The sequence below is a fragment of the Gavia stellata genome, chromosome 7 (genome assembly GCF_030936135.1).
Source record: "Gavia stellata isolate bGavSte3 chromosome 7, bGavSte3.hap2, whole genome shotgun sequence".
NCBI classification, from domain to species: domain Eukaryota; kingdom Metazoa; phylum Chordata; class Aves; order Gaviiformes; family Gaviidae; genus Gavia; species Gavia stellata.
This window is the reverse complement of record NC_082600.1, coordinates 19,023,012-19,167,190: the sequence shown is the minus strand read 5'-3', so window position 1 is coordinate 19,167,190 and position 144,179 is coordinate 19,023,012. Positions and strand designations below refer to the sequence as shown.

The window sequence follows — 144,179 nt, the reverse complement described above, 5'->3', positions numbered from 1 at the left end:
AAATGATATTCGTCAAAAACTGAGTTCTGCTATTGGAAGGATATTCAGCTAACAAGAAGATACCCTGGGTTTTCTCTCAACAAGCGCCAGACTTACCCGCATGTAGAATTCCCTGCCCTCGTTTCCTGATTTGATTTGGAAGATGTAATAGGCTCCAGGGTAGCGAGTTGTTGCTTGCATCTGAAAGATGTCAGAAGGTACAGACCGCCCGGACACCATATCCATCACTCTGTACAAGATGGTGAATGGCTGATCTCTGCAACCGGCGTTTTCAGCTGGACACATGCAACGGCTAATTGTCAGAGATAGAATTGTCATCAGGGGTTACAAATTGCTGAAATATTTGTTTCTATAAATGCAAATGCATCTGCATAAATAAATAAACGAATAACATTGTCGACCAGCTAAAAGAATCGATGAAACTTGTAATTAATTTGCTCCCTTTTAGTATTCTCTGTGCTGCTATTCTGGCCTACCTATATACCTGCCTCCTTTTTCTTGTCTTCTAGGCCAAAATATCTTGGCATCCTTTGTCTCCTTAGATCACTTGAAAATCTGTACTTTCTTTAAGGCAGCTCTGCAGGTGTAGAATACCCTGTACATGTTTGTTCTGGTAGTTATTTAAACTGAACTGTCCCCAAAATAATGTTAAGTGTCGGATCATTTCACTGATGGTGCTACATAGATGTTGTATTCTCTGTTTAACAATCTTTTATATACTACATGAAAACATACAGCGAGACATCCTGAATCAAACCAAAGCTCTAGCATCAAATGCAGAGCCCTGTGGAAGAGCAGGATAGCGAGCCAAGTGTATGATACTTCCATCAACAGCCTCCAATTGTTTGTGACTCAGGAAATTCTTGAAACAAAGATGTCTGCTATGTATTCATCAGCCCTTAGTGCATTTCTTATCCATCAGCTTGTGCCATTTTTATTGCACAGTCACTGAGGCTCCTTCTGCAATTCTTTTCTGCCCACGCTTTTCTCTACTGTCCTCAGATACTGTTGTAGACTTTGCCCATCTCATGGTTTATCCTTTTTCCCAGGTTGCTTACAAATATGTTGGACAAAGTACGTCCAGCTCAGACCTCCACTGTGAAAGCTGACAATTTAATACTATACTCTATTTATGTTTTATCTTTCAACCTCTTATTCTTCTGTGCCAGGAACTTCTCTCTTACTTACGGCTGCTTATTTTCCATAATAACCTTATGTGAGGTTCTTTTCAGAAGCCTTTGGAAACCCAAACAGACTGCATCAGCCCATGTGCCCTAGCCACATGCTGCTGAGTTCTTCAGAGAACTTTAATAACGTTGTGAGGCAGGATGTCCCTTTATAAAAGCCATGTTGGGGAATTTACTGGAAAAGAGTTGGGTCTTTTGGCCTATTTTTTCCATAACCTCCACTACTGACACCAATTTCAGACAGTTCATCTGGCATGTCCCCTGTAAAAAGGCTCCTGGCATTACAAACACCCAATTCCTTCCACAGAAAACACAGATGCAAGGAATTCACTTGGCTTTTATACTGACCACTTCTAGACGTATGCCACAAATCAAATGCAGTCACATCTAGACACAAGCCAAAGCCACCAAACACAAAGCTCAGAGATCAAGAGTTCTGGTGCAAGCTGATCTGCGAGGACTCTATAGTTGGGCTCTGGGGAATTTAGATACAGAGGCTTCAGATATTTCAACTTCCAGTTTAAGACTCTACCACCTCTGAAGATAGGTAAACCCAGAACTGGAAGAATAGAATGTGTCCACTCCTCAGATGCCCTGGTTCAGAAAGCAGTATAAAGACATGAATAAATTATAATGGAAAGAAGCTGATTCTTCATCTCTTGCCTTTTTATAAAATACATTAGGCTACCAAGCAATCCCAAGTAATTGGGTTTAGTGCAAACACTGTGGATTAAATACTATGGGCTGCAATATATAAAGATCTGTCTGGAGCTGAAATATTTTGAGCCCCAGGCAAGTTGCTACAAAAATGTAAAAGAAACAAACAATTTTTAGAAATCTGGGATTTATTGTTCTGCTTGCTCAAATAATTCCGAATTTAGACAGTAACAGTGCTAACAGCCCCATCCAGATATACCCGATTTCTGGACAAGGCAAATTAGTCTCTGGACTTTTCAGCACTTTTAACCTTTGAGCAGTAGGAAACTACTTGTATCCTGCTATAACTATCATCTAATGTTTTAAAGTACTTCCTAGACATAAGCTAGTTAATATTTACAGGAAATACAATAATAAGCAGGCTGCATTTGAGCATATATGAAGTCAGTTAGTAATGTAAGTAAATGCCTCTTATTACATCACAAACCTTGGTGTTTTCTCTACTCACTGGTAAGTGTTTTTCCAGTCTAACTTCCCACACATCTGAGTATCATATCATATCCCACCTGGTGACCTGGTAAGGAATTGCAATTTATTGTTTTTATAAAGCTTACCAATGGTAAATGCAGCAACAGCATGTATGTATAGCTCTCTAGACACACTTCATGGCTGTGTTGTAAAACTGCGGCTTATTTGGTTCACTCTAGATATGCTTCACACAGAATTTGCTTTTGTGGCTGTGGGTATGTTACTCACTTCTCATTAATCTGGATATAAGGATCCTCGCATCTTACTGGGTCTAAACATTTATATTCTCCTGGGATATTGAAACACGTTTGCTGTGGAGTGCAGGTGAAGTTTCTGGTTTCACATTCATTGATATCTAAAACACAAGAAACAAGAGAAAGCCTAAAGCAGGGAAATAGTGCAAGACACCACTCTTACAAACCAGTTTCCAGCTTAAGGAATTGCAGCAAAATTCATAACACACTTGCACCATGAGAAGCGTCCTTCTGATAACTGGCCCCTCTTTTAAGATCAGTTTGTACTCCATTAATTTCTGCTTATTAGAGCGCTCCCATATGCTAAGTGCTGCAAAAATAGAAAAGAAATTGGCTGCTCAAGCTCTCTGACCTTAGAGAATGGGAAAACTAAAGAGAGACATGCAGCAGAGAGGAGAACATCTGAGGGCTTTCCTGTGTGGCTATTTTCTAGTTGGTAAAGTCTTACTTAACACTAACACACCAATTGACCTCAGCAGGACTATTCACGTGATGACATTCTTACCAGAATTACATAATTGGCCGCTACGAGTGTTTCACTGTGCAATGCCAAGACCAAGCATCTCAATTCTTGAAAACCTCTTTCCAGACACGAGACCTATTTTCTGGTCCCCTCAGGTTTTAATCAGCGCAGGAATGTTCTTACCTTGGCAGCTTCTGCTATCGTCAAGCAAGTTATAGCCCGAAGGACAGATACAGTAGTAAGAACCAGGCCCGTTCACACATTCGTGCTGGCAGAGGAATTCTGAGAAGCTGCATTCGTCCATGTCTGCAGTGGTAAAACAAAATTTAGTGTCTTTGGCTTTACAGTCAAAAGAGCAGTCCCACAGGCAGGTGGCCATCCAGACTACGTGCCCATCACCCCAGCTGGAGCTTGGCACCCTCCAGCTCCCTAGAGCTCTGCAGCAACCTGGCAAAATGCTATACAACAAGTTCTTGGTTAAACATTTTTCTCCTAGGGAAACCAAAGCTGCTGCTGAACACAATGCATGGCTTTTATTTATTTATTTTTCTTTTCTAATACCTGTCACCAGCTGGCCATGCTTTCAGTTCTGTTTTACGTCAGAGATAGAGCTACTCCAACAACAAAGCTGCAACTGTAATTTGAAAGGAGAGACTTGGCAGTGATTTTCTTTTCTTTTTTTTTTTTCTTTTTTCTGGAGAGCAAACTTCCCTTTCCCAGGACCACATGGATCCCAGCAGAACTCCTGCAGACAGACCCGGCTGTTTTATGTTTCTTAGCCTCCAGCCAGTTACTTCCAAGACATTCCAGCAAGACTACAGAGCTCAACCCAGCTTGGGTCAGACCTACTGGATGGCCCAGCCATCTCCCAGATGATACCCAGGAAGCTAAGCAGTCTGTCAAATCTCTGATTGAAAGCAGAAGTTGTGCTCTTTTCCCCTTGCACTCACGAATTCACCAGTCATTGCATTCTGCAGAACTGTGCTCAAGCGAGAAAGACGAACTTCAGAGCTGCACATGGAAGCATGGCTGACTGAGGGGAAAACACAGGCAAAGGCGCTAGACTGAGGGAGGCTGCAGTTAATCATTTCCTGATTTCCCTGTTCAGGGGAAGAAAGAAACAAAGGCCAGAGCCCCAGCCAGGAACTCCCAAGTTCTTATTCCCAGCTCTGACATGTTGAGTCTCCCAGGCAAATCACTTTTACTCTTCAGACTGAATTTCCCTTTCTTCTAAAGTGGGCTCAGTCCATTTATCCACTTTTGGTGTTTTGTGCAGATGGATTGGAAAGTATTTGAAGTCCAAACATGTTAAAGTGGCTTTATGGCTGCAACCACATTATCAAAAGGGAGATGAAAGGGATTCTACACCTCCATAGCCCTGTTATAGTGTGACTTGCCCCAGCGAGTTCACTGGAAAAAACACCTTCCTGACAACACAGACCACGGGTTGAGTCAAAATATCGCCCACCCCCTTGAAGTGTCCTAGCCCAGACCTCCAGCACATCGCATTCATATAACCTGTGTTCAGCTGCTGTCAAGTGCTGGAGGGACGTAAAGCCCTGAGGGTCCTACATTTCTGCTGCTGAGCCCACACAGGGCAGGCACACCTTTACTGTTCCTAAACACTGCTGGCATTCTGCTGACTACCTGCAGAGGACAAGATGGTGGGCATTTCAGAACACATCTAATGCACACGCAAGACCTCTGTGGTTAGAAAATAATGCCGATGTTGGGAAAGCCAGGTTGAAATCTCTGCTTCTCTCCTTGAATTGGGGCAGGGATGCCTCTCATCTTCAAAGTAAGTTGGCTGCTAAGCCATAGACTAAACCAGTGGCTGTTGAAGTAGCTCTGGATCCTGGGTGTCTTATAGGAGTGTCCTCCTAGCCTGGCATTCCCTTTGCGAGCCTCACCAATGTCTAGTGATTGCTTGTGAAGTGAAAGAAGCTCATCCAGAGAAATTTGACCTGCTTTGACAAACATTTTCTTGCACAGAATTGTCAAGAAAAGGTTTTCTGCTCTAAATCTGGGAGGTGGAAAGTCCCTTTTGCTGGCTTAACTCTCAGACATGGATGAGGCTTAAGCACCACCTCTTCTGTCACCATTTTGTACTGGCAATGTTTACGTGGCATTGCATTGAACTTAAGTGGTTCAGGCCCCCAAGTAGCTCAGGAGCACATGAAAAGTTGCAGGAGCCTAACTCAGAAGCAGAAACTCCATTAGAAAGCAGAAAACATAAGTTTTGTGTTGCAGCTCTAAAGGTTAAATGCATAAAACCCTTTAGAGATTTAAGTCTTTGTTCTTCCCCTTATAATAAGGAGGTTTGCAGGGAAAAACAGCTTTGGAAACACTAATCTATACACATACTGCATATCACATGTCTTCTCTCTCAGAAACAGCATGTTACATCTGTTTACTGTAAATTAAAAAACAAGTATTTTCCAGTGCATTTTTCCTTCCAAGAAATATTGGCTGGATTCTCTAATTTTATCAGGCTGTGGGAACATTAAGCACAGAAATAAGTTTTGCCTTCAATTCAAATAAAGCAATAAGATAAAAACAAAGACGAGAGAGGAAAAAGTACAGTGACATAAGCACAGTTTCTTCTGCTATGAGCTGAGCAGATCAGAATAGCTGTACTAAGAAACCGTATATTGTTTCTGAAGTGTAGCCAGAGCCATACAGGGGAAACTGGGGAAGGTTTCAGGCAGAAGTGTAAAGTCATAAGAGCAAGACGAATACATGCATTCAACAGAGAAATGGAAAAGTGCTTTGTATAAAGTATTTCTTTAATCATGGAAGAATGTTCTAGGACTATCCCTACTTTACTTGCTCTAATAAAGCTTCCTGTTCAGCGTTACAAACCATTTTCTTATGCTTTGCTGTTATCTTGGAGCTTTTTAATATTTAGCTTATTTCTTTAAAACCATTTGCAGCCCTCCTCCATTGTGCTTTTCTGGGTATTTGCTGTGTGCTTTAACTGGAAAGAAGACCATATGAGTTACAGCTATCCTGCTGCTAACCATGGACGAAGGCAAAAAACTTTTTAAAAAGCATGTACAAAACAATACATTGGAAAAAGAAAACTTAATAGAATTAAAGAAACCAAAACAATAAATAACTAAAGACAGTTACCACTGCAGTTAACTCCATCAGCTTCCAGTTCGTAGCCAGGTTCACAGCGGCAGAGAAAAGAGCCGTAGGTGTTGACGCAGGTCTGAGTGCAAGGGCTGTTGCTTGTACATTCATTCACATCTATGGGAAACCAATGCCCAACGCATCAGTGACTTCTCCCCAAACTCTATTTTCAGTTCATTACTGTAAAGCATTTCAAAGAGATTAGCTGTACAGTCAGAATCATTTGTTCTGAAAAAATATAACCAAGTCAGTATTGTTTTTTGGGATTCAAGCTGGTGCCTGAAAATAGCATGTTGGAAACACAACATGCATGGAAATGAAGCATTTTGGGAATGTCTTCAATCAAAAAAATTATGTGGAAGATGGGGATGAAATATTTATTACAAATGCTTCTGTCTTTATCCTGTAATTTTAAAACCATTGAACTGATTTTGTCATAACAGACCTGAGACAAAATGCAGCAGGATATTCCTGAGGAAGATAATTCAATGAGGAATGGACCTCATGGAAAGCTAGGGCTAAGGCAAAACCATTTTTTGTTTTCCTTTTAGGACATTAGCAGCTTCTGGACATCATTAGCACAGACCATTTCCTGCAGCATGTGGGGAGATGCTCCCTGCTTGGCTAGGGAGAGGCTTTATGAAGAAGTTGTGTTGACTTTGACTGAGGTAGCACACCACAGCAAAAGGTGGTCTAACGCTGAGGACCCTAGCCTGGACCTTGGAAGGCTCAGATCTAATTTACTGATCTGACAGAGTTTTCCTGTCTCAGGTGGGTCACACAGCCTCAGATTTTAAAAGTAAATTCAGTGCCTAAACTCTTGGTAATTTCAGTGAATTGAGTAACTATATCTTAGGGGACTCAGGCCTCTGTGCATACTTCTCCTGATACCCTGGTCATGTTGCACCTGTACCTCCCTGAGGTACTGTGAAACTACAGAAATATTTCAGGCTGACAAACCGATGAACATTTTTCAAGAGCAGTGTTGGGAATGTTACTTGTACTCTGGAAACTAAGCACGTTTTAAGGGTATTGCTGAGTTGGGACCAAAGTTTTCAGTCATGGTTTACCATACACAGTACCTTGGCATGATCTTCCGTCATCATTAAGGGTAAAGCCTGGGTTGCACGTACAGGAGTAGGAACCGGGCACATTGGCACACAGCTGCTGGCAGTAGCCATAGCGACATTCATCTATATCTATAGATGGGAAAGATGAGAAGTAGAGTTGTCTGCATTTTCACATGCAGGTACAAAGCAGCAAACACACTGAGTCAACGGTACCAATAACACAGAAACAACCCAGCATACTGGTTGCGGATATAACAGCCAAACTTTCAGGTGTTCAGAACCAGAGTTATAGTTAAAATACATCTCTACCCAGAAGATATAGTAATGGGGTTTTATCCACAGCTGACATGTGGTCATCCATCAGTATGTCCTATGAACTGATTGTCATTGCTGTAATCTTCAGCTTAATGTGATGTCACCAGGAAGCCCAGAGTCAGTCCCTTTAAGCAGCTACCTCGAAGCATGCCTGATAGCTGGCACAGCCCATCAGCTCAAGCACAGCCAAGGTTGTAGCAAAGTTTTGTCAGAATCAAGAGAGAAAATTTTTTAGCTCCACATATACCAAAGCTACTCACTAGAAAAGCAATAAGTACTTGTTACTAAATACTTCTTTTTTTAGAGAGGATATTCTTTAAAGACTTTTTTTCAAATAGTCACATTTTAGATGAATTTTTAACTGACAAGTTATAGACTCTAAAATGTAAACAATAGATTTAATGCCAAAATAGCAGTTTGGGCTGAATTGCAGCATCAGCAATACATGCAACTGACTGTTACAAGCACAAGAAAATGCTGTAAGATATGTGTGATGGTAAGCGCCAGAAGAATTTTGCCCCTGGACTAAAGAACAGGACTGAAACACCTGGAGTAGTCATCCTTTCTGAGGCTTTACATTTCCTTTGGTATCAACTGGCTTTTGATTTATGGAAATCTTTTTAATGGCTACCTTCAAAGCTTTGAAGTTAAGTTTGTGCAGTAGAAAACCAAGTGTATTCTCTGCAGTCAGTTTGCCAGAAGGAGCAAAGCAGGAAGGCACAGATTTTGGTGAAATGACCCAATGCACGTGAAAATCAAAATGACAGTATTCTCCCTATGGTTCACACGTAGACATATATGTATCTGCATGAATTCCAGTGGTTCACTATTTGTTAGCTAAATTGGCTGCTTCCTGTTTTAGTGTTAAATATTAAGAATGTGTTGGGAAACTGAATTCTTGAATGACTTGAACATTTATGTGATGTGGTAATACCATAAAAACAACAATGTTGTGAATTGGTTGTATAAGTAGCTACATCCTGCAATTCAAGTTTATGTTGTTGGCCTCATTGGGGCAGTTTTGCCATAGAAAGTCTCAGGAAACCATTCTGAAAATGTAAAAAGTCTTGGAAATACTCTCTGGAAAATAACAAGGACACTGACACTCAGTTTTACCCTTACTAGCTTTTATTTCCCACTGCATTCTAAATAGCAAGATAACCTGAAGGCCAGGGTCAGCTATGGTATGCACACCAGCAGTAGGCTTGACCCAAATCCTGCAAAAAGTGACATGGGTTTTAAGTAAATTAATACCTCATTTCACTGACACAATGCATTACTTTAAATACATGCTTTGGCTTTTGCAGGACTGGTACCTCAAGAGTGGTACATTTTGAGGATAAGGACTTTTACAGGGCTGCTTCTTGTGGGTGGGTTGTGTGGATACTGCTGTACTGGCTCCTCCTGTATAAACTTTACTGGGAGAATTACAACAGATAGAAATGTAGCTTTTTGTAACTGTGGTTTACTAACAGCACACCAAAAAAGCCTGTCTCTAAAACCCAGCCCAGCCCTCTGATTACAGTAAATGGTCTTTTACTGCTTTATGCCAGCAAAAATCACTTCTCCAAGACCAGTGGAAAGTATGGAAAACTGAGTCTTGTTTGACGCTTAGAGAAAAATATAGCAACTCTAAACACAATTTGCTTTTAGCTCTTTGCATTGCCTTGCAATAATACACCCCATGATTACTTAAAGTGGGCAACACTGGGATGTTATTGCCTATTTTAAATAGCATAAGCAGATACTCAAATCAATTCAGCAATGCAGCCATTTCAGTTCTCTGGTATATCCATCAAGCAGTAAAGTACTTTAGAACCATGTCCAAATCCTGAATGCTGCACACAATCCTTCCCTTTGGGCTGTAACTGGGAGAAGTAAATGGGTTACAAAACAGGTGATGCAGAGCAGAATCCCCCTCCCTGCCCTCCCTCATCCTCACCCCATCACATACACCTGTACAACCCCCGGCACAAGCTTTTTCTCCCAAGAGAAGAGGAATTATCAGAGATTAAGGAGCAGGTGTCCTGGAGACTTCATATCCCAGGGGAACTATAAGACTGTGACTCCCCAAAGCAGCTACGGCTGCACAGACCCCGGCTTGGATGAGGCTCAGCTCTGTCCCTGCCAGGTGGGTTACACAGCAGCTGTTTGCAGTAGTTAGGAAAGCAGCCGTGAGTCAGTCTGTCACTGGAATTGGTACTTGGGAGGAGAAAGTTGGAAAATAACTGGAGAGGCTCCAGGGCTGAATGGGCAGGGAAAGCCTGTTCTCCTTCCAGCGGAGGTGGTGTGACAGGATGGTCCAGCTCCGCAGAGCTGGCAGGCAAACAGCCTGCCCCAAGGGGAAAAAAATAGTAATGAGCAAACTTTAAAAAAAAAGTTGTATCCTATCTCCTAGGTCCTATCTGTGTACCTCAAATTAACATCTACTTCATCATCCCATGGGCATGTCAAGTGAGGGGAATGGGCTGGAGGACAGGGCAGCTAGAAGGCTTTCCCATGCTGTTTGTTGAGGGATGTTTATTTCAAAAGGGGCTGAAAAGGATGAACAGGACATTGCTGCAAGGAAAATAATAAAATCGAAGTAAAACTACTTGGAAGGTACCAAGACAGCACCCGGTTCAGAGGAGATTTTTTTCTGACTCCCAAGCAAAAGGATAGGTTGAATCTAGGTATTTACTGGCCTGTTTCTTGGTATCAAATACTGATCCCTTCGGGTCCACACTGTCACGGTGTGGAAAGGACAGGTCTGTTTGGGAATAAATCTTTTTGTATACATGCTTGTGATTGATCTTATATGAAAGGGAATCATTCAGACTGGGAATATGAAAATCCCACGTGTTACATGGATGCTAGTCCTATGGTATTTACATCTACATCTTTGTTCTACGAGTGAGTCTCTCTGCCAATCATACCATTGGCACTTACAAAGATGAAAGACAGTTTCCATGTAGCCGAAGGTTTAATCATGTATTTGACAAAGATGCTCAGTACATTATTTCGGCTATTCACAGGCGCACATACTCAGATGCTCAAATACCATATCGCATGAGGTTTTTACCTAAACACTGGCCTTCTAACAGCCAGTAGCCTTCAGTGCAGGAACAGGTATAGCCCCCCTCAGTATTTATGCAGATCTGGGTGGGGTTACACTGGTGAGAATCTGAAGCGCATTCATCCACATCTGCAACACAGAAATACAGCAAGAAAATATTAGAAATGGCAACAACAAAAGATTGTTCACACTGTACAGGGACCTGTACTCGCAATGTATACACTGGCTCCGTGCGAGGAACCAAAGTGTGGTGGAGTAGAGAGAACGACCATAACATGAAGTAAAATTCGTAATAATAAATGACTGAGGGCAGTGAGAACTGAGGGTGCTCATCAAATCTCTCCCTTTTGCTGATGTCCCAGTGCTTCTCAGAGCTCCTCAAGAAAGGGATCGCATTACCTCAAGCTTTTTATTACTTCCACATTTGCTTTGTCACTGAACTGGGATTTCCATGCTACAGGGCAGTGTTCAGCCCTAGGGAAAGGCTGCTGGAAGGGCTATATAACCCCACTGCGGAGTAAGAGATGAACAGGAGTTAGAGTGATGTACAAACACAACTCAGACATATAAAAAAAAATTACTTTCTACCCCCACCAATGCGGATTATCTCACTGTAAATTTTCTAACAGAAGGTTCAACCAAAATCAACCTTTATCTGACAAAAAAAATGTATACTTCCCTGGAATCAATTTCCTGACAATAAAACTCTTTTCTTTTTAATTTTTTTTTACCATCCTTATTGTTTTTAATGTATTTGGCTTTTTATTACAACCCCTTAGGGTGTTTTTGTTGTGGGCTTTTTTTTTGCAAAGGAGGTGAACAGCATTCCTACAGCTATATACACCAGGACACTGGAACCTAGCTGATTAAAAATGCCTTTCAGAGTCATAAGTTCAATTTGAATCCCTCCTTACTCAATCTCTTCCCTGATGTTTCTGGCATTGGGTTTGCCTCTAGATGTCAGAAATCGAAATATCAAAAGATAAATTGTGTCATTTTTTTCAGCCAGCTCAGATTTCTATGTTTTTTTTATTGATACCTAAACTATTTTTTATTCCAGCATACTATGTGCTGGCCTTTGCTGAAGTACTATGTCATCCGAGCAATGCTACTCCCTTGATCCCTCCCTGATTCTTATTAACCCAGACTTTGTTGGGTCATGACTGAAAGTATCTCACAAACGTACGGGGCTGGCGCAGGCAGCAGAGAGCAGGAATTATGTCTCAGTATCTGCCTCTGATGCACCCAGCACAGCCAGTCGGCTGTAAAATCCCAGCAGTCATGAAGAAATGGATCCAATCTATCACAGCAGCATATCTAACATGTTCGGAAATATAAATAAATACATACATATTATATATACGGTGAGAGTCTAGAGTTCTTATCTTGCCAACTTCTGTACCAGAGCAATTTATGGTGAGTCATATGTTGGAAATCAGTTCCTACATATTTATTGGCCAGAGGAAAGGTTGGCAAAGTGATGGGGGAAGTGGGAAAGGAGTAAGATAATAAGTCTAGCCTATATAGGTATATCGATGTGTTGTTTAGTTCATCTATTGCTTCTGCGATTGGGCTAAAAATTCGGGATCCTCCCTTCGTACAGCATATCACACGTAACTGGCAGTATTTGAACACAGATTTTGTCTAAGCATAAATTTAGTAAGGATGACATTAATGTTTTCTAAATGAAAAAGCTTTTTATTTATCATGTTTGCTTACTGTTTTAGGAGTGGGACCTTGGGATCTGTCCAACCCTGCTGTTTCTAGCCTACCATGAGCTTACAAAGGAGATTTTCATTTTCCATGCTCCCTGCTTCCAGTAATATTAACGGGTGAAGACCAGTAGAGACTAAATGAGGGGCAGGGTCTTACCACCACCTATGGCAGCAATGCTGTTTGAAGACTGAAGATGCTGTGGTGCATCTTTCTTGCAGGGGTACAACATGCACCCTTCACCAAAAGCAATGGGTGGCTGCAGGATCAGTTTTGTTCCTGAGTCATCTTTGTAGCAGTTGCATGAGCAGCAGTACAATCACTCAGGAAAAGTAAGACATGACTCCTCTTTGCTATCTACCAAGCAGATTTCTTTGCTTACTCCCAGTTTTCACCTTTTGCGGTAGTATTGGAGACCTATTTCCATCTGAATGCAAATTTTTTTACAATGGAGGCTACCTGTGGAGTTTCTGCTGCCCCTAGAAAACCTGACCAACCTGAAGTTGTCTATGCAGAGCACTTTGACTCCCCATGTTTTACACTGAATGATGCCTCATTGACTTAATTAATGAAGTTTTATGCAACCAACAAGTATAAGCAGCATTACTGGCAGCATGAAATCTTTTTGCTTAGGCCTGAGTGCACACACCCAGTTCTATATTACATGTCTCTGGCTTTCTCTAAGATTGCCCCTTACCATGACACGCCATTAAACCCTTACAGACCCAGCCAATGCAATCAAATCAATCATTTTTGGCAAGCAGCCTTCTCAGTGCAAACAGGCAGTATAATCCCAGCCTGTCTGCCAGAGGTTATTTACATTACACGGGCTCACTAAGTGAAAGCTGATATTTGCACACTGAGAAAAATGTTGGTGCAACAATTGGCTAGCCATTAGGTATCCTCTTGAAGAATATCAGAGCTGGGAGGACAGAGGGTGCCTGCCCAGCCCATTTTCACAGTGCAGCATACAGTGAGAACTGGTGTGGTTGATAAAGTCAAAACTAGACATTTGACAGGGAAAGGAAAAAAAGCCCCTTATTTCCATTGGGGAGAAAACTATCCACAAAACTTCAAGAGATTGCATATAATGGATTCACTAGACTTAAGTGCCTGCATAGAAACTATATCAAAACACTCCCAGGGCATTTTTGGTTGAGTGGAAAATTGCAAGTGGAAACAATCTGACAGCTAGTAAATAATGTGTAAATAATTCCTTATTCTGGTTGCACAGCTTATTATTTCTGTCCCATTCAAACACAAATCCTAAGTGTGTTCATGCCCTGGGAATATCACTTCAAAGCTCATTTGTATCACCTTGCCTTTCTGATGGGTGATATACAATACTAGAGTAAAACTCTGATGCTAAATGTACATGATACTAAATTGTTAATAGTTTTGTAGGTTCAAAGCAGATAAGACAAATTAATAGAATAAAAAATTGTAAGGACTATTCAATACAAGGACAGCGCATGTGGCTAAGAAGCCCCTGAGGTGCAGTTCTCTGGAGCCTGGAAGAGTGCCCCTGACCCAGCAAAATTTGTGTTGCAGTCTTGATCGTGGAAAGAAATCCCACAATGACTTGTCTGAGCCCCAAAGTAAAGTCTAATCAGCTGGAGAGCAGAAGAGTTACTAAAGTGAAGCAAGCTAGCAAGAAATCCTAGAAACCCCACTGTCCCCCATTCAAGGTGTTAATAGATTGATATTTGATGATTTTGGCATCAGTATCATGAAATCATCAGATGGTGTCACCTGTCACTGATATCCAAGGATGGTTTTCGTAATACTGAAGCTGCTTTTAGTACCTTTCATCATCAAGATTCCTACAAAACATTACCTCCATCCCAAGAGGAAGTCTAGGCTTTACTAACAGCTAGTTTTACTGGAGATCTCTTCTGTGATTTTGGTTAGATTACTCAGTATGTGGCTACAAGAAGAATTGCCATGAGATGAACTGGGAAGGAAATATAAATTAGATCTGTCCTCAGTGAAAACAGATTAAGGTACGTGGTAGTTACTGTGCATGACAAGGAACTGGCACAGTGGCAGTGACCACACTGTAGCTCACGGGCTGAGAATTTACCCTCACTCCTCCTTGCTCTTTATCTTCAATGCCCTGCTTCCTATCTGAAAAACAGGGATAACAAAATCTCTGTCATAGTCCAGCTTCCCTCACTGTTTAGCATCTAAAACTATTCAGGGCAGGGCCTGTCCTCTTATACACAGAGCCAGTTCACAATTAGTCCATTTTTATTTGAAACCTTCCAATCCTAATTCAAATAAAACTGTACTATGAAACACTGTAATGTCCCACTTGGTGATAAAGATCAGTGCCCCTGAATTTTAGCTGGGAAATTCAAGACTAAGAAATTAAAGGACTAGCCTGTGACCACTCAACAAGGTAGAAGCAAGAACAGGTCACAGAGGTTTCTGACTTGCAGTCCTTCATGTAGCTCAATACAACCTGCCTCTATTATATGAACACTTAAAGATGCAACTTTTTCAGAAATTGCATGCAGCCTCTATATTGGCTAATGAGATCTAAAGTAAAAGATTATCCATCATTCTGAAAGCATTATGTTCTACTAGGAGACCTCAGAGGCATCAAAGGCTCTTTCAGCTAAACTCGTTTATTCTATGCTACTCACGATGTTACCGTCCTACCCTAGTGATGCATTGAACCCAAAGCTTCCAGTAGTTACTGAAACAGGGAGAGAACTATTGACAGTCAGTGGCAAACTGAGAGGGTTATCTAGCTACGACACCTTTTCTTACCTTTACAGACTGGAACTGTTGCTGTGAAATTATGTATGAAAACAAGACGACGTTAAAGATTGTCGTAAGACCTAATGATTTTGAATAAATCCAAATATTCCCAAGTGACTAGTGGCTCTAGGTGACTCCTTAAATGTTCCTGATTTTGAGAGAGCAGCTGTTCAGCACTTAAAACCACACTAAGGAACCAAGGCAGGGCAGGATGGATCCCTGTTCAAAACTTCTCTTGCCTAGCAGTGCTTGGCCAGCACTGGCCCGGGATGTCTCAGCTCTTGATTATGCTGCTGTGTGCTATCAAACTAGGAGTCATCTATATTCTCCCATCCATCCTTCCAGTTGTTGTGTTCACATTACTGCTCCCACAGCTAGTTCCAAAGGCATAAGTTCAGGCAGAAGTCCAGCTTGAAATTAAAATTTGACTTGATGTGAGAATGATTCACTTTGTTACTTCCCAACTGAATACTGAGAGCAACCACATGGCCCATCCAGACCACAGCACTCTGCCTCCTAAGAAATACCACCTAGAATGAACACAGAGCCTCATGGCTCAAAGCCATGAGCTTTAAAGACCTTCAGTTTACTGACTGAATGAGAGAATAGTTAGGAGGCATCTCCGTATACATTTGTCAGGAAGCCCTTGATGCAAGATCCTGACCCTAAGTACTCCAAAATGAACCACAGCCCCCTCTCTTAGCTCAATGTGTCTGCCTTAAAAATTTATGGCTGTGGTGGTTTGGTCCAGCAGTCCTGGGGTGTGATGCTCTGTTTACTTGACATTTTGACAAAGGTGAGGTGGCTGGGGCAATGGGGTTTCATTTGGGGACTGGAAGGGTGGGGAAAGTGTTTTTTTAATATTTCTGGCTGACTGGCTGCCTTTTGTGGGATGTGATGTGCTGATGCTTTATTTTTATTGGTAGAGATTGTATTTTAATGGATGGCTGGATGCCTGGTGACTGGATAGTTATCATTTACAATTTCAAAATAAATAAATGAACTAATTGTGTTTAGCATGAAAATTACTGGCTTTGTGTTCTATTATCTGTAAAAGTTAGCCGTAATCTTCACAGACTCTTTAGAACTTAGCCACATCACAGAACAATGAATGAAATTTTTAATTCATTGCCCATACATAAAAAAAATCAAATAATTTAAAAGTCACGCATACAAAAAAAAAATGGGACAGCATATGAATATAGTCAGAAAGAAAACCTAGATGTCAAACTGCAGGACAAAACCACATCTCACCAGGGAGGCTAATTCTTATCAGAAGATGTAGTGATCTTTTGTACTGACTCATGTCCACAAAGAATGCAGGACTGAGACCACGCTCATTTGCATCAATAATATCACAAGAAATAACAGCATTAAAAGAAAAACAATAATCCATTGAATTAAGACCAGACATATTCACTGCTGCTCATACAAAAGAGGCTAAAACTAGGAGACCAGAAAGCTCAGGAGAGAATCATAAAGATGAAATCATACTGTGAGTGTCTATAGGATTCTGAGGATCTGGTTTTGGTCCACTGTTTTCTACATTTGGAATAAAATGCAGAGGATCACAAGCTAGTGGAGTTAAGAACTAAAAAGCGAACAGAACTCTTATACAAAAGTAATTTGCTAGGTATGGTGGGCACATTTGAAAGCGCCTTTCCAGGCAAACAAATGCAAGGTCATATATCAAGAGTAAAAAAGGTTGGTCATGAAAATAACCCTGGGGTCATTAAAGATAATCACTTGACCACGAACTTTTCCTCACACAGTGTTGCTGAAAGGGCAAGTATAAACATGAGAACACTGAGTAGACACAGGAAATTGTTCTTACCACTGTATATTACATTAGTAAAATAATTACTGAAATACATTTCTGGTGTCAACACTTCAAAAAGCGATATTGTAAAGAGATCAGGAAATCTCCAAAGAGTAATTCCAGGTCATGAAAAGTTGTCTCAGAGCAAGAAAATTCCGCATATATTGATCTATTTAGGAAAAGGTTCAAGGTATATTTGCCTGGGGTCTATAAATACCTTCATGGAAATGAAATTTTTAGCTGGAGATGGTGACTAAAGCTAGCAAAAGACAATGGGATGAAATTTAGTGTTTAGAAGACAAATTCAAAATAAAAATAAGGCACAAACTTTAGCAGTACTACTGATTAACCACCTGAAAAACCTTATAAAGCACATGGTAGATGTTCTGTTACATTAGGGCCTTATACCTGAACAATATTTTTTTCTTTGAAATAGGCTGTAGCAAAAATTGTGTGCTTGAAACACCACTGCTGGGAAGGTTCTATGGCCTGTGTCACAAAAAAGACAGATTATGTGGTCAAAGTGGTGTCTTACAGTCTTCATTGAATGATTTAACATTTTTTAGTTATTTTTATCTATATTCATAACAATCATACCAGACATGTTCTGCTTACCTTACATCTTTTTTCATTTCCTAGGCCATTAGGAGATCTATCTTGGTCACTGAAACTACTGAAAATGGGGATAGGAGTTTGTAAAGTTCTTCAAAGTGATTTCTCCTTTGCAAAGATTTAAATGTATGTATGTGCAATTTTTTCATTTTTTGTTTGCACTTTTATCAATAAATTTTATTTTCAGTGAGAGATGTTACACCTCTAATGTTTGTAGTAACTGCAGAAAAAATACGGAAAACTTAGAAAATGTTGATAACATTCTTATGCTAGAAGATGTTGAGTCATCAGCCTAAAGATATTGGGCATGCCAACCGCCTTCCTTTCAGGACATGTGGGATGAGTGCATCTTTACGATGCATGAAGCAAGATAAAGAGGTAGAATCCAAGTTATTACCACGGACAATCTGTGGAATCAAAGAGCCCAGAGAGGACTGAACTGCAGTTTAGGGGAAGTGGACATGCAGGAAATAAGAGATTGATTGGCAAGCTAAGTGACTTCAAGAGGTGGAAAGCCAGGGGAAAAAGCCAACAGACAAAAGGAGAAGGAGCAGAGGTGCTTAGGACCTGGAAGCACCTGCCCACTGGAAGGCGAGGTTCAAAAACTGTAAGCAAAGATACTGTTTGCCTTTCTTCTGCTCAGAGAAACAGGACTTTGTGCATAAACAGGACTTTATGTATTTAAGAATACAGAAGGAAACAAAGGCCTTAAGATCAGCTCATCAGTTCAGAGACAATATCAGAGTCCTTCAGGAAAAGACTTTCTTGACAAAAAGCTACTTTTAACGGAAAAAAAAGTTAAATAAATACATTGATGAGTTTCCTTTTGGTATTTATGAGCATGTGGTTACATACCACACGACAGAGTGAACGCATGTGGAAAGCTTAACAAAGAAGCTCCATCCCAAGGAGATGATTTGCACCTGCCACTAGAGGAACAAGGGAGACTGCTGCCTTAAGTCCATCCACCGATGTTGAAAGTGGTGGGATCCGCAACCACACTTATCCCTCCACAGGCGAGGTTCATGCTCAGGGTGCTGTGACCATTCCACTCCCTTTCCTTGCTGGCTGACAAGGTGATAACGCCCCTAGCAGAGAGCTATCATGGAGGACATGGACTTATCATCTCTGAGCTAGAACCACATTCTTGGAGACTTTGGCGATTAGAAGAGAAACTTTGCTTGGACTCTGTATTCAAGAGGGAAGCCAATGTGGACAGCAGATTTCCAAGACGATATGCTTTTGGCAATGTGCACTGTTTCGCAGATGGACTGTTACATTTTGTTCTATTTGGAACATATTTAGCATGCATGACTTCCTTTCTTAAGTAATGAATTCTGATAATCATGCCACAAATTTCTGTGGGTCACAGTAGTAGCTATGTTTCCTTCTTTTGACCAACCATCGACAAGAGTGGGTATGTTTTTGCCATCGTGATTGTTTGAGAGCCATTAGCACCACGGGGTTCAACGCAGTAGGGCTGAAGATTAATTTGACAGTTGTGAGAGCACAGGTCTTGCAGAGTGAAAAAAGTTTGCCATGGAAAGTCTTCTTCCCCCTTCTACTAGGAGGTGTGGGTGATTTGGGGGCCCTACTTCTTCTTTTTTTTCTGTCTGTATTTTAGTCCTGCTGTACCAAGAGAACCCCAGGAGCTCACCCTCGTCTCAAGATACAAAGTTCTTGCAGAGAGGCTCAAGGCTGCAAGCTTGTTCCAGAATCTCTGCTCAAACACTGAAGCTCGTTTAGTCATTTATAACCCTCAGGGCTCCATTTTAAAATAATACAAAGATTGGATGTCTATTTTTTAATAGGAATAATTGCAGGCCAGGACTAAACATCCGAGCTCAGTAACATGGGTATCAGTTCCAAGATTACTTGGAACAGAACACTTTCCCCAAACTTCTCCCCCAGTCCTTATTTGGACACTGAGAAATAATTTCCTCAGTAGTAGATTTTTACTCAGTGAACTCACATGTTTTCTCAAAACTTTTTTTTCTCAAGATAATTACATTTGATAAGAAAAGGGGAGAAATAACAGTGCCACATTCCTAAAGTGCAGACTGAAGCCAAATTCAAACTGCTGCTGTGTGGGGTCAGTGTTTTTTTCCAAGGACGACTGACCCTGCTGAGCTTGGGCACAATCCAAGATCAACTCCCTAAACACCTGTTTAATTGCATATTTCAGTGTCTGAGGACCGGCCGTTGATTGCTGAATTCATTTTCTATCTGCATCCCATATGCATTATGTTATTGGTTGATTGCTAAACAAGGATTAAAATGTTTTTTCACATAGATGGTCAGCCTGGAAGTGGATACTAAATGGTGTGAGGCATGAATCTGTAATGCTGCTCCTTCTGCCTGGAATGAAAATTGCTCAACATGTGTCACAGGTTCTAGATCTCCTGCCAGCTAACTGAGCCTTTCCTTAGCTAGCACACTTTTAACATTACTCAAAGATGATAAACAACAGCTAAACTGTGAAAGGACTTTGCTCTCCGAGCACAGTTCTAGTCCTGCTTTTGTGATTGAGATTTATAGGACAGCCACGCAGATAAGTGCATAGCAAGGGGACAAAAGGGGAAGCAGCCTTTTCCCCTTCTGCTCAGGACAGACCTGTGCATGGTACATACACTTGACATCACCTGCATGACCACAGCTCCTCACTCCCACCAATTCCCTGGGCTCGCTGTTGGTACAAGATCACACCCGGTTGTGTGGACTATTCCCAGTGTCCCATGAGAGCTTTTGCACAAATGCACAGTCTGCATGTTAATTCTGGGATCAGAAATGAGACCAACTACTGATTTCAATTAATGGCTTTGCTTAAACATGGCAGCTACATGGACCGGAGCATAACTGTACTCTGGATTCATGATTTCCTGTTGCAGGTTCTACACAACTTATGAAATCCATGGTTAGTGCATGTGATTGGGAATCTCAGTTATTTCACCACTGCATTTACTCTATTCCAAGTAGCTGTGGTACAGCAGAACAAAAGCGACCCAAGTACCCTACTGGAGTGGGGTAGAGATGTGTTAGCATCCCACTGATGACACTGAACCTGCTGAATTAAGAGGTACCAAACAGTTGCTGCTCAACATGGTTTCCTCTTCATCAGCAGGAAACATATCTTTCAGCTGAATAAATGGAGTGTTACTGCTGTACTACCCATTTCTTAAAATTACCTATTTTGTCTGATCATATGTTACACTGAGATCTGCTGGTAGGGTGGTGAGAGGAGCCAGTGAGCACTTACTGAGAATACTCCCAGATGCTAGGAGGTTATGTAAGTGACACTTTCTATTGCAATGGAAACGAAAAAGATGTGCAGTCAGAGCCAGGAAGTGCATGCTAAGGAATTAAAACATACTTCTAGCAAAAGGTCCTTACAGTCCTTCCTTTGCTGCATGATATGAAATAGTCTCATGCAAGAACCTCTAGAGAAGGCTTACAAAATTTCACAGAAGAGGAGTAGAACCATTAACACTGAAAAAGTTAATTTTCCCTGGCTGAATTGTATATTTTCTCTGCAATTCCATGAGATAGTTTAAAAAGACTCTGTAAGAAGGAATATATTAAAAATATAGGCGTTTAAAGCACTATTTATAAAGCTTTTAAACATGTCTGTGAAATCCTATTGGCTTCTCCTCCAACAAATTCTTTCAAAGACTTTTCTGTTAGGGTACAGTGCATGAGAGAACTGAAAGAAGAGAACTGCTATTCTCACTTTCGCTCCCTGGGGAGCTTTGAGAAATCACTAGCACAAATAGTCCAGCCAGCTGTTTTAGCCAATTGGTGGTCAGTTTACATTTCCTCTAATAAGTGAACTTCTTGACCGTACATTTTAACTGAGTCATTAAGAGCTCCTTTTCCAAGTGTTTTGGCAGGCTAGAGAGGTCTGAGACTGAATAGACCACAGTAACTAGTAAAGAGGAGAACAGCCCTACTTTTAATACGGCAGAAGAAGTTGATCCAAATGGATCCAGAATTTAAAGCCACAATGAAAACAAAGGGATGCAAATATCCACCTGCAGGATATAACAGAAACTTTTATTGGAAGGGCTGCTTCTTCCATTAAAATGCAGACACTTTGGACGTGCAACATGACAAAAGCTTTAACCATTGCTCAAGCATGTCATGCAAACAACTGTGGAAGTGAAGTATTGGAGACGTGAAAATACAAGAGAGATTCTAGGTGTGCAATATGTACATATCCTTAGAGAGAATTCAGTATGGATGCTCTAGTCACTCTCACAGGATACCCTGAAATCTTTAATATACATGAAAAAAGAGGACCCCGTGCATGTATCTCCATTATGCAGAACTGGAATGGTAATGTGAGATTCATCACTAACTAATCTCTCACAAATCTTCAGCAATCATCACCAGCATCTCATTCGGGAATGGACAGGATTCAAAGCTGCTTGTCTTGAGCATGCAAGGAGGCTCCAGCTGGAGGTAGCATGGCTTGTAGATTGCCTCATGTCACTTGAACTGTGTGAGTCGAACACAGGCAATAGAGACTACAGTGCTTTGTCTTCCTCCAGGAATCTAAGACCTTATTCCCTGAACCTAGCTGATAAAACCAGTGAAAAGAGCCTGGCTGCACCAACAGTGCTTGCAGAACTTGTGTCTGGACAGTGGGGCAGTTTTATATTTGCTTTAGAGGCTCTGTAGAGCTGAGCAGTTATACATGACTCAACACTGACATCACTTGTCTACCCCAGCGCAGCCACAAGCTCTGCAGGCGGTGGGAGTTAGAAGTCCTTCTTAGGAAGGGAGAGCTTCAGATCTCTGTCCGTGGCAGCAACCCTTGCCAGCTGCTCTAGGAGCTGTCGTGATTGACTACGAAGAGAGTGTTACGCTTGGCACTAAGGGTATTGGGGAGCTTATCAGGGGAGAAAATAATTTTTCATATTTCATCTGAGTTTCGAATCTGTCCATGTGTCAGCATGCTTTATAACAATCTCAAAAGCGCCACAAAGCCAAGGCAATTCTTGTATAGATGTTAGGGCCTTTTGGGCTCTTTTGTAAGCAAAGAATGGGTAGTGGACAAAAGCCAGTGGAGAAGAAAAATCTTTGAGAATTATCCTCTGCAAATACTGGCTTCCAGGCTCAGACAGCTGTGTCCTCATTACTGTTAATAGCAAAGAGCTATGCATGTTGGGCAATATTCCCCTTTGAGTGTATACATAGCAAGCCATCTATTTATTTATTTCTGTGGTGGTGATCATTGGAAAATGCCTATAATCCCTGCTCAAATAACTGGCTTTAACTCAGATTTGGCATTCACTGTTTTATAATGATTGAGCCACATTTGCTTGCAATGTTCCAAAAATTGCAGCCAAAAAACCTTCCTGGATAAATGAAAACTGTGTGGATATGGGACGTTTACTTTGTTCCAATTAGTTTGTGATGTGGATGTCTACTGGCAATTCTTCTGCTCTCCTTACTCTCAGTTCATGGCTGACTCGAAAAAGAGGTGTTTCATCTCAAAGGGCTCTTTCCCTTTCTCTCTCTCTTTGTTTTAAAACCCATTTAGTTACCTTTAATGCATACATTAAGACAGAAACTTCCAAGATTTGTCAAATCCTGAGATAGCAAGCCCTTGAAGCAGATGTGCTGAGCCTTTAGAGGTAGAGACTTGAGCTCTGTTTAGCCTCAAGAACTGCCAGTTTTGAGCAGGACCACAGCAGGTTCTGGATGGTTGTGAAACTCCTGGGCAGGACAAGATGTGAGGCTGAAACTGCAGCAAAGAAAATGTCTAATAAAAGTTACCTAACACTTGCAGGAGTCCTGGCCCCCACCTGTCAATCAATAAATCAATCAAGATAAGGGCAGGTCTTCTTCCCCTGTACTGATCCTGCCATAGAACAGATGTTTTGATCTGGAGAGCCTTGACCGAATTTGGAATCTGTGAAACTCAAGATTCACTTTACAGAAAAGCTGAGAACAAAATCCTTCACTTCTGATCATTGCTTCTACTTCACTATATCAGCTTCCATCCAAAGATCTTACAGCACTTTAAAATCAATGCTAAAACTCAAAGTCTATGTGACTCTCATTTTATGGGAGTCTTAGATAAATTAAAGGCTAGAACCAGTATCAGACACAGGCTCCTGCACTTCAGACACTGCAGTCTCAGAACCGTTGCACAAGGCATGTTGGAAGTGATCTCTAGAAGTCATCTGGTCCAAGCCTTCACCATCTTATACCAGGGAGCCAGTATGGTTGGGAGAACTGGGTGCCTGTGAAGGCAACAGGAATCCACGGCACACTGAACTCTCTCCTGGAGGTAGCTAAGAGAAAATACTTAGAATGCTTGTATATACAGATGAGTTGTAAACCTTGTTATCAGTGCGGTTCATCACAGTGGCAATATTTTGTGAATCTCTGCTCAATTTACTAGAAATGGTTGAGGTGGAAGAACTGTTTCATTGGATGCTGTACAAACACAGCTGGAACCAGGAATGCCCTACTCACACAAATAGAACTGCACATTTTTGTGCCCAAAGCTTCAAGGTAAGTCTACCTTCTTTGCACCAGAATTCAGAAATCACTGACTAGCACTAAAGGCTGAACACGTGGCCAGTCATATTACCACCGTCACAGGCAGTCCCACCAGCTCTCACAGTACCCATGAAAGCTGAGAAAGACACATGTTCACATTGAGCATTCCCAAGCCAAATGGTTCAATTCCAGGTAGCCTGGCCCGAAAAAAACACGTTCTGTTTAGGTAATCAAAAAAACCCAAAAAACAAAAGCAGTAAACAAATAAACAAAAAAGCAGGAATATTTAATGACTGTGGTTGTTCTGGGAGCAAACTCCTGCTCTTACTCTCCAGAAGGCACATCCGAGTGAATTTTCCATCATGTGGGCCTGCTCTAGTGAAAAGCTAAATTACATTTTTTTACTTTATCATAGTACTTTCCTTTATTAGCCCCTTATTACTACAATATCTCTGGTCATACTCAGTCATGCAAGAGAGCAGGCACATTTTAGAAGGCACAATCTCCAGCACAGAAGCATGCCTAGCAAATCCTTAGCATGCTTAGCATTTACCATTTGTAGTCTTTCTAATCATCTCCAATCAAATACTGCAGACAGTGCTTAATTCAGTGTTTCACGTTCCTCCCCAGGTCAGAGGGAATGAACCATGAAGGACCGTATCTTTCTGAAATGGTTTCATGTCCCAAGCTTCTAGATGTCAGCTTGAAATTTTGGTGGAGCAGAGTGTGGTGGTATTTTGTATCTTATGACAATATACATCCCTTATCAGCTTCAGAACACACATGACCTGCTGGGCCATTAATGGATAAACTGCAAATTGTCAGCTGCTAATTACATTTAGAGGTATTCTCCAGTCCATGTAGGACACATCTATGCCATAGTTCTCTGGGCTTAAATCTACACTCAGGTTTTCAAAATCTCCTGGGGAATATGGAGATAAAATTTTCACTTTTTTTTCAGTTAAAATCATAGGCAGTGTTGGAAGTCTTACGTGTAACTCTGTAAAGAAATTCTTATTTTCTTATGCCACTTTTCATCTATGACTAGTTAAACCTCTTGAAAATGTCAAAGAACCAAACTGTCATGTTGCAAGCCAAAAAAAAAAAAAATCACTGATTTGTCCCAAAATGCATTGTACTACCTGAATAGCGTAATACCAGTGTCACAAAACCGTATCTTTAAGTAGCACTGATTTAATGGGGAAGAACACCTCCTTCCTAAAGCTGGCATGCTACAGTCTTTTGGGAAGACTACCTGAAACCAACTGATAGCTGTCAATACAGAGTTCTGGGCTATTCCATCACAAAGTCAGCCCTGTTTTTAATTAAAATAATTTCAATATGCTTCTGAATTAAAGCTCCAGATGCAGTGCTTAGTGATTTGCTGGCAACAAGTGTTGTATATATTGCTGCAGTCTGCCTTTGAAATACATGAGCACAAGCCAAGGCTGCTCCAGCCGATGCCTGGTTTGGGATTCCCCGTAGGGGTTGTGATAGCAGGAAATTAGCAGCATGCTATAGCTTTCGGACCCCATCTGCTCTCCCTGGCCCAGTTCCTGCTCCAGGAGTAAGGAGTGGCAGTCTGGCAAACTGACGCTGCACTGCTCCAAGATTCCTCCTTCAGAAAGGGGATGTCAGGCTACCCATTTAAGCTATCTCAGCTTTGCATTGCTCCACTGTAGGCACAGTAACTGTTATTTAACGAGTGGAGGCTCTTACCCATGCTATGAACTTTTCTCTGCAGCATTAGATAAAGAAAACAGTTTTCTTTTTTGCCTCTGTGCATGCTGGAAGCTGGAAATACACCAAAGGACTCAAAAGTACAGCAACTTAAAGATACCTGATAACATCTATCCCACCCCCAACTTGTGCAAGACTCTTTCTTGCTAACAATTGTTCCAGGCAGTTTTTAAATGCTTCTGCTGATACTTTTTGTACTATTCCTCCACTACAACATACCTAGTGTATTCTTGTATGACCTGATACACTGCACTGTCATAAAGGGCTTTACTATGTTCAGTCTAAAAGTAATTTTCCTTCATTTCAGCAAATTATACCCTATTGAGGAATAATCGTACTTTTGTAACACCCACCATACACATCTGCTTCTCTGACATTCACAGTTCCAATTGCTGTCATCTTACCCTAATCTTTACAAAATACTTAACTCCTTTAACCAGTCAGCCTCAATAATGCCCCCAATTTACTGTTGCTCTATACTGAGATTTCCATAAACTTATCTACATATATCTGGTAGTAAAGTTCTTACACTTAATGTCAGTAGGTTGGATCTGTTCTCAGCAGAACAGAGCATATCGAAGGACTATTCCCTCTCTGTTCTGGGATGAGAAATCTCAGTACCCCTGCCAGAATCTGCCCCATGCTACACTGCTCTTGACATCACTGCCTTCTACTGTTCATCTTCCATCAGAGAGCCATGTGTTAGGTTATCTTTTCATCAACTGCTGGGTTTCTAGTCCCTTACTTTCCTGACCACAACTGTAGCTTTTCTAGACTTCTGCGTATTACTATTTGTACAATCTTACCATTCAGCGTCACCTATAGATATGTTGGGCTTGTACCACAAAATCAGTTAATGCCTTTGATCCAACCAGCAATTTACCGGCTCACCAGCTAATGCTTCATTTACTCAGAGGGCTGGCTGGAAAACAGGAATTTTACTTCACAAAAAAAAATAGAAAATGGAAACAAGGTCAAAATATTAGAACAAAGCAGACATCAAAATTATTTCTTTTTGTGGAAAAACAAAACAAAAAAACCCCCAAACCAAACAACACAGTTACTGTCAGACCAAGCAGTAGATCCTAGATTTATTCAGACCCTGCAAGTTTATGATGCACTCCTCTCCCTTTCCTCCTAGGTCCTCCCTGTTTAGCTGAAGCACCTCTTGTATTTTCAGTGTCTGAATACCTCATGAACACAAATAGATTTATCCTCATTGTAGTGGCATATTATTGATGTAGAGCTGAGCCATAGAAAAGCTAAGGAAATTTGCCAGAAGGACTTATGAGTTTGTATATACACACTTGCAGGTGCCCAAATGAAGACACCATACACACCCTGACTTTCAGAAAGTGCTGAATGCCTCTGCCTGAAAACCTAGACCCTTCAAGGTTTTCCAGCTGGTTGCTCAGATATCGCAGTTCCTCAGATAAGTAGTCAATTCTGAAAACAATATTGAGCAAAGATGTCTGAGGTCACACTGGCAGCTTGTGGCAAAGACTGCAGGCCAGATCAACATGCTGAGCTTCCACTGAGGATGAAGGTCAGTGAGAGCAAGGGACCTAACCAAGCTTTGGAGACCTAGGCCTTCGTTTCAGCTGTCCTGTTGCCCTCTTACCAGGACCATCCTTCTCCTCACACTGCAGCGTAGCCTTATACCACAGGGCACCTGCAACCATGAGCTATGGTTGAAAAGAACTAAAAACAGAGAGGGTTTTGCTGGTGCTAAAACTGAAGACGGACTTCAGTGCATCTTGTCGTCCCCAATGAGCAGCACGTCCCAGCCAAGAGGCAGAACAGTGAAAGTACTCCCCTGCACTGGGCTCGAAATGTGTAACTCCCATTCATCTTCTGGTAGTTTTATTTGCTTTGAAAAATTCTCTCATCTCATTGAAGTACTAAAATGGGAAGCCAGTCAACTGGCAGATGAAGGGGTCAGAGCATGTTAAACTCCGCACACCATCAGACAGCTCTTATATTTCTGCATGGCAGCTCTGTCATGGGTCCGGTGTCCTACAGACAAGACAAAAGAGCAATGCCAGCCCATTACCTCTGCCTATAGATTCTGGCAAAACATATGGTCCATCTGGCAGATTTATATTGGTAAAGGAGCCAATTAATATTTTCTATATATTTTGGCTTAACATCTTGACTGTGTCATATAACCATGGCCAATTTCAGGCTGGAACCAAGTGAAAAGAAACAAAGCTGACCCAAAAAATATAAGGGAGAGGCCAAGAAAAATGGTGACTTTCAAGTCATTGAGAACACTGCCACCTCTAGGCACTGTGGGTGCTGCAAACACAAGCAAAGATTAACGTAGGCCTGAGCAGAGTGCTGGTGCTATTAAGGGCACTGAAAATAAATAAGCCTTCCAGACACTCTGTCAGGTACTGAACTCTGCACATTATGCCACAGGGAGGTAAAGAAGGTGTCTGTCACTCATGCAACCAAAGTCCCTGAGGGTCCCAGCAAAAAGCTAGGCATGGACTGTCATCCACAGCCGAAACAGACACCCATAGGAAAGTGAGAGAAGAACAAGCCACAGAGCCAGTAGATTGGGGAAGGGTACGCATGAAGTCTGTCAATCTTCCAGCACCATTAAGTGACTTAATTTTCTTTTAAGCCATGTAATTGTCTCATTGGCAGGACTGTCTTTCATGACAGCTATCCCACAAAGGAAAGCTCATGAAATCTGCTCCGATTAGACAGAGCTAATCGGTACATAGCGGCTTTAACTGATCTGGCACAGCTGAAATCCCTGGAAGTAAGACATAATAAAGGCAAGGCAGCCACAATGCCCTGCATATCAAACTGCTGTTAGCAGTGAGTCTAAGGAATCATTCAGAGGTTAACAGCAGGGGTGAGAGCCCTGCCCTGGCCAGCACATGCCTGAGGATATGGCAGGCTGGGTACCATTGCTGCTTCTCTGAAGTCAGTCAGATACAACCTCCTGCCAGTTAGCTCTTGGTGACGACTGAATTCTATGTATTATCTGGCTCAGAGCCCAGTGACCAATAATGCCAAATTCAGAGCTCAACCGAGGCCATTAAACCAACCAAAACCCAGTGTATCAGTTAAATCTCTTTCCCCCGCATACCCTTTCCCCCTGCAGTCTCCAAAGTGCAAGGGAGATGGGAGTCCTGAGTTCTTGCCACTTCATATACCAAAGTATCATACAACTCCAAGGAAGAGGGAAAACTGAAACACATCACAAGACAGAGAGTTCACAGCCTACAGAGATTTCAACCTTCCTGTGCCTGGACTGGTGTCTGCACATCTAACAAGACATGGACATTGTCCCTTCTATGCTTTTGCCCCTTCTCTGCATACAAACCAGCTGTATTTTGTAACGTGACACATTTTCATTCAGCTGTCCCCCTCTGTATGCCACTGTGCTTCCCTCCTGGCTCCCAGCCTCAGTACAGAAGACCAGAAAACTTTTAATCACCCCTAATAAGCAAGTGATGACACTTCCACAGATAGAATCGGTTTATTTCAAGGTAAAGTTGAAAGCAAATTCAAACACTCCTGGCTGCCACAGTTTTTAATCATAAGGTGATCTTCTGACCAGCTGTCTATTCTTCCTCCGCAATGCCTAAGAAATCCTTATCATCGTATGAGGAGTCTGTCAGGAGGAAAATGTTGTACCAAACTCCCTGACCATAACCCACTTATGGTCAGTGGCTTAGGCTCAAGACAGATTAACCTAAACCTAATAAATTCACTGCAAGAACTTCTGTTCTAAGATCCTAAAATCTTCACCAAAGTCAATGGGGACCATAATCACAGGTCTAAGAAGAGTTTTTGGTCTCCAGTTGACTTATCCAGCTATCTACCCAGTAAGACTGTAGTTCAGTCAAGTTCAGTTGTGGCTATGCTGTAGTTGTGTTTATTTTATTTTCCCTTCTCACATCATCGCACATTAATACAGTTGGTCAGTGATGTTTGAAAGGCACTGACATGCAGAATGATGGACTTGCACTTACTGTTACACTTTGCCATACTCAGGAGCCTGCTATTTTTCATTCCAGTACACAGAGATGCCAGTTTTCTTAATAACGTGCCAGCCTTCTTGGCTTGTATGTTGTATTTCTTGGTTCAATTTTACTAATTTCTTTGTGAGTAGTAGAAGATTCACAAATAAATGAAGCACTTGCCTGTGCTATAACCATCAGACCGTACTCCTCCCACACTGCACTTAGCGAGGAATGAAAGAAGGAATAATCCAAGCCACAGAAGGCTCAGTTTACTCTGCTGCAGACAGATACATACAGCAACCTTTTCTATCAAGCCAACCCCTCCGCCACAAATGGATTCACTTCAGTGAAAAGTAGCATTTCCACCCTTATTGTCCTTGGTAAATTCTTCTGGGGGAGGATACATGTATTAGTGATCAAATTTCTGTAGGAATGACCCTACTGATGGACCCTGCTGTAGGGACTAGCTGAATCTTGCCTTTCCTCAGCCCTGGCCCATCCTCCGTGCTGGTGCAACGGTTTCCTGAGGGAGGAAGGAGCTCTGAGTATTTTCAGATGTACCTTTTTACCCATGAATATTTTATGGTCAGCTTGTGATTACCTTTATGAAGATTGTTGGGGTTGTGAATAAATCAGGCCATCAGATCAGAAGCGCTGAGGCTGGACCCAGAAGAATTATAGTTATGTTTGCCTGGAGCTGTACAATGTGGGTTTATTCAATGGACAGGGGTATATTAAGTATGTCTAGTCTCACCACATTAGTTAATCAAGGGTCAACCGTCTTGAATTGTGCTAAAACATGAAATGAACACAGCATCAGTAGATGGTGACTGAAAAACAACAGGATCAAATAACCACTGAAAGCTTTTGTAGCGCAGGTGTTCCTGAAGTGAATGGGAGATACTGATGAAGTTCTGGGACTTCCCTTCTCCTCTGATCTATGAAGAAACATAGACAAAAGTGTCCAGTGATTTCCAACCAGTTTAGTGCACTAGGGAAGTAAGTAAGATCCACAAGTCTCACTTTGAACTTCACTGTTGTAAGATTATTAAACTTTTTTGTTTGGGCCTTTTTTGTCCTGTTTACGTATTTTTACGTGATAACTTGTCAGGGAGTTATCTCAGCACCCATCATCTACTTGTGAAATTATCCTTGGTACAATCCTGAAAATGAATTATTATTTCCATTTACACAGAATGACCTGAAGCCCCAAAATACCTAGCACATTTGTCAATGGCAAAGTCAGGAACTGAATGTAAAATCCTCCAACAAAAGCCTTAGCCACCAACTATACCTTCTTCTTCAGATGCTTCAGAGGCAACTTTTCTGTTGCTATGGCAGCATGAGGTCCAAAGTTATATTTCTGCATACAAAACCCGACAGGAAAACCATCTTATGAATAAATGCTACACATCATGGCCCTTAATTTAATCAGAAGTTGTCATCAATTACACATCTTTTTGGGAGGCTGCTCTCAACCTCTTGCAGAACCTGTTTTCATGCAATCTTTCTTTTTATTTTTGGTTAATTTGGACATGATGGCAGTGCTGCCCTAACAGGGACCATGCATAGCCTCCAGGAACTGTCCCTCCGGAATAGCAAAGGAGATTGTCTCACAGATCAAGAGGAAAAGGGAAAGACACAGAGCTGAACCATATAGGGTTAAAAAAGGCAATGGCAGGAGTGGATTCCATTTGGTTTTCCTTTACACAACCCCTTCCAGGGCATAATCTCCTTGCTGCATTCCCCTCCTTTTCTTCCTCCTGTTTCTATATGCCCAAAGAGTTCACTGTAGAAAAGTCACTATTAGGAGGTAGCCTGACTTAGTGGCTAAGCCATTGGATAAGGAATTCTGAGCTCTATGCCCAGCACAGCCATGGGCCTGCCGCAAGACCCGGACACCTCCTCTCAGTTCCCTGTATCTTCATTTCCCTCCCCTCTCCCCAAACACACACATCTGGTTCTTTTATTTTGCTTGAAAACTCATCTAGGTATAGGCTGTTCTTAATGAGGTTGCACACAGGGCAGGTCAGTAGGATTGCAGGCTTGGATGTGGGTTTTAGGTATGCCTGCAATATAAATGATAATGATCTAAAACCCATCTGTGCAAAGGTAATGTTTTGAAGGAAGGAGTTTCACTCCACGAATGTAGGCCTGGGGACCTGTAGGTGGGGAATGAAGGAGGTCCTGGCAGTCTTTGAGAAATGAGGAAAGGTGAAGTAATAACTACTCCACAGATGAGGCCTTGAAGAAGAATTCTCTCTTTGCTCTTGGAAAGAGCATCTTTCCATTTCCCTCTGTTTTCGTGCTTCTTCCTTTTAGCTTTTGTTTTAAAAATAAAGATGATGGTTTTTTTCTTTATTGTATTGGGTTTGCATGGCAAGGTTGGAGTGGGGTGGGGGGGCTACATGGGTGGTTTCTGTGCAAAGCTGCTAGAAGCTTCACCCGTGTCCGATAGAACCAATACCAGCCGGCTCCAAGATGGACCCGCCGCTGGCCAAGGCCGAGCCAATCGGCGATGGTGGTAGTGCCTCTGTGACAACATATTTAATAAGGGCGAAAAAAACCTGCCAGAACAGTAGCTGGAATGAGGAGTGAGAATATGTGAAACAACTCTGCAGACACCAAGGTCAGTGAAGAAGGAGGGGAGGAGGTGCTCCGGGTGCCGGAGCAGAGATTCCCCTGCAGCCCCTGGTGAAGCCCACGGTGAGGCAGGCTGTGCCCCTGCAGCACATGGAGGTCCATGGTGGAGCAGATATCCACCTGCAGCCCATGGAGGACCCCATGCCGGAGCAGATGGATGCCTCAAGGTGGCTGTGACCCCGTGGGAAGCCTGTGCTGGACGAGGCTTCTTGCAGGACCTGTGGACCCGTGGAGAGAGGAGCCCACGTTGGAGCAGGTTTGCTGGCAGGACTTGTGACCCCGTGGAAGGGACCCAGGCTGGAGCGGTCAGTTCCTGAAGGACTGCACCCCCTGGAAGGGACCCACGCTGGAGCAGTTAGTGAAGAACTGCAGCCCGTGGGAAGGACCCACGTTGGAGAAGTTCGTGGAGAACTGTCTCCTGTGGGAGGGACCCCACGCTGGAGCAGGGGACGAGTGTGAGGAGGAAGGAGCAGCACAAAGAACATGTGATGAACTGACTGCAAGTCCCATTCCCCGTCCCCCTGTGCTGCTGGAGGGGAGGAGGCAGAGAAATTGAGAGTGAAGTTGAGCCCGGGAAGAAGGGAGGGATGGGGGGAAGGCGTTTTTAAGATTTGGTTTTATTTCTCATTATCCTACTCTGATTTAATTGGTAATAAATTAAACTACTTTCCCCAGGTCGAGTCTGTTTTGCCCATGACGGTAATTGCTGAGTGATGTCTCCCTGTCCTTATCTTGACCCATGAGCCTTTTGTTGTATTTTCTCTCCCCTGTCCAGCTGAGGAGGGGAGTGATAGAGCAGCTTTGGTGGGCACCTGGCATCCAGCCAGGGTCAACCCACCACATTTATTAACACCTCTGGCGTCCTCCCTTCTTTCTGTCTCTAGGTCATACTCATCTTGCCTTATCCTCATACCTTTCCTAATATCTACTTCTCTGTCTTTGCGGTCTGCTTTCTCTGATCCCTCCATTCAACCCTCTTAGATGCCTCCCTGCCCCCGTTACCTCCTCACATAGTGCATGTGCATTAATGGGCAAGAAAGCAAAAATAAGAGCCCACCCATTACAGTTCTTTCCACAATGCCCAGAAGGATCTGTGTTTGAGGCATGTTTTAAAGATCATTGTAAATCAGGAAACAGCAAGGTGGAGTGAAGGGAAATTGGAAAGAGCTCTCAGCTTATGAATGTATAATGCAAAAACATGGGCCCTCGCTCCAACTTAATCTTGCCAACAGTTACTAGACCAAGTTCCTTGAACAAAAAGTCATTATTATGACTAACCATTCTGTATTTATAGAGAAGTAGCATTAGAAGACAAACAGTTCAAGCAGTGCTCTTGCGCTAGATTTCTTTGCTTTTTCCTGTATGTGGTCTTTTATTCCAGCATTAATTGTGGTTATGAATCATTCCCAACCTGCTTTGGAATGAGTTTACACAGATTTCATGCTGTTGAAAACACACTACATTTATACATACAAGATATAAAGCATTCAGCGACTCCAGGGCTAAAAATACAATGTATCAGGAATCAAACCCACAGAAGATTTAAAAAGTAATTATCATTAAAATATTTCTCTGCCTGTTGCCACAAATGGCTACAACTACTTCTGCACCATGCAGAGGACACTGGAGTGGGCAAGTGGTCACTGACAGATGTCGTTGAGAGGCACTTGTGCCAGGAAAGGTTTTGTTTTCACAAAGGACGAGATCTGGAGATAAAAGAGTCTTGTTAAGACTGGGTGGTGAACAGGATGGGGAAGGAGTGTGGACACCTAACCCCTGTCTATGACCCTCCAGGTCAGAAAGGATGAGGCCAGAAAGGCTTGAAAGGGAGAAGAATTTTTTGCTGCATTGGAATATATCAGCCCCCACGAGGGGGAATGTTATTTGAAGCACTGAGAGTGCACATTCCTGTGAGAGCCAGGGAACGTGGAGCCTTGGCAGGCAGGCCAGATGCCAGGCCAAGACAGAGCGACCCTCTCACAGCCTTCCTACGCTTCTGTCAGCTCTAGCAAAAGGGAGGATGAAAAAAAAAAAAGAGCTTGTTAAGTCTCATACAGCTTTCAGATCAAATTTTTATCCTGTTTCACTTTGGAAGTCCCTTAAACAAGCTCAGCGCTTCAAAGCTGAGGCTGCAAATCTCCCAGGGATGGTTCCTGTGTTTAACAAGCTGTTTTGACTGGAATTCAAAGAGAAAATAAAGATTTCTGTTGGCCTAGCTATAGAAAATGTGGCCCAGACCCGTAACCCCATATCTGACCAGACAAAAATGTGTACTCTGTTAAAAATTGGAGATTTCTCAGAAACATTGGCATTAGAATAGCTCCGGTTCCCCTGAAGTCAATAGCAAAAAGTCTCATCATCTCTAACGGAAATACCTGTGACTAATTTTATTTGGAAAGAAGGTGCTGGAAGGCGGTGCCAGAACACCAACATAACAAACCTGTAAGTTATATAGTGGCTCAGCTACTGGGCAAAATAGCTTCCAGTTTACTCTTTTCAACCATTCCACCACAGAATTAACCCTTAAAGGGCTTCGTATGCTAAGAGCATGCTGAATGCTGATAAGCAGGGAAGCACAGAGCAACTGACATACTATTAACATGATGCAATGCATATAATTAACTTACAAGAAGACGGAACTATGACTTATGCAACTCAGAATTTCTGGAATGACCTGAGTGAAATTTTGGTGGTTTCTGAGGACCCTGTCAAGGTTCCCTGGTGCCTCATTTCCAAGGCCTTCAAGCACAAGGCTGCACATCACACCTGTTAACTGCACCAGAAGCCCTGGAAACAGGGGACCAGTCCTTCCTACCACCACTGCAGTGAGACATGTACTCATAGCACTTCCCTTGGTGCTCACACTTTCCATCCTAGGGCACACAGATACAAAAATAATACTGCATCGAGACAGTGAATGTCTCCAGGGGATTTCACTAAATGAAAAATGAAAACTAACTCCAGCAGAGACCCCTTCGCTCTGACAGGTCTTGTTTTCTTTAAGCTTTGTTTTTCTTCCTCTAACACAAATATGATCCATCATCTGCCCAAATTCAAACCTGATGTAGACTTTCAAAAACTGCTTCCAGCTAACTGTGGTACTCAAATGGCAGTCGGTCCTTTCCTGTCTATTCTTGTTAATGTCTCTATTCACCAAACTTCCCCTCACAGTTCAATTCCTTTACCTGAAAGTCAAAGTGACAGAAGTGAACAGCCCTGACTGAAGAAAGCATGAGCCCTCACATTTCTGCCGGCATGGATAGGAACATACATGCCCTTTGCAGGCTGGAAGGTCCACTGTAAAGGTTTCCAAAATCCGCCTGTTTTGATTAGGATGGTTTGCTTGCAGCAGACCAGAGAGAGTAAAATACAGGGCTTTTCATTTCCCCTTTGATTTCAGCACTTCTTTTCCACTAATTGCCCCATTTCTTGATTCATCTACATCAAAGTTAGCAAAATGAAAACACTCCTGGAAGCCTACAATTTTCCAGTAGGTATTACTACTAACGCTGGTTAGAAAATACGTTTTTCCCACCTTGGAACATAATGATGGCAATGATTCAAATACAGAAAAATGTGCCCCAAAGTAGCTGAATTTAAATCTAGACTCTCACAGCTCCCGTGAAGCATCATGGTCTCCTCACTGGGGAAGCAAACAAAGTACATCATCTGAAACCAAGTCCTGCCAGAAGTTTCAGACAATAGGGCAGAATCGGCCCAAAAGACAAAGTCAGTTTTAGCTCTTGTGTTGTTTTGCAGCAGCATTCAAAAAAGAAATGTTCTGAGTTAAATGCAGTTCCTTAGTCTACAGACAGGCAAAAATTCTGTATTGAAAGCTCATATCTTCTGTAGTTTGGGCTTTTTATCTTGTCAAAGACCAGTCCTATTTCAAAAAAGATTCTGTTAAAAACCTTCATACAAGTAGCTACATACAGTAACAGATAAAAAACTCACTTTACCATTAGGACAACTGGGACACAGAAATAAGTTCTGGTTATAGATTAACTTTGTGGTAGACTTGAGGGTTGCATCTCCAGCATTTACCCTGAGCAGCTGCCAATGATCAGTTTGATCCTGATCTCTTGATTCCAAGTTTGGCATCAAAATAAATATTTTGGCCAGTGGATTTACCTTAATTTAGTTCAGAATTTTTCTCTCCATTCTTTCATAACATGACAGTATCAAAAGCAAGCAAACCAGAGGGATATAATCTAAATCTCCCTTAAATTTGAGTAACACAGGAGAGCTTATATCCAAGTTAAACACAGTATAAAATGAACTAAGCGGAATCAGAATCTAGCAAAAGATGCAAAAGTAGAAAAACTACCAACACTAGAAATTTTTCATAGGGTTATTTGGTTTTTATATTGGAGTCTGAGGAATATCAAGGTGCTAAGACAATGTCAACACTCTGCTAGGGCAGCGATTCTTTCCCAGTGTGTTTGCACAGTGCCTCGAACAAGGGAGTTCCGGTCTCAGCTGAAGTCTATAGTCATTAAAGCAATGGCAGTGCTAACAGTTGTGTACTACCCTCTAGATAAGCAACATATGTGCTCCAAAGGGCTCACAGCCTAAGTGAAGTACGCAAAGCATGGGAGGAAACAACTCTTATTTATACCATTTAAAGCAGGAAGACCGAGGTCCAGAAATCTGAACAAGGTCACATACCACCAAGAACTGAATCAAGGTTTCCTCAGTCCCCCTCTAACGCCTCAAATGGAGGGCCACCTATCTTCTCTCTCAAGGACAGAATCATAAGCACAAAAGGCGTGCCTTCGATGCACTGACAAATCACCTGCCATCAGATGGTTATTTATCTCATAAATAAATAATAGGACTAAATCATATCTTAGCTTGCATTGAATAATGACTATATGAAATTTAGAGCTCACATCCTTTAAAAAAAGTAGCTGAACTTCAAAAGACTGGGCTTGAGTAATACAATAACTAAAGGACAATTGCGGGACAATTTTTTCTCCAATGTTGGACAAGCTTTAATATAAACAAAAATATAGAATAAAGATTTCTACTACTTACCAGCACACTGATTGTTTTCATCCAACTGGTAACCAAATCGACAGATCAGAGGTCTTGTAACAGTAGGGTAGTTAGGAACGGGGCCTGGTGCTGGGGGCGGTGGATAAATATTTGAATAAGGATTCAGATATGGTGACCGATACACTGGGTTTGTTCGGGGTACGCATAAATAGCCACCATTCTGGTTGACACACACCATATCTCCTCTGCAGGCCTCAGGAATAGTCCGACATTCATCAATATCTGGAAGGAAATTGCAAAAGTTAAATGAGTGATTGCTTCTTAATGGGACCTATCCAAAAAATAGTTAACATGTTTTTCTCAAGACTTTGTTAAAAAATTTGACACTCTCTTTGAACGGAAAAGCTAATCCTTCCTTGTGGAGCCTCACTTTGAAGTTAGATCATACTAAAACAGGAAACATCCCATATATTCAACATGTCCTGTGTTCTACTTGTTTTACTTCACTGTTAGAGGGTAGAGGGAGAGGGGAAAGCCTGCTTTGTTATTCTATAAATGTTCGGTTTAAACACTGATTTACACATGGCTACAGCATGCTACTGCCTGTTCCTGCTAGAGGGTCTGTCCAAACCGCAACATGCAGATCAGGATTTCAAACACTGGTGGTTTGGTTTGCCCAGCTGTGAAACTTGGATCCCGATTTGGAACTCCCGAGCTCCCTCCCCCAAGCAAAAGTTAGGGATGTTCAGATCTGGGGACGTGGTTCAGGCCTCTTTCTTGCTCTGACTGAGATTATTGTTGAATTAAATTTAGAAAGATACAAATGGCTTAGCCAAACTGAGCATTTGCTTGGTTCTCGGAGCACAGAAGCAGTAGTTTGCTATGACAGGGCAAGCAATCTGTTGCTAGTTTTTCCCTTACTGTTTGAGTGCCTTCAATGCACGCAGAAGATGCTGCCCTGGAGACTGAACGCCATTGGTAAAAAATGCTATAGGGCAAAGTGCGTGTTTCCCTATGCTGCCTCAACAATTTACTTGGAGTTTCAACTCTGAGCAGTGGTAGACTCTATCTGAGCCCCCAGGTGGAGGCTGCCAACAAAGATAGTAAATAATCTGGAGGAGAAAGAGGAGGGTAAACAACCCTTGTCATCTGGCAACTAGACCGAGCTCCCAAACTCATCTCAATGCATCACAGCTATTTGAGAAGTACTGACAGCCAATTAGTATCTCAACAATGTCAAAGATCGGTATATACTTCTGCTATGTAAACACACACACATATTTGTATATATACATATATATTTTTGTATACATGTATACAGAAACACACATATTTGTCATACAACAAGAACTTTTCAACTAAAACATACTAACAGCAGCACAATGTTAACTCAATGAAGTCAGAATTTCTGAACCCCAGTTTAAATGTATTGATTTAATTGAAGTCCTACCTAAGCACTGCCCAGAGGCACGGTCCAGGTCAAACCCATTAGTGCATTGTTGCTAAAATGAGAAAACAAAGGACACTCAGTGACTGTGAAATGAGAGGGTTGCAGAGTCAAATGCTCATCTGGATTATTATGCTTAGTACAATTGTTCAGCACTATACAGTACACCAAAATAAAGTCCCTTCCCCAAAGGACAGTCATCACGGCCTAAACCTGAGACCTCAGCACATATGCCAGCCCCTTAACTCAGAAGGTGGTTCCCTCAGGCGGTGACAGTGTCAGGCTGTTCATCTCCCCGGGGCTAACCAACACATAATGTGCCATGGGCTCCATACCAGAGGTTAACACAGAAGTACACTCTTCTATTTTTGGGTCTTGATTTTGCCAGAACAGGGGGGCTCAGTTAAAAAGTAACTTCTCTAACAGACTCTAAAACGCCACATATAGACAATTCAGTACATATGTCTCAACGTGTTAGCCATCTGACTGAATTGAAGCCGTAGTTAAAACGTAACAAGCTTAATAAAAGTAAGGCTTTTACTTCACACCAAACGTTTTGATTTTTAGAGGATAAATCTTTACATGACACATGTTCTAGGCTTGCAAGATTACTTGTTCCTTCCTATCTTATGGTGCTGGTCTTTATCAGGGATGGAGCCTGGAGTCTTCAGCACCTCATCAGTGATCCTCAGCAGTGCTAAAACAGTGACAGTCCTGGTGATGACTGTCTCAAAGCCCATTAAAATCATTCCTTGCTCTCCCTAGTTTTTGACTGGGCCTCCAGCTATTTAGCAACGGGCCAAGCAGTTTTCACTGGCAGGTTCCTGCCAGTTAATAGGTTGTACGAAGGAATGTAAGCAAGAGATATCCAGAAAACAGGAACCACTGAAATAATCAGAGGGCAGAAGGATGGAGTGTGTTCAAGATTCTTCCTTTTTTGTTGTTAAATGATAAAGGCACTTCTTTTTGGACTTTGTGGAAGAAATCCGTGGCAGAGTAAAGGACTTGGTTCACATTTGGAAAAGCAGTAAGTTGTAGATGGGAGACAAGGGGTGAGATGGGTAGGTCAATGGAAGCGGGCCACTGCAGGAACTAGGGAGGGGACACAAAGTGAAACACATGGCATTATTTGGACTGCACCTGCCGCTTGCATACATGAATACACAAAACCACTACTAGAAGTGTCAAAAAACTATGAAGGAATTCTGCCTTCATTTATTTTGACATTCCAAGATACTTTGGTATCATGCTGTGGAAAGCCAAGGTATTCTGATGCAAGAATGTATAATCAGCCTCATGTTTTAAAGAATGTACGTACTCCAGTTTTTCTTCTCTTTTCTGTGCTGTGGCATATACACTACACCCAGGTTAGCAAGAAAAGTTAAGATAGATTGTTTTTAACAAAATTGTTTTCTTTTGGGCAGTAAACTGATTCAGAAACACTGAAACTACTGTAGAACTGGTTTCAACAACTTTCTAGAGCATTATTCTAGAAAAGATTCCAATATTGTTGAAATGACCAGTTTCAATATCTTCAGAAAGAATTTGTTGCTAGCATCTTGGTTTCAAGTTGCTTTTTGCTTAGACTTCAAAATCAATTTACGGTACAAGATGTTTTGTATAAAAATAGCAATGGAAACAATATTTTTTAAATTATAAAAACAAACCCTTGAAGACATCTCAAAAATTCTCCAGGGGCATGAAAAGCATTTTCCATACAGATCCGATGTTCACAAAAATATCAATAAGCATGCCATGTACAGGAAATTTTCAATGTAATAGAAAAAAAAACAACTACATTTCAGCACCTTTTGGCAAGGGTATTTAGAAACACAGCTCTGGACACTGAGTGTATCTGGATTATCAACCAGGAATTCAAACTTAACATGCCTTTGGGAACTGTTTTTCCTAATTTAAAGTCCACTTGGAGCCCAAGAACACAAAGAACTAATGCTTCTGCTATTTCAAGAACTGGACTGCTTTACTTCCATCCACCCTCAAACGCCCTGCCTCTTGAACAAAAATGGTTTCAGACATAAATTAAAATGAAAACTAGGATGCAGTCATTCAGGATCACAGTCCAAAATTAAACAGTCTTAAGACAAGATCCTGCTATACACAGAAAATAGTTATTTATATGAATAAGTTTTCCAAACATGGATGTTCCCCACCACAGAACTGAACTGTCCCTGCTCCTGTGGGATGGCTTTTCCTATTTCCTTTTCCAGAATTGTTAAGTTCAGAGGCAGAATCAGGTTTTCAGTGAGGTCCAGCTTTCTACAGGGATATTTTGCTGAGCTGGCAAGGATGAGTCAATAAGCTCAGTCCATGTTCAACTCCAGAATCCTGCTGGCTCCATGTTCTCCCCTCTAAACCCTTAGACCACACAGCTTCCTTTTCATGTAAACCCCAGACCACAGAGCTTCCTATTCACCTGCTAGCCAGTTAAGTCTCATGCCATATAGTGCTTCAGTACAAAACAGTACATAGATTTCTGTGTGCACCTCTCACCTGTGCTCTTCCAGGGCTTGAAAGGCAGACGGCCAGTGTGAAAGCAGTCAGTATCCTGTAATGTGCATAGAAAATAGGCTGAAAACCTTCTGATATCCAGGCTCATTATATAGAATTAAATACACATGGACAAATTAATTTCTAGTGACACTTCAGTGTATTCCACAGAGATTTGCTAACATGAGTTTGGCCTCTGGAGAGGGAGTAATACAACTGTGGGCCAGATTCAGATCTCAGAGTCGCTAATTTTACTATGGTTTTATGCAACTGGGATCAGAATCAGACCAAACATGTCTACTAACTAATCTATTCTTGATGAGACCCCATGCAGCAGCTGCTTAATGAACAAGCGCATAATATTCAATAAAGTAATTTTGCCCCTCTATGACACCTTTCTTCTGAGAATATCAAAGTTTTTCTTGCACATTATGCACATTTTACAGATGGGTAAACCATAGCACAGGCCCTGCCTAAGCTCACAGTGCAACGCATTGGCAGGGCTGCAGACATGTCATGCAGGAGGTCCTGAATCCAAGCCAGTTGCTCTAACCGCTAAACCGCATTTCATCCCCAGGAGGCTATATTTGAGATTAATCCATTTTCCTAGGGCCAGATTCTGTCCCTTTACTCAGTCTTGAGTAATACGTTGCTCTGCTAGTAGACACACTGTGCCAGGTCATCAGCTACTAGAAGTTGCTGTCTTCAGTGGAGCCTTCCCCAGTTATATCATCTTAGCATCTAGTGGGACCTACTGGGTCTCTCCACTGCAACTGAAAGAAGAGGATCCTTCGCTAACAAGAGCTCTATGGCTGTATTTGCAACGCCTTACCTGGAGCATGAAAATTCTGGTCGACTAAGCTCCCACCCCCAAGCATTTACTAACAGACAGAAAACTGGGAAAGGACAGTAAGAAATAATTTTTTTCTATCTACTATGGATTTCAGTGCTTTGCCACTGCCTTATATAAAATTTCTTCTCAATACAATTAGACCCACATCTTGCTTACCCTGGATTCTAGTTCTGAATGGCAATTGTATACAATACATTCCCACAAAACCAGTACAGGAAGCAAGGGATATTTTAGGTAGCCTTAGTTCTGCTACCCAAGTGAGCTGCCAATTTTCTCTCTTAGAGCTGTCTCTGATTTCCAGTGCAAACTGAGCTGCTGAACAAGACCTACAAATACATCAGACAAAACCACACACAAACAGTGACCAACACATTTGAACAAATTTGTTTTAAACGAGGAGAAAGGCACAAGCTCTGAAAAGTAAACATAAACCCTAAAATGGTTGTTCATACTGCTGCAGAGACAGATCGTGCTTGTTGGCAGCTTTCGAGTGACAAGGAAAGGCAAATTCTGCACAGACTTTTCCTTAGAGTTGGATGCAAAGCATTCGAAGTACAACGTTACCCATTTAGGCTTGCACTTCGTGTATTGATTCCTCAAATCTTTTTGAAGAGATTTTAAAGCATGCACTGGTATAAAGACTTGCATACTTACTTTGCATATAGCAAGAACAGCACTAGAAGGAAATACAACAGGTTATAGCTGAACATTAACATACCTAGCAACTGGGCTATGCTCTACATTATTGCAGAGCAGTGCAAGCTAACAAAGTCCTCTATAAAACTGGTCAGACAAAAAAACGTTTCTAGACAGTCTTTAGTTTCCGTTGTTACAAGATGATATATTCTTTCCTCTTGGTGTGGGGGGTGACCTTACTGCCTCATACGTGTTCTGCCTGCAATCACCATCTCGATTTGCTCATTTCTTTAGGTCTCAAATCCTCTCAAGAATTATTAACAGACATGCAGCACAACCTATCAACTGCTAGTCACATAGCTTGCCCAGCAGGCAAAATATTTTAAACTAGTAATTAATTTCTGCAATAGTAACTAATTAGCTTCAAATCAATCACTGTAGCTAGTGGGATCATTTGCTGTCGCAATTCAGCACTCCTGCGGTTGCCGGGGTTCCTAAAGCGCAGAGTATAAGCACAGATCAAGAAGGAATGCGTCAGAGACAGCACAACTTCGCTAACAGACAGATCGTCTTTCCCCACCTCTGACCATTGAGATCCCGTCTCTCTGCAAATGACTTTAGCAAGTGGATTGGCATACTGAATCCCTGCCACAGATATTTTCCACAAGCAGGTTTCCCTTCAGTAAGTAAAGAAGTTTCATGCGTACCACTTACCTTTTTAATCCTTGCATGTCCAAAACCGTTGGGGAAAGGTGGAGAAAAACCAGAGTCTGTGCTGATGAGTAACTAGAAAGTGTTTCCAAACATTACCCTCTGCTAGCACTTCAGTTCCTCAGTCATTTATAGTCCAAAGAATGAAATAGCAAGTAATGGAGAAGATCGGGAGCCGTCTGTACCTCCTCAGACACTGGAGAGAATACAGAGAATGCACCTGGTTTTGCTTAGTTCTCTTCTGTAATTCAGCATTAAACCAATTGGAGGAGGAATGTTAAAAATGAACACTTCATTTTCTAAGTATGTTAAACAATGCAAATGGGGGCCTCAGCCCGGGACAGCTGGTTTAGATTACAAAGCTCACCAACTGGCTAGACTCCTCACAACAACCTCGCGGAGCCTGCCAGGATAAAACACTAACAGCTTGAAGGAAAGCCTCTCCCGCTGCAAACTTCACAGTTAAATGTGCCTCAGAGCAGAGAGCACCGTTATTGGACAGAAACCCTTATCAAGGGACTGGAGAAGGGAAGGGATTGTTTTCCTTGCTCTGAGAACAAAAAAAATGTCAGCCTTTTTGGAGGCCCTCTAGCCGGTATCTCGGATGATGAATATGCAACACTCGCTGCTTCGTGCCAATGGCATACTGATGAAAGGTCTGACCCTCTGGGAGGTGAATAACTCGAATTCATGACGATTGCAGCTACAGGAACTATATAGCTTGGGGATTATTTGAAAACAGGAATAAACAAATTAAGCATTCAAAGGAAAACCAACGGTTTGTCTACAAACACTGGCCCTTTCTAAACTGACCCCACGCTTAAGGGAGCGGTTTGTGAAACGACATATTTCTCAGGAAAGACGTATCTTGCAGCTCTCCAGTTATGATTGAAGAGGAAGGAAATAAAATACTTTTTCAGGTGTTTTGCAACTTTGCCATGGGCAGAGCTTTAGTAGGTCAAGCAGAACATTTATGAGATGTGAGAGGTAAGCAATCAGATGCTGCAAAGATTATGCTAGATCCAAAGGTGAACGCTGAAATTAAATACAGACATAGACATAAAATTGAATTTCTGTGGAGTCTTCCATCTGAGGAATCCCTTTATTCCTAAGGAACGTGAAATGTCTGACAAAATAAAATCTATCATACATCTCTCTGTAACAGACTGAGAAACAGAGAAACAGAGTCGTTATAACAGATATTCATAAAACTGGCCTCTAAGCATGGATACTCAGCTTGAGATACAAAGATTGAGCTGTTTCAGGGTTGCTGAGCACCCACAAGTCATACTGGTGCCAATGGAAAGTGCAGGAGCTCCGTACCTCGCTAACTGGCTGTAATTGCTCAAATTACTTTTCAAAAATGACAGCACCAGAAACTCAATGCCATTCCTGACAGTTTGTCTCTCAGTGACTTGCTTACATCACTTGTATCGCATGGAAGATGATTAAACACTCTCCTAGAATTATTCAAACTGTGTCAATACATTTGCAGATAAACAAGAACCAACTAACTTATTTTAAACAGACTTCTGAAAAGCTTAACAAAAACTCACACAAGGGACTTGTGAAGAAGCTCGCTGGACATGTTGTGAGAGGAAAGTTCTGTCATGGGTCAGAAAACAGGCAAGAGAGAGAAAGCAAAGACTGGGCAAATTTTCATTGTGGCAAAAGGTTAACAGTGAGTATTCTCATTGCTCCATAAGTCCAGTGTTTCTCAATACAGTCAATGATCTGGAGAGTTAACAAGTCTAAAAGTAGCAGTGCTTACTGGATGTTAGGTGTGTGAAGAGCTACTGAAACTGTGAGAAACATCTCTACAGCAAAGCAGATGCTCTGAGCATCTATTTGTGTGGATGAAGAGCTTGCTTCATAGACTTGTGGATACTTCACTTGCCGATCCACTAAATTTTTCTCACCGTCACATGGTAAAATCATTGTACGTGTGCCAGACTCACCATATGAGCGCAGCACCAGTCTGCTCCCAAAGAATTGCCTCAGACTCAAGAGTTCTGATTCATCAGCCAGCTGGCAGAGGTGCTCCAGCGCTTCAGACAGGAGGTGAATCCAGACCTGACCACCTAAGGGGCTGCCTTAAGAAGGGATGCTGTACAAATGTTTTGATTTTTCCTGTCTCCATCTGACAGCTGGAGTGGATAAAAAACAGAGTATAAAAAGTGTACCAAACCACAGCTTGGGCTAGTTTACAGTGTGGTAACTTTTTTTCCTAAATAAAAGGATTTGATGTTATGGCTAAGAGAAATTTCTGCAGCACCTTTCTGTAACTACCGTCAGCCACAAAATAATGATGAGATGCAGCCACACCCTTCTCACAACTCTCTTTGATATGAAGAGTCGCATAAAGGAAGATGTTTGTGGTGCATAAAAACTCTTTTGTTGACCCTATAAAAACATGGACAATTGAGCATATCTTTCAACACCATCTGCTGACACCTTCACCATTTATGCTTAGGATGGTGGCTAAACTTCAGGTCTAGCAGCACTCTCTAGTCAGTGGTCTCAACTATCCCCCCCATGTTATGAAAGCCACTAGTTTACTTAGATTACCTTGAAGTTTTCTTTGTCTTCATGAGGAGGTGCAGAACAGTCCACAGCACAAAATGGGGCTCTGTTAAGTAACTGAGTATGTCTTACAAGTTTGCTTTGTGCATATCTAGGATTGAAACTATAGCTCTGGTTGAGCCTTGGATTTCAAAAATTGTGTAATATATAATCACAAGGGGCACAAGCTATGTCATGCAACCCTAACTCTACCCTCCTTGGATGAGACAACTGAATGTAGGAATTACGCCATGCTCCTGCAGATAATGCACAACACCGGCTTAGCAGGGACCCTTAGCACCAGAGAACATAATCTGACGGCTTCTGAATGCTAAGACAAAAGTTGTATTTAGGCCAGGGAACTCAATAAGAGTTAAATACACTCAGCACTCCTGAATAAAAACTCTGCTTCACAAAAACAAGTCCTCATCTACTAATTTTTACAACAATTCATCTCCTTTTTTAATTCTATCTGAAATTATACTTACACTTCTCCAGAACGGTATCTGCCAAACACCCTTCTTAGGTGTTCTTGCCATTTTTTAAAGTTCACCCTCTCTGAACATTCTCAAAGACATTGTCAAACTGCGGGAGCAGAGTCAAATCACACAGATCTGTATGGTGCTAGGTGTGCAAGCCCAAAGTCATTGAAAGTGACAAGTCTTAGACATCTTTTACACAGCCGTACAGACCTGAATTCACTAAAGGACTTTGCCAATAACTGACACTTTAAGGGCCTATGTCCAAGCTTTAGGTGCTTAAAACATCCATTTTGCTCCTACCAAACCTTATGGAACCAAATTTTCTACCAGCAAAACCGGTGAAACACTCAGAGCACAACTGCTGGGCATTTGCAGGAACAATTGCATTTTGATAGCACCTAAGTTCCATGAGATTCACAGGTTGGGCTTTCGCCTGACTATCGAGATTGATCTAAGGATTCTTGGAGACTGCCAAATAAGCAAGCTTTTGATATTGTCACACGTTGATATAACACATGACAGGCAGCGATTTGAACTGCACACATCTCACCCTACTGCCACATGAATAACACTAAGCACATGGGAAACTTGGTCTCAAACCCTAATTCTGCCTGAAAAAGAGTAGGGCTTGTTTCTTCCACCTCCCAGGACAGAATCCCAATGGCAAACTCTTGGTGTTTGTGGAGGGTTCACTCTCCTTTTTCAAAGATGGACTACCTTACGTTGTCAGCTGAGGTCTGTGTCATTCCGTGTCTGAATTGTAATTGCCATCTCATAACATGAACGATGCAATAACCTGCTCCAGATGGCTCCAGCCAGAAGCTCAAAAGCACAGTCCCACACATGTTTTCCTTTCCTAGCCAAACATAACACAAGCAAGAATTAACAGTGAAAATTAACGTAATATGTAGTTTTCAAAACATCACTAGTGCTAACAAAATGTACTGCGAACGTAGAGTCTCTGAGATGTCTTGTCATGTGTCGATTTGCAGGTCACACTGCTGTCGTTAGGAAGGAGAAAGTGTTGTGCTGCTGTGTCTTGGGGCTCAGTTGTCTCAGTATGGTACAATTACCACCTGTGTGAGACATCCATGGAAAAAAGAGCCAATACAGCATCCCTTCCCTCCCTCCTGTATGGGGATGTCACCTGTCTGTCTGAAGCATGTGTTCCTTTGGGATGACAATGCTGCTGACGATATCGCTCCTTCCCCAGATCAATAAGCAGAGTGCCCTTTTAGTGTTGTAGCAGATGTTCTCAGAGTACCCTACCAGATGGACCATGTAATTTAAAGTTTTTGTTTTACCTTATCTAACTCTACATCTTCTAGATGTAACTGTCTTCACAGGTCTGTGATCACTCTGATACTGATTTCTAACAGCGCATTTTCTTTTGGGAAAAAAGTAATATCAGTGGAAAATCCAGGCACCACTGTATCCATTCTGGAATGTAACAGCACTAAACATGGACTGGTATCTGACTCCACTTTATTACTTTGAAAACATATTAATCATCCCATTAAATGAGGAATAGTAGGATCTAGCAGGTACATACTCAAACCCAAACAGCTTAAACCTATGCCCAGTGAACTGCACCTGCTCTAAGACAAAACTGTTCCAGGTATAGTTCCTTTAGGGAGATCAAGTTCGATGTTCATGATCACTTGTTTAGGTGTAGTGTTTTCTAGGATGGTCTAGGAAGGCTGCCTGAGGCAAAAAAGAGTAATATTCTTGGAAGAATGCTTCAGGATGGTTCAGGGTTTTTCTTCCCCCAACAAAAGTAAGGTAACCAAACAACCTAAAAGCTTTTTATAACTTTCTGAGGAAAAATGCAGAGTGTCTCACAGCATTTTTGGTGCATGTGACAACTCTCAGCAAGTCCCTTTATATTACTATTCATATGCAACAGTATACAACATTCTTCTTGATTTTTCAATCCTTAAATGACCTGCATTTATGCTTTTAAAACTGTTTTTCCATAAAAAGTGTATAGAACATCATCCTGTAACTAAAGACAAAAGATCTCCTTGAGAGCTCACAGCTCCCCCTTGAGTTGTTGCGAGTATCCGAGAACATGATGCCCCAGCCGCTGTTAATACTTTTACTTTTTTTTCTGCTGTATCTCATCCTTGAGCATAGCTCTGGTAACTGCAATTCACATTTTGCCTGAAACTAGACAGATATTTTAGTTTGGTTTTGTTTATTTTATAAGACTGACATGTACATAAGCTAGGCTGCGTTTTTTTTCTCCTCTGCATTTTTGTCAAATGGTCTAGACAGTGTGGTTGAAAACAATGCTCTTTAATCTTGTGACAAGATGTTTACCAGCCCCCTTTAATAACAAGCGTAAATGCTTTACGGCCAGTTACAGCTAAGAATGACCTTCCATAAATGAAGACCTAAAACTCTTAATACTTCTGGACCAAGACTAAAGTATGTTTCACTATTTGAGCAAGCCAACATTCAGTCTTTGCAAGAGCCTGGGATACATAAACCATTGGTCTCCAATTATGACCAGACAGTTAGAAGTATGCACTAAAACCTCCCTTAGAAATATTCAGGACCGATTTATTTTATGCTCAAATGCCTCAAGACTGCAGTGTCTTGCGCAGTTTCTCAAGTTCTTTACTAACTCGTGCACCACACCGTACACACTGGGCACATCTGGCACAACAGTATCGGGCTGCACGTTAGAGCAGCTGACGGGACACAGTCGTTCAGCCTTCCAAGTTAACCTGGCAGCGTTTCCTGTCTGCTGGGATATGTGTGTTACTAAAGCATCAGCTTCGCCTGTGCTTCCTCCTCTCCCAGGTACTTTATTTCCATCACACGGACTTTACATTTTGGGTGGGGTTTCTTTTTTTTCTTTCAGATTTAGTTGAGCATCCTTTCTCTTATTTTTTTATTTTTTTATATTTCTTTTAGTCTGCTGCTTAGGCAATCCACTTTGTTTTTATCCAGAGCAAAAGATTACCCTCTGTAGCACCGAGCATATTCTGCATTTTTCATTAAAACACTTCAGGTTCTGAGCAAACCCAAACAAGTCTGTGGAAATGCCATCTCTCAATGGGGATGTTTGAATGTTCACAAGTATGTGCACTATTTTGGTAAGGGCATCTGCCAGAACCCTGCTGATGAATCCAGAGTAGAAAAATATTTGACATCAGCCCTCTCTTCCAGAGCTTCTCTCTTTCCAAGTGGTGGAAAACATTCCCTTTTTAAACATGTTCCACTCTTATAGGTGCGCATGCAAGCAAAGACTTCTGGTTTCTTTTTCCAATAAAACAATCAGCAAAGATGCCCATATTTTTGGATCTTTTCCTTATTTTATGGTTTCCAGGGTTATGCGTTGGACAAATATAGGAGTAGCAGAAAGTTTCTGTATGAGGAGAGGGATAATTTTGACCATTTTGTACTTACTCAACTGCTTTCGTAACCCCAGAAGACATTTACCAACTTTTCTTCAATTTAAAAACTACTACATTTAATTTACTTATTCCCATAGCAGGGATTGGACCATTTCGTAATTTACCTGTTTACTTTTGGGGTTTTGAATGTTAACCACGCTGTTTGGAAATAAATTGGCTGTGAAACTGGGTGACAAAAATGATGTGTGTTGTCAGTTTGTTTTCAGACCCATTGTTCACTGCTGTGCAGCAATGAGGGCTGCTAGAAGGAAGCGGTTCAGAATGCTACAGGGCGGAATTTCGCTGAGCAGGGGATGTAGTCCTGCTTGCTAGTGCTGCTGTATGCGTGCTGCAGTGCTTACAAAGTCTTGCAAAAGGATGCAGTTTACAGCACGGATTGTTTCTTTTTTTTAATCTGCCAGCCTTTGCACAAGGAGCTTCACAGTACCGTGCGTTTCCCCTGCAGAAGCAGCCTGGCTGTTCCCAGGGGCTCCAGTCCATTCGGGTGCTGGGGCGGACCAGAACCTCAAGCAGCCATGTGAGAAGTCGGCAGAACTGGACCCTTCTCCCAACAGAGGCACTTGTAGTGCTAACAGAGCCCATAGATGGGGCCTGATAAAGCAATCAGTCCCCATTTTGTCCACTGTTTCAGAGCAAAATTTAAGAAGCTGAAGTTGTGCCAGATGAAGTAAATAGAAAGGAACAAAAATTCTGACAGGTTAAATGTAAAAAACAGAAAAAGCAGGCCAAGAAAGTTTGAGAAACAAATTGTAAGAGGCATAAAAGCTAACAATAAATTCTTTTTCAGACACACCAAGAGCAGGAAAACTGCCAAACAGTCTGCAAAGCCAACAGATGAACAAGGTATAAAAATACTGCTTAGAAAAGATAAAATCACAGTAGAAAGTTAAGTGATTCTTCTTCATCTGCATTTGCTAGAGAAACTTCAAGAGGTTCCCGTAGTGGAACTAAAAAAAAAAAAAAAGAAAGAAGTAAAAACAAAAAAAAAGATCGCACCTGGGAGGATCTGCCTAAAATTGAAGTGCCAGCAGAAGAGGTTATAGAACAAATCAAGAAAATGAAAAGTAACAATTAATCAGGACTCACTTGACATTTAGAAATTAAGTGTTGTAAATGAATTAAATGTGAAGGTATGTAACAGCTGAATTATTTATCATAAGTGTAACCTCTCACAAAATTGCCTTAGCGCTAGAAGAACAGAAGGTACCAAAAAAGATACCTTATTTAATAGGTTTCCATATAATGCATGATAAAATACAGAAGAGTAAATCCAATATATCAGGCAAATCAGTAGCACAGCACAGGAGACTTAGTGTTGGTCTTTTAGGCCTATATTTTCTTGGAGATTATTCTTAACAACTACATATCAGAAAACTAGCTCGGATCCATGGTATATGGATTTATTTTTACATTTACTCTGTTACTCCATGCAGCTGCAACTGGCTCCAGCCAGCTCCTAACTGGCACCTGCAAACATGAAATTTTCCTAGCAAAAACTTGGGAATTTGGGTATAAGAGTTGCCATTTCTTTCTAAGTCTAGGATTTAATCTACAGCCTTTGTAGCCACCTTTGTAGTGTATTGGGTTTGCGTGGCAAGGTTTTGGTAGCGGCGGGGGGGGCTACATGGGTGGTTTCTGTGCAAAGCTGCTAGAAGCTTCACCTGTGTCCGATAGAACCAATACCAGCCGGCTCCAAGACGGACCCGCCGCTGGCCAAGGCCGAGCTAATCAGCAACGGTGGTAGTGCCTCTGGCATAACATGTTTAAGAAAGGGGAAAAACAACTGTGCAACAGCAGCTGGAGAAGAAAGGAGTGAGAATATGTCAGAGAACAACTCTGCAGACGCCAAGGTCAGTGAAGAAGGAGGGCAGGAGGTGCTCCAGGCACCGGAGCAGAGATTCCCCTGCAGCCCCTGGAGAAGACCATGGTGAGGCAGGCTGTGCCCCTGCAGCACATGGAGGTCCATGGTGGAGCAGATATCCACCTGCAGCCTGTGAAGGACCCCACGCTGGAGCAGGTGGATGCCCGAAGGAGGCTGTGACTCCATGGGAAGCCCACGCTGGAGCAGGTTTTCTGGCAGGACTTGTGACCCCGTGGGGGACCCAGGCTGGAGCAGTCTGTTCCTGAAGGACTGCACCCCGTGGAAGGGACCCACGCTGGAGCAGTTCGTGAAGAACTGCAGCCCGTGGGAAGGACCCACGTTGGAGAAGTTCGTGGAGAACTGTCTCCCGTGGGAGGGACCCCATGCTGGAGCAGGAGAAGAGTGTGAGGAGTCCTCCCCTGAGGAGGAAGGAGCGGCAGAGACAATGTGTGATGAACTGACAGCAACCCCCATTCCCCGTCCCTCTGCAGCACTCGGGGGGAAGAGCTGGAAAAAAATCGGGAGTGAAGTTGAGCCTGGGAAGAAGGGAGGGATGGGGGGAAGATGTTTTTAAGATTTGGTTTTATTTCTCATTATCCTACTCTGATTTTGATTGGTAATAAATTAATTTCCCGAAGTCGAGTCTGTTTTGCCCATGATGGCAATTGCTGAGTGATGTCTCCCTGTCCTTACCTTGACCCATGAGCCTTTCGTTATATTTTCTCTCCCCTGTCCAGCTGAGGAGGGGAGTGATAGAGCAGCTTTGGTGGGCACCTGGCATCCAGCCAGGGTCAACCCACCACAAATGGGCACTGAAGCTGAGTTAGGTGTGGCTAAAACTCACAGGGGTCTTGGAACTGGCACATGCCATTAGGAGGTCTGCTGAGATACCTTTAGAAGACCAGGGAGGGGGGAAAGAGGGAAGGACCCAAGAAGGTAAGTCCAACAGCTTTTCAAAGTCAAACTTCTCTGCACTAAGCCTATCTCCTCTCCTCCACACTCTAGTTTTGGTAGCAGTGATAGATGCATCAGTACCCCGGGCAACTGGGGAACTCAGTACCAAGCACAAAGTCAAGACCATGTCACTGTGACAGAGTACACGTAACCTTCTTCCTGTGAGTTACAAGCTCAATTCAGTCTCAGTTTGGCCTCTCATCAGAGTTTCATTTATACCTCCAGAACTGGCAGGTTGGCCCTTCAGGTTTTGATCAATTGGAATGATTTCTGATGCCTCCCTATTCCATTTTAGTTTCTAATGAAAAATCTTTTCTTTCATGAACTAGATTTACTAGTCACATTTGGCCAGGGCAGTGCAGGCTTCAGGTTGCCTGCAAAGCATCTGACTGTTAAAAGTACCAGTACAAGGAAGTTTGAGCCACTGATTGAGTTCAGGAGAAGAACATTGCAGTCAGAGTGCTGAGGGGTCCCTGAATCCCCAGTCCAGGCAGGCAGGTTCTGGGCAGCACACCAATAGTCGTCATTCTGTCAAGAGTCCAGTAAAGAAAGACAGAGGTACCATCTACAAGATCTTCACCTGCCCATGGCACTCCGCAGTCCTTGATCCCGAGTACTCTGCAGACAGTGTGCTACTCAAAGTCTAGGTTTGGGTCCAGACAGATCTGGCAAGCCTGGTTATGACTCATTCATTTTCTTCAGAATCCTGTATTCCTCAAATTTTTGTAGTTTCATAATAAGCCTCCTCTAAGTTAGCTGAAAACTGTTAAACACATCTGTTCTTGCTCCTATTGTCAAAAATAAGGCAGTCTTCTGTTTGCCTTCATTTTTATTGGCACCCACTGCTTGAGCATACAGAGCAAAGTGCAGTCTAAATATTTTCCAATTCTATTTCCAGAAGAAGTTTCAGTTTTGATGACTATTTTTTCACTGCTCCAGTCTACCATTCAAGCCACTTTCTTTAGTGTATTTTTACTTCTGATACAATTTAGTGTTGGATCCATGGTATGGCATGTAAACCAAAACATATGGATGAACCAGAATCAACTCAGTGCTTTGCTTGTAATTCAGAAAACACCCTTTTATTACAAACAAAAGCATTGCTCAAGTACTTTAATACCTTATAACAATAGAGAAAACTGCTGCAGGAGATGGGGAAACATTTTTACACAAAGGTTAATTTTACAACCAACATTTCATGTGGTTGGCTCCCCCCATGACTAGCTGAATGCTGAATCCTTTTTTTTTTCCCTTCCTATATGCAGTTTCTCAGACACCTGTACCCAAAAGTGTTTGGGATCACTCTCATAGTCACTACTTATTCTCCTGAGAAATAATGTTCGCAGCTCTCACCTTTTATACATGTTTCCATTTAGGAACTAACATTCTTACCCAACTGGCCTTATTTGCTCAAAATTGCAACTATCTTTTACTGCTGCGCTATTTACATCTATTTGCCACTTTGTTGCTTAGGCTAAATATATTTTTATTGGTAATACTATACTTACTGTTCAGGAACCATGTGGATTCAGCGTACCCAAGTTGTCGAAATCAGAGTACCTTTATTTAGTCATATAAATCCGGTTGTCTCTGCCAAACCTAACACGTGCTTCTGTCTCTCTGGGCAGCATTGAAAGGTCAAATTCTCAAAACCTTAGCATGTCCTTAGCTCCCTACTCCCTAATTGACAAGAGTTTAGATTTGAAGCACTGTAACTCTTGGCTTTCTATTCTCAGGGGGTTGTGTTTAACAGTGCTTCCCATTCTAGGGAGTCAGGAGCTACCACCGGTCTGCTTTTCCTAGGTCAAGATCAGTCATCCGACTTTGCTCGCCTGATAGAATAGCCTTCACAGAAAGCTGCCAAACAATAAAATACACACCATTTTGAATGCGTTACATGCTTCTTTTCCCTGACACCTTGGACTACTAATTATTCCATCAACAAACATTAGATATGAAGTGGCTGTGCTACAGTGATGGCTAATAGTTACTATTTCATAATGACATAAAAGAAATAGTTCCTAGCTGCCTCAAATCTGTAAAACCTCTTTGGTCTGTGCCCCAAACCTGGTCATGCTGCAATCCAACTCATCTTGCATGACCACTTTGAAATTCACTGGGGGGAAACACAGGCAGCATCTGATGTTGCAAATGAAAACCTTCGGGCTAACCACACAGAAGTACTGCCAGGATTCCCTTTACCTTGATGATGCCGGTTGATATTCAAACTGTATCTAGGCAGCTCTTCAAAGACTTAGTTTTCCTCTATGCTAAGAGAGACAGAATGGCATTCTAGGTTGTTGGTACAGCAAGGGTCAGACTTGCTCACTTTGTGAACAAACACAAAAAATAAGCTTAAGTAGTTTGTTTCCCCGATACCATCGATCTGTAGCCTGTCAGTGCTTGTTGAAATGCCACATGTGACAGGGCTTCTAAATTCTGTTCTGTCAATCATTGACAAAACCCTCTAATAATAGTTGACCATAACTCAAATATTATAATCTTTTTCCACAGACTAATACTTTTTAAATGTTTCTCTCATTAAAACAAATGGTTAATTGCAAGCATTGAAAATTAGGTTGAGCCACGGGGAAATACGATTTCTGGTCTATTCCCTGTCAAACGCTGCTTACAGTTTCTTTCATTCCTTCATACAATTCCCAGCTGGCACACATGCAAAGCTCTCTGCTGCTGACAAGTTCAGCAACCACGTGAAGTGCCGAGACTAAACTGCAACACTGCTTTCTTGGTAACAAGAATGGCCTTCTTAAAGCCTGGGGCATGTTGTCAGGGCTGTTAAAAAGCAAGTATTGAGTCTCTAGCTGTATTTCTCTGGGGACAAGCAGAAGACCACAGCCTGTCTCACACAATTCAGCAGGAGCAAATGAACTGACAAAAGTGAAGCTGAGAAGGTTGTGATGCAATACATATGAGAAATCATCTTTTTTTAATATATATCTATATACACACACACACACACATATTCATTCTTTTTACTGTTGTGGGAGGTTGTAGGAAGACTCTCACATTGCACACACTGAATGATACTATTTTTGGTTTTGTCAGGATACTCAAAGTACATTCAGAAAGACATTTTCTAGTCTTGGCAGCAAAGAACACCCTTTACTTCTGAAAAAAATTCACCTTCAAATTTTCTGCTGTCAAATGCACGTTTTAATTAGACTTCAGTAAAGGAGTGTGGATGCTAGCAAATGTGTTTCATCTTTTCATCCACTTGCAGGAAGTGCACAGTGTCTCCTTTTTTCAGCAGGCTAGGTTAAAGCTTAACTCACATAATAAGCATACAGTCCCTAAAAGACATATGTGATTGGTCTACTCAAATATATGCCCCATATGAACATTATAGCTGAGTTTCCCTATTGTGCATTAACATGTCTTCAATCAGGAAATCCTTTGTCCCACTTGTTTGCCGGGGCGACTTGTTTTCACACCTTCATGAAACTTGTTAACTCCTCTGTTGTCATTGACTCTGCATGTACTTGCCAGTTAACGATAAAAGTACGTAAGAGAATTTGGGAATATATTCCCCATATGTTCCTTCAAGAGCAGGGGCTGTAAGCCCCAAGATAGGTTGGGTCTTGCCAAAGCAAAACAAGACTTTATTAAAATACACTGCACTAGAAGTAGATGATTGGGGATACACAAGCTTCCTTCCTGGGTCTCTTGCAGCTGACTGGGCATTCGAACCACAACCCGAGATTGTGCAGGTGTTAGGATTGTAGGAAAAAATATATTACATTGACACTCATTTCTACATAATTCAAAGGGTAAGATGTTTATACTCCTAATATTTGACAGCAGATTGATGGTCTGAGGAAGACTAGTTATGTGCAATATGATCCAAAGTCTGCCAGTCACTTAAGAAAATGGGAAATTGTCTCTCTCCAAGGGATCCTTTCTGTATGATCTCACTAAGGAAAAAAAGCTCAGGCCACAGCTTCTATTGTTGAATAAGAAGCTGCAGCCACCTTTTCCTTTCTTTATCAATTTAGGGCAAAAGTCCAGCAAAATGGAACACTGCTACAGAGCTTTGGTGACCAGAAACCAGCATGTGGCTGAACAGTCTTCAAGGCATAACCTTAGCTGTGAAGTTTCCTCATTTGTGTATTCAGCAAAGCTCCTTCAAGCTTCAAGTAAGATGTTGAGTTTGACCTTTTTTCAAATGTGGCAAAGCTCCAATCCATACCAACAGACACTGCATCTTTAAATTAGGAATTATTCTTTCATCTTATGAGCATAATGAACAGGTTTGGATTTGTCAGGGTAATCAATGTTAAATTTGATCAACATGTAAATATATTACATTTACCAGATAGTTTTTGAGTGATGTGAGAATAAAGTCAGTCTTCTGGGACCATGCTACTACATTCATACGTTTTTCTTGAGTGCTGTTATTTTTCTAGTCCACCTAATAAATGACAACAGTGTGATGTCTCATCCCCCTCTTTTTTTACCTTGGACTTTTGACTTGGTGTGAATCTGCATCTCTCTTCTAGCAGTTTGAGATGTCACTCCATTTTCAGCTGTGAACTCCACAATTACATACAAACATTTGAAAGACATTCTTATCTCTAGTTAGGTGATCAAGAAGCATACATGCTCAGCTTCTGCAACCGCAAGAGCCATCCCAGCTGTGGTACTACGACATTCACAAGAATTTATAGTTATAGGACGAACTCTAAATAGTGTACATTCACATTGGAAGAAAACATTGCTATGGTAATAGGAATGAAACAGAATTGGCAGAAGCAGACTTAAAAAAGGGGCACTTTCTTTCTGGGTGTAACATTCCACATATCTGGAACTATGAGTAGCAAGGGAGCTGCATCACATTTCCTCAAAGGAGGAAACATTTGTGCATAGTTCCCAATGAGAACAATAAAAACAATACAAAACACAGAACAACCACCCAAGGCATAAAAGAACTCAAATCAAGATGGGTACAAATAGAGCAAAAGGGATGTTTTCAGTCTGCTTAAGAGGCCTGGAAAACGCTTTTGGTGTTACTGTGGATATTCACAGTAGTTTTTATTAGCTGACCACCACAGACCAAAAGAGGTTAACCTCTTCAAAGGCAGTTTGGCACAGACTGCCAAAAACTGGAGTGAAAGCCATACTAATTTTAAAATCTAGTCTATGAGAAACTGTTTAATAGCTATCTTAACATAAGAGTAAAAGAAAGCACTATCTGTGCTCAAGGATGATGTACAACATCTGTGAACATTTAGAAAGAAATCCGATTTAACCAGCAATGCCACAAGCTCAATAAGAAGGCACAAAATGACACCAAATTACTGAATATGGTCACCTACTGAATGATAAATGGCCCTTTTTATGTATGAAAAAATTAACAGTTATCTTCCAATTGTTATTTCCTACAAGGAAAACAAGCCTTTAATCACTTGACACAATTTTCTTCTGCTTGGCAAAATGTTTGAGAGTTTTAGCAGCCTGGCTGAACTCCGAATTTGGAATAAATTTGTCCAAATTAGATTTTCAGCAGATCTAACACAACCAGTAGACAACTGGCACATTTCTTGCATGCTTATGCTGATAACATGCTTTAGTGACTACTTGCTACAAATGTATTTCAGAGTTAAATAGGTGATGCTTTCAGATACCGAAATTTAGAATGCCATAGTCTATAAGCTTGAGACAAAAACAATAATCCAAGACTCAGTGTTGCTACCACTGTAAACAACATGCCATGTACAAATTATTTTTTCCTTTAAATTAAATGCCAGCAGCTGTCTACTCCTTTATTTTCTATTGAAGACTGGTTTCCATATTGAAGCTTTGCAAGGCTGTAAATAAATTCAGCAGTATATAATGGCACAACACAATAGAACAAAAGTTATAGGTTGGTAATTCTTATATATTATTTTCCAAGAAAGCTAATGAGAAGCTTTCCACCTGAAAGACAACTACTTATGGCAACAAACTTAAATTTACTAGAAAGGGAAAAAAAAAAGAGCCAAAACAAAGCAAGTACATACAATGTTTTTAATTCCTCAAGTCTTACTGCTACCACTGCCATATGTATATATATACACATTATGCATTTTATGGTTTTTTGAAACACTGACAAAAGTATATTGACACAAAGACTACTTTGGTTTGAATGTCTACGTAAATCAAAAGACTTCTCTCTGTTTGAAAGAGTGCATGAAGCTGTTATTCCTGCTATTTCCACAGTATACTAATGTCTCTCCATATTAAACAAATGCTCATTTTTTCCTTCAAGTAGGTGACAAAAAAAGAATTTAATTTTATTCTAGTTAAATCTACTCCCAAACTGGGAGCATTTGGGAAGATGCCACATCAAGTTTACAAGTATGTCTGAGTAAATGAGTTGAGAAAATTATTCTTGAATTTTTATACGATAATGTGGCACTAAAGTCATCAAAACTGGCAGTAAGACAACATCGGGACTTAAAATTGCAAAGCTTTCGTGACGTATGCGATCATGTGAAATACTTAGAAGGCAAGCATCTTCCATTCTGTCTCTTCTGCTTTATCAATCAGTCACTGCTATATAAGGCAGACTACCTGGAATATATTAGTGACTATTTATGCAAAATGGGTCAAGAACATGAATAAGAAGCAATAATAAAATGCAGGCTGGGAACTGACATTTGGTAAAAAAAGTCCTTTCTACACTGGTCACTATGATGTGACAAATGATATGGCTGTGACTAACTGGTTTAATGCAGGAGAGTTTAATTTTTTAAAAAACAAAAAACATGTACACTCTTTTACAGAAACATTTAGAAAGATCAACCAGTTACTTCCTTCTCTTTGCATAGAATGCAGGATGAGCCAAGAACAGCAAAAAATGAAAGAGCCTGCAAAATTAATTCCTTACTGTTACCTTATCCCTAAAGATGACCGACAACTTGTTAGACCAAAACTAGGAGGACCATACTCTTCTTTCCTTGCAAAAGCAAGGTGAAAAAGCAAGGTGAAAGAGAACAATTAAGTTAAATGAAGAACAAATTTTTAACTCCCGCACCTGCTCATAAATTCCACAGAGAATCCCCCCCCACATTGCTGTGTGAAAGACCCACAAAATTAACAGGACAGACTCTATGAGTCACATACTTACATGTGGGAAACTGGTAAGGTAAATATATATGAAACATATGAAACAGTTATCAAGCACAAAATAAACACAGAAGAAAAATTAGAGGAAAAAATAGATCTGCTAATCTTTCAATAAAAACAAATCTTGAAGGTTTGTAATAGTCTGTGAAACAGACTAAGAAAGGAGAGAAACAAGGCAATTAAGTTGTTCACTTTTCAGTGGGAAAGTACTGCCTGGAACACAGAGCACATTTGATTCCTAACAAAGCAACAAAACCCACCAACGTAGTTGTGCAATAAGCCTTAGAACAGAAACCTCTAAGCCATGGGGATTTTCTCCATAGTTCAACAGACCTCCTAGGACTTAAGGACTGCAGCCTCTTGTATCTCTCCTGTAGAGGGTTTTCTTCTCTCCAAAGCAGCTTAATGAGGAACCTTCATACCTTTGCTTGGTTTTAGATTTCCCTCCTCGAACTCCTAGCTTACTGTATAAATGGAGCTGATTTACAGCATGCAGAAACAAATAGTCTTTCCATGTTTTATTTATTGGCATTTATAAAGCTTCCTGGAAGAGAAACATGTGCTTATTAAGTTCTCTGCAATTCAAGAAAAAATTTGCACAAAAAAGTTAACATCTGCTCACATTTAGTATATTCAGAGGCTAGTGAGCAGCATGAGTCCATTTGCTATTTATAATACTAAGTCACATAATTTTAAAAACTAAACATTTCCTTCTGCTTCGACTCACAAAAGGCAATTTTATTCTGAAGCAGCTATATATCCTTAAGTAGACATGACTACAAGAACAAGAGAGACTGCACAGAAGCCATCTGATTTCAGTTTTACAGAATCACAGAATCACTACGGTTGGAAAAGACCTGTAAGATCAAGTCCAACCACCAACCCAACACCACCATGCCCACTAAACCATGTCCCACAATGCCACGTCCACACGTTCCTTGAACACCTCCAGTGATGGTGACTCCACCACCTCCCTGGGCAGCCTGTTCCAATCCTTCACCCCTCTCTCAGTAAAGAGATTTTTCCTAATATCCAGTCTAAACCTCCCCCGGTGCAACTTGAGGCCATTTCCTCTCGTTCTATTGCTAGTTACATGGAAGAAGACACCAACACCCACCTCACCTCAACCCCCTTTCAGGTAGAGATGGCTGCAGAGAGCCATATTCTTTATATTTGTTACAGAAAAAAGGTACCTATTCCAGTCCAGTTTAAATGAAGATGTATGTTTGAAGTACCGAACTGAAATGTTCTCAGCTGAGGTAATATCAAATTCTCGTTACATTTACTTTATTATACTATGTGTGGCTGTTATCCTTTCAAAAATCAAACTGCCACATTAATTACCTTGTCTATAACGGAGTAAAAAATTTAAAATAAAAACTCTGTATGGTCAATCCACTTCCAAATTTGCATAAATCTTCCATGAAACATTAACATACTGGTAAAAGAGGGTCTCAAGCAGTTCTTAAGGTAAATACAGTCATTAAAAAAACTTCAAGGCAACAAAAGAAATTCACTATTTGACCTCTACATAAATAAATGCAAAGATTTCTTGCATTATTTTGGTTGATTCTGTACAAGTTTCAGTAATTAATTTTATTTAAATACAACTCTTACAACAATTTAATCCAGGATCTTAATGAAAATGAGAAGGTGGACAGTTCTAATATAGAACTTGCACAACATTATCGTAACACTGACTAAACACAGAATGGCATATAAAAAGATTAAGAAGTTACACATTTTAAACTGAAGATGTTTTATCTCAGATTCACCATGAAGATGACTTTTGCAAGATGACTTTTATCCCTTAGTATGCAACTTCATTCTTTACCTGCCAAACAAAGTGTACAAGTTATCACAGCAAAATTTACAGAATAATTGACTTTGGCCTCGGGCTTACAAAGACCTATTTACACATTTGAGATAAGTAAGCATCTTCTTCCCTTTAAATTCTATACATGGGTTCAAGCTTTAAGCCTGTATTTGGATCTACAAAATCCTACAAGATAAAAAGTCTCTCAAATATACATCTTAGACCATTAGAGTACAGTGCCTTTATATATGTAAACCTATCTTTTGCTGAATTACCCACTCTTCATCACATGGACGCCTCTAGAAAATGAAGCACTCACTTCCACAGTTAACTCCTTGGCGCTGATGGGTTTGACTGCTGAAAGCAGCTATTAGTCCAGGGGGAGGGGAGGAATCAAATCATTGTGCAAAAAGAGATTAACATGCCTCAAATTGCCTGCAAAAGTGACCAATCCTGTAAATGCGATACGTGTCCTAGTATACATTAAGTGTCATAAATCATGCATGGGAAGACTGCGGTTACGCAATAATCACACTCCTATATGCTCACCGTCTTATTCTATGGAGTTTGTGTCATTTTTATTTTTTTAAGAATTCTGGTTCTTGAAGGCCCACTGCCAATAGCAGATAGTTTTAATGGAAAAACAGATCTCAACACCGAAGAGTTAAATGCTGTCTATGCATAACTGAAACAACTCAGAGTATAACTAAGGTTTAAAAATCCTTCTATTTGTCTTGTGACAATCTAGCAACATGATAAGATTTTTTTTTCCAGATTTTTTTTCCCCTCAGTTTAAGATTTAACCCACGCCCAAAATGAATACCTGCTATGAAGAAGGCAGTTATTCATGCCACCATTAGAATTTCCAAAGCACTGGTTAGTTCATAATTAAAAGAAAAGCAAGGTACAACCGCAAACAAGTACATGACTTTTTACAGAAGGCCTCATTGTGGTAAATTATATACACAGCATAGTGTTCTCATTTTCCTTAAAGTGCTACTATCATCATATTGATACAAGATCATCTATTGTTTTAGGAGGTCTTTTAGTACAGCACCAGCACTGGCATCAGGGGACACTGGCAGTGGTGTGAAAGTAGGCAACGCGTCAGAAATAGGTTTCATAAGCAGATGTCCAGAACTAGTAGCAGGTGTTATGAGAGGCACCGCTGCAGATCGAGGTGCTAAAAATGGATTTGTATCTGGTCTTCTGCTCATTCCCGAGACTGCAGAATCTGAAATGTAAAAATCCCAAAAAACCCAAAACCCAACAACAAAAACACTTTGTTAGAAAGCATTCATAAGTCTACCCAATTTTACAGCATTTGTTCACAAACAAGTTCTAGAATTGCCTATTACTTTTGCAGCATGGAAATCCTATCTTCTTGCCACTGACTATAGACATCCTTATAGAACTTCATTCTCTCTATCTTCTCTCATCTTTGATCTCATCTGTCACTGCTTCTTTTGCTGAAGAATTCCTATGTCTGCATTTCAGGCCACCAGTTACAAGACTGACTTAAAGATCAGCACAGTCCCAGGACCTGCCAACCATACTGTGCTTGTTGGCAGCTGAAATTCAGTAACAGCTCAGGCTACCCAAAAAAAAATCTATACATCTCTGTGACAGGCAACATGATGTGACAGGCAACATGAACACCTTTGCCAAGGTTCACTTCACACATGCGATGTCAGACATGAAAAACCTGTCACATTGACTCCAGCACTATGCAAAGGCATAAGGGCCCTTGTGCATGCACTACAATGCAGCACACAGGTAGGTTTCCCACCCCATGGTGTATTGGCACAACTTCCCCAGGGTGAGCCCCAAGAAAACCCCTGTAAATAAACATCACTGACAGTGAGTCACAATTTAGTCTTGAGACAAAAATGAAAGTTCGCCCATTAGTTCAAATTCTAACAAAATTTTAGTTTTAATAAAGAAAAGTATTACTATTCTTTTTTTTAATCTAACAATTGACTTGCCCCTCCTCACCTTCTCCCATCAAATCCTCAACTCAGCTCCAGATGTAACCGGTTCTCAAGGTTCCTACACCAGATGCAGAGCAGAAACTAAACTGACATTCCCATATCATACTAATTGTTTGGATAGGCGATTTTATTCAGATTTTTGTTTTAAAAAAGGTCTTTCATCATGTAAGCATCCTAATTCTCATAAATGCATTTCTGTGTGGATGTTATAGTGACATTTGCGTCCACCATTTAAAAACTGCTACTATATGGTTTATTTCTAGCAACAAAAACCTTAAAAAAATATATATATAAATATATATAAAAAATATAAAAATATATATATATCTAAAACAGGTGTCTAGTTTTACAAGCCAGCAATTTAAGTTCCTAAATGGATAAAAGGAACCAAGAATTTAGTTCTTCCAGACAAGGAAAATGGTTTTTTGCCAAGTAAAGTAGGTACTTTACATATTATATTACTGTTATACTACAAGGAAGAAGAGTAAAAAGAAAATTAAACTTAATTTAGCTCTATCAAAAAAGTAATTAAATACTGCTTTCAGATATAATTTGCTATTTCACAGTAGACATTTATACATTGTAACATCCAACTACTTTAGGTGAATTGAAAGAGGGTGTTTTAGCAATATGTTTCTCTCTCTGTAGATCTACCTAATACATAGGTTTTTGTTTGGGTTTTTTTTGAGTTTACAGTTAAAGTTTCAATCAAAACAAGCTTCTATCAATCAGCAGGCCTGTATTAAGGTGAAGTCTTAAATGCATGTAAAAAATTAAGTACAAACTGGATCAGTTAAACTGAAGATTTCAATCTTACATTAGACAAAAGTGCATTAATTTCAACATGCATAATATAAGCATAATTGCTCTCTGCCTTAGAAAAATCGAAGTTAACACTCATGCACAGCTTACAGAGATTGTAGATCAGGTCATATACTTAACTGATTTTATTTCAGTCCTCTCTGAGTAACCAGGTTCTACATACCAGAGAGGCACTACAAGGTTGGTATTGCTTGCATTCTTCACCCAGTGAGACCCAAGCTGATTAACAGGGATGCTGAAAATTGGGACTGGGTTCACTGATATACCACATGGAGTTGTCTGCACAGCATCTGTTTGGCTCTATAAGGTGCTGTTAAAGCCTTTCCATATCAAAGGGAATTTGGTTCCTCTAATATTCTGTATAGAGATTTTTAGGAAGCGGGGTATAGAAGCAGTGGGAAGGAGGGGTGAGGAAAAAAAAAATAGAAGAGACAGTAGGAAATTGTGGGGAGGGGGAAGAAGTCAAATTCATAGTTCACAAGTGAGGAAGCAGGGAATTGTTGAAATCCCCTTGAAAATTCTACCTTTAGTTATTTACGTTCTGTGTAAAGATTCAAATTTTCTTTCAAATGTTACCTTGCATTTGACAGTTGGATGGAGTACTGCTAGTTTTACCAGTTCCTGCTGCTCCTAAAGGTTTCATATCATGAACAGAGAGCTTGGGTGGAGGAAGGCTTGGGCAAGATTCTGTTTCGAGGAATTTCACAAACAATTCTGAAAAAGACTACAAAAGGCTACTAGTTATTATATTTTACATACTTTTCAACAGAGCATCAGTAAGTTAAAAATACATACATACATAAACCAAAAAGCAGTCAACAGCATCCAAAGAATTTTGTACTAGTACTTAGTACTAAGTACCAGTACTTAGTATACATATATCAGATAACTAGGAAGTATTTTAAAAAGTTAGGAAACCAACAGTACAGCAGCACAAAAAAGAAACTGTAACTAAGTACTACTAAGTAGTGCTTAGTGAGTGACAATGACATTTATTTTCAAAATATACTTTTTTGTTGTCTCAGTAAGTGGTATTTATGTGAAATTGATAAACTCTAAAGATAACACACATATTTCCACCATGGTTCCATTATTGATTCAAGCCAATTGTTTCAATAATCCCATGCTGCTACTGACATCACAGTATTTCCTGTGTTCATGCTCAAGCAAATCACTCCTCCAGAAACAAATAAAACTTAAACATTTCTCTTAAATTTCATTGCTTACTTTATTTGACAAAAAAAGTCTTGAATAAAGGAAGCATGGCATAATTAAGGTGTCAGCAGCATCACAAGATAAAATTTTGCTTAGTAAAGCCTGTACTATACGTACAGAAACATTAATTTTCCTTTTTTAGGCCCAGAGTTAATCAGACCCCAATCCTCTGGTGGCCTAAGTGCCTGCATTATTTTAGTGGGCAAAAAACAACTCCTACACTTCAAGACAATTTACAGGAATCAATTCACAACATGCTTTTCTACCTCAAAGAGAAAAAAACAAAGTTAATCCAAAAAACCCTATCCCTCAGTGCTCTATCCTTGAGTGCATTATTTACTGGTTTGCAAAATGGAAAGTTCCATAGATTAATTGCTCCCATGGACCATGCTATGAAAACTGTTCCTTTACAGTTTTTGAAAGCTTAAAATACCAACTTTATATGCTGCACATAAGAGGCACTAGCTCCAGCAGCTAAGAAAGCTTTTCAAATGAAATTTAAAGGACACATAGGAACACAGTCATCAAAATATAACGTCACAGTCTTCTGTACTGTTGAATATTGCAGAATTCCAGACTTCCACATGTATTCAACCTCCAGAACTGCCAGTTTGCAAGGTAAAGTCCATACTGTAAGAAGTCACGGATCCCGGTACCAGTGGAAAAGTAATTGGATTCCTGTATTAGCCCAACACTCAGTATTGTATAATTTTCATCAATGCCTACATATTTATTTAGTGCAGAAAATACCTTATGCCAAACCAGTTGTACAAATCAAACAACTAATGCAAGATACAGTAGCATCAGTGAATGAAGCTCAATATACTGATGAGCCAAACATCAGCATTAACATGCAAATGCCCCATTTTTTCCACTCAAACATAGAGAATGCACAATTAATTCTTACACTATTAAAAACATTCTGATGAGTTGGCCTCAAAGGTGTACTAGGGACACTCTTTGACCCAGCTCCTCCACCAAGCCATCCAGTCACCCATCTTGTAACTCCTCTCTGGTCTTCAGATAATAACTAGAAAGTATTAAAAAAGAGTTAGGAAACCAACAATAAAGCAGCAGAAAAAAGAAACTGCAACATTGTGCTCAATATATTTATTCACCATAACTATGTGGGAATCCTACAGATAAATAAAAATTTTAATTACTGTCAAAACCTTATTCTCTGCCTCCCAAAGACTGGCAGTCTAAATACCTGACTCTATTTAAAAATCTAAGCCCCACATTCTTCGTAATACCTAGTGGTACGTATAAAACTGGCTTACTTTTCTGTAACTGACATATTATGGTTATTATACACAATAGCATAAAGTTAAATCCCTTCTTCTCTGCATTAGCATTCCTCAGCAAAATGAGATCCATTCTATTAAAATAATGTTATGAAAAGATTCCATTAAGATCAGCATGTCCCACATAAAAAATGAATTCAGATGAGAGAACAAAAAACATACTTTCCCCACAAGAAGTGCAGGGAAAGTCACAGTTAGTTTAGCAGCAAGTCATTCTGTTTTCAGGCAAGGGTACTGCAAATAAAAAAAGGAAGTTTAGTTTTCTGCAAAGTATTACCTGATCGAGTTCTTCCTTTTTTACTCCCAAGATGCTTCCCATTAACCTTAACACTTCAGGACGTTTATTTTTTGGAGTATGAAAATGTCCAACAAAGAGATTTCTCATCAGGAGCCTGCAGAACAAATGGAAGCTTGTTATACAATCTGCTCTTAAGTAACAGTTGAAACTGTAATATTGATGCATTTATTCCTCATACTCATGCCTAATTTACAAAAATCCAAATAAACAAATCTAATACAAGGAACTAAAAGGTACCTCACCAATTTCCTTCCCCAACAAGTTACGTTTCTGATACAGTAAGTGTCAATTTGGACAGTATTAGAAATATTGTATGCAGTAAGGTGAAACTGAATTGTACATGAGCAAGTCTTGATGCAAGTACTACAATCAGGGAAAATGTTTATTCTAAGATCTTGACTCAGGAGAGTGTTTAAACAGAAAGTTTTGTGCAGTCCCAAATCAAGACATAAGGAGGGGGACAGGGGAACCCATTTGCCTATCCCTGTTTCAGTTCTAATGGCTAAAGAGAAGGGAAAAAAAAAGACCAAGGATTTACACAACATCCAGGTGCTGGCTACATAAAAGGGCTTGCTGTTCACACCTTAGACATTATAACAGACATTAAGAACTTTTATCCCCATTTGCAGAGCTCATGCTGTTGAAGTGCACTTCTACTTAAGAAACACATCACTAATCCAAATTTACATACACATAGGTTTCACTAATCAAAATTACTATTTACAACGACCAAGCAATTGAAAAATGTCGAAATAATCAAGTATAATTACAAGATCACATACAGAAGCCCAGTTCCGCACTACTCTTGCAACTGTGTTAGTTACATACCTGTACATTGTGAGGAATAAAAACCAAAAATATATACTAAGTCTTTCATTAAAGACTTACTTGTCCACTTTTCCTTCTGTGCTGTTCATAAGACTCATCAGTTTGTTTTGCACATCTTCTAACATTTCTTTTCTGATCTCACCTATAAAATGTTATGTCACAGCAAATAAACAGAAATTGAAACTTTGAAATTTGTTGCAAAGCTTATTAATTATACACATGTTTTAAAACAAAAATATGCTAATATTGTTATGGTGCTTTTTAAAAAAAATCAGCTTGATTTTTTATTAAAAAAAGTGTCAACTTAGTAAGTGATTATTATTTGAAATCATAAGCTAAAATTTCTGGAACATTACTCGATGTTAAAGTACAGGAACACACAGAAAATAAATCAATTGCAGAAGGTCTGATGAACTGCTCTGTTCTACCTAGATAATACAGAACTGGAAAGAAACTCTTGATCAAGGTCGATAGTCCTGTGGTGGCAATCTTTTTCATAATCTGACCAAACTGCACATTGGCATCAGGTCTTTTGATCTCAGGACTTAACGTCAAATATTTCCTAAACCCAGCTGTTCTGCGTACTCTACTATCAGGTTGCTAAAGCCTTGAAGTACCAAGGAGTTCTCCAGTCTCCCAGGAGAATTACCAGCTAGCAGATCAACATCAGTAACTTGTTGTGGGTCTCTTCAGTTAGGACTTTTCCCACTCCTGTTAACCAATGCAAACTCTTGAAATAGCACGCTGGGACACTAATGCATCCTAGAACCAGTGCTATGATTCATGATTCAGTATACTGGCAAGAATGGCTCTGCAGAGATTTATGCAAGATTCCCCATACTTTTGGGAATACAAACTTTCAGTTAACAATAGCAGAGATGAAATGCCACGGCTACCATGAACCAAAGATAGGTAAAACTGAGAGGAAAATGGCAAACACTTTCAGTCAGACATCATGGCCTGCAAATTAAGTGAATAGCCCAGTATTATAAGTTAATGAACATGTTGTCTAGGAGTGTGCTAGGAGTCACTACACAGATCTTTTTTTTTTTTCCTCACTGACTCAGAGTTCTGATACTGTTCTGTAGTGGCTGTGATGAAACCGGTTCATCTAGGATATCACAACACTGATAATGACATTCTTGGCCTACAAAAAGGACCCTATTTTTCCTCTCCACAAACCCGAAACAGAAACTATTAGAAGAGAAAGAGAGGAGTTTAGATTCTGCATTCACTAGTGCTGTAACTTTTCAGCTTTCTGAAATTCCTGACCTTAATCAATGATTTGTCTACTATCATCACACTTGAGCCTCACGACATCAGAGTGTTTAATGAGGGAGATACAAATGTAGTGGCACATTTCATTAAAAGGAGCCATGGCATGATATTGTTATATTCACTCTTGCCCAATAATTTCACAGCTGCTGCTTCACACCAACCTCTCTACAATTCTAAAATTCCACTAACACAAATTACTACTTAGTTCAAATACAGAATACACCCAATTACCCTGATCATTCTGCATCAGTAATTCAGGCTTCCTCTGATGTCTCACAAAACTCAAAAATAAAGCTCGTAATAAAGAAAAAAATTCTCCTAAAAGTTTTACTTGCCATAAATATTTTACAACATTCTGATTGTAAGGAAACAGGGCACAAAATTTTCTCTTAATAAAAACTCAGATATACTAGAAACTGGATAAAAGTATTGATGTTTAGGTCTACACAAGTTTGTACAAAAAGCACAGAGTAAAAAGTACTAGAGAAAAACTTATCTCACTTAAATCCCCAAACACAGGATTTAAGAACACTGGCAGTAAAATGTTCTCAGACAAGAAAACAAATAATTACAAGGTACAAAGAATTCTCAGAAGATAAACTACAAATGGCTTACCTCAAGACAGCAAAAATATAATTTTTCACCAAACTGGGCTTCTGCAAGATACTACCTTTGAAGTTACTTTTTCCTAATAAAAGTACAAATCTTAATCACACACAAAAACTTGACAAATATAACATGGACTGTCCATGTGAAGACCAACTCTACCCTACAGCTGTATAAGCAGAAATGACGAACTTTTTCTCCTCTCCCCTCTATAAGGTTGAATGCTTATCTTCAAATCCTATGGAAAAACTGCCGATCAACTTAACTTCCCTATCATTTTAATACTTCTTGGGCTCACACTAATTAAAAGTGCTTGAATTAAAAAACAAAACAAAACCCACAAAAGATCCACTTATCTATCCTGTAGTTAATTTCTAAAAAGCCTCAACATATTTGGAAGAAAAGTGACTTTTATAGCCTTAAAATCATCTGGGATGCATAAAAAACATTCCACTCTAGTTTCCACATGACTTTCAATCTTTAATAAATGTGTGCCACAACTATGTTGACACAACATGGTTCTCAATTAACACCAGTAACTCCATGAGAACCTGCACAGAGTTTTCGTATATATACATCAAAGAGCTAGGCTATGAAAGGGATACAACTTAATACGTCCTGTTCAAATACTCCACATCTTTTATATAAACGAATATGAATTTTAGAGAGTACCAAGTAGAACAAACTAACTAGTGTCATGCTGGGAAAATTCTTACTCAAGGAACATAAGGACTAAGCTCCTTATTCAAAACAACTTAAAAAACAAACAAAATTATATATATTATACAACACTATCTTTAACAACTACATCCATATGCACTGAAATCCATTCCAGTAATGTGACTGCTCTTCAGCACTCCTCTCTCAAACACCAGGGTGAGGCACAGGAGAATTAATCCATGGTTTCAAGGTTTAACCTTACTCAAAATTATGCTACTTTGTAAATGTGGTTAAATAGGAACCCAATACTTGAAGGAAAACATTTGCACTATAATTATGGAATGATAACAGTTGTAGGAGCATACAAGGAAGTTGAGTTGTTATTTGGGTCTTCACAGAGTAAAAGGGAATTAAAATTTAAACTACTAATGCCACAAAAAGATAAACAAACAGCATCTGAAAACAAGTTTCAAGTAAATCTCATGCTGTTGCTATTGCTCTACAAAGCAAGACAATCACAAGTTTCCTTTTCCATTTTTATTTACATGATGAATTTTAAAACAAATGTATTAATAATTTAAATGAAATGTTACTGTTTTCTGTTTTTTCCTGGCAAAAAGATATCAAAGAGGACCAACTTTTAATGACAGCTACACAGCTATATTCCATCCACAGTGACTATGCAACTCTATCATTAAACATACATTTTAAATGGAATATTTCCTTCTAAAATAGAATCTTACAGTTGAAAAGGACTTAAACACATACTTTGCGTGTATGAAAAGGCTGAATAACATAAAAGACCTGAGCCAAAATTCAGCACGGACTGCTGTAAACCAGACATTTACAACAGTCTCCAATAATTTGTTAACCATTTATGGCAATCCAGAAAACTACATCTGGTACATCTTATACTTTTCCATTAAAATCACTTCTCCTGCCAAAAAAATCCATAAAGAAATCCTTCAAAAGATTTGGCCAACAAAACTGTGTCTGGGAATGTATTTGGCCCATTTTCAATACGACATTATATGTTTTCTTGTGGAAGTAGAGAAAATGGAGTGGTCTTTTTTTTTTTTCAATAAAAATTATGATTTATTCTACAACAACATTAAAGAGCTGTTTCCTTTATGCAACAATCCCTTTTCATTTTTTTTTAACAAGTAAATCGCTTGCCAATACAACATAGCTTGATAAAATACTGAGATTCAGGTTTCTCTCAAAGTTCAAACCCCTCCTGCTTTCATACACAAAGGTTTGCCATCAAAATTAACCAGTAATGAAGAGCTCCCCATTTAAGAGTGCCATATTTGCCTATGCCAAAGTTAATTTCAATCCAGGGTGTTTGAAAACCTTTGCTGTGAATGTCTGTAGTGAGACAGAGATATACAGGTCAGTCAATTAAAAAACATCAGCATTTAGTTGTACATTCATGTAGCAGCTTGAAATTTAATTTATCTTGTAAAATTCATATGTGAACTCAGGGAGCACTCCTATGATGCCCACTTGGATGCCAAACTGCACTTAGACACAACTAAATTTAAGGAAGCACACATTCAATTATGTAGTAGAAAAGTTGTAACTTTTTCATAGAGTTCTTGCTGAAATTGTGAATACTTTCAAATGACTTTTCACAGCAACTATTTGATCATACTTAAAGTATGCTTTAAGAAAATATTTATTTCAAGAGTAAGACAAATTATAATTTAAAAATGAATAGCAATAATTAGATGTATATGTTCACAGCAAGAGTTACCACTGCATCCAGCAGATATGATGTTCCAGGTCTTTCCCCAGCAAACCTTAAAGGCATTCACCCAAAAATTTCCCACAGACATAGAGGAAAAAAACCTCAGAAAGTAAGAGCTGTTAAGTAACCACAGAGAGTGAGCAAACCTCTGCTCTTCAAGCTCCCTTTCTAGAGCTGCTTCAGGGACCAATCACAAGTTTTCCTCTGATTTTAGATTTATACCATGTGCTCAGTGAAAGCCTGACCGTAACAGAGGATGCTGCAGTAACAGCAAAATATGGTGACACACAGAAATAAAGAGGGAAAGAGAAAGTAGGAGTCAGCTGGGAAAATGGAGGAGGAAAAGACAGATGAAAACAATGAAAAAAGAAAAAAGCCTAGTGTTCCCTCAGCAGTCGGTACTGTTAACAAGTTTACCCATATCAGAACTGTCATGCAACTAGACACAGAGAAGTAACTTTCCCTCTTGGTTCAATGAAACGTTGCAGACAAAATTACAAATCAGGGCTGAGACATAAGTACAGAAATCCAGCAAAATTATTATTAGTCCTAAATCCTGATTTAGCTAATTCTATGACTCCTTTCTCATAAAACTAAAATTAATGCAGTAATGAAATCAGTGACCCTATGTTACTCATATAGCTATTTTGTCACCTCTAAGTGAGTCTCTGAGCTTATAAATCTTACTGATGTTTGATATTCAAATACACTGTACGGAGATTACCCTTCATTTTTTCCGTTTGATTAGACTACATAGCATAAGGCCATAAAACAGAAATACACTGAAATGATTATCAGTTTTTAGTAAAAGGTTATTCTGCCTTTTTAGGCTTTCCTAGAGTTTTAATGCTAAACATGTTTATGAAAGAGAAGGCTATGTATCTCTTACAGAATTCATATTTCAGTAATGTCAGAAAGAGGAAAAAACACAAAACCACACCCCAAAAGATTCACAGATTCTTAAAAAAATCAAAGAAACATTTATGTTGGAAGGGATGTCTAGATCATCTAGTCCAAGCCCTCTGCTCAAGCAAGATCATCTACAGCAGGCTGTCCTGGACCACAGCCAGCTGGGTTTTGAATATATCCATGGATGGACACTCCGTATCTCTGGGCAACCTATTCCTATGTTTGACCACCCCCACTGTAAATATTCTTCCTTTTCAAAACTGTTTCTTCTGGCAAATTCCTCTACCATCTGGCCAAGTTTTGTCTTCAAATCCAAAGTAATGACATTCATCAAATATTAGATTACTTAATCTGAGAACAATATGAAAGGCATCTTTCTAATTATGAGCAATCAGGAAGCTTATTTGAAATGAGATATAAAAATACAATCTAAAGATGTGTCCAAGACCTTCACAAAATCTCTTCGGACCGTCTCACATCTGTGCAAGAGCTGCTCCCTCTACATCTCATACCAACAGCACACCCTTTCTCTCTACCTTACTGTATTCCTGTGTCTATGTCAAATAAGGTAGTTACTTTGGAAAATCTGACAACAGTTAGTATTTCACAAACTTAAAAAAAAGACACTTACAGAGCTAAATCAAGGGCTTTCGTGTTTACGGGGCAGGGGGGGGAAACCCCAACTACTACAGGACTTTGTTTTGAGAAAGATCCCTAACAGAAGGTAAATACACTTTTTCAGATTTGCTTTATAAACAAGGAAGTCCTCAAAAGGTGGCACAAAATTAGTCTTTTCCTCACAGGAGATGAATTTGGTAAGTTTCTAGGAATATTACATTGTCTCCTCAACTGCTTGGAATGTTTTAAGCAGAGATAAAAAAAATTTACTTACCTTCTTTCTTAAGCTCTTCAATCTGTTCCTCTTTGATGTCAAGCTGCTCAGTAAGCCTTGATGCTGCATCCAGTGCAGCATTTGCCTCTCCTAAACTTTCCTGAATAGAGGGCAAGAAAGGGACAAAAAGAGAAGCAAGGGAATTCACTATCACAATTATACTAGTACAACACAGATCAAACCTAGCAGATGCAGAGACTTCAATCACTTGTTGTTCAGAATAACTGGATTGTTAACATCCTCAGAAAATGGATGGTCAGCAGAGGAATGCTACTTTGCTGACCTTCTTTTAGTGTCCCCCTCTCTTCCAAGTAAGGGAATAATTACATAACTTGTTGTATTCATAGACAGTAACACTTAACACAGCAGTTAAAACCAAAAAATTTGATCAAGCATTAGCATTCAGTTTCATAGGGTTCAATTTCATTATTTGGCCCACCTGCAGTGATACAACTTTTTCTTCTAAGTTTTCTGCTTTTTTCCTCCATTCTGCAGTCTGTTTTTGGTGTTTCTCCAGCTCTGCTGAATACATAGCTTTTTCTTCTAAAGGGTTAAAAAAACAAAACAAAAAAATCTTGATTCACAACATCTAATTGTTTTTGGGATACGCAATTGCAAAGACACAGCATTATCATATCTAGTCTTCATGAGGTAGAGGTGGAATTCAAATTTCATAAATGGGATACGGACCATCAGTTTTCATAGGGCCAGAACTGTTTTTATAAGTGTTTTTGAAAGACAACAGATTCTGAAATTCAAGCTATTAAAAAGGAAACCAGTTAACTAATATTTTAAAAGCACCAAAATATGGTGACTAATCCAGTTGAAAAACACTTGTTGCAATCTTTGCTATTTCTTGACAAAACTTACCCTGTTGGAATTGCTCTAGTACCATCTGCAGGTTGGCCAGTGACAATGCATACTGCTTCACTTGGTCCTGTGAAATGGTGAGCTGTAGCACAGTTTCATCTCTCTGCTTGGAAACCAGGTTTAATTGCTCTTGCAAAGATTCAACTTGCAGATTAGCTTGATGACTTAATGAAAATAAAATACATTATTTATGAAGGCAATAACAGAAGTCATCACAGAGAAAATTAAATACCAGCAAAAATAGCTTACCTTTAATTTTTCAGCTTGAAAAATTGAAGGCATTTTTTCCTGATTCCTCTTTAAAAAAAACAACAAAAAACCACCCTAACAACAGATTTCAGATAAGTCTGCTAATAAAATTTTAGCAATCAAGAAGTAACTACTTTTGTTTGAAGTGCATTAGAAAAAGAAAAAACTAATCTTTGTTGTTCATTATTGTAACAGTATCTTTACCAAAAAAAGAATCTGTATCTTGCCAATTGTCTGCTTCAATTACTACATGAATCAATAGGTCTTTCTACCAATTTTTACTTTTAAAGCCAGTCTCCAAGAACTCAGTGTATCTTGTTCCATACTGACCACTGAATGCCCTATTTAACTTCCCATTACGCAAAACCACTACAAACCTGATGTACTCCTATGCCAGTCTCTTTAAAGAGTGCCTATCTGATGGGAAATAGGCAGTATTTCTTGAAAGGTATTTGACAAGTTTGAAGAATGAAGAAACATTCTAATGCACAGTTTTTACACAACCTTCTCCCAGCTTTTCCGCTTTCTCCATAACTTTTCACAACAAATTCTGCTCAACTCAGAAATCTCTTTGCTGAGAACATTAAGAGCAGAATCCATCTTTGGCACTTAAAGAAAGACGAAAGACCACAGCCACATACGTATTTTTTTATCAAATACTTGCTCATTTGGACAACTGTAGTAAGATGAAAAAAGAATTCTTTTGCCCAATATTGAAGCAGTCAAGACAGGCATTGAGTAATTTTAATACTTGGGTCTTTGCTGTTCTGTCTGAAAAATGTGATTATGGCAAATAAATAAAAAAAACCACAATTGGCTCTAGCTTCCCAGATTCTGCTGCCCGTGAGAACTTCAATGCATCTTGCTTTTTATATATATATACACGCACACTAAAAAGAAAAAAGCTTACAGCAGTGTATACCTTCCATGGTATCAGGTATAAAGTAAGATGTGTATTTGTCTCAAAAGCAATTCACAAAGCATGACAGTCACATCTGTGCATTAAAGTGTATAAAATAAGACTCTTTCACACTGAATGAAGCCTTGACTTAAAAGCAAATTAGATCCATCTTTCTTGATTTGACAGACAACTAAATCGATGGGTTGAGAGATTTTTGTCATTTCTAGTTCTAAGCACTGTCAGAGATGTGAGATTTCAATAGTTGCTACTAAAAGGACAAATACTTCCTTAAGTTCTCAAGAGTAGCAAAGTATATTTCAAATCCCTTCCACAACTGAGAGTAACAAACGTTCATATCTTTGTTTTCTCAAATGCTTAGCTTGTTATAGAATGGTAATTCAGTAAAACAAAGCCACCAGTACCAGTCCAGCTAACTGTGATATTTATAGCCAATGCCACTGCTGTATAAATTAAAAGACTACCTGGCATTCTCCACCGCAGTAGATGAGGACACGAGTTTTTCTTCCAAAATCAAAACTTTCTTTCTTAGCTTGACCTCTCTGTCTTCTGCAGCTAAAGCTTCTCGCGTGTAGGAATCTTCCATTTCTAAAAGGTGATTACGTAACCTCTCCAGCTCCTGATTTAGGCGCTGCTCTTTCTCATGCAAATGCTGTATCTGTGTAGAACACACCTTAAGTTGCTCGTACTGTCACCTTTCATAAAAATAATTTAAGCAAACTTAAAACATGTCCATTGAAGCACACTGCATGTGTACCGATTTTAAATGCTTTTTAAAAGTGATTGCTACCAAAAATAATCCTGAAAATATTACAGATGCAATTTCTTATTCTTTTCTCTTTTATTTCTTACAACTGTAAATTATTTAGTGGTGTACCTCACTCTGCAGGGCACTGCTCTCCATTTGCTTCTGTTTGAGTGCTACCATGACTTGGTCTCTCTCTTGCTGAAAAGTAACAGCCTTTTCCTGCATTGATTTAACTTCATTTAACAGTTGATTCAGTTCTCCTGTCTTACCCTGTTGAAGACACAAACAAGCATTTCAAACCCGGCAAATTGTTTTACCAAAGCAGACACAGTCTTTATCCAGGGGGGCGTAAAGACAATACTGAGCTAACAAGGAAAAGGGCAGGACACCCATGGCCCTACAGCACAGAAAAACATTCAGGGAAAATATTTTGAAGTTATTTCACTCACATGTTACAAGACAAAGTACAAGTTCTTGCTAAAAGACACTATACAGATGCATTGCCTTAACTGACTGCTATGAACAAACAGATACCTACGTATCTCTCATCTAAAGATAGGTATTATGTACATAGTGTCTCAGACACTTGTATACTTGAAAATTTCTCTTTTCCCCCCAGTGTTTGGAACCTATTCTCTGTGATACCCATTTATTAGGCCATGAACATGTAAAACATCAGCCTAGGTAGGTCACCTTGTCTTAAGAACTAAATACATGAAGAAATCTTTAAAAACAAACCACAAGGTGACCTCACTCCCAAAGATTAGCCTTCAATGAATCACAACAATGTCCATGCCATTTTCAGATGTCAAATTTAAATGAATGATGTTCCCACTTGCATGCAATTTACTACAACTTTACATCAGCATATAAAGGAGAAGGGTGAGTATGTCAGTTACACATAATTCACAAGTACACGTGAATGCATTTTCAGTTATTTGAAACTTTTCAGCATGCTCTTTACCTTTTGTCTCATATGTTGTTTTGAAAGCAGTTACTTTTATTGAATATGTTGGATAGAAGTAAACAAATCTTTGTTTTTTTCACTAATACTTATGAGCTTCAGTTATTTGTTTTTATTAATCAAATTGAATATAGCAAAATTCTTTTTGCAGTAGAACCATAAACCTGCAGGCAAACCTTCAAAACTGTTTGAATACTGTTTTTCCTAGTTCTCCATGGCAAACACAAAGCACGTAACAGGAATTTCTCCTATTTGTGCAAGAAAAATGTCCAGACAAATGTTGCATGCTTGTAAAACTGAAAGCCCAAGCCACCAGTGAGTGAAAGTCTGCAGGCCAAAGACATGCAACAGAGAACCTAGCCAGACAACGCAGATTTCCAGGAGCTGGAATAAAAAAAAACCCCACCAAAACAGTAAGAGTATGAATTTGTAAAGTATTAGTATACTTTATATGAGAAAGACTGATGAACATATAAAGTCCCAATGGTAATTCAAAGCTATTTTTCACAATGTAACTATAGACACAATAAAACTTCTCATTGTAATTCTATAGTATTTCTTCAGAACAGGATAGGGAAACCTCTACTATGAGTAAACAGAGGTAAACATCTGTCTTAAGTCAAACTTCTCAAAAAAAAAAATCTTAGATTTTCCACATATATTATGTCAAAGTTGAGACTTCAAATGATAAATTTAAAAAGACACATATTATTAAATGTAATTAATATTTTGCTTTTCCAAATACATTACATTGCAGATTTAGTTGGTAGTTCGAAAATGCTTCAAAGAGATGTTCCAGTGTCTTACCACCCTCACAGGTTGCCCAGAGAAGCCATGGATGCCCCATCATTGGAAGTGTTCAAGGCCAAGCTGGCTGAGGCTTTGAGCAACATGTGGTTGATACCTAGTGGAAGGTATCCCTGCCCATAGCAAGGAGTTGGAACTAGATGATTTTTAAAGGTCCCTTCCAGCCCAAACCATTCTATGATTCTATGAATTTTTTTATTATACTTACAGCAGGGGAAAAAAATTAATGCCAAGATACTTAGCAGTGGTTTGCATAAATACCACTCTCTGATAATGGGCAATGCTCATAACTTTGGAAAATGAAAAGGGATGCTAAAGGCAACAGGGAGAATAAGAACAGTATGTATGGAGGGGGACAACTGTAAGAGAAGATTGAAGAATGGTGACCAGAACCACCAAGACAAAGAGAATGGGGACCTGGACAGTACAGAGGAAAGAAAGAAAATTATCTGTTTGGAATTAATTACCAGAAAAGACTGCCCACTAGGACATACTCACTTTCAGAGCCCACAAAGCAACCCAAAAATATCTACATCATGGAGTTCTGCTGTCAAGTGTTTGTCAAAACTACAGGAATACTTTTGAGAAATAAGCGTTAAGTACAGTGCAAAGAGAAATGGCAATTCACACATTACTTTGTTAACTCCAGCAGCAGCAGTTCATACACGCTGTTGACCTGTGTATCAATGATGTCACATAACCCTTTGCTCTTTTAAAAGAGATTCTTCCTCAAATTACATACGTGATAATTAATAAACCACTGCAACTATTCTCTGAACATAGACGTTGAAAAAAGTGTAAGTTTTTCCATATGTCAAATTCTGGAGAAAGAGCCACTAATTTAGCTTGTCCAATCTTTTTTTTTTTTTTTTTGCAGTGGAGTTTCTCCAGTCATAAGAGCAAGATACATAAACCCATTAATCTCACAGGGATGTTGTGAAGCAATCGCATTGGAATAACAAACACTAGAGGAAAGCACATTGGAAAATTCATCCTGCTGGCCAACTCTGCAGAAGTTTCAGCACCATACAGTAAAAATAATATAGGGCACTTAATGAACAACAGGGCCAAAGCAAAATATTAAGCAACTGTTCAGTAAATGAGCAATTTCCAAATAAATGAAAAATGTAGTTTATAGCTGCACAATTAATAGATAACATTGTAAACCACTCACCTGCTGACTTTTAATTTCTTATCTTTGTAGGAGGAGGATTTTTGTTGTAGTGTAATGCAGTAAGGAGTCACAGATGGATTTCGGGCAAATGATGGCTACATACACACAAAAATGCATTACCATGTGACTTAATTTTAAAAGATATTCATAAATATGAATGTACATACCTGTTCTTTTTCTTTCAACAGCTTCTCAAAAGCAAGAGCTTTTTCCTTCATTGAGTGAGACTCAAACTCTTTCTCTTTCAGCATCATTGAAAATTGCATATTAGTCTCCTGAAGTGCTCGGAATTCTGTTTCTTTTTCCCTACACTTTGCAACTATTTTTTCATTTTCTTCTTTCAGTTTTCGAATATCCATTTCAAAAATTAAGTTTCTTTCTTTAAGATTAGTCACAGCTTGCTTCAAAAGCTCATTTTCATTTTCCTTGTTACTAAGATTTTCACTCACAGAAAGTAACTGATCACTTTTAGATTTAATTAATATATCTTTTTCCCTAAGTGATTTCTGTAAGGCATCATGTTTTTCTTTGATCTGCCTCATCTCTGACTCAGTCCCTTCTTGGTTCTTTCTTTCCATCTCTGATACTGTAGCCATAGAATCAGATAATCGTTGATTGTTTTCCTGAAGAGTCCTAATAGTTGAATCTTTTTCTTGCAACTTTTTTTTCAGTTGTTCCAACTCCTTTTGAAGGAGTTTAGACTCATCACTGAGTACTTCAGGAGCACTGTATTGAACACCTGAAAGCTGTGAAACAGTGGAGGCCGTTGCCACAGATGGTGTTACTAAATCAAGTTTACTCAGGAGAAGATCCTTGGTGTTATGAAGCTGTCCTATGCTGTGTTGAACTTGTGCTAATTCCTGACTAAAACTTTTCAGCTTTTTCTCATTCTGTTCGTAACTCTGAATCAAGCCATTATAATCTACCTGCAACTTTGAATTACTATCGCTTTCAACTGAAATTTGTGTTTGAAGCTTGTGTAACTCTTCTTGGAGGTGAGCTGACTCATGCTGCATGTTCTGAACTGTGGTTATTACTTGTTGCTTCCACTCTTCCATCTTCTTTACTTGCTGTTTTAGTTTATCACGTTCTTGCAGAAGTTCCTCAAACTGGTTACTGTTAACACCTCCTGACCCATTATCAGTACCTGTACTGGATGTCTGCAAGACAGTCAATAAGGTTTGGCATTTTTGACTCAGAGCATCTATTTCAATATCTTTTTCTCGAATGATACGGGATAAATTCTGAATGGTTTCTCTAGACATGTCTTGACTGCTGTTTTCAGATCTATTAGATAACTTTTGATTCTCCTCCTGCAACCTTACTAAAGCTGCCTCTTTAGCAGCGACCATATCCATGATATTACGATACTCTGTTTTTAACTGACTGTTTTCTCTTGTCTTTTCACTTAGAACTGCTAGTACTTGTTCTCTTTCCATAACATAAGCTTGCAGCTGCTGCTGAAGACAAAGCACATCCTGCCTATAGGAAGCTGAGGAAACTCTAGCATTGAGAGCTTCTATTTCCAAATCCTTCTCTTGAATGATCCGAGTAAGTTTGCCAACCTCATCCTTAGACAACTGATCAATTTGCTGACTTAAAAAAACATTCTTTTCATTTAGAAGCTTAATCTCCATCTCCCTTTCTTTGATACCTTTTACCAGTCTTTCAATTTCAGCTTTAGATAAGTCATGTTTTTCATTTCCATTTTCTCCGTTAAGAGTCTGAACTTTGGTTTCCTGAAAAATATCAGAGGAATCAGTCTGAATAATCTGTCTCTCTTTCTGCAACTGAGTTTTAATTTGTTCAATTGTTTTCTGCAAATTTTTAATTTCCTCATCCTTCTCTAAAGAAAGTCTTTCATGTGTGACATTCATTTGCTCACACTGAAATTTAGACTCATCTATTTCCTTTCTTTGCTCCTGTAAAGACTGCTGAAGTTGCACTGTTGTTTGATTCTGATCTTCTATTGTTTTTTTGTGAACTTCTATTTCTTCTTCAAGATTATTCTTTATCACTTTCAACTGTGTTACCTCACTTTCAAGTTCAATAATAATATCTAGAGTTTTAGGCTCAACCACAGGCATAGATCTACTCTGCTGATCCTTAAGGCGTTCAATTTCTTCTTTCAAATGATTATTTTCTTCCTTCATGACTGCAAGACTTCTGTCTTTTTCCTCCAAGTTCTGTTTTAAGACATCCTGCTTTTTTGAAGCTTTCTTATATTCCTCAAGTTCCTGCTTCACCTGTAAGGCTTGATTTTTAAATTTTTCAATAAATACCTCTTTTTCTTTTATGAGTTCTGTCAGCTGCTTTTGTCCTCCTAAGCTAGTAGTCAACATCTCTTTTGTTTCTTGATGGTCAATTTCCATCTGCTCAATGCTCCTTTTAAGTTCAGCAATCTTAAAGTCTTTCTCTTGATTGAGTTTAACTAGGCGCTCATGTTCAAGCTGCAGTGCAGTGGTATCCATACTACGTGCATTTGATAACTCCTCAATAGTTTGCTTGTACTTATGTGCTTGTTCCAAAAGCCTCTTCTCTGTCTGGTTTAATTCGCTCTCTAACTGTCTTTTTTCCATTTTCAAAGCCTCCACAACAGTATCTTTTTCCAAGCAAACTTTATTTTTCTCAGAAATGGCATCACTTAACTTCTGGTTTAGTTCTTCAATGGCTGCTATTAGCTTACCATTGTCTGTTCTGAGACCAGACAGAGACTTCTCTAAGACTTCATTTAGTTGTTTACTTTCCGAGATGTCATTCTGTAGTTTTGCAATTTCTACTTCTCTTTCTCTCAGAATCAGATCTTGACAAGCGTAGTTAGATTCCTGGTTACTTTTTTCTGTTAACTTACACAAGGACACAGAAAGTTCCTGCTCTCTTTCTTTTAGTCTCTGCTGCAATTCTCCAATTTCTTTTTTATTATGCAAATTACAGTCCTGTGCTTTCCTTAATTGTTCCTGAAGATCTTTAATATTATTTTGAAGCTGCTGCTTACTTATATGCAAATCATTAAGTGCATATGAACATTGGCTTAGTTTTTCTTTCTGACTATCTAACTCCTTAATAGTTTCCATCTTCTCAATTTCTAATTCTGATACTTTCTTTCTTTCAACATCTATGTCAAATTTCAGCTGTTTGATGATACTATCAGTTTCTGTGTGTTGTTTTGACAGCTGCTCTTTCAGTGTAATCATATGCTGAAATGAAAACAAACAAGAATTCATTAGGAGAGGAGAAGCAGCCAAACTATGCATTTCATTAATTTTTATCCTCTGAACACTAAAAAAAAAATTGAGAGGAAACAAAAATGACTGGTATCAACTAGTCAATGCTAAATTAATTACAATGAATTATCATATAGGAATAATTACATTTCACTAAAAACAAGAACACCATCTCCCGCAAAGGAACCCTAACTACCTAAATCAAGGAACAAAGAGAGAACTACCTAAGAAAAAGAACTGTCAGAATTTGTTAGGGCAGTTGGAATGGGTAGGCAGCAAACACCCATTACTTGAACAGGGAGGCACAAAATTTAAAGTAACAAATTATAGAAGTGAATGCATTATCTGTATATTCCATTTTCAATTTCTTGTTTGAGCGTATTTTTAAACACGCTTGCTGGGATTCGTTTCATAGGAAAACACTTTAAATGTTCAATTCCATAAAGTAAACCAATATTGAAAACACATGGCTTGCAACTATATGTTTACAGAATCAGAATAATGATAAAAAGTTATTACTCCATTTTGATTACATATAATCGGTGACCTTTTTGGTCCACAAATGCTCATATTACAAAGAACTTGTAATAAAGTAACTTAATTATTCAGCATAATTAAAAATAATGAAAGGAAAAGAAAAAAGTTTAAAAAAATCATTCATGTTATGCATACTGTCATACGACAGAGGTCAAAATATTAGCAGGCTAAAAACCATTAAAAGTCTTGCAAGGAAAACTCAAGTAGTATTTAACTGGACTTCAGAAAGTAACATCCCTTAAGGATAGCTGACATGCCGTATTATTTCTTTCTCCGTAACAAGTGGGTTTCTTGCACTTCAAAATTTTGCGTTGAGACAGTAGATATGGAGAAGCACTGGTCACAATATTCTTTTTAAGCCTCAGAGGATAACTTGTATTTCCCTGCTATCTATGTTCAAAGATCAAATTAAAAGATAAAATAAATGTTTAGGTTTATGTGTGTTTTAGCAGTTCAATAACTAGTTGCAATATTTATTACCTGAGTAGCTTCTTGATTCTGCTTGTCTAGTTCTTCCAACTCCACTATTAATGTTTCTCTTTCAGCAATACTTTCGTTTAATTCATGTTCTTTCCTTTCCAAATCTTGTCTTAACTGACTTAATACTGAGTTTTGATCCTCAGTATAAGCAGAAAAAATATTCTCATTTTTATGTTGTGCACTTGTCAGTTCCTTCTCAAGTCCCTTAAGTTAAAAAAAAATTCCCAATATTAGACTTTATCTTGCTGAAAACTTAGAAACTGTTTAGATTTGAAATGATTTCTTCCCCCCTGCCCCCCAACAATCAAAAGCAAAGCATGTATTTTTACGTTAGAATCTCTAAGCCTACATTAATATTATCCAGTTAAAAGTTCTTTACTGTGAAGTAAATGTGTATGTATGAATGGTAGAGACAGATATTTTCTCATCACTAAGTTTAGGAGTACAATTTACAAACTTCTGCACAAAAAGTCACAGCCTGACAAGAAAAGTTATATCCACTTCTGAGGTACAGATCCACAGCTGTGATAAACTATTTTATCTCCAAGAAATACCCTAAACATATACTATGCTGCATGGTGAGACAGGAAGTTTTAATCAAGGACACTTGAATAACATCCTTAAGAAAAATGCCACGGGAACTCTTGAATGCATGCAAAACACAGAAGACCTCAGCTGAAAAATACTACTGGATACAAAGTAAACTAAGCCAAATCTCTGAAACCTGAGTATATCAAGCACTAAATGAACCTTGCGAAAAACTAAGTGTGTTCCAGAGAAACTGCATGTTACACTGCTTAACTTCATCAGTAAGACTGAATGTAGTATTATTAGAGTACTACATGGCGGCAGGGAGATATTTTACAACTGATAACAGTGTCAAAACTGAAACGTGCCAAAGTACAAAAGGTGAAAACTGACAAATCTTACGGAACATACTATTAATACTTTAAAAATGTATGTTACAGCAGCCTAAGTAGAAATGGGATAGGTGGAACTCCACTACTTTTCTTTAACAGAGTATGCTGTGTAGTTTCACAAGTCAAAATGTATAATTTCTGTCAATTCCACATAAAATTATAAAATTAATCTACAATTATTTCCTTGATTACAAGGTTATTTATGTAGAAGTGTGAATGCTCAAAAAAAGGTATAGTGCCAGAACATGTGTTTTCCATCAGTTACTACTGCTATGACCTTTTATGTTGGCATAATTTAGAAATTGTTTTACCTGATTTAAACTTGAAAGTCTTGCTATTTCATTTTCTGCTGCTATAATGGAAAACAAAAAAACCCATAATCTTATTACTTTCCAAACAACAATAAAAACAAATCATTCTCCCACCTTGCCCCAACAGAACTCCTCCGACCAGCAGAAAATAGTTTCATAGTATTTTGTGATGAAAAGCACCAGTGCTATAAAAGACTCAAATGCACCATGAATCACCACCACAAAGTAGAGCATTACTTTTATAACTGAGTCCAATTAGGAGGACTTTGGTACTACAGTGTATCAGTTATGCAATATTAAAAGATTTTCTACATAGAGATATACTTCTTAAACAGATATGTTTCAGTGTTTCTTTAAGGAGAAGATATTAGCAACAGACCACCTTCACACACAGGAAGTGTACTTTTAGAATTTAAACAAACAGCTTCTATTGACATTTACTTTTAAGGAAAGAAAAACCTATCAAACAGTTGGCAGACATAACTACTTACTTAATCAGAAACCTTTACGATAATCATGCTAGTCCTAATTATGCCTCCTTTTCTGCTTAGCCTTCCCTCAATGGACAACCCTTTTCTAAAGCAACAACTTTTAAAAGGTACATATTCTTATATTCAGTTCCAAATTCTTAAAATAAATTCTGAGCATTAAAAGTGAAAACCTGTGAAGATACACTAAAAATAAAAAAATCATCTTTGTACCTAACAGTGCTTGCTGTAGTCTGACAACATCTTCTGGTAGTGATGTTTTTGATTGGAGCTTCTTCTCCTGTTCTTTCAGCAGAGCACCTTGCTCTGCAACAGAACTTTGAAGCAATTCTTGGTCTTCCAGAAAAATTTTGTTTTCTTCTTCAGAAGACGACGATTTGTGATTTAATTTTCTTATTTCATCCTCTAGGTCCCTTACAACCTGCAACTTTCCTACCTTTCCTCTTTCTAAACTCTGAGCATTTTTTTTATGTTCACTAATTTTAAAGTCATCCATGGTATCAGCGCTCACACCATCTAAAAAGCAAAGAAGATTGTTTGCAGTATTAACCAAAGCCAGCACTGTAGATCTTTCACTTAAAAGTCTTTTCTTCCACACCTCCTCCTGATAGAAGGAGATAGTCTAAACCAAACATGATCATCATCAACAGAAAGCTTACTTAAGTAGAATTAACAACTGAAGCAACGCTATACATATTACTGGTTTGATAAGCAGCTTTTCAAATACTTACACATCCCTGGCTTGAAATAGTTTTAAAAGGTAAGTGTTGCAAGACATACATTGTTCACAATTTAATTAAAATATACATGACCCCCATCTCTCTTGGTGAGGAGATGACACAAGCTAATTTATCAGGATTTGGAATCCCTCAGTTTTCTAAGAATAATTTATCAAACCCCAACTAATTCAGCCTGACGTGAAATCCCTCTTTATAATATAACTAATTAAACTTCAAAGGTTTGCTGAATGGTTGTCATAGAGAAGAATTTGCTACATATTAGTACATCATTTGCTAAATGATGCACAAAGTTTTTCATCTAAAGCGATCATTTTGCAGAATTGATGTTTTCACAGATCCACCATACTATCATGACATTCATAGCTCTGTACAATCCTCACAATGCAATTTCCAGGTAAGTTACAGAGTATAAGGAAGTGTAATAAAAAATGTACAGAAAAAAGTTAAATGGAAGCACACTGCTTGTGAATTCATTTCAGTGTAAGCTCAAACACTTCCCCCCGCCCCAGTCTCTATTATGTTGTCAAACAGAACCAACAAAATAAAAATATAAAATACTCTAATTCTTCAAAAGCTGTGAGTAGTATTTATTTTACAGATAACTTGTAACACAAAAGATAGAGGATTCCTGCCTTTGACTTCATTAAATTAGTCCTGCTGGTGCATGTATGTGCAGTATATATAGTACATGCAGTAAAAGACAGGTTACATCTTAACAGGCATCTGATTTTAAGAAATAAATTCCCGATCAGTACTACCTCAGAAATTAAGAGGCTGTGAAAATATTTCCGTTCTTTCCAAGAAGAAAATGGATCTCTCTTTCCAAAAGGAGAGTACATACTCTTTAGAAGTCTGAGTTTTTACAGGTAATAAAACAGAGGTTTACAGGCAAATCTTACATATTTGCGCAAAGAAGCCCCTAAAGGAAACTGAACTGACATGACTATTTTTTTACAGAAAAAACGAGGAAGTGTAGAATTCAGAGCAAAACATTCAATATGTGTAGAAAATTACCCTCTCAACTGATATATGTCAGAAGATGAAACACTATCATTCCAGCGTTCAAGCCAACCACAGTGAATATAAGATACTAGGACACGCATGTGTCAAACATGAAGCTGAACTAAAGTTGAAATTCAAATTCCTAAACATCATGTATTTGATATCTATTACACTGTTACATACGTATTTGATGCTTTAACCAAAATTCACTGTACATTAAATAAAAAAGAAAGCAAGTGGTAATAAAGACCTTGCTGTAACTGATTCTCAAGTTCTTCAATTCGCTCTTCATATTCACCCAGCTCTTCTCGGTGTCGACGATTTATCTCTACTAGCTTTTGTCTGTGTGCATCCTGCAATACTGAAAGTTCATGTTGATGTTCATCTATTTCTTGACTTAAATTCTGTCTGAGCTCCTAAAAAAATCATTTGAGAAACAGGATGGTAAAATACAGTACAGAAGCTAAAGAAAAAATACAAAAGAAAGATAAGAAGTTTTCCCTAGTAAAATTAAAGGATTTACTAAAGGATTTTTATTAAAGGGTTTCTCACAGGAGAGGTCAAGCTTCTTGGCTTTTGTCAATTTGGGGTTTTTTTAAAACATGTTAAGAGACATTCCTTTTAAAAATATGTTTACACAAACAGTATGCTCTACACAACAGAAAATATTAAACCAATGTAGAGAGATTAAAACTCTTTCATAGGAAGTGGATACACTAGGACATATTTCTAGTAACTTTCAAGGATGACATGCAAATCCGTATTTTATATCTTCAATGAAAAAAGGCAAGATGTTTCTGAGAAGGGAGAAGAAATTCCTTTGTGTATCTAAAATTCAGTCTCATAAGTCATCAACAGGTTCTGAAAGTGCTTTGCCCTCATAAATAATAATGTCATTCTTTTAAGCTTGCATACTGTATTCATCAAATCATATAAATACCCTTTCTCAGAATAACTGATTGTTTTTAAATACAGCACAGCAACATTTCACTCAGCAGTACAATTACATGCCCACATGCATTTTTAATAGAGAAAACGTAAGTGCTAGTGTTGTAAATATTTTAACCACTTTCACAAGTCATGTGACTGTATGCAAAACCATGAAGAATAAAGCATAAGAGAAGACTAGTTTGTCAAAGTTGTCATCTTACCTTAACAATATTTTGCAGTTTGCATATTTCACTTTGTTCAGCATCATTTGTCCCTTGCACTTTAGAAGACTGAGAAAAAAAATCACATATCCATGTGAAAACTGTGATAAATACATGTATTTTTCACGTAAGTGTTTCCTCTGTTGATACAGTAGAAAACATCAAAGCTAACATGAAGCAAAATTCAAATCTACAGTAATTTTGATCAAAAAAAAAAAGACGTTTTAATGGAAACATTTTAATTTTCCATGGATTTTTTTTTATTATTACATGCAAACGTGTAAAAGTTTGGGGTGAGGGGTGTTACTGCAACTAATAAGAGAAGAGAGTTGCTTAATTTTACTTGAGTATTTCCACATGGGAAAAGTATACCTCTGAAATCAGGCTATAGCTTGAAAAATGATAACTTATATCAACAATAGCTTGAAAGATTATATTCTTTCTTGTCTCAGCAGCAGACCATGACATATCAAGGACTGAGAGAAGAGTAAGTAAAAACAGTATGCAAGTATTCAACTATCACTTCAAACAATGTTGTGCTGTCAATAAATAATCAATATCACAGCCAGGAAGAAGAGGAGTATTTTTTGAAAGGCTGCACAAAAATGAAACCCTGAAGTAATATTCTAGGTGAATGTTTACGAACCCTTTTTCCTAACTTGACAAATCATGCATAAAAGCATCACAAAAAAGCATTTGGAAGTTAGTCATTGAATGTGTCCCTAGTCATGTGACAGCAAGAACATGACTAAAAGATCATTAGGTTTCAGCTTTTCCATCAAATCATGTTGCTTCTGGAAATTGTACAGCATGAACTTGCAAAAGACCCACTCCAAAAACATCAAATGCAATGATAACACTAATTTGGAGGCGAGAGGGGAACACTCACCAGTGCAATCTGCTTCCAGTGGTCAACCTCAGATTCAAGCCTAGACACTTCATTGGACAATCTGTTTATTTCTTGTTGCGACCAGATAATATCTCCAAAATCCATGTCATCTCCCTCAAAACCTGAGGAATGTCTGACCACCGGAACATAGGAAGCTGATGTAGAGGCTGGTGGCAAAACACCAGCTCCTAACTGCGCTGACTGAGCAGCCGTCTGTACTTTCTGCAGTTGTTCCTGTAGTGCATTCTGTCTAGCTTTTAGATGGCTGATTTCCACCTGAATATACAGAAAACAATGCATTGTTTCAACAATAAGAATATCAAAATACACTCTACTTTACCCCTTGTGGCCTTATGAAATGTGAACCAACCAAACAACTCCCCCCCAGCACAAAATACTGATCACTTTCACTAAAAAGAAAAGGCAAAAAACCCAAACACCCTCCTAACGGAGAAAAGCAGTCTTAGCTGATGTTTTACAAAGTACCTCACACAAGGACACATATTAAAAGTTTTAACAGTTTTCAGTTAAGTAAAACTTCAGTAAAAGTGTTCGCTGATTTTTTCAGCAGCCAAGGTACCTAAGTACTATAACAAGATTCAGGCTAACAGCTTGTACAAAAAATTTAAATATTTAAAGAGAGTATTCAGATATGAAAATTAAGCAATATATGATGCCCTGAGTTATTTATATTACATTTGATTTCTTTTACACTTAACAACTCAATGTATTGAAAATTTACCTATTTACAATAAACTGGATTAGCTGCATGTAATTTTCTCTTAACAACTCTGTTATTGTATTTAATAAGCAGAATTCTATGCATCTCAAAATTCTGCTTCCTCTAGTTCCCACAACCATTTACAAACAAAGCAGAAATAAAACTCCTTTTGTGTAATGCTAGGCATACTGGCAACTTTCTTCATTTAAAAGGCTATGACATCTCATGTTACACAACAGGTTATAAAGCTGATGTTTCCATCACAAAGGGACACTTCTCAAATTATGAAAGCTAGTTCTGTTCCCTTTAATTGTATTATGTTAAGATAAATAATTATGATACCTACAGACAATATAACTGCTTCAAATAAGAATTTGCTCCTTGAAAGTAACCAAATGAGAAAATACAAAGCAGCTTCAGTGTCCTTTCTCACAGTGATCCCAGAACAGAAATTCTGATATATGCACGACATTCCCAGAGAGTTTTCTCTTGTCTCAACCATCTCCCAGCAGCTCTGCTTGTATTACATGATTCAATGAAATATATCTTAGTATCTACATTAACAAGCCAAGAAACCATAACTGTGACCAATACTTCCACTGAAAGAGCACAGATACTATAACAAAAGAGATTAAACAGCATAATACATAAGTTTATTGGAGATACTTACTCAAATATTTTACTCGGTATCCTACCTCTTTCTGTTGAAGCTGATTTCGGTACTCTATAGATAACTGCTTTATCTGAAGCTCTGCTGCTTCATGCTTTTCTTCTAAATCACTACAAACTTTTTTCAGTCTCTCGTTCTAGCAAAAATGAGAAATGAATGTTGGTAAATTTAGAACAGTTCTTACAGAATTAGAAAAGCCTAAGCCTACTGAACAGTAAGGAAATCAATTAAATTTTACAGATTTCTCATGTTATTTCACTCAAAATACACAGTAACAATAACTCCCAAGTGTGGGCCCAAAATCACGTTCACGTCCAAGCTTTTAATTTTTATATGGCACGGAATCACAGAATCACTAAGGTTGGAAAAGACCTGTAAGATCATCAAGTCCAACCATCAACTAACACCACCGTGCCCATTAAACCATGTCCCACAATGCCTCGTCCACACGTTCCTTGAACACGTAGCTCACTTTCAGAAAAAGGTTTGTGGTGACCAGAGGTAAACGCCAAGAAGAAAAATTCAAGGCTGAATTACATCTTAGCATGATCCACAGGTGGAATTTAAGAACAGGCACAGAGCACAAATTGGAGCTAATATCCATACAGTCCAGTATTCTCTCTCTGACATTGGCCAATAGCAGATGGCAAGAGTCTAGAAAAAGGACAAGCAGGAACAGTTACTTCCCCAAAAATACTATCTTAACTTCTCCATGCTCTTGAGGGCTGAAGACATACATGAAAGTTGTTGGTTTACAGCCATAAATAAAGTCACAAGACCAACAAGTCCTTTGTAAAAGTACACAAAGCCACTTTCCACAGGGCACATGGGACTTGTGAGCAGTTTTGGAAGAGCATGAGCATCCGTAGCTATGTCAAAATGGCCATCCAATAGGGCAACAGACAGAGAACTGCATCAGGGAACACGCACTCTGTATTCTTTGAAACTTGCTACAAAAGACATGCTATCCAGCATAACCGGGCATTCCAGATCTGCTTTTATTTGTGGTCATATACAAAACGCTATAAACCAATTTTAACTCTTTACCAGCTAAAAGTTAAGAAAATTTAAAAGATTTTTGCATTTGCAAGCTTTTCAGGGCCAAGTCTATTGCTAACATGATAGTTAGGAACAGTTGCAGGATGCAGCAGTGAGCAAAAGATAAAAACTTGCACCACATGCATACTCCAATAAACAAATGCATCCCCCTAACTGTGATGGCAGTTTGTCACCAAAAAAACAAGAGCCACATTCTAACACCACTGTCACCCTTGTTTCTAGATTTACCCAGGGACAAGCAACTTCAGTGCAGTATTTCACCTTTACAATAAACAAATGTTATTTATTGCTTTTAATTACAGTAGTGTTCCAAAATTTCTTACTTCAGACTTTTGTGCTGCATTAATACTTTCTATTTCTCTGAGTCTAGAATTGGACATATGGAGTTCTGCTGCTGCATCTGAAAGAAAGAGAAAAATTTTTATTTTTATTAAATAACTGATGTCTACTTAACAGATTAAAAGTAAAGATCACAGTTATTAGTAAGTATCTTACTTTAGACTGCTTCAATGTTCATTCCTAGGTAAATATCAAAAGCTGCTTTAATCAGAACACTGTCAGAATTATTTTTCAGTCCAGAGAGTCTTTCGGAACCTAATTTAGTCCTCTCTTACCTAGGCTTTAAGTCAGATCACAAAACTAACAGAAAAATATGGATTTAAGCTTTAAAATAAGGGAAATGAAAAGTTTTACTTCACTATTCTGTGTCACTGAATCTGTTTTTCATTTAGGACTTCGCCCTTGACCTGACAGTTGTGTTGTTCTCAGTAATCTCACGTGAAGCTTCAAAACAAGAATTAGTTCCCTAATACACACAACAATGACTAAATATTCAGAAAAAACCACCAAACCCAAAAAACCCCGCAAAATAACCCACACAACAAAACACCAACCCTGCCCCCACATAAAGGCACAAAACCTCCATAACACTTACTTTCATTTACAAAGGTGACACAATCTACCATAACAGTTTATCTAATACAAAAAGCATATAATTCTGTCCCTGGATACTCCTCCTTTAGTGATCAACCCTCCTCAAACAGGCTATGTTTACTTCTCCCATGTCCCACTTTTAATGGGTAGAAATACCACACTTTGTTTTACTAATGAGAAATCATCCTGAATTGACTATAAAGCAATGTTGATAATTTTTCAAAATTTGAAATAAATATAATATTCAAGTAAATACTGTATTTCATCATTTCCTATGTGCTGTTTAAAACTGATGCAGCTCAAGTGCTGCAGAGGCAACAATCTACCCGTGAAAACTGCTAAACTGATGACATTAAAGTCTATAATCTACAAACACCATCCTCAGTTCAGATGGCAGTCAAAGCAGTGAATGTAAGGGATAATATTAAAAGTTAGGAAACAATTAGAAAACTAGGACATTAAAAAAAGGAATGTAAGGAACTGCTTGAAAAGTGTTCTTTAGGCCACATAGTATTTAAAGGTCTTTACAGAAGAGTATTTAGATGCCACTAGATTTTTACACCCTCAAGGCTAGTAAGCCATAAAAATGTACTACTCTGAAATTTTTGGAAGACAGAAGTTGTTCACAGCAGTATCTAGCAGTCAAGTACACCTGGAAGTAACTATTGAACATCAACACATCTTTCTCGCACAAACTAAAGCACAAATGTATGAATCGGAATCTCAATTTATCTTTAAAAAGGCAAAACAAATGCACTAGATGACTACACAGTTTAGCAGTGTAAAATAAGTTTCCAAGCTAAACTAATATGAATTTTGGAATTTAAAAACAATTCTAAGCAAGTCTCTCAGAAAAGTGGGGAAAAAGATAACTTCGCAGTTATCAGAATAGATTTCCCTCTTCCAAGCATTTTACCTGTATACCAAAAAAACCCATTCATATGAGACCAGTAGTGTTAGTTTGCCAACAAGATTTATAAAATACTTTCACAATACTTCATAGTTGTGAAGTTGCAAACAAAGCATAACTGTTTAATTTTACATTTAAGATGAGTATTCAGAAGTCTTAACTGTTCTTTGTGGTTGATATTCTTAACCCTGTTTTGAGAATGCTCATTTTTTTCAAGAAGTTACAGTTTCAAGATGTTAAACACCACTAGTGGTATTAACCTATCGATATTTATTACCACGTTATACAATTGCTTCACTAGAAAAAACAGAAGTTTTATTCAAGAACTCATAATAAAAAGGCATTATTAAAAATATGGAGAAAAGACTATAGTCCTGAAGAAAGTTACTATTACTTTACTGAATATCTTACTCTGATGTCTCTGCTTTTTTGTTTCAATTTTGTGTTTTAAGTACAAATCATCCTAGCTTCTAATCCCTATAAAACAAGGGCCATGTTCTCCTACTTGGCTGTAGGAGAATGGTAGAACTCGACAGGTTTCTCTGGGCCCAAATGAAATGTAAATAACAAAAACATCAGAAACACTGGACTGTGACACGTCAGACTCCGCGTCAGACTCCGCCTGTGTGACACGTCAGACTTAGATGACACCGGTGGCAAAAAAACCTCTGTTGTACTACTCTGCATTTTATGAAACCACTCTGAAAGCAACTAATCAAACGGGGTTTTAGATAAACTAAGCAAACAGAATGGAAGAAGAGCGTTGTGTGCTTTTGTTACTGCTCACACAATTCACAAACTTCCGAATAATAAACCCAGATCAGGTCTACCTCTGCTATTATAGCCTAGGAATAGGTTTGTTTATTCTCCAGATCCTGAGGTCACAGGGGCGGAATAAAAACGAAAACACAGCCAGCAGCTCTCCCGAAAGCCGCGGTTTAGCGGGACCGTTCAGCTCGCTCGCAGGCCCCCGCCACTGCCGATCCCCGAGGAAACCGGCGGCCAGAGGAAAGGCCCCCTCACGAAACCAGCCCTGTCCTAGCAGGTACGCACTGAACAGAGACAGCCCCGGCAAGCGTCCCCCCCCGCCCCCCGCCCGGCCGGCCGGCCCGGCGCCTCACCCCCCTTACCGCCCACTTCCTCCGCGCCCTCCAGCAGGATGTCCTTCGTGAAGCTGGAGATCTGGCCGGTGAGCGAAGACAGGCTGCCCCCCACCTGCCCCAGGGACTGACCCAGCCCCGAGCCCAGCCCGCCCAACCAGGACGCCATCGCCGCCGCGCAGAGGGCTCCGGGCCTCACTCAGCCCCACGCCGGGCGGCCCCCGCAGCTGGCGGCCGGCTGCTGCGGGCGAAGGGGAGGCCTCTTCCTCCTCACTAGGGAGGGTCAAGGCTCCTGCTGCGGGCTCAGCAGATCGGTCTCGACGACCCCTCCGCCAGCGCCGCGCACATGCCCCCAGCACGACCCGGCTCAGCACGACCCGGCTCAGCGACTCCTCCCGGCGGCTCCAGCCTCTGCCACCTCGACAGCGGCCATGACACCCCCTCCCTAAACACTATCGACAGCGACCACAGCCGGCTAGAGCGCCCCCACGGCGGCTATAACGCGTACGCGGCAGCGGAGGATGCCGGGATAGTGGTGGAGCAGCGAGGGCGGGGCCCGGAGAGGGCCGGGCCGGGCCGGGCGGGGCGGTTGATGGCAGCCGCCGGCGGCCGCGGGGTGGTGCACAGGGGCGGAGGCAGCGTCCCTGCCTGCGGAGGGGCCTCGCCCCCCGGCGGGGGGCCGTGAGGGCGCGTGGTTTTGGAGTGCGCGTTGCGTCAGAGGAACAAAACCAAAACCGCGGCAGGTGGTTGGGTTTGAGCTTCTGCCGCGGGGCCCACCGCGTCAGCGGGCAGGGCTGGTGCGTCTCCTCGCGTGCGGAATGAGTAAATCAATCTTAGCCTGTGTAAAAGTGAAGCTGGGGGAACCCAGAAGCTGCCACTCGAAGCTGTGCCGGTCGCAGCCGGTGAGGCCGGGCGGCAGCCGGGCCCGCAGCGCTGGGCGAAGCGAGCGGCGGCCGGCGGTGGGGCGCGGCCGGCGGGCGGGCCGGCACGCTGCGGACGTGTCAGCCGCGCTGGGAGCTGGGCCCGTCCCGCCCTGGGATTGACGTGAACCCGACCGAACCTTGCTACGTACCATACTTGGGTCATGCGTCACCAACAAAACACGGTGTCCGACTGCTACAAGAATAGACGCATTTTGTACTCGAATATACAAATATACACTATACAAACCATGCAAGTTCCTGAAAGGCGAGGCCCCTTCTGCTTTGGATGTAGCTGCGATGGATGTTGGTTGGATTTCCAGCCACAGCCCTGACACCGGTCCCATTCAAAGTTCTTTTTGATCGAATGAGGTAGTTAAAATTATTAGGGACTACAAGGAGTACTGCACTGTTACAGAAAAAGCAGTATTAGAAAGAACAATACAGATATAAAAAATTCCCAGTAACTGGAAATAAAATACAGGGGAGCTAGCTCATTGCTAGTTTCAAAGTAATAGCTACATAAAAGGATTAATAATAAAGCACCACACCAATGGTAAAATTTCACAGGTGAAAACATTTTTAGAGAGGAGCTGAGAATGCAGCAGGCACAAAATGCATGCTCTGGCTGGAGGTACAAGCCGACAAACATTACCAGAAGGGGATGGCAAAGCCTGCTTGTTGCTTCCCAAACGGCATCTTGCAGAGCCTTGGTGAAGGGTTCCTAGCTGGCCTGCCATACTGGATTGCCTTTTTAGCTTTACTGCCCACGGTTGCTCAGAGGCAACTCTGAGGTTGGGCATAGTATGCGGTCCAGGAGTTTAGAAGTTAAAGTAACTGAAAGAGCTGTCAGGTTCAACAATTTTCTAATAAAGATTGCTTTCCCTCTTCTTCAGCAAACAATTTTTCCATCCAGTTGATCCATTACTGAATTCTAAATTTAACAGTGTATTTACCACCCTTACCATTATCCATAATTAAAACAATCATACACTACTTCAAATCCATTTCTAGCTCAAAAAAAAAAGTATCAGAATTGTAGGAAGTATTAGTGCTGTGATACAGCATGAAACATGAACATGTCTCTTAACTGGTTTTGTTAACTTTAATTTAAAACATTGGGTTTAATAGAGATGAAAGTTTATGATGCTCAAAACACCCTATACCATAGTTTAACAAAAAACTGTATGGGTCCACAGGAGATAAAAGATGTGTCATTTTTTCCAGTAGTGTTTGGTTAATTAATTTTTATGGGAAACTGTCTTAATGTTTTTCAAATAAGATCAGGGATATTCTCCAGACTTTTAGAAATAGAGATGATAATGTCTCCTAGTGTGGTTCATTTTATAAAGCCAAGTAAGGCAAGAAGTCAATACAGTAGCACAGAGGGCTTTTCTTCCCACCTTTTTAATTACTACTCTTGAAAAACTAGAAACTGACTATTTAGCATCACAGCAAATTTTTAACTGACTGGCTTTATCTACTGTTGATAAAGGTATACAGAAATCATCCAGTATATTCTCTGGATTGACTGAGCTACAAAAACAGTGCATTGTGTCACAAAAAGGATGTGTATTCTGGTAGCAAAACAGGAAACATTAGCTTATTTTAAAATTAGCATACGATTTTAAACATGTAGCATAACTATAATCAGCACCAACTTCCTTCCTAATAGGAGTGTCTTCACGTAAGTTTTGGAGTATCAACAGATGAAAAGACATCAGAGATGACAAAATGTCAATTATGAGCAACAGAAAGTTACCCCACTGCTAATGTACGTACACAACATCTGGTGCAAAGCCCATTGATACCAAAGATGAGATTTTAATGTTTGATGATTCTGTGCCCAATTCACATATAAGGGAAAGCACATATGCAAATACTCAGATCAAGAGAGAAACATTAGAAGCTATAACCATATTTATTTAAAAAAGTGATATCAAATACAACTATATATATTCGTGCCTATTTGGAGAACATTTTCAAAATACCAGACAGCACTGCCATTTTCAGTCAAAACATTCACAAAGCATTTCAGCTTTCCTTTTTTTAATCTCTTCAGTATTATATGCTTTATATACACAAAATAGAGAAAAAAAGTACAGGAATCCAGAGCCAAAGACATGATACTGAAAGCAGAGTCTCAAGACAAAAAAATCTATTACTGAAAATGATTTCTAAAATACACAAGTATTAGGCAAGAGATGAAAAAAATTACTCCCTTACAAAATCTTAACTCTACACTGTTTTGTACACATATGGTTTCATGTAGCAAAAAATAAAATTTTATCAATGCTTGCATGCTTTAAAGACAGTATCAAGGTTTTTCTCTTTTTTTTGCTCAGTGGCATTTAAATATTACATCCCTTTCTGTTCAAACCCTTTTAGAAGTTTCCCCTCCTGAATTCACACAGTGGCTATACAGGGGTGGTGGTGGGGTTAAAAAAATAAATCTAAGTGTAGTAACAATTATTTGCTTTTCTTAACAAAGAAAATAAAGTAAAAAACATTTTGATTTGGTAAAAGCAGCTGAAAAAAACCACACGTACTTTGACATTCTGAAGAACTGTAATTGGGGAAGGATCTGACTATGGCAGGTTAAATACTAAAGCATTCCCTCCATGTCTGAAATGCAAGTAAGGCAAAATGTGTGTGTATGCAGGTTGAAGTTTATTGCAAAACAGCTTATGCTTTTAAGATGCAAACCTGGCTAAAACACAAAGAAGCTACTAATTTGAAACTGAATAATTGGGTATTTGGACCCAGCCAGTTTGAATGTATTAAGTATTGCTCTTACTTGAACAACTGATTATGTTTATGTGGGGAGTGGGTATGTATGTATGTATTACCTGCTAGACTTTGTTGGTTCTTTTTTGTTGTTTTAAAATGGTTTGTGAGTAGCTATGAAGATTTCCCAGGAGTTAATTTTGTTTTATGCAAGACAGTAATGGCTTACCAAGTGAGCAACATAATTTTATACTTAAGCCCTTAAAAAAAGTTTCCACTTCAATTTTCCTTCTCCTTGGATTCTTTTTTCGATTCCTTTAAAAGTATGTGCTGGTAACATGAACTGTACAATACTACTTCTTTGTAAGTCTGAGTTCTAGAGCTCTCCAATCCTATTCCCAATAATATTTCTCAGTAAAAAGGCCACCATTTATACATTTTCATCATTATTTGAAACAATAACTAAATGCTAGAAAATTTCACAGATATTTTAAAACTGTAACACATTCTTGTTAATTTTTAAAAGCCTAATTTTCAGTTTTGTAATAAAAAAAGCAGCTTACAAATGACAGTATTTGTCTGAGATACAGAAATAGAATTGTTTACTAGACATGTGCAGAAGCCATTTTAAACTTCCTACCATTTTATAGATTTGTAATAGAAGCAATAGTTGAGCATTAAAACACAATAGAGATTTAATTTGTATTGGTTATTTTTAAGTAGTCTGCAAAGTAATTAAGTATGAAAAATAAGAGTACCTTAGCTGAAAATTACATTTAAACTTGCTGAAGTTGTCTGAAGGGTACAAGGAGCCCAAAAATGTTGGAGTAAGCCAGTATTGTATCAGATTAGTTTCAAGCCCAGAAAACTGTGAGCATTTAAATAGCTCATAATTTATACCTGCTGTGCCTAATAAGAACTGCATTCAAGCATGACTGCATTACAACACTTTTTCCTCCTGCCCTCATTACAAGACCATGAAAGCAGTTTACAGAATTATATTTCCAGAACTAATTTTGGAAGATATTTAAGTATCACTCATTCCCCCTATCCCTTTGATTTCTATAGGCAGAAAAACACAAATTACATCACATGGACTGTTCACTGTGAGGAAGACAATAAAAATCTGTTGGATGAATGAAGTCTGAAATTCCCTCATATATCATACTGTAATAAAAAAAAAAATCAATTTCTGCTCCTTTACAATGGACTTTGGCCTAAAGCTACAACATGGGAAAAAAACTATCAGCTTCACAGAATAGGTAACACTAGGAATAGGCTCTAAATTAGTAAACACCTTATGAGCATAGTTCAGCCACGTTGAGAACTGTTTATCACTGAAAGAATGCACACCAAAAAATGAGATCAGCTTTTTATTGGCAGCTTCTTGGCAGGTCCACACATTTTGAACTTTAGGTCTGTGTTATAAAATATGTACTGTCAGCAATTACCTTTGGTGCAGTTAACCTACATAGCTTAAATTGCTACCACTTAACTGCTTGACTAGGCAGATACACCTACTTCATTAAACTTGACATTCCTCTGAAAATCAAATTGGTATTTGTAAAGTGACAGTGTTTCTGCACAGGAAGGAATATGGTTAGCCCTGTAATGACTGACACAGTTTTGTTTTTCAGGCACTGTTACTTTATATTCCTTACATAGTAAAACACTTGGTGATGAAGTAACCAACAGTGACATGAAAAGTCAAAGGCAAACCTCCATGCTTTAGTGATTATAAAAATATGTAATTGTCATGGGTTACAGTTAATGCAATTCAAAGGACTTAGATTTTTTTTTTTTTTACTATAGGGCTGCTATGCTATATAGCTATAGAACTAATACATTTTATTATATTCTTATAATAGAGGATAAAAGGTCCAAGTTGCAAGTACTGGTATCAAACTGCCAGTCTATAACTATTTATAAAAATGAGAGTCTTACTTCAGAATCAGTTTATGGCACAACAAAGGAAGAGAAATTAAAGCTGTGGATAATTTACAGGTGAGCAAAGAAATTTACATGTGAGCAAAGAAATAATTCAGTGCTTTAGAGATTTTTCCTGTTTTCAGTTTCATATAAATTTTAAACTGAAAGCAGAAATTTATATCCTGAAAAATACCACATTTCAAAATGGCATATGCACCCTTGGACTTTTAAAGCAATTGTTTAGCTGTATTAATTTGAGACATTACAGATATTAATTATAACATGCATGACAGGATTATTTAAAAAAGAAAATTTAAAATCGGTTTTTAAAAAGTAGTGCTGTCTCATGTCAAAATCCATATTGTCTTACACGTACCAGTGGTTCTGATGACATTGGTGGATATTCAGCACACAGGTAAGGAAAACAGAAAGAATTTAACCCAATTATGTATAATAGAATAATATCCTAAGCTATCAAGAAGCCATTGCTGTAAACAAATCTTTACTGAGAGGTAAAAGCCCTTTCATGTACAGTACTACTTGATGCTGAATGTGTATTTCCATCTAGCTACCATTCATTTCATACTAAATTGTAATTAAATGTTACTATTGTGCAATGATTAGCTTTAGAATATTTTGATAAAGAAATTTTGGATTATCTTCAGAAGATTCTTAGAATGCCTGTGCTAACTGTCAATGCAGTAAGTGGACTACAGCTTACATACTCTACCTACATCATATTTCCATATAATTTATATGTAAACAGAATTTGTATTTCAAGCACCATTTAGGAAAATGAAACATCTCTCAATTGTTGCACTGAAGTTGAAGGTCAGGTTTGGTCACCCTGTTACACATTCATCCTGGATATCAAAGCAAATGCCTTACAACCAACAGCATAAGCTATCTCACATACTTTGCTCCACAATTTTTCTCAGGATCAGAAACAGCATGGTTAAAAATTTTAAGGTGCATGAATAAAGGCCATTCCTGAAAAAGTTGCAACATTCTGACAGACACTCATAAAAAGCATTTCAGAAAGAACTTCCACACCAACATAAATATTAATTCTTAAAAGGTCTACTTGCACAGGGGTCATTTCAGACTGCAGGAACGCATCTTATGTGTGTGGCACTGACTTTATGGCACCTAAATCCCCTCCTCCTTTCTCCTAGACTCAGTTACAGCTCTTTAATACTAAGAGGCCAGAATGAAGGGTTGAGCTTGAAGAGGAAAAAAGACTCCAGAAGAGGCAGAAAACCTGTTTAACCCAACTGATTATATGCTACTTTTATAGTACAGACAGTGACAGAACTAGAAAGAGCATAAAAAAATCAAAACCAAATAAAAGCCAAACCAAACAAGGCAAGTTATCTGCCAAAAGACAATAGGGCAATGCAAAAATCCTATTTTCAACATGGATTTGAAAGTTTTACAGTTGGAACAGAAAGCAAAACCAGAAAGTGTCAGAAGGTGAGAAGTCACTGAAAGATTCAGGAGTAACATCATAATCAACAATACACTGAAGATTTTCATATGAAATTTATGGATTCATGTTTCTCCTGCAGAATGGGTCATTTCAAAAGTGGACAACAGGATTGCAAACTTGACGTTAAGTCATTCAGAATAAACAATCATAAAATAAATTATCTAAGATAAACAGAATTTAATTCTTTTCCCCATTTTAAGTGATTTCTTATAAAGAACTTAAGTCATTTATGAGCACAACTTATTACTTGTTTTTATTTTTCCATTAGTACTGAAGGAAATCAGTTGATGCTGGTGTTTGGCACCTTTTGTATTTTCTACAGAATTCTTCAAAACAATTTAAACTTGCTTTTTAAATGCAAGTTACAGCTGCTACACATGTCTAACTTTGTTCATGTGACTAGTTTAAGTAATTTTAATACAGCTACTCTTCTGAACAGATGTTCTGTAGTAGGAGTGCTACAGTTTTCTAAATTAGTGCAATCTTTTTTGTATTTGCAGATTCCCTCTAAACTCTGACCTCCAGTCACCCTTTTATTCCTGCTTCCAGAACTCTGAAACAAACCCTGCCTGTGCAACTTCCACACAGTAAAATTATAATGGAGACTTAGTGTTTTGACAATAAGAAGGAAAAAAAAAAGTTGGGTCATTTCTCCTCATCTGTATTCAAGTGGTTTCTAACAGATTCCAGAGACATATTCATGGCTGCTTGAAGCATGTCTTCTTCACTCATATCACCTCCTAAAGAAAATAAATGCATCCAAGTTGTAATAAATGCACAGAGCTAGTTCTCAACTGTAGTTAAATGCTTTCGTTGTTCCTTTTGTGCACAGCCACCTGTTTCCACCCCACTCCCAAAATTGTTTTTTTGTTTTTTTTTTTTTTTTAAAAATCATTGAACATTTTGCACTTAGCTTTCCAACCACAACAGTCAGTTTGTAACAACACACATTAATTTTGGATCATCAATACCTAATACTGGTAAGGCCTACATACTTATGTTCTACTGCAAACTGGTTCCAATATTTTTTTCAGATATTACTCCAAGTTTATTACATTGTCAAACAACTTTAAAAGTCATCTAGAAAACAAATTGTTGGCACAAATCGCAAAGATTACAATTTGTAATGCTCAAACAAAAAAAAACAACAAAAAGCAAAGACAGAACTCAAATGGTCTAATAGTAACACTCTTCACTTTTAAACAGGATGTTGACATTCAAAGCAGAACAGGCTTTTCAAGGAAGCGATCCTTTCCTTCACTGCCAGAAAGAGTAATGGTTGTGATACATAGTCTGAATGGCTGCTGGAGTGAGGAAGTAGGCAGACATCGAAAGTCAGGAGACAGAGCACAATACGAAGGTGAAAGAGACATAAGTATTTCAGTGTTGGAAATAAAGTTTAAAAAACAATACCTGGATCAGCTTCTGGAGTGCCTGAGCTTAGAGTTCGCTTATCATGTAGGTTCGGGATCCGATCTTGCTGCTGTAGCTGTTGTTGCTGCCTGAAAGTGTTATACATTTGTAAGAGAGTAAGATTAACATCAGTATGAGACCTGTATCAAGTCTATTTCATTTTAAGGAAGACCAAGAGTGAGAAGTAGAAGCTGTTTGGTAGAATAACACCACTGCACCTAAAATCTCTTTAATTGTTTCACCTTGCTAACCTTCAGACACCTATCTTCCCAAGATATATATTCCAAGGCCCATTACTATTTTCCCAGAATTCGGATGTTCTGCATTCTTATCCTCTCATGCAAAGTCTAACTCCTCCCATCCATAGCATTTCTCCCTCATCTTTATTTCCTCCATCACTAGGAGACAGAGATAAGGAAAAGCTACAACAATACCACAGCTATGTGTTAAGAAGGTACTCCAGAACAGCAACACAAAATATCATCTAGAATGTTTTCATGAGATGCACATCAGAGGCATCACTACCAAAAGCAAAGTCTTAGAGAAAGAATACTTTTTCTTCAGGAAGATAATTACAGAAATTTACAGGATTTCATTTAAAATACTTCTACAACATGTATGTTTTCCTTCTTCACAAACTGATGTTACATTACTAACAGATTCCCTCTTATTTACAGGTTTCTTTTCTTCGCAGGAACGACCTGGGAATACCAAAATCCAGATACTGTTAGGAAAACATGTTAAGAGAGAAAAGTTAAGCCAGACTGCAGTCAGAAACCCATCCACGCCCCAGAAGCACTGAAAAGTATACCATGCAGTTTTCTATCAGCTACTTTACTTTTCAAAATACACTTGTCTTCTCCTTCGCAGTTCTTCTGAAGAAAGGGAGTCTGTCTGACTGGTGTGAGGCGACTGAGGAACATTCTGTGGTAACGAGTCCAAGAACTCACTTTGACGACTACCTAAAACCAAAACATGCCATATCCTACTAATTACAGTAAAATGAAGTTAGTAAATAAAATATAGCTTAAGAAAATGTCTTCAAACTTGAGAGGAAGAAAGAGACTTGGAGAAATAAGCACCTAGGCTAACTTCACTTGATACTATCTCTCCTCCTCACCTTAGGATTGTTTCCCTTCCCTCCTGCCACCCTTTGCCAATTCATTCTTGCTTCCTAATGATCACTGCTAACATGAAAGTTGCAGCTTTTCAAAAGGCAGAAAGGAGATAGCTACAGGAAATTCTGCATTGTCCTTCCATGCCTCAAAGCCAGTCTTTTCAGAGAGCTTGACACATGCTGGAAAAAGCGGCTGACTGAAACTGATTTCAGTAGCTGCCTAAAGCATAAGCAACTTGAACACTGTAAGAGAAATTTAGATGAGCACTGCACCTTGCATACTGAGTTGAATGGCTCTGCGAAGATCAGCTTCTTCATCTTCCATATCAATTTCCTGCCTACTTAAAGCCAGGGCTCTCTGAAAATTCTCTTCATCTTCATCTAACATGCCTGTTCCATCAAAAGGATGGTTAACTTCTATTGCTTGGTCCACATCACTTCTGGGTAGCCTGTGAAATTGATACATTTATGGCAGAATTCAGACAGAAATTATATTAACTTTTACTGTGAGATTTAAAGTAAATATTTTCTGCTGGTTTAACTCTACTTTTTTTACCTTTGGAAAAAAACATTTCTATTGTTAAAATCTGTTATATATACAAATATTTTTATTTTTACATGAAAAAGCACAAGAAATGAAAATACTGCAACTCTAAACCCATGCTCATGGTGACAAGAATCTGTTCGATAGAAAAAGCTTCAAAAACAATAAGGCTACAAAAAGCAAGAATTCATATTAATTGAACCTAATGCTATTTAAACAGTTACATTAGCAGAAAATAGTGCATGTTGTTTTCTCCTTAGGAAGCTTTCATGACCACACTAGAGCAACAGATGCTCTGTAAACTATACACACTTCCCATGTTATTGCCAAGTAGTTTGTTTTTATTCCACCAATTTACAACACCAGTTTACCTTTACAAAGCGGAAGAAATAATAATGAATAATTCCTCTGAAAAGCCTTAAGCCTTTTTATCAATATGCAATTTATTCACTACGGAAATGTGGTAAAATTATTGCAGAAGTCATACTATATATGCTTTTTATGCTTTCAAGGATGTTTTATATTAGCAGTATGCATCACAACAGAGCACCAGCACAACATTTACAGTGAAATTATTCCAAAAGGGAATGCTGTATGCTTTATATGATGTGGAATTCAGATATGGGTTTCTCGTTCTTTTCTACTTACAACAGAATGCACAAGCCAGTCTTAATTATAGATTGATTACCACTAACCATAGTTTGGTAAGATTTGCTACCCCATTTTACTATAATTGGAAAAATATTGTAATCATGAAGTTCAAAGTCTGCACTATACCACACTTACGCACATGGAAAGATTGAATCCTTATTACGATAGTTTTTGCCCACTTAAAATACACCATTTGTATTCTACCAACTTGCTTTTACCGTGTGCAACAGTACTAAGTGTATTGCACTAAAGGTACTTCTAATTGTGTCTTAAGGGGTTGTCTCCATGTGGACATTAATCATGGAAACAAATCATAGTGAACATTATTAAAATGAAATCGCTATTTACCTTACCTCTGATCTCTTGACTGTGCTGTCTCTTCTCCAATTAGTTTTGGTCGCTGCATCTGCTGTACCCGAATCATCTGCAATAGTTGATCAGCCTCACAGTCTGGCAGGTCACCTTTTACTACAAATATGGAATAACCTGAGAAAAATAAATCGTAAGTCTACAGCATTAAGGTGCATGCATAAACACTCTAAAATGCCAGCTATATGGAACACAATGATGTGCAATTTATTACAACGTAAGGCTCTACCTTTTATTATAAGGAGTTGGGTTATTTCACTATTTCAATCATAAAACTAAAGGAAGTTAACTGAATACATAAGTTCTCATAAATAATGATTATTACCTACTTTTAATTAAATGAGATTTAACATCTGCAAGTTACTATTACCTTCCTGTTGTAATTGAGCCAAGAAAAGTGCAAGATATGTATCTGATATTAGTTCTGGACCCATCAAGAGAGAGTTCAAGTTAAACCACTGTAATTAAGAAAAAAAAGGTTTGAGAGAACAAATTAGCGTAAAGATTACTCAGTAATCCATTTCTGTACATTGTGGTTGTTTTCTATGATGGAATATCCGAATAAATCTAGTAAAATAATTATCAAATTAAAAGTCTTTTGAAGCACAATACTGATACAGCTAACAGGAGATCTGAAGTGGGGAAATTACTGCACGCTGTCTTCCATTACTGAACACTGGTATGAGGCAAACTAATTAAAACAGATAAATCTAAATATAACAGTAGAAGAATTATTTCAGACATCATTCTAAAATTCTGCTTAATCCTAGTTTTACATCAGTTCAGAAACTAATGAAGGAAGAAACTCTTCATAAGTTAATGCTGTATCTTAAGAAATTAATAGATATAGGAAACAGCAGTTGAATTCTTTCCATTAAATACTTTCATTAAACATGCCACCTTTAATAGCTGGTGATGCTGAAAATTATTGTTTACTTCTCTCAGAGATAATTTTTAAATTTAAAAATGAAGAAAAATTAACTCAAATTTAATATGCTGATAGTACAGCATAGTATTACAATAGGGGACACTTGAGATAAACATACACAGATCATTTCTAGTTCCCTGAAGACAACAACTAGTCATTTATAGTACTTCTTCTAGAGAGAAAAGACATTCAACATGAACGCCAACATATTCACCTTTAAAACCCCATATGTATTGCAATAAACCTGAAGAATCTTTTTTATACCATACTAGCTCAATATTATCCAGTTTTAACCAGGAAGCACCATTTCAGATAGTAGAAGGAGAATTCTACCTCTGTTCTCACAAAAATGCATTTATCTACCCAAACTTCCATATATGCAGTCATACACATGCAGTCAGGCCCATATTATAATTTACCTGGAATATAGGTAAGCAACTATCTACTGTTCTGTCATTCAGTCACTTTATTTGTCAAAAAACACCCTTTGCCACTAGGAAGGGGCAAGATGACCAACAGTGTAGGAGCGGGGAATAAAAAGTTCCGTAAACAAATACAATGGACATATTGCAGACCAACTTTTAAAAGGGACTATTGGAGGAAGAAGGTTTGGTAAACTAATCTTGCTTTAACAGAAGAGAAGCAGGTCAAATCTAAGTCAACCTATTTTATTTATCTTTTCTCATTACTCGCTAGATAACAGACACCTAGTATTGTCTTCATGTGGCTACAAGCCACATGTACAGGCAAAAGACATCCCCCATCCAACTTAAAACATTTTGGGCTAGAATGCTATCTCACAGAATTCCACCCAACATGGTTGTATATCTAAGGAACATTCCTGTACTTTTAAGAGACCATTCAGCCTTTTTGATATCAAATATACAAAAATTGCCTGTAAACATTGGCCATACTTTTAAACTGCAGCAGAACAGCAGAGTTTAGTTTATTTACTCACAGGTGAATTTTTTTTAAATTGCGGCTTGTTTTTTTAATCTGGATGACAATGTAGGTAGCCACCACTTGCAAAATGAACCAAATGGGGTAAAGAGAGTCCTGTCTGCTATTGTAGACTCTAAACACTTATTTCATGAACATTTTCTATGACAAAAAGAAACCCTGAAAAGAACCAAACACCAAACCAGCTTATGTTGTATGAAAGCTTATGCAGTATGATCCAGAACAATGACTGGCTACTGAAATAAAACACTACATTGGGGTTACAAGGGACATGGGTGTGACTTAAGTTATTATATAGGTACCATATACACATATGGCCAACCCTTATCTTTAATAACTATTTCCTGCTTATAATGCAACTGTTTCAGAAAGTTTTCTAAAATAGCGCAAAGTTGCGATCTACTTTCCCCAACCTTATCCTGATGGATACTCTTAAATACCAGCAATCATAAATACTAACACATTTGAAATTTGAACTTTTTCTTATACCTACTGTCCATTTAAATGAGCAAAATGATTTTTACAGTGTCAATAATTTAGTTCATTAAAATAAGTTTACATTCTACAGGGATCCTAATCCTTGTCTAGGACTCCCCCCTGTGCAATTTTTCTCCTATTTTTCACGAAGAAAAGAAAGAAAAGAGCTTACATCACACAGATTCTACCAGAGCTGCAGCTCCCTAGAGGACAGGTTCAAAGGGGAATTGATCATAGGGTCTTTCCCCAGGCTAACATTCATAAAAAGCTGCCTGGCATTTTTCTGATATAACAAACACTTTTTCTTAAACATGGGATATTATTAAAACAAACTGCAGCAAAAGCTTGCAAAAGGCCAACACATGGTCCACTTGCAACCACTTTTCCACCCCCATCCTGAAGTAAATTTTTAAGTAAAAAAAGACAATGTCACCTGTTTTCCTAACTTTCGAACTGTAAACCAGTGTTCCTTATAATTACAAATAAATGACTTTTCATTTCTGTAAAAAGAAAAACAAAAGGTATAGATAAAATTAAATACTCTAATATTGGAGTGCATATTAATGTTTAAGTTCTTTGCTACCGCTAATTTACATTTACATACTAAAATTTCAGTAATACAGCTGTTGATGTTAGAGTTCTCATACTGCTTTCATAACATTTAGGAAGTTGTCAACATCACCGAAATCTCCATATGCCTGTGATGCCACAGATACTGAGATACCATGAAGGCAGAGCAGACAGATGCTCATATACACCCCCAAAAGGAAAAAATTGAAAGACAGAGGGAATAATAAAAACATCAGAATGCAACGAGCTTGAAATAGTAATTTTAAAGAAAGATTTAAACAATAGATTAAGAGTATTATTTTTCTGTAAAATGAAGGCCATCTTACATAGGGTCGATCCCAAGCCTCTGATACTCTGGGCTGTTGAAGAGGATTAGTTCTAAACCCCAAACTTTCAAGGCATTGCTTATAACCTGTCAAAAAAATAGCACTTTTCATGAGTCAAACCAGTCAAATCTAAACTTAAGCAATGCAACACTCTTAGCTGCTATAAACAATTATACTGTTTTCATAAAACTGAAGATTTCAAAACATTGCTAGGAAACCTAGGAATCACATTATTCAAAACACAACTGTCATGAATCTACATGCAAACATAACATGCATACTATATCTAAGAGGAAGTAACAAAACTAAGATTTAACTGAAATGTGTTAATAAGCTTACTCCCCCACACAAAGCTGTAACCTCACCTCCCACAGACATTTCATAAGTTGTCATCTCTCTGCTCTCAATGTACTGCTCTGCCGTCCCTCCCCCTGCAATCAAATGTCATCCTTCCCCACAGTAACTATTGGAAATTTTGCACCACTGGATTGTCACAGGATCAGTGAGGTACATGAGTACAAACTCTTTTACAATAACTCTTTAAAACTATCTGATATAATGCTGTAAGAGATTTTAAATTAACAATTCCTCTTTCTTTCAGCAAGCCAACTATGTAGCAAGTGAGCAAAGCAATGAGACAGGACAAAAAAAGTAGAATATGAGGAAGCATTTTTTTTTCGGCTTCAATATTGAAGCAGCACAATCAAGAATACAGGAAATGCCAAACTGTTAATGGTTTCTCACTGAGTAGAAAAACATCCCTGTCCTGCCATAAGGAAGAGAGGCTCTCAAGGGATTCTGGAACATTGACAAGCACCTCTGAAAGCTCAGGAAACAGCCAAAGGTGCAAAGCATTGCCTACAGCTCTAGTCTAGACACAAGCCCAATTCGGTGTTCAATACCTTCTTTTGTTGTTTCTCTGGTTTAAGTATTTCTTATTAATTACTTTTCCATTATGGTCCTTAAAAAAACAGAAAAAGAAAAAACCCAGCTCTAAAGTGTCTGGAGTGTGTCATAAAACTGGAATGCAGATATTGCAGCTTTTTCCATTTTGCAGATCACAGTGATAACCCTGTAACCGTTGCCAAGGGCTCTACAGTCTGTAATCTGAGAAAACAATCTCAAGTCTGTTTTTTCACCTGTAGCCTGTGAGAGGCAAGGTCTACACCTGAAGTGCCCATAAGAAGCAACTTAGAAATCAAGCTTATTGCCAGCAGGTGTCATTTCACAGTTCAGGAGTCCATGCTTCTACTACATGTTTAAGGGCCCATGAACTGAAGAACTCCAAGTCACTGCTCTTAATGGAAAACAATCTGAAGATTTAGAAGTCCAGCACTTAATCCCATTAAGCCTGTAAACTGGAAACTAGATGAAAAAGCTTGATGCCATTTAAGTTATGAGAGAACATACATTGTATAAATAAAAAATTCTGTCAGTATAGAGCCATGCTTACTTGAATTGAGAAGAATCCACTATCATCCATATTTACAGAAGGCTGCTGCTCAGTGTGAGGTTAGGAGGGGAAAAAAGGGAAAAATGGTGTAAGCATAAAAGGTCAGAAATAATTCACTTTTGAAAATAAATATAACTGCACATACTTAAAGCAACAACTAAATGTGTCCTAGTCTGTAAGGCTGATTACAATGCCCAAATAAGCTTATTAATTAAAAACTCAAACCTTTAAATTAGAAATGCTCAGTGCTTAAAGGACAGCCAGCCAGAACTTCTGTTCCTATCTCTGCCACTGGCTTAAAGACAAAAGGCAAATCACTGATCCTCCTCCTCACCATGCCTGACCTTCCCACCTGTAAGATGATGTACCTTTTTGTAGAATTAGTATAAAGCTGTACTAGTAACATTTGAAAATGCCAAATTTAAGATAAGTGAATGAAAATGCCTATAAAGGATAGAAGTTTTAGCACTAGGAAATTAACCCTCTCTAGCTACACAAGAACAGCAGGTCTGTGCTACGCAGTATTAGATTTCAGGCAAATATGAAGCAGCCTCAAATTAAGAAGGTTTTACCTGTAAAAATGTTCTATATTCTTCACTAGACACTCCTCCCTCTGCCATTCTCATTCTTTCTTCCTCATCCAACTGTTGTGCAATAGAGGATAACTCAACAGGACTAAAATATTCCCCTTGGAGCAAGTTATTCAGACAGTGCTGAGCACACAATGAGCCTTCTTGCTAACATTGGAAGAGAAAAAATACCAAAGACAACAACAAAAAAAATCACGTTAATGTTTTACTCTGTAAAATGACTCAACCATTTCATTCTGGCAAACTTCCTGCTCTCCCCACTCACCCAGAATGCCATATATTCTTTGGATGTATTACTCTGCAAGCTATAGAATACAACCCTCCCATCAATTTGATGGGGGGAAAAACAACATGCATACTGTATTTCCTCAAAGGAAATAAATTTCATATAAAAATGTTATTTTTGAAAACACTGTAAAAATTGCCAGTGGCCTGACCACATCACACAAGGACTCTGCAACCATCAGGACAACGAATTCTGTCCTCTTCCAAATCACCACCACATGAAAATGAAATGGCTTAAATATCTACTGTCCAGTAACAAATGCTTTCTGCAACAGATGCTCTTGTTCTTTTTAAACTTTTCTTCCCTGCCAGGTGTGGCTATTGGCAATCTGCTCTCCACATGTGGCTAAAGAAAAGCAGACCCTTAGGACTTCATTTCAGGTTACTCACCCAGTTCAGGTTATAACCAATTTGTTTATTGCCAAGAAAGTGATTAGGAGCTGGAGGAGCAGTAAAGCTAATTTTCCACCTTAAATTTATGTATAGGAACTAGGTGAAATAAGCTAATACTACTGGTTCTAAAATCTTGATGACCATGATGAGGTGACAAGAAAAAAATTAAATCTAGCATATTAAACAATGAAATATTTTTGTGGATAAACCATTTAAATGGAAAACAGATACTTTGTTACGTATCCAGCACATCGGAGATAACAGAAATGTAATATAACATTTATAGACTGTCAACCCAAATTAAAAATGAGTAAATTAGAAATGTCAGTCATGATTCCTTAAGCACAAATGAAAAATTATCTGAATGAATGCATGTCAGGCTCCATCATTTTCCTAAGTGCAGATAAAATACTGCCTTGTTAAAAAAAACAAAACCAAAACAACCAAATTACAGTTTCCCATGAAAAGCAACCTTTCTTTACAAATAACTAAACTACAAGTGCAAGACAAGATTAACGTAAGTTTTAAAATCCTGCTTTTCTCTTCTGGTTTAATCAGTCCTCATTCTTATTTACATTAAGAACTCTAATATGCATGCACTCTATTAAAAACAAAACTAAAACCCCTCAACAAAACCAAAGAACACCCCTCCCTCCCACCAAACTCAGAAACTAAGAATACAAGATCATGGCTTGGAGGAATATTGTTTTAACTTCCATGAAAGCCTCATACAAATCACATGCACAAATCCCACATGATCTCCCTTACAGCAGGAACCTCGAAAGTTCCCTTTACCCTGGATTACAGAACCTTCCTAGGGCTTCATCAGTCAATTGAGCAATGAGTTATTAAAGCTAGACTGGCTGTACAGCCAGGGTTCAACAGAATCCAGAAACCTCCTCCAGCTCATGCCCTTCCCACAAGAAACTCAAGACTAAACACCAGCTCCTGCCCCTTCGGGACAACATGCCTGCTGCCAGTCATATGATAAAACTGTAACAGAAGAACCTGCTCAAGAATCACAGGTTTCTCCACCAGAATTATATGAAACTGATTTAGAAACAAAGAGATATTAAAATACTTTTGAAAATTAGTTGTATTACAGGCTTAAATCTTAATTTCACTAAAAGGACCTTTCTGTATTTGTACAGTTTTATCTTAAAGTAATAAACATTTTCATATGCAAAATTTGTACATATTAAGTGCAAAATGCAGAAGAGAAAACTGATCATACAGTTTTTAATGAACGTTAACTTCAAATTTTTTTGTGCAGAGAATACTGCATCTGTCTAATCCGAAATGCCCTCATTGAAACCTATCCTGCTATAAACTGCTGCTCTGCTTTCAGTGTTTTCAACCACTTCTATTTTATCAAAGAACCAACTTCTAAGATAGGGGCTCCTTAAGCCTCATCCTTAAGTCCTACTTTCTGCAATAGTCATTCCCCTGTAAAAATGCCACATTGCTTAGGCCTTTGTTTTGTTCAATTTCCTTTATAAATGCTATCTTTTTCATCCTTTTTATTGGAATATCTGAGGCATGCAGATTCAAGTCAGGGGTGTGTGTGTATATGCAGCACTTTAAATATTTTGACAGGAACTGAGATGACGCATTTGATGGTGGGAAAAAATACCCCTTAAGAAAAAAGACAGAGGTTCAGTTAAATGTTCTCTAGAATAATAACAAGATAAAAATATTTGGTACTCCAATTTAAAACAGGCATTCAGGTGTAACTTCGTAACTGTGTAGCTAACTTACCAGGGAGCAGATCTGTTTCACATGTGAGACACCCAAGACTGTACCCCGCCTTCCCCAAAACCTGTAGCAACTACAAATTACAATCAGCTTATAACTTCAAATGCATTATGCTCTGTCACTTTGATTTCAGCAGAGTTTTGTTATTAATCTAGGAAGCAACTTATTCATAAAAAAGTTATTATTTCATTATGTGACAGGCTAGGCCAGATAAAACAAAGGTACACTTGAACTAATTTTCAAATCTAGACTGGAACTCAAGGTCACTGTAGCAGAGACCATAATGGCTGAAATCCAACACTCATCCTCTGAACAGCAGCTGTTTTAACACCACAATGCTTGCCAAGTTTTGCAACCCAAACCTAGTTTGAGAGGTTCTATGGATTTCAGAACAGTAATTTTTTTTTTTTAAACAAAGTTATACAGCTATCTTGCTTTATTTGCCAAGTAAACCAACCATTATGCATGAAGACAATGTATACAAACTAGTGTCAATCTTAATACAATAAAGGTGCAGGCACATTGGCAAAGCACATGAAAAAACCCAATTATATTTGCAGAGCATTAAAGTATAAATAGCTCAGATTTGGGAACCTGGCTAAATCACAGCAGTTCATAGAAACATTTGTCCTCCAAAACAGGAAACACTGTTCAGCACACAGAAGCACAGTACATGAATTAATACTTCCTTAACAGCTCACCCCTTCCCTGCTCGTTACACAACCACAACCAAGCCAGGCTAGGTGAAAAGATGTGTTTGAGAGCACAGAAACAGCCCTGCCTGCCGCTTCTCATTTTCTCGCTCATTTCTCAGCCACACGAGCTCTCTCTCAAGAGACACAAGCAGCTGTTGCCTGCCCCTTCCCATACTTGAGGTCTATTTCTAAAGGCCCAAAAGCAGTCACCGTGCGAGAAAAAAGGCTGAGGCTCAGCCCTAACCCTCTTTGATCTCCAGTAACAGCACTTCCTCTCCCCGCGGAGCCGGCAGGCCTCGCAGAGCCGAGCCACATGCACCGGCACCGCCGCGCAAAAGGGCCTCAGCTCCCCCCTGAGACAGAGGAAACCGAGCCGCTGCCCCATCCTGCCACCGGAAGGGTGCCGGGGAGGGGCGCGGTACGGCGGCCCGTCAGGGCACAGGCCAAGCATACCCCGTGGGGACTGGGAGCTGCCTCGGGGCCAGCACAGGGACGGGAGACCCGGCCGCCGCGCCGAACAGCTCCTTCAGAGAAAGCACTACTGGCCCAGGTGGCCAACCGACAGCACAAGGTCTGTCAGGCGGGCAAGCCTCCGCGCAAAGCAGGACCCTCCCCCCAGCCCCTCACTCACCCGCTCATGGAAGATTGACTCCATGTTTATTGTGAACGGCCAGCAGCCTCCGCCTCACGTGACCTCCCCAACCAATCAAACCGTCCTTTGCTCGACGACCCGCAGCAGCTAATCCGCGCAGGCCCCCCTGCTGGGCTAGGCCGCCCGGATGAGGCAGGCGCAAGGGCTGGTGGCTGTGGCGGCGCCCCCTGTCGGGAAGGAGGCCGCCGGGCTGATCCGCCGCCAGCTCCCGCCCGCAGGGAGCGCCCCCGCGCGGCGGCCACCGTGCAGTGCAGTGCAGGGCGGGCGGGAGACCGCGCCCTCGCAGTCGAACACACTCGTACTACCGGTCCTCGTGTTCCGAGCGTGAATTCTAGATCACCCTGAATCTCCCGTTCCTCGGAAAGGCCACGCTTCCCCATGTCACCGAGTTTAGCAAACGCCCAGCAGTCCAGTTCCCTTCCTGTTCTCACCAGCTGCTCGTCCCTTCCCCTCCCCGTTCTCCCGCTGGGTCACACCGCGGCAGTACCCGCTTGCCGCCGCCGTTCCAGACAGACGAGCCTACCGAGGAAACCTGGGAAGAAACTTGTTCAGGTTCAACCAAAAAAACCAAACAACTGTTGACCACATTCTGGGCCTATGTTAAGCATTCCTTTGAAGGCTAGTTCATAAATTAGCTATAAATACATGAATTCCACACCATACAGATCAATAACAACATAAATTATTTTTGCATAGTTTTTCTTTATTACATAATTCTTCCCGCCCCTCCACAGTATGACTTCCAGAGACAAAAATTTCTCAACCCTTATGGACTAATGGAATCCCTGGACACATGTTAGTTATGTAATTAAATCACCTTCCAAAATGTAAGATTGGAAATTAAACTAGCACTGATGAACTGCAGGTGTCCTTTTCTGTAGCTTTACATATTCTCTCAAGATAAAAACCATAAACCTATTCTTTCAACGTGTGAGATAAGATGATGAATCAAACGAAAATATTTTCCATTTAATCAGCAGCCTTTATTTCCATGTAGCTTCTTCACCAGGCTTCAACTCTCTGTGCATAAAGAAAAAAACAGAGGGAAGAGACTAAAATTAGGGTAATTTTTGTAGAATAATCACTAATAAATGCAATTAATTATTCTACAGTACCTTAATTTTGAGTTATGTATAAATTTAACTTTCCTTGGAATCGTTGTCAGCTAAAAATCTTTCAATACTGATAAGCTTCCTCTTTCCTTTCCAACGCTTCAACGGATTGAGTCCTCTCAACTCCCATTCATTTAAACGGAAGTGCAAAGAGCTGACTTCTAAGAAGTTAACAGACCTTTTACATGATGGGATCCAAAAGGAAAAACTCTACTTCTTTTAAATATTAAAATTCATTCCTTTAATGGGAAGAGAACTAGGTGTGAAAGCAATAAGCTGAAATACTAGTCCACCTTCACCAGCAACTGTAGTAAGAAAAGTGCTGATGTAACAGTGGGGTAGATTATGTCATAAGCTTACTTTCTTACTCAAAACTAATTTAGGTGAGACCAGAGTGAAAAAAAAAAAAATTCCACCTGCAAACTGATAACAACATTCCTACTATTAGTCCATGCTAGGCAGCACGATTTTTTTTTCTGTTGTTTCATTAACCCTATGGTCTAATATAGAATTCAGAGAACTGACATAAGGGAGGCAATGCATTAAATTATCTAAATTATCCCTGAGAAGTCAGCCAGTAAGCCCAAACTGATCAGTGTATATCATCACATCCTTCAGTGAAGATACAACAGTTGCCAACATAAATGTTGTTAATTTTCAAAAACTTGGTTATTATTTTTAAATTACACAAATATATAAAAGTATTGAGTTTAAAAGTGCTGTGATAATTTTAAATTTAAGACAGAGGTTTGCTTTAATCCACTGAAAAGTTTAAAATTAAAATTCAAGCACTGTTTCCCACTGAAGTTTTAGAGAGAGACAAAATAATGGTTTCCACATTTCATCACTAAGAACTTGACAGCAGTTAATGATCCTTTCTTTCATGACTAAGATGGCTCCTAAAGCCCTGATTTTCAGAGGGCATTAGTGACCTAAAACCCTTCATGAATGCTTGCTGAAATTTTAAGGGCTTTCTTCCCTTTAGTATTTTGACAGCATCACTGATTTTTTTTCCATACTTAAGACTCTCAAAAACAGAGAAGGACTTTGCAAAATAACTCTCTCTATATATTTAAGAGGCATCATAAAGCAGACCTTCTATATAATAGGCTCTTATTTCTGAAGGCAGACAGTTTTTCATCATTCCTTCTGTCCAAATAGCATCCAATCACAAATCCTAAGGGAACAAGGATGTGAACCCAGTGATCACGCACAGCTTGGGCGAAATTCACCATGACTGCTAGAAAGAAAAGCATAACAGTTAACAGTTACTGATAAATCTGTACATGGAAACTGCTGTATACCTGGTACCTTTAATCTCACTCAGTAGGATCCTACAACAGCATAATAAACATGAGGGCCATCAAACAAGTCCTACAAGACACATGCTGTTCTCAAATCCATACACAAGTTTCTTAGAAATAATCCTAACTAACTCTTGGCCCTGTGAAATAGGATTTTATCCTAAAATGGGAGAGAAATGGTACATCCCCTAAGATATCCCCCGGTGAAATAGTTCCACTTAAATGTTCTACCGCAATGTACCCATTAAAGTAACTCTAATGATACACAAGTTTGCTGTTCTGTAAAACATTATAAATGCATTTATGACCGAAACTGTAGATGGACACCTGATCTGTAACAAGACTGAAAGCTAAGCTGTATATTCAGTGGTGAACTGACAGGTAGGGAAGAAAGGACATTTCTAAAATCCAGCGAGCCTTTTCCAACCTCACCAAAGCCTTCCAGGTTAGCGTCTTGCTGGAAGTTATTAGAGACACCACGGAAGTCATACGGCTGCGAGCTCAAAACTACATAGTAATGACCGAGGACAGACACAAACGGCGCCGATCCTCGCTCAGCCGCTGCGGGCCGGCGGCACACCAAGCGCCTGAGGCGGTGGGGGGAGCACAGCGGGAGGCACTGCCCTCTCCCGGCCGCTCCCTCAGCCGGCCGCGATGGCGGATCGGGCCGGCGCTCACGGTACTGACCCATGTGAGGGCCCTGCCAGTCTCCCGGCTCCGCCGGGCGCGCAGAAACGCTGCCCCCAGCCTGCCTGGGAACCCGCCCGTCCCCCGCACGGGCAAGAGCGCCATAAAGCCCCGGGGCTGAGGGGCGCTCCCGCCCGGCGCCCCCGGCCCCGTGTCCCGGCCGAAGGGATAGGGGACAGGGCAAGGCGCTCCCGGGGAAGGCTGGCGCCCGTACCACGGAAACACCCTCTGGGCTGCTCCCGCCCCCCACGCGGGCCCCAGCCGTTACCGCTCCTCGCTGCCGCCGGGCCCCGCGCAGCGGCCACACCAAGGGCGACGGACAACGGGCGGTGCGAGCAGGCCGGGAGAGCCCACCGGCTGCGCAGGGAGAGGGGGAGGAGGACTCTCACCCCCGGCGGCCTCGCGGTGGTGCCGTCCGTTACCCTTCCACCTTCCCTCCTTCTCTCCGCCTCCCGCAAGATGGCGGAGGGTGCTGCACGGGGCGGAGGTGGCGGGCGTGCGCCCCGGTGGGCTTGAGGGAGTCCGGCGCGGCAGGTAGCGGCAGTGGCGGCTCGGGGGCAGCGCTGCGGGCCGGCCCCAGCGCTCGCTGCTGAACGCCCCTCTCCTCCCTGCGGGCAGCCGGGCTCGGCCCAGTGCTGAGGCGTGAAGCGCGCGGGCTTGTCGTCGCCGAGCTCGCCCTTCTCTTCCTCCTCTTCCTCCTCCTTTTCCTTTCGGGACTGGAGTGGGCGCAGGGCTTGCCCCCTTAACGCCGGACCCGGCCGGCGAGGCTTACCCTGTCAGGGCCGGGCCGCTGTCTCGGCGGCGGGGCGCTGGAGCCGCCGTGCGGAGCCCCCGGCCCGCCCGGTGCTGGCCCCCCCTCGGGCAGTCGCTGGGCTTGAGGGGCCACGGCCCTGGATGCGCCATGTCCGGGTGCCCCCATCGGCCCGCGCGGGGAGCCGCTGTTAGCTGCACTGCTCCTAGGGTTCCTTTTTTATTATTAGTATTGCAAAAAAACCCTCTTTCTAATAACAAAAGACCTGCAACGATCAAAAGTTAATATCTGAGACTTAATTGATATCCAGTAGCTGTATTGAACAGTATTCACAACGGTTACCCTGCGTATTCTCAGAAACGTATGAAGTTAGATCTAAATAAATAGACTTTTCCTTTGGATTAGTCAATGAAACATTTTCTTCTCCATTCAGATTAGTTCTTTTGGAGATTATACACTTGGAGAGGAAAATGACATCGATTATCAAGTTGACTACGCTTTCAGGGGTGCAGGAGGAATCTGCCCTTTGCTATCTGTTGCAAGTAGATGAATTTCGTTTTCTTTTGGACTGTGGCTGGGATGAAAACTTTTCTATGGATATTATTGATTCTCTGAGAAAGTAAGTAGTTCAGTTCATACACTTTTTTTTTTTAATAGGTCTTGTCCTTTTCTGAAATTTTTCAAAATACCATGCAATGGTATGCGTATGGTGATGTTAAATCCAAAATTGGCCTTTGGGGTTTTTTTGTTTGAAGTATGTTTTATATAAAGGGAATTATGCTGCTGAAACATTTCCAGTAAAAACTTGGTCTTTTTCTTGTGAGTCTAATGAGTTACATCTATTAACTGTAATTCTGAACCTGTTCTGTGTTTGTTTTGGCTTGGATGTTTTGGTTTTTTCGTAAAGATGACACAGAGCAGAGTTTATGGGAGACTGACCTTGGCTCTAAACTAGTTTAGAATGGTTAACTTAAGTTTTAAATGAAAGAATCCTTAGTGTATGTAGGCTGAATACAAAGTGGTTCACCTCTCACCTTTTGTTTCAAGTTGAATAGACTGTCAGTCAGGAAAACAGATTCTGGTAGTTAATCCCAGCCCTGCAAAGAAATAAACCTGTCTGGACTTTAATACTGAACTTCTGCAGGTTTACAGCAAGGAGCTTTGCTGATGCAAGCATTGATTACAGGGTCAGGACTGAAGCGTGGTAATTCCTGAAAGAAACTAAGCTTTGTGATGCTGTTTTTATAGATTCACTTTTCTAGCATTGACATACTTGCAGTATTTGAAGTTTTTTAACTGAGGGTTGTTACGTGCTAGGGATAACTTATAAAATTTTTCGAGTGTCTTATCTCAGAAGCAATTAGATAAAATCCCCTTTTTAATAACAGCCATCAAAAAGAATGTATGTGCCCCAGTTACTATGTGAGGAAACAAAAAGCTTTCAGCCCAACTTGTATTTTCACTTGTTGCATATGTTTCATGCCTTCAAGTTTTTCAGTTGTGATAGGTACTAAGTTTTTATTCTGAGTTCTTATTTTATGTAACACTTTGCAAGAAAAACATTTTCTGTTTTTAAAATTAATAAACCCTCCAAATTTATATGCCACTTCTCTTAAATGATGTATTTGACCTTTTCTGTTTTTAAAGAAATATATTTTGATTTGATCCTTACCAATTTAAGGATAGTTGTGTCTTTGGTCCTGCTATTTGGTCTTTCTCATCAGAAGAAAAGTTGTAGTCTATTTTAGGTTTTTAGATGTATAACAATTTGTAGCATGTCTGCACTGATAATATTTTTGGCCCCTCAGTTAATGTACTTTCTGGTGTCCAAGTATATATTAAGGTCTTTCTAATCAAGAATTTGATGTGAAACTTATGTCTTCCAGACCTTGAAATTATGTTTTCAGAAGTCAGTTGCATTTTTAAGTACTTGAATGTTTGAAAATATCTGTAACTTTAATTACGATTTTAAAAACTTTGTTCTAAACCTGGAAGGATTTATGTTTTATTGGTTGGCATTCACACTGTGTGTGTATTCTTAAAATAGCCATAATAGGGAGTATATAACACCATACAGAACTCTTTTCAACAACTTCTGTTGTCCTTCTTTTTGTAGACATGTACACCAGGTTGATGCCGTTCTTCTTTCTCATCCTGACCCCCTACACCTTGGTGCTCTTCCATATGCAGTTGGAAAAATGGGGTTGAATTGTGCTATTTATGCAACTATTCCTGTATATAAAATGGGACAGATGTTTATGTATGATCTCTACCAGGTATATTTAAGTTGATGCTTTTACACACAACATCTTTGATACGGTAGAGTGCTCAGGTTCTTGAATGCTCTATACTTCTTATTTGTTTTAGTCCCGTCATAATACCGAAGATTTCACACTCTTTACATTGGATGATGTAGATGCAGCCTTTGATAAGATACAACAGCTGAAGTTTTCTCAGATTGTGAACTTGAAAGGTAAAGTTCTCACCAAAGCTTGAATAAATGACTTCTAGTGAAAGGCAACAGCAGCTTTTTTTTTAAAGGGAGTAAGTTTTGAGATGTGCATTTTGCAGGGCTGAATTTAGTAGCCCTGTGTCAGTCTACATCAGCTGAACATTTGCCTCAGTAATTGTATGTGGAAATGGGTAGAATTTCCACTCAATGAGGAATGAGGAGGTCATACCAAAGCATATTTAGACATTTGTTTATCTTTTGTGCTTTTATAACTTTTCTTGAAATTTGCTCATGTTTCTCAAAAGCATTTATTCATGCCTCGTGGTAGATACCTCAGAACTCTTCAGTTACCAGTAACACAAAGAGAATGAATATGTTGCAGAGATTAAGTTACAGCATGTGGAGGATGTAATGAGGAGGTCTTCTCTGACTCTGATACTCAGTGTAGCTTATTGCTAATAATTGTGGCATCTGGAGAATCAGCAGCTTTTCACTCTTGTTGAGTTTAAAGATCAAAATGAAATGGAAATCCTGTTCCTGAACAAAGACACATACAAGCTGACCACCAGCAGCTTGTCTCTGGGATGCAGTATGTCCCAGTTCCTGAATGCTGCTTGCCAAAATACTTTCCCTGTAATTTGGAAAATAGAAATGGGATGCCATCCTTGAAAGGCTGCTGACCCTTTTTCAAGATATTTGTAGCAAGGCTATGTCTGTGCTGCCAACTTCTACATCTTAAAAGTCATTTTAGCGAACAACTTTTTTAAAACACCCTACTTTTTTCATACTTAATGGAAGTGATTTGAAAAGACTCGATGGATGCATCTAAGAAGATAATGTATGTTTTAATTATTAAAGCTGTGCACGTCTGTTCAAGTTGGTGGAATGCAACAAAGTCAGTGAGTAATGGTCATGGGTTTTACTCTGACAAAGATACAGGCTAGCACCAATGATGGGGAGCAGCAGTGCATTAAAAAAAAAAAGCATCAGCTGCTGAAGAGATCAGTCATCCCTGACTGCAGCACATGAACACCTTTCTTGGTATTGTTTGACTTGCGTGTTTGTCATTCTGGAAAACTTCCAGTTTGTGTAATTTATATGTGTTTTTGTAAGTACCTAGACAGTGAATGATATAGTAAACATTTTGCGTTGTCCTGGAGAGAGGTCTGCCTTTCACCAGTGTACTTGCTTTCGTGTTATATGCTTGTTACATAATTTACTGTTGTTTAGGTCTATAGTTAGAGCAGCTTCGCAGTGCCTCTGAGTACCGGTGGGAGGTGGAGGGAATAGGTGATCTTCACTTTAGTTTCTTTTTCTGGTGGCAAAAGAGAAGTGAATTGCACAAAATTCTGCAAGTTACTGGTTAGATGGGAAGGACAGATATGTTACTGATTTTTTTCATACTTCATTTGACTTTTTTCCCCAGTAATAATTTTGGCATTCAGTTGTTTAAAATTACTATCTCTTATTCAGAGTAATGGATTTTAACACATATAATGTACCTAAAATATTGAAAACTTTTGTAGGCAAAGGACATGGTTTGTCAATCACACCATTGCCAGCTGGCCACATGATAGGAGGTACAATTTGGAAGATTGTCAAGGATGGAGAGGAAGAAATTGTTTATGCAGTTGATTTCAACCACAAGAGGGAGATGTAAGTTCAACATAGCAATATATATTTCTTAGATGTTCTGTTAGGTGTGCATCATTTAGTGTGTGAAAAACAGGTATGGAAGTAGCAGTGCCTTTCCAGCTCTAATAAGACCACTCATTTCACTTGCATTCAGATTAATCAATTTGAAACAATCATTAGCTCTGAGTTTCTTCATTCCACTCATTTTTATTTATGTGTAAGTTTGAAGCCGGAAACATTCAGCTACTGAGGAGTTTGACTTCTGTATATCCAAACATCTGGAAGCTAGCTGTCTTTTTTTTTTTTCATATAAATTAGAAATGCAAAAAGTGAGATTTTGCCTTTTTTCCACAGCCATCTGAATGGATGTTCCTTGGAAATGTTGAGCAGACCTTCATTGCTTATTACAGATTCATTTAATGCTACTTATGTACAACCCAGGAGGAAGCAAAGGGATGAACAGCTACTGAGTATGTATTCTGTTTGGGCTTGAAAATAGCAGTAATGTGATTAAATAGCCACTCTAAATTGGTTTTCTGTGATAAATTCATCAGCATCCAAACTAAGACCCTTTATTAAAATTTAACAAATTTTGAATTACTGTTTTGTGATGGTACTGATCCTGTGGGTTAAACGTTTTCCTGAAAACAATGAACTGTATTTGAAAACAGTGTTTTCTACCCAGTATGAATTAATCTCTTCTTAAGGAGTTTTTAAATTACCTTCCTCAGCACATTCTTTTTTTAAACTCCATTTTACTGTTTGTTTTTTAATAAAAAAAAGAAAAAGAAAAAATAGTATCAAGGCAGTGAGATCTTCAGAGCTACGAAGAAAACTCCAGCTCTTTTTAATTTTGGTGGAAATGTGGTTTTGGATCTCTTTTGATTTTTAATTTATTTCTGTGTTCAATTTGCTTTTCATTATGATTGCTAGTGTGATATAACAAACAAAAAAACCCCAAGCCACAAACATTCTAATTTTGGTTCAAAGTATAAGGTTTTATTTTGTTTTTAATTCTTCTTAGCTAATGTTTTGGAGACATTACGAGGTGATGGAAACGTATTAATAGCCGTGGATACAGCTGGCAGAGTTCTGGAACTTGCTCAACTTCTTGATCAGATCTGGAGAACGAAAGATGCAGGATTAGGAGTCTACTCTCTAGCGCTTTTGAATAATGTCAGCTACAATGTAGTGGAGTTCTCTAAATCACAGGTTTGTTTTGCCTTTAAAATGCAATTATGAAGAGGGTAATGGAACATGTATGCAAAAGCATTTTGTTTTTCTTTTTAACAGTAAAAAATGGCTAAATACTGGGTGTTGTCCTTTATTCTATAGTGCATGTTTGTGTCTCAGATCTTTCAATCAAGTCACACAGAGTCCAGTCATGGCTATGGGCTGTGTTTTCATCACAAGATTCGTTAGCATAGTTTACAGCTGTTATAAAAGAGAACTTAAAAGTACTTGCTTCTGTGTTGTTTATGCTCAGCATTATTTCTAGCTTGCTGAGAAACATTGATGTAATCATGTGCATATTGCATCCTGTACTTCATATCAGGTTTGTACATTATTGTAAAACTTCTATTCTTATAGATAACTTCTTCTTAATACATATTTTAGGTTGAATGGATGAGTGACAAGTTGATGAGGTGCTTTGAAGACAAGAGAAACAATCCTTTTCAGTTTCGCCATCTCTCCTTATGTCATAGTCTATCTGATCTGGCTCGAGTGCCTAGTCCAAAAGTTGTTCTTGCCAGTCAACCTGACTTAGAGTGTGGGTTTTCTAGAGATCTTTTCATTCAATGGTGCCAGGATTCCAAAAACTCCATAATTTTAACTTATCGCACTACACCTGGAACATTAGCACGATTCCTGATTGATAACCCTTCTGAAAAAGTTATAGATATTGAGGTAAGAGTTGTCTGTATATCAAGGGTTTTTTTATTGTGGGCCATCTGGGGGAATATGAGCAAAATTGAACTTAGTTTCTTTTTTGATCTACTGAAAATGCTTCTAGTGGCAGAGGGAAATCTGAAATCAGCATGTTGCATATTTAACCAATTGTAGATAAAGTTACATAAAAACAGGTCTCAGATTAGGAAATGCAAAATGCTTTTTTGTGGTGTGGCAAAACTAATACTCCATAGAGGTGAGCATGAAGTTGCTTTTAAATATTTTATCGTTAGACAACATTTTCCTTTGTGTTTTTGTTATAATAGAAAAAATTATGCTTGCAGTTCACATGCAGATCACAATATACAATGGATTATTCTTGCTGGAAAATACTCTGGGTTTGGATGAGGGGAGAATCAAGTCAAATTAGTATAATATATCCCACCAGAATTAGAACAATAAGCGAAAGCTAGGTATTAGAACACAATTAATTGTTATTCATGCTTTCAAATTATTTTCAATAATTTATATACCTGTGTCTACTTCTCTCTGGTAAACGTTGTTAATTTATGGGAGTCCCCTGTGATCACAGTGATAACTTAAATCCTGATGATGCAGGTTTATATTAGTTTTAGATTGGGTTGAAAGCATTGAATTACAGTATTAGACTATTACTAGAGTTCAGTATTATTCAGAGTGACCTGTACTCTAATTTGATTTTCAGAAAACAGAAACAAAGCTTACTGTGATTTTGCCTGCTAGTATGACTTTGCCAGGTTCTTCTGGTTTGATGTTAGTGACACAAAAATTAAACACTGCACATCTCAGACTATTTGTGTTCACTTATTGGAGACATATTTCCTGAAGATGTTTTAAGACATTTTTGTAAAACTAATTGATTTTAATACTTTTAGAAATGCTTTTCTGTTAAAATAGACTCTAGTAATTGATAATGTTGCCATGATGTTGCCATACCAAGGTGCCACACGTTTGCATAATCTTGTCTTGTATGTGACATACAAGTTGTACTTGCCCTTGGTACGTAAATACAAATATTCTTGTTAGCAGTGTGTAGGAAAAGTATTAAAATCATGTCAGCTACTCACAATAATATTATTTTTAATTCTATCTGCAGTTGAGAAAACGTGTCAAGTTGGAAGGAAAAGAACTTGAAGAATACCTAGAAAAGGAGAAACTAAAGAAAGAAGCAGCCAAGAAGTTAGAACAGTCTAAAGAGTAAGTACTTTGGGTGTTCTTGCATTCTGCTGTTATGGTCAGAGTTGAGATTTCTGTGTGATCATTCTGCTGCTTCAACTATTTACAGGGATAAATGAAAGTCATAGTTTTGATAGACTTGTCTGAGGGCACTGAGGAATCGGGAATGGTGGTCTTCAATCTGTTGTTATGATAGACCTGTTCTGTCTGCTGTTGGACTGTGAGCTCTCTCAGACACATAAACTGCCCTTGTCCTTGGTTAGTGTTATGTCAACTGTTATTTTCCAGTCAGTGTGTTTATGTAATATTAAACCTGAACAAAAAAAGAAAGTGCCAGGTTTTTCTGAATGTCATTTCAGGGCAGATATCGATTCCAGTGATGAGAGTGATGCTGAAGAGGATATTGATCAGCCAACTGTACATAAGACCAAACATGATTTGATGATGAAAGGTGAAGGTAGCCGGAAAGGAAGCTTCTTCAAACAGGCGAAGAAATCTTATCCAATGTTTCCAGCCCCTGAAGAAAGAATTAAGTGGGATGAATATGGCGAGATTATCAAGTATGTGGTGGTACATATACTAAAGAGTAGTAGTTATTAAATAATTCAAAAACAGAAATCATTTTGTCTCTTTCGCAGCACTGTTATGTACTCTTCCAACCACAGTAACTTTTGAACAGGTAGGACAGTTTGTGCTAACAGGAAGCTTATGATAGGACTGAAGCTGCAGAGTGCTGATCCTTGGCCTGTGTTCACACCTCTTAGGATGTGTTTCCACTCCAGGCTTTTTTTTTTTGCTTTTATCTTAAAGATTGAAGATTTAATTTTTTTTAACCTGACTTTTTTTTCTGCTTTGAATTACACATAATTTTGATAAATCTGTAATGAGGGGAAAACATTGTTCATCCTAGAAAAATCTAGCAATACTTGTCCTATTGGCATAAGGAGTACTTGCTAGAAAACCTCAATTTGCTAGTATTTCTCAAGATATCAAAGTTCTTTTTTAAGATAGGAAGGTGATATTTTCCAAATGAGCTCAGTTCAAATATGGAAATATTGAAGGTAGGTGTAATAAAATTGTTGGCAATAACAATTAGAAAACATTTCAGTAGTAATAGTCAGCATTGTTTGTTTTTATATTATGTAGTGCTTTGGTTTTACTGTAATGCTATTAAAAAGCAAAATGCCTTTCATTCTTTAGACCTGAGGATTTTCTAGTTCCAGAACTTCAAGCAACAGAAGAAGAAAAAAGCAAATTAGAATCTGGTTTGACAAATGGAGAAGAGCCTATGGACCAGGATTTGTCGGATGTTCCTACCAAATGTATTTCTGCAACAGAATCCATGGAAATTAAGTGAGTGGCTTTGTTGTTCTTGTCAGTTCTGCTAGAATGGTGGCATAGGTATGGTGCAAGTTGGGTAAAAGGCTAGTTTGGAATTAATTAAGTGTGAAAGGGCTTGCTTTTTTGTTTTTTTTTCCCCAAGCTATTTAAGTTAGTTTTTTACTAGTCTTTCTGGGAGCATGGTACAGAGTCTTATGGTTCCCCACTCTTAAGAAATTCACAGTTTGTTCCCTATCTGGTGGAGACAAGTGAAAGAGGAAGAACAAACGATACTGTTGTATGTTAGCATAGGTACTCAAATGTGTATATATATATTTTGTTAAAAGAAGAACTTATTCAAATATGCTTATCCCATGTTTTGGATAACTATGTAAGTGAATTTTGGGAATTTATGGTGTTAAATACACATACATGCTGATACTTGACAATTCTGTATTTTACTTATCCATAATATACCTTGTGCTGACAGCTTTTGTTGATGTAGAGTGATTTCAGAATATCTTCCATTTTTAAATGAAATATTTTGAAGCACTCGAAGGTTTAATCTTTTAAACTAATAAATGTTATTCTTGGGTTTTTAATTCAAACTAGAGCCAGAGTTACATACATTGACTATGAAGGGCGCTCAGATGGGGACTCAATTAAAAAAATTATTAACCAAATGAAACCAAGACAACTGATCATTGTCCATGGACCACCTGAGGCCAGCCAGGACCTTGCAGAATGTTGCAGAGCTTTTGGTGGAAAAGATATTAAAGTTTACATGCCAAAACTGCATGAAACTGTAGATGCAACCAGCGAAACTCACATTTACCAGGTAAGGTACTGGAATTTGTTAGCTGTGTAACTACTGTGAACTGTAGTAGAGATGTATTGGCAGACTAATTTGGCCCTCCGTCCTTTGGAAGGGGAGAGGTGATACTACTGATGGGTGCACTTGGTTTTGTGTGATCAAGACATTAGTAGCATTTTTCTGTCTTCTGGGTAAGCATTCTCCTTATGCTTATTATTAATAAATGTTTAAAAGCTTAAACATGAGGTTGGTGCATTTTTAGCTGTAGTGCAAAAGGCAAGGTTCATGTCCATGGGAACATCAGGTTGCTTTACTCAAGTCTTAATAGATTTATAACGCCTATATTTAGAGTACCACTGTACACTACTTGCAATTCAGATTCCCTCTAAGGGGAGTCTTAGAGGGCAAAGAAAAAAACAAAAAAACCTTCGTGCCTAAATAGTACCTAAGAATGAATATGTAAAGTTAGGAGCAAGTTAATGTTAAATAAGACATGCTTATCCCCTCCAAAAAAGTTAATGTGATGGTTCTTGGAAAGTGATGTTAAGATAATGTGTTGCACTGTGTTAATGTATTGCATTTAATTTTCATGGCTAAGCTCTAAATAGGAGAACTTGGATAATTTGTGTAAAGTATGTGGAAATTGTGTATGGTCCCAATTAAATTTTTGAAGTTGTTTAGAGGAAAGTGTCTCACGTGCACTTTAGGCATGAGTCCTTTATTCCTTCTGTTCTTTTAAAGTTAATAGAAGAACATCAGTAGAATTGTTGAAAGAGGTACTTTTGCTTCTTTCCAGAAAAAAATCTATTACCCTGTAGGAAGTAGAAAGTCCCAGTTATTCTAAATTATCCAGTTCTGACAGTCTTAAAACAGTGGTGTTTTCTGTTTGATTTGTTGGTTGTTGTTTGGGGTTTGGTGTTTTGTGGGGTTTTTTGTGTTGGTTTTTTTTTTTAAAGCTATGAAGATTGCTATTGTGTGAGAAATGACACGGTTGTGGTTTTTCACAAAATATTTATCTGAATAAAATTAGAATTGCTTCATATTTAATTTCAGTTTTTTATATAAAGGGGAAATTCAATCTTCTGCATAGCTTTAGTTTGTTTTTGTTTGAAGCTTTCTGAACAGATGAAGTACACTGGAGACGTTGAATTAGAAAATAACAGATGTGAGTGGGGCATCAGAATCCCAGTGTCTTTTGAGCTGACTGTGCTGCAGATGGATAGTTAGTTGCAGTATCCTTCATACAGTTGCAGCCTTGATTCCGCTATAGGGATCATGCACTATCTCATGTGGTTAACGGTCTTTCAGAGTAGAGCTTTATTTGATGGGTTAAAGTCCTGGAGTGCACCAGAGGAATCAGCGTAAGGTAATGTTTTGGTCATTTTAAAATCTGATATTTACAACATCCCTTCTTACAATAAAATATTAATTATATTTTTTTGGAGGGTTGAAATTTGGAACAGCTGTTCTGTAACCTGAATGTATCTATAGAAACTTCCCTTAAATTTACTAAGGCCAACTGAGGAACTCCTTGGCTGCAAAAAAGGTTTCTGATGTTTTAAAAGGAATTGATTGCTCTTGCTGTAAGTTTAACTCAAGTTTGCAGTTGTATAGGTTCATTTTTTATTTTAACCAATATAAAAAAGGTATTGGTCTCCGCTGCTTTTTAAGTTGAGTAGTGACATGAGGGTTATACAAATCATATTTTGAAAGTATAGAACATCTTGCCTTGGCAATACCAATTCCCTCTTTTCCCTCCCCAAAAGAGTATGAAATAAACCTATATGAAGAGACAGTGAAAGGAAAACTGCTAATTTTTAAAGTTTGAAGTAAGAAATCTCTCTGTTTTCCATCAAACTAATAGTACTTTTATTTTTGAAACCCAGGTCAGGTTAAAAGATTCTCTTGTCAGCTCCCTTCAGTTCTGTAAAGCCAAGGATGCTGAGTTGGCTTGGATAGATGGTGTTCTGGACATGCGGGTTTCAAAAGTGGATACTGGAGTTATTTTGGAAGAGGGAGAGCTGAGAGAAGATGAAGACTTAGAGATGCAAGTGGATATGCCTTCTTCAGACTCTAGTGTCATTGCACAACAGAAGGCCATGAAAAGCCTCTTTGGTGACGATGATAAGGAGATGTGTGAGGAGAGCGAGATCATTCCTACTTTGGAACCTCTGCCACCTCATGAGGTACAGAAATTATGATGATCTGACCTTCTTTTTTGAAAAGCTCTGTCTTCATTTGTCTTTCTAGTGCTTAGAGGTTGATACATCTGATATTACTCAAATGAAAGCCTAACTGAAACTGGATTTTCATGTTTAGTTTTCTCTTTGTTAAACCTGGTACTGCTCTTTGTTCAGATTTTATGCTTTTCAGCAAGGATGATCTCTTGCAGCCAGTAACAGTGCCTAGCATACAGTACCATCTAGTTGTGAAGATAAGATTTTAATTAGCATGTTTCATATTTTTGGAGTTAGTACTTGCAGATTTGGAAATTATTTGGTGTTTAGTCACGCTTGGATTTTATTATGTTTTGTTGATACTGTGGAAAGTACTTCATATACTTGAGATACAGATCTTTGAAATTCATACGTCTCTGCTTATGTAGTAGTGATTTGAGAGTTCATTAAATTAACCATTTCTATAAATTTATCCTTACTCTTAAATTAAAATACTTTGCATGTGGGTAGATACTATTTTCTTTTTGTTGAATGATTGCAATACCTTCTAATCCTAGAATTGCTTTTTAAGATATTTTAAGTCCTAAATGTAGTCTGTTCTAGGAGCTAGATAAATGTGGAGACAACTCTAAAGTCTGTTCAGATTCATGATAACTGTCATAGAAGTATGTGCTGATCAGCAGTACAGCTTACTGCAGCTCTGTCCCTGGCATAACATGGCTTGGAAGAGGGCTCTTCAGTGACAGCTTTCCATTTGTCTTCAATATGTGAGCAAAGAAGGAAACTTTTCCTTTACTTGATGGATAACTTCTAAGGCCATCCTATCCTGGAAATATCTTGCTTCAGGTGAACAGAAATAGACCCAATCTTCTCATTTGTAGTCCTGTAGTCTAGGCCACACTGCTGCCAACACAATGATGAGGAGATCTTTGGAAAAATTGAAGGTATTAAGTAGCAGAAGTATTAAAATTGTGTGTGTTATTTAAAGGTTCTTGGACATCAGTCTGTGTTTATGAATGAACCAAGACTGTCTGACTTCAAGCAAGTTCTCTTGCGAGAAGGTATACAAGCTGAATTTGTAGGAGGAGTGCTTGTGTGCAACAATCTGGTGGCTGTTCGCAGGGTAGGTGTTCTGTGTCTTAAACTCGTTGGTAAATAATACTCTAAATGAAAATTAAGTTTCTCATTAGTGTAAAGATAATAAATTGAAACATCTTTTTTTCCAGACTGAAACAGGGCGCATTGGATTGGAAGGCTGTCTCTGTCAGGACTTCTATAGGATAAGAGACCTTTTATATGAGCAATACGCTATTGTCTAAGGGAAGTGCTGCAAAGATGTTTTTACTTGAACTTTCAAAGACAATGGAGATTTCTCCCAATTTTGACTTTTTGTAGTTTTCTAATTTATACAGGGGAAACCTAATTCATAAAGAACAATTAACTACCCTGAACATGTAAATAACTGCTACTGTTGTTTTTCAAAAATCTGTTGGTACATTCCACGTTGTTGACTTTCAAACTGTTATGACTTGCTGTCTCCCACATAACACATTATAAATGAGTTTTTGATTATGAACCCTTCTCAGGAAAGGTTCAGTTTGTCATGACATGTTTTGGTTTCATAGATTGCCTGCCGAAGGGTACAAAGTAGATAAAAGTCATTCTTCTGTTCTAAAGTAAGGTTAGATAGGGAACTGTGGGTTTCTTTGATCTTGTTCTTTTTGGGTTTTGTGTGGTTGTTTTGGGGTTTTTTTGTTTTTTGTTTAAATAACTTCAATTTAGGGGACAGTCTTGAGTCTTTTTTTTTTTTTTAATGGAGGTTAGTTACCAAGTACGTTTTTAATAGCCCACTTAAAGCTAGACTACCTAAACTTTCCCCCAGTGTTAATCTGGCTGCATCTTAATGTTGTATCTACTCCATCTTACTGATTTGTTCCAGAACAGCATTTCATATTCTATATAAATTATTAATCTGCAGGATCAAAAAATTACTTTGGAAAGGTACTGTAGGAAGACTGGATAATATTGTCAGGCAGTTTAAAATCCAGTAATTGTATGCTTCAGAGTAACTTCTGTACAAACTTACAGAATTTGTAACTTTTGCAAAATTATGCCAACTATAAAATCTTTCGAGTTCTGATTTTAATACTTTCAAAGTCTAAAGCCTTTATTCATGCACTGCTGTTTGTTCAGAGTGCCATGAGCCAAGTTCAGGAAGATCCTTTATCTTGAAATATGAGTTCATGTGATGTATTTAAAGCTTTTGTGCCATATTTCATTCTAGTTGCATGTTTTGTGCCATTTTTCATTCTAGTTGACAGTGGGACTTCCTGGAGCTGCTGATGCTAGGAATTGACCTTACTTTTAGGTGAAGATGAGCACAGTTTTGGGCACCTTAATTTCTCAGAAATTAACTTATGCAAACAAATGGCCTCTTGAGAGTTTAATCCTTGTTTCCCCTGTTCACATGTGAACCACCAGCTTTGGCAGTGGAGGGTTGCTTGCTTGTTTTTACATACAACAGCAGTGTAATATGTGTTCTCTGTGTGTATGTTTAAATAAAACCTTTTGAAAAAGTGGCAAAGAATAGCCCTGTGAGCTATCAATGGAAAGATAATTTACTTTGCAGTTCATTCTTGACAAATAGTTTTCTATCTGATCTATAGACTATTTATTCTGTTCAAAATACTAACATAAAACTGAAGAAAAAAGTGCTAGAACTATATACTAAAAATATAAAAAAACATGAAAATTTAATGCTGAGTGAGAATGTATTTTGTTACACAAAGAAAATCTTGGCTAGAAATGACTGAATGGCTCAATGCTTTTTTTTTTAACAGTGTAGAAAAATGTTTATTTTCCATTATATTGACAGCCAGAACTTCATAGAAATGCTCTGGTTTTGTGGCTGTTTTGTAGCAATGCTATGTAAATCTATATGATACTAGGTGCTTGTTGGTGAATATTATTGTATTACTGTTGTTGCTGATACTAATGAACTTTTATAAAAGTGAGTTGTACATAATCATATTGGCCTTAGGACTTTTAACTTGAGGGCTTAGGGTGGGTAGAGATCACACATGCCTGCATGGAATATACTAATAAAGAAAAAAGCTCTTTGGAAGTCAAACTAAAAATAGTGCTGTTTGTAAGAAAGGGATAAAGACAAGACAGTGTGATCATAAACCTTTCTATCATTTTTGGGGTTTTTTTTAACCTATTGATTCAAATTCAGCTAAGCTTAAAAGTTTAGTGTTATCAGTCACTAAATTCTTCTGTGTTCTAGTAAAGAGGAGAACCCCAAATTAGTATTATCACTAAGGAAAAGGCTCAAGTCTGAGCAAAACAACAGCTAACTGTTCTTTTTAGTCAATTCAGCTTGTGTGGCTTGAAATCAGACCTAGAAAGCTGATATGCAAGGCAATAGTAGTCATCTGAGTGCTGGGACTGGGGAAGGCTGGGTTTGTGGACAGTTCTGGTGGTGAGAGGGATGAAGGGGATGGGACATCTGTAGTAAACATATGACAGGCTGCAGCTGTGCTGTGGGGCAGGTGTGCTGCTCAGCTATGCATTCATTACTTGTAAGTAGTGTGGAACTGAAGCAAATTCCTGTGAATTTAGCCTAGTCTGCTATGAGGTCTCTGATAGATTTTTATTGTTCTTTTCTATTTGGTGGGGTTTTTTTCCTTAACTGTGATTCACTTTAAATAATAATGGAACTTCTCTTTGTAATTTTCAGAGTTACTAATCTGGTTCTTGTTTGTGTCTGAAATGAAAGATTCATTTCTCCTTACCTCCACAAAATGTCAGTGCTGCCGTGGACTGTAAGCTGTATTTTCTGACTTCTGCATTTTCTTTATTAGCAGTAAAAATTTGATAAGGAGTACCATTTCTTACTCATTGCTCTTAAGGGCAAGAATATTAACTTCAAATCAAATCCGGGTTTGGTACTTACTGACCATTTAAAAATATTTCCTTCCAAGGGTCTTCGATAATTCAGATTCTTTGGCTAAGAAGAGCCAAGGGGGTGTGGAGACACAGGAAAGGCAGAAACTTGCCTTCCTCCATCCCCAAAGTCTGTAGTATTTGTGGGTAAATCCTAGCTTTTGCATTCTCTTCTTTCTGTGCCTGTATAGTAGAATATGAAGACATATTTCAAAAGATTAAGGGAATGTAGAAGCAGATTTAATTATTAAGCTCTTTCCATTGTCTAAACATAGCTTTACCCTGAAGTTAAATAACTTTATGTGGGTGACAGTCTCATTTTTAATCATTTTACTTTGACAGTGTGTACTAGAGGTGAGGTGAAGCCAAAAAATTTTTCTTCTTCTCCTTCCCTGAACAATACTTAAACTTAACCAGATCCACTTCTCAAAATACGCTGTTAATGGAAAGGTAGTATGCCCTGCGTTTAGGCAGAGTAGCAGTCTCCTGAGAGCATTTGAGATCTATTTGCTGGTAAAACTTGCTTGGAAAGGTAGGAATTCTCCTGTTTCTGTACTAGCTTTTAATTGCAGTCAAACACAATTAATTTGGAATAAACCAGCAAAGAGACACCCTACCAACTCCCCTACCCCACCCCCCCACCCCCATCTAAATAATTGTTATAGATGGTTGTACCCTGGAACACTTACATTGTGCAGAATCCTGATTTCTTTCATAAGGAATGACACGTATTAATATTTAAGTTAGGAAAGAGGGGAGTGTATTGCTTGGGGAAAACACTTAAACCACTAAAATTTTCAGAGACTTCGGCAAAAGAAATCTTGCTGTAAGGCTCTGAACATGGCACAATATTCTGTTTCATGGCTTTTGCAGATGGTTTGATAGTTTTAAAAAGGTGATGCTGGGAAGATGATCTTGCAGTCAAATCTGATAAAGAAATGTACCCAGTGAAAAGAATTTTAGGTCTTGATCTGAAAACTGTATAAGGAACCGATAGTAGTTCAGGATAATGAAATGGGATCAAAAGAATCTTTAAAATGATCTGTTGAAATTTATTTTAAAAAATACTTTAAACAGTCTTAAGTCTTATCTTCTCTGAGATGCTTTCTGATTGGAAAAGAGGTATGACACAAAGATCAATATTTTGCATCACTAGGACTTACTCTGTAAAAGGGAGTCCATTGCATGGCTTGTTTCCTGCAAGTACAGAACAGGGTGGTTAACCAAAGTTGATGTGAGCAGTATTCATCCTAAAGAGTACTTTTATTCCTTCCAGTGAGTTGAAAACTTCCATTATAATAACAGAAGCTTTAGTAGAAAATCATCTGCCATGAAGTTTGCCATCAGGGCAAATATTTCATTGGATGTTTTGGATGGTCTAAAATTGCATCCTCCCCATGCGATAAGCAGTATATGTTGTGAACTGTTAGTGTACATCACACTGCTTGACCAGTATTAACCAAGGGATGAAAGAGCATGTTTTTTCAGATTGATCTAAATTAATTTAATTACATTAGTAAAGTTCTTAATTCCTTGTTCTAAAAGGTGTCTTAGTGTTTCTGGCAGAGAAGTTCTGAAGAGTGGTTGCAGTTCAGTGGTAAGTGAACTGATCAATCCTTTCAGCTCAGTAATGCTTGCTCACAGTGGTAGAAGAGGAATATAGAAGTAGTATTTAAAATACCTATTAACTGACAAGTATGTTTTCTTATGTGTAGTGAGAGTGTGGAAGTTTGATAAATAGGAGAGATATAAAGATACGGGAGAATTAGATTGATTCATGCAGTGCACTTTAAATTTTACTCTCCTTGATAGTTGATATATTACCATGGTGATGGGAAGTAAAAAAAAATTTACTGCATTTTTGAGTAGAACTTCCAATAAGCTATGTAGCTGTTTTCCTGGAAAAGAATCACAGAATCAGTAAGGTTGGAAAAGACCTGTAAGATCATCAAGTCCAACCATCAACTAACACCACCATGCCCATTAAACCATGTCCCACAATGCCTCGTCCACACATTCCTTGAACACCTCCAGTGATGGTGACTCCACCACTTCCCTGGGCAGCTTATTCCAGTGTTTCACCACCAGAAGGATCCATAGAAACTGAAAACATTATGAAGAAGCAAGTTTCATATATGAGCTTTAAGCAGTAATAACCTGCCTGTTGTTGCATAATCCTCTTAAGTGATGCAAGCTGGATCTGTAGTTCAACAGCTGAATGAGAATAAGCGAAGCATCTGCCAAAAAGTATAGTTTGTAACTGCAATCTGGTATTCACAGATTCTGATAACAAGCAAATACATTATTTCAGTTGTGTAGGCTTTTCTTAAATATTTCTCATTTTCAGTGCAGTTTTTCTGAAGTGCCGAAAACTTCTCTACAAGAAGTATTTTTGTTTTTGACAAATGGTTCTAAACAAATTTGCAATGATGGTAATTTCAGTTAAAAAAGAAAAAAACCCAAACCACAGACTTTCTGTCCAACTCAGCCCAAGTTTGATACCAATTTTTGACAAATTGACTTTGGAAAATTACATAGGGAAATCAATGGAAAGAGTTCATCATGTGTAGTGGCTATGGTGCTGTTGTTGGTATTTAAGATGTAGAAAATAAAGCACAATATTTAATGTCAGGTAACAATGTCAGAACTTTTGCAGCTAAGTAACTATTCCATCTCCACTGTATTAAAGGATTTTTTTAGATACAACCAAAATTTTTTTTTCCTTTGTTTGTGGCTAATCAGTTTATAGCACAATTATGAAGAATGAACTCTTAACAACACAGCTGTTAAGCAACAACACTTGGATTGATCAGTTTCTCAAGCTGGTGGTTTCGATACCTTCTTAGAGTTGTCATTTAACTCAGTTGCCTTGTTTGCAAGGAGTCTGGTTTAGTTGTCTCACCAGTTCTAAACTGTAATCACAGAATCTCACAGAATCAGTAAGGTTGGAAAAGACCTGTAAGATTATCAAGTCCAACCATCAACCCAACACCCCCATGCCCATTAAATCATGTCCCACAATGCCTCGTCCACATGTTCCTTGGACATCTCCAGTGATGGTGACTCCACCACTTCCCTGGGCAGCCTGTTCCAGTGCTTCACCCCTCTCTCAGTAAAGAAATTTTTCCTAATATCCAGCCTGAACCTCCCGTGGTGCAATTTGAGGCCATTTCCTCTTGTCCTGTTGCTAGTCACTTGGGAGAAGAGACCAACACCCACCTCGCTGCAACCCCCTTTCAGGTAATTGTAGAGAGTGATAATGTTGCAACACAGAGCACAGTCGTCTTCTAGACTGCTTTACAGCTATGTAAATCAGAACGAGAACTTTAATCTAGAGTGAGGCAGCTTAGATCACTGAGAATGAGTTCCTGCAAAGAAAAAATTAATAGCTTAGAAGTTGAAAGCTAGCCTTTTATTGGGGTTTGTTTAAAGTTGTAGTTTTACGTAAAACCGTTGCAGTTAATCTAATCTGGAGAAACTACTGCTTCCTCTCCAGATCTTTATATGTAGAAAGAACAATTGCATTCAGAAGTGACTGGCCAGGTATCAGTGATAATATTTGCCTTAAGGTATATTTTGTAGTAATTGCTTTAAAGTTAGTGGTGGTGGTTTTTTTTTTTTTCTCTTTTAAATCCATCTGGATAAGTTTTATAGTACGCTCGTCTCGGCTGTTACTACCAATGTTTCTCAGAAATAATTCTGAAGGGGGTAGATAATATGTCTTTATCAGTAGTAACACTCGAATTGTATAGAAAAATTGTACAGGAGGATTTTGAAAGATCCTTGAAAGAAAAAAATGGAACATAGAACTTTGTCATCACTAAAACTCAGTAGGACTGTGAGCTGTTTCATTTCTGTATCTGCTACTACACAGTGATAGATGACATTGTGCAATGAACTATTAAAGTAAAAAAAAAAAATTACCCACATTTAGCTAACTGGCCTGTTGCATATGCTTCAAGATGTGAACCTGCAAATGTTTTCATGGTGTAGATTATGTATCAAAAAGTGGGAGATGGGACAATAAGATTGTCACCTATTTTGCAATTTTACCACATACCTGGGGCAACAGTTGTAGCTTATCCAAGTAATTATTTGTATTAGGACAATATTGTTGTCTTCTGTTTTCATGGAACTTGTTTAGCTGCTATGGAGAAAAAGCCCTGAGCATGACATGATCAATACTTCATAAATTATTGGCAGGTGCTCTGCAAGCCATAATAACAAACTATCCTTAAAAATCATCAGGGAATTATTTTTTTGCCATTTTGCAGCTCCTGAAGGACTTGCACAGCTGGCAGAGCATATTGCCCGTCACCATGCCAGACTTGGCATTTGAAAGCCTGCCAGATTGCTTTGTGCTGTTGCACTAGCTATGGATCAGCAGTGTGCAACAGTATGAAGATAGTAAGCATTTTATTTTTGCCCTTTGTAGGATCACACGAGTTAATACTGCATTCACAAAGGGTCCAACCTGTTTTCTGAACCTACCAGGTACTTGTGTTGCATTACCTGGGTAGATTACCCCCCATGCTGCAGGAATCTATAGATAAATTATGTTGTTTATGTATTCTGGTAAAATTTCTGTTAGTATCAAAGTTTGCAGTCACGCTGTATAGCCATCTTTTCATGTTTTATGTAATTTTATTATGCTTCGGTATTTCTTTCATAATCTCCCTGATTTTACTAATGCACAATATTGCAAATGCAGTATAAAACTAGTCAACAGCCTTTAAATCATTTGTGTATCTCTAAACCTCTTATGCTGATTAAAAGTGTTAAGGCTATTAGTATTTTTTATGTAACTGGGTCTAAATTTAGTTTCTGTTGCAGTCAAAAAACACTCTGGTATTTCAATCCTAATCTGCTTCCTCTCAGAGTTGATGGCAACAGTTCTTCAGCGCGGCTTTTGTGTTTCTCTGTATTGATGAATAGTTAACATCGTGTTTATCATAGAAATTCAGTAGCGACTTTTCATCTTCTGGGTTCTGTGGCTCTAAAAGGGCAGATGCATGGATGTCTCTGAACAGGGTGGTGCACTTTGAAAGTCTGCTGCCTACTGAGGTACATACAAGTGTAAGATCTCCCTCCTGTCAGCATTGCAGCACACTTCTTATTGCACAGAGCTTTGACTTAGTGTGACTGATGAGAACTGCTGAAGTACAGCATTATTTACGTTATTTTGAAAACTGTCCAGTCAACTGCTTGGCTTTGACTCCAAGGTCTCTTTTTTCATTGTCTAGCAAATTTGTAGCCCTGGAGTTGGTAACTTGCTTAAGACTCTATGCAGGCAGCTGAAATTTAGCTAGCAAAGCACCTTTAATGTCTAGTCTGATTGGACATCTATCTATGCTGACACAATGGTGTGCTTCAGGGAAGACAAGGAGAAATGATGGAAGTGGTGAACACAGGCAGATTTCCTACTTGATTGTCTAATTATACTTCCGTGGAATATGCCTAAGAATTACTTTCTAGTCTATGAGCTTCACCCTATTTGTGATTTATAATATTCCGCTTAAGCATAACTATCTCCTCAAGCACAGGGCCTTTTTCTCTTTTCTACATTGGATCTGTACAAATCTTGCACTTTTTGATCTGCTACAGTGTGTGGGGAGAAGAGCAGTTACTCTTTTACTAACACCAGGTATGTCATTTAGGTGAATAGGAGCCTGGTGTTCCCATGCTGCCTATGGAAACTGGAGGATGTGATTCAGAACATGAGAACCTGAGATCTTCCCTTGGTATCAACTGAGTTTTTTCACCAGGTCTCCTGAGTTCTTTGTGCATTTCCTCCCCTTAGGAGCCTCTGTTCACTCGTGGATACAGTGGGTGGATGGTTTTCTTAAATGCTTTTTTCTTTTAGTAGGGGGACTGAGCTTGAGAGAAGAGTACATTAAAGCAGCATGCTTGAACTGTAAACTGGAGTAAGAAATTCCATACATTCTGGCATTTTCCAGACACCTCATTGGTTCCTCTGGGATGCTCAGCACCTCTGCTTTTTGTTTTTTTCTGTAAACTCTTTTACTCAACCAGCAATGCTTTGTTGTTTCCACATTTCTAGGCTCTTCAGCTTGTGGAAGTGGCAGTTCTGAAATCAAGCCTAAATTAGGATGTAGAGTCTCAGTAGCTCAGAAAGCCTGGGGGTTATCTCATAACACTGGTGGCATATTGACTGCTTATTGAGAGAGGAGTTGCTGTTCTTCGGGGGTGTACGGGTGCCTGTATGGGGCATGGCTGTTCTCAGTTTGAATTCTTGAGCCAAGAAATGGGATATCAGACTAATGGAAGTTGTCTGCCTCTGCATTGCTGCTTGTTCTTTAACCTTGCTGTCTGATTAAACTACTGCAATTCATGGAATAAACATCCCAATAACCTAGTCACAAAATCCAGAGAAGTTGTAAAGACTGTCATGCAGTGTTTGAACAATGAAATCTTTTACTCCTAGAAAAACATAACTGAGGAAAAAACATGTCATGTTTTCCATGACTGCTGGTGAAATTTGATATGCAGAACTGTTAAAACCAACACTGTCTCTTTAGAACGTTGCATTCCTAATGATAATGTGGAATCTTCTTTTGCTGTCTTGAATGATAAAATACCAAGGAGGTTCTAGATTTTTTGAATGGTGTTCATATCCAGTAGCTGTAGAAATAACTCATTTCAGAATCCTTTTTGCTAGTTACTACTAGCCACATCACTAAAGAACATGGTAGAAGGCATTGTCGTTCAGAGATGAAAAGTACATTTTCTTGCTACAGTCAGATGAAAGTAACCAAAGAATTTCAGTGCAGACACCTCCTCTGTGCTTTTCCTTTGTTTGAAAAGAAATCCCAATATAAATGACTGTAAGTGCAAGTAATTTTGATTTTTTTTTTTTTAAAAAAAAAGGCAGTTGTGATACAAACTCTACAGTTGGCCAGAAATAAAAACTGGTGTGGCTAATGTTAGTGAAGACCAATCCTTTGTCATACAAACCCAACTCGCTTGTCCGTATGCCATGTCTGAGTGTGATGTCTTGCCTGCCACATTCATCTCCTCAGTTTCAGGTTCTGGGCTGCAGTACATACAGCACCGTAATGCAAAGCCTGTGCTTGTACGCTCAGGGCACGTGTTGTGTCTCAGCGGTGGTCTGAGGCTGGAGCTTTGAAGGCCAAAAAGAAAGGTCATAAAGAAGCTTCTTTGGAAAAGCAGGATGTATGTGTGTCGCTGTGCCCAAAATAAAGTCTCTTTTTCGGGAAAGTACATAATAAGAACCAATGATACTTTTGTGTTTTAAATTGTTCAGACACAGAATGCAAACTCCTCCATTATAATCTTCAAGTAATTTAAAAAGCCTCACTTCTGACACCCCACTTAAAAGGGTGATTAATTTTTTCTTTTTTAACTTCCCTTTGTACAGATATTTGAAGCCTACTGCAGAAAATGTTAATTTGTTTTCAGTATGTATATTTTTAAAGCATGAATTCCTTAGCAAGTTATGCAAGCCTTTGAAACAAAAGCAGCTGTAAAAGAAATCTGAATGAAACAATTTGCATAGCAATAGCAGCCCAGTTTTGGTATATATGCTAAAGCAAATGGAAATCTGCAGGGGGAAAGAAATATCCCAAATCTAGAACAGAAACAAATCCAAAGTAAATCACAAGAGGATTTTCCACAATTTCATGTCAAAGACTACTGCAGTATTAGTGCTGTTCCACTTTAATATTAATTTCGTTGTTTTGACTTATCCAGTGGTGTAAGAGCAAGGGTAGACTGAGGTTACTTTTTCTTTTTTTAAGTAGTTTGGCTCTAAGTTGTGTGATGCAGAGCAGCTTGTTGCTGCATGGCAATGTACTGTGTTTGGGCAGCGGGGACTGCAGGCTGCCCCGGCTGGGACAGCCATCGCCTGCTGCGTGCCATCGCCTGCTGCGTGCCATCGCCTGCTGCGTGCCAGTGCCTGCTGGCTCTGACCGGTACGGGCAGCCCTTGGCCACCGGCACTGACACGTCTGAGCAAGAGTGGCAACTGCGAGGGACGGGAGACAGCACGCTGAGGGGACGGCTGCTCTTGGAAGAAGGTGACCCACGCCAGAGGAGGTATCTATCTCCCAAGGGACGGCGGCCATGGGCGCACCGCTGGGTTGGAGTCACAAAGATATGGAGTGGCAACAGAAAACCAGTAAGAAGGAAAGAGCAGCGGGTGAGGCTGTTACCACAGCACCCTGACCTCCTGCCTCATCCATCATCTTGACGGGGAGGAGGGACGGGCTGATGGTAACTGGCCAGTGACCCAGGAGAAGTTGAGACTAGAAAGGGGGAAGAGAGCTGTTCATGGGTGTATTGATGCTCTACTCACCCCTGCCCCACACCCAACCCCCCCTGCCCCCCCCCCCCACCCCCCCCCCCCGCCCCGCCCCAAGCCCTCCAGGACTCAATCAGAGATCAGAAGTTGGTGTTAAGTGGCAATAAATTACACTAAGAAACATCCCCGAGTCCCCAGGCTGTTTAGCCTGTGACTGCCCACCCCGAGAGGGTCCCTTCAGGCCCACTGACCCAGCGAGCCGGAGGGTTGATTACAGGCTTGTGTAAATGTTCAAAATGATTAGTGATTGAGTAGCAATGTTACAGACCTCATCAAACATCCCATTTCCGGTGGACACCTTTAAAAGGCTTATGCAGTGTATGATTGTTTTGCCAGGTAAGTAAATTACATGGAATGTGGAATTTCTTGGAACCAAACTGCTGCTGGGTTAGTAGTGTTGCTTGTGGTACGGTTAGGCAGGCATGAGCCAGCTAGCATCAAAGCAACAGATAAACTTGTCATTTAGGAACAGATACTAACGAAGTGTGAGCTGCAACCATATGTGGAATAAACATCTTTACAGTGTCAGTCGTGACTTTCTCTTTGCTCTTGTTGAGCTGAGCACTTTGGTGCACCGCGTGCTCTGGAGGAGGCACATGGAGAGGTCCTGGCTGGGGTAGGCGGTTAGAACAAAGCACTGAAAGTTGAGAGTTAGTGCTGAAGTTCTGGGAGACGTGGGATCTCTGGTAGAGTTGCAGGAGAAAAAAATTTTTTTTTTTTTTTTTCAGCTGGTACTTACAGCTTCAGATATAAGGGGTCCATTTGCATTTCTGCATGCCTAAATTTGTATTACAGTGTGCCTTACTGACTTTTTAGAATTGCATTGCCTACCGTATTGTTAAACATCAGAATACACTTGGCTACGTATCTCTTGCATCTTTCGTGATACTGATGCTTCTTTGATACTGTTGTACCCTTTGCAGTTGTGCTACTATTAAACCTGATGGACAAAGGCCTAATGGTTTCCTGGAGTAGTGGATAGGGGAGAGAGTATGTTTATGTGCGGTGGGAGATGTCAAGCGGGCTTCTAGAAAGCCAGAACCTGTC

The 144,179-nt window shown here is 39.1% G+C and overlaps 5 protein-coding genes across 6 annotated transcripts in view; 1 reads left to right on the top strand and 4 right to left on the bottom strand.

Moving 5' to 3' along the window:
* The window catches only part of FBLN5 (fibulin 5), a 46,603-nt gene extending 2,923 nt beyond the window's left edge, over window positions 1–43,680 (bottom strand). The window contains exons 1-10 of the mRNA XM_059819599.1: window positions 43,607–43,680; window positions 41,407–41,461; window positions 38,899–38,950; window positions 37,488–37,730; window positions 10,671–10,793; window positions 7,307–7,423; window positions 6,222–6,341; window positions 3,273–3,395; window positions 2,601–2,727; window positions 97–292 (exon numbers count right to left, since the gene is read on the bottom strand). Of these exons, the coding sequence (XP_059675582.1) occupies window positions 97–292; window positions 2,601–2,727; window positions 3,273–3,395; window positions 6,222–6,341; window positions 7,307–7,423; window positions 10,671–10,793; window positions 37,488–37,730; window positions 38,899–38,950; window positions 41,407–41,461; window positions 43,607–43,623 (1,173 nt within the window). The 5' untranslated portion in view covers window positions 43,624–43,680. The remainder of the gene's footprint in view (window positions 1–96; window positions 293–2,600; window positions 2,728–3,272; window positions 3,396–6,221; window positions 6,342–7,306; window positions 7,424–10,670; window positions 10,794–37,487; window positions 37,731–38,898; window positions 38,951–41,406; window positions 41,462–43,606) is intronic.
* Window positions 43,681–61,779: 18,099 nt separating this feature from the next.
* Window positions 61,780–95,416, bottom strand: TRIP11 (thyroid hormone receptor interactor 11). The gene is made up of 20 exons (XM_059819405.1): window positions 95,278–95,416; window positions 92,628–92,692; window positions 91,271–91,381; window positions 89,855–90,130; window positions 88,966–89,034; window positions 88,065–88,230; window positions 86,286–86,588; window positions 85,585–85,625; window positions 84,354–84,557; window positions 80,280–83,309; window positions 77,297–77,437; window positions 76,884–77,077; window positions 75,252–75,415; window positions 74,821–74,924; window positions 74,382–74,481; window positions 68,347–68,428; window positions 67,438–67,552; window positions 66,764–66,886; window positions 65,218–65,365; window positions 61,780–63,062 (listed from the first exon to the last, which is right to left on the bottom strand). The coding sequence occupies exons 1-20, from the start codon at window positions 95,414–95,416 to the stop codon at window positions 62,854–62,856; spliced, it is 5,784 nt and encodes a 1,927-aa protein (XP_059675388.1). The 3' UTR covers window positions 61,780–62,853.
* Window positions 95,417–101,259: 5,843 nt separating this feature from the next.
* On the bottom strand, window positions 101,260–115,500 carry ATXN3 (ataxin 3). Its single transcript, XM_059819425.1, has 11 exons — window positions 115,470–115,500; window positions 111,693–111,857; window positions 111,121–111,165; window positions 109,668–109,753; window positions 109,205–109,271; window positions 106,777–106,864; window positions 106,391–106,523; window positions 105,116–105,291; window positions 104,564–104,687; window positions 103,726–103,814; window positions 101,260–103,052 (listed from the first exon to the last, which is right to left on the bottom strand). Exons 1-11 carry the CDS (start codon window positions 115,491–115,493, stop codon window positions 102,958–102,960), a joined length of 1,092 nt encoding a protein of 363 aa, XP_059675408.1. The 5' UTR covers window positions 115,494–115,500; the 3' UTR covers window positions 101,260–102,957.
* Window positions 115,501–116,172: 672 nt separating this feature from the next.
* Window positions 116,173–118,927, bottom strand: NDUFB1 (NADH:ubiquinone oxidoreductase subunit B1). 2 transcript variants are annotated; one of them, XM_059819856.1, is made up of 3 exons: window positions 118,862–118,927; window positions 117,698–117,842; window positions 116,173–116,510 (listed from the first exon to the last, which is right to left on the bottom strand). In XM_059819856.1, exons 2-3 carry the CDS (start codon window positions 117,835–117,837, stop codon window positions 116,474–116,476), a joined length of 177 nt encoding a protein of 58 aa, XP_059675839.1. In that variant the 5' UTR covers window positions 117,838–117,842; window positions 118,862–118,927; the 3' UTR covers window positions 116,173–116,473. The 2 variants fall into 2 exon arrangements, with proteins under 2 accessions (XP_059675839.1, XP_059675841.1); XM_059819858.1 differs by having other exon boundaries at window positions 117,698–117,839.
* A 163-nt stretch (window positions 118,928–119,090) lies between these two features.
* Window positions 119,091–133,789, top strand: CPSF2 (cleavage and polyadenylation specific factor 2). Its single transcript, XM_059819318.1, has 15 exons — window positions 119,091–119,127; window positions 119,778–119,963; window positions 121,461–121,620; window positions 121,712–121,817; window positions 123,323–123,452; window positions 123,786–123,901; window positions 124,456–124,643; window positions 125,049–125,339; window positions 126,457–126,557; window positions 126,896–127,096; window positions 127,737–127,889; window positions 128,469–128,694; window positions 130,557–130,856; window positions 131,836–131,970; window positions 132,074–133,789. Exons 2-15 carry the CDS (start codon window positions 119,815–119,817, stop codon window positions 132,164–132,166), a joined length of 2,349 nt encoding a protein of 782 aa, XP_059675301.1. The 5' UTR covers window positions 119,091–119,127; window positions 119,778–119,814; the 3' UTR covers window positions 132,167–133,789.
* Window positions 133,790–144,179: the final 10,390 nt, after the last annotated feature.

Coding starts and splice junctions, on each gene's coding strand:
- TRIP11 (XM_059819405.1), bottom strand. CDS start 95,416: ATGGCGTCCTGGTTGGGCGGGCTGGGCTCGGGGCTGGGTCAGTCCCTG. Junction 85,626..86,285: donor ACTACAGCAAGCACTGTTAG/GTACAAAGATGA, acceptor TTTCCATTATAG/CAGCAGAAAATGAAATAGCA. Junction 74,925..75,251: donor ACTAGAGCAATTCCAACAGG/GTAAGTTTTGTC, acceptor TTAACCCTTTAG/AAGAAAAAGCTATGTATTCA.
- ATXN3 (XM_059819425.1), bottom strand. CDS start 115,493: ATGGAGTCAATCTTCCATGAGCGG. Junction 111,858..115,469: donor AGTCAATCTTCCATGAGCGG/GTGAGTGAGGGG, acceptor TTCCAATGTTAG/CAAGAAGGCTCATTGTGTGC. Junction 111,166..111,692: donor AATATAGAACATTTTTACAG/GTAAAACCTTCT, acceptor CACACTGAGCAG/CAGCCTTCTGTAAATATGGA.
- NDUFB1 (XM_059819856.1), bottom strand. CDS start 117,837: ATGGTGAATTTCGCCCAAGCTGTGCGTGATCACTGGGTTCACATCCTT. Junction 116,511..117,697: donor AAGAGCCTATTATATAGAAG/GTCTGCTTTATG, acceptor CTTTATGCACAG/AGAGTTGAAGCCTGGTGAAG.
- CPSF2 (XM_059819318.1), top strand. CDS start 119,815: ATGACATCGATTATCAAGTTGACTACGCTTTCAGGGGTGCAGGAGGAA. Junction 126,558..126,895: donor AAGTTAGAACAGTCTAAAGA/GTAAGTACTTTG, acceptor ATGTCATTTCAG/GGCAGATATCGATTCCAGTG. Junction 130,857..131,835: donor AACCTCTGCCACCTCATGAG/GTACAGAAATTA, acceptor TGTTATTTAAAG/GTTCTTGGACATCAGTCTGT.